Raw genomic sequence first — 144,179 nt, 5'->3', positions numbered from 1 at the left:
CTTACTAAATACCATTTTCTAATCTGGTGGTTTTACTTTCGCTATGTCTGGACTTTTGACACTTGAAAACTTTCAAACAAAAATTTTAAGTAACCCCCAAGCTAAAAAGGAAATAGAAGCAAATGACAAACTATTTATAACTCTAAAACAAGAGCACTGAAAGGCAGGATTTATGAGAGGAAGCCAAAGTGGTACTCAGAAGCAAATGAATAGCACTTGACAAGGTTGTTAATACAAAAGACAGACTGAAACTAAACAAAATCAACTTTCAAATCAGGAAAAACAGAAACAAAAATAAATTCGAGAATAGTAGAAAAAAGCCCTGGCTGGCGTAGCTCAGTGGATTGAACTCGGGCTGCGAACCAAAGCATCGCAGGTTCGATTCCCAGTCAGGGCACATGCCTAGGTTGCAGGTCATGGCCCGCAGCAACCGCACATTGATGTTTCTCTCTCTCTCTCTCTCTCTCTCTTTGTCTCTCTCTCTCTCTCTCTCTCTCTCTCCCCCTTCCTTCCCTCTCTAAAAATAAATAAATAAAATCTTAAAAAAAGAAAAAAAAAGAATAGTAAAAAAAGGAAGTAAAAAGAATTTTTTAATATAAAATAATCAATAAAATACAACCAGTCCTTTGACAAGGTCAATCTCTGGCACGTTTGACTAAGGAAGAAAAACAAAGCACGTGAACACAGGGTACCTGAAGGAGGCATGAGGTTAAATTCCAGCCTGAGTTTCAGACACAAATCAAGGACCATGCGGTCTCAGGCAAGTTTCTTAACATCTCTCAGTACAGACCCACAATCTGTAAAATGCAGAAAACAAACAAAAAAACCCTGCCCCACAACTCACTGTCTAAATCAAATGAGACAGCATACGCAAAGGACTTAGCCCACAGCCCGACTCACAGAAACACGCTGAACACCAGCTATATGGTGTCATTTTAATGTCATGGGTTAAACCTACAGAGCAGTGACTCTCAGCCCTGACTGTGCATCAGGATAATCTGTGGTAATTTCAAAAACTCTCGTTGATTATTTTTTAAGATGTTATTTATTCATTTTTAGAGGGAGGGGAGAGGAGGGAGAGAAATATTGATGATGTGTGAATCATCTGTAGGTTGCCTCTCACATACCCCCAACTGGGGGCCCTGGCCTGCAACCCAGGCAGGTGCCCTGACAGGGAATCGAACCAGCAACCTTTTGTGTCACAGGCTGGCACTCAATCCACTAAAACCACATCAGCCAGGGCAACTATTTCTCTTATTAGAAGCAATCGGATTTTCTCATTGGAGAAATCATTTTTATAATTCTCCAAACTACATTGCTAACGTAACTATGCCTAAAGGTGTCCCCAGTCTTGGGATATCTGATTTTGTACCCTTTTTTTCTCTAGATATTTCTTTGGTTTCACCCAATACAAGCTTAAAGGCTGAGGAAGTCTGAAACTGGAAGACTGTTTCAACTTTCTTTTTCTTTGCCACCCCCAAAAGTCCACATTGAATGAATGGTTACTTTGGGCAACAAAAGGAGAAGCTGGGGGCTTAGCGTGGGTTCCCCCAGAAGCAGACCCTGTGCAAGCAGTTACTTTGGAGGCGGTCTCAGGAAAAGCATCAGCAAGAGAGCGGGAAAGTGAGGGAGGGAGGGAAGGAGGCCGCAAAGGTGCATTAGTGCCCAGGGTACCACTGTGGCGCGTATTTAGATGTCAAACTCCCTTTCATTATTTTCCAGTCAGTGTATCTGTAATGCTGCCATTCATTCTTTAAAAGAAAAAAAAAGGCTATTATTTTCTGTTTGTGGCAATGAACTGACCAAGAAGGAGCCAGAGAGGCAATCAATCACAAAACTACTGGAATATCAACTTCTAAAGAGCATCTTGGGGCTAAGAGGTTATTCTCCCAGGATTCAGATGGGGTTATCTCTATTTCCTGAAATATAATAAGTGAGAAATGAAAGCAGTCGTAACACTGTGATTTGTAGGATCCCTTTAACTTTCCAAAGGCTTGTCGTATTCACTGAAGCGTTCATTCAACAGGCTTTAGCAGTGGAATCACATTTTATAAGAACCAGTAAGCTTTGAAGAAAGTGTATAAGACAAACATTGCCCTTAAAATTTCTTAAGTAACCTATAAAGTACCGTATACGTGACCTGCGCTTCACCAGGTAGTGAGTTTGCATTCAGACACCATGTTTATTCAAAACAGGTACCTTTAAACACTAGGCTGATAATCACATTGGGCACAATGATATGCTCACTCTAAGAGGGCTGGAGAGAAGAGAAACTGAAAGAAGAACGCATGCAAGTCTCCCATCTCCTGTTTTCTCTCTGGAGCAAGAGTCAGCAAACCTTTTCTGAAGAACGGCAGCCAGTAAATATCTAAGGCTTTGCGGTCACTGTCATAGCACCCAACTCTGCCATTGTAGCATCAAAGCAGCCACAGACGACATGGAAATGAATGGGCAGGGCTACGTTCCCACCCAGGAAACTGCATTCACAAAAACAGGAGGCAGCAGGCCGGGTTTGACCTGCACTCGGTCTGTAGTTTGCAGACCCCATTCTAGCTGTCCACTCACTGCCTGTGACTAGTAAACAGAACCACAAGCACTACTTTGATGGTTTTCTCCCTCTCTTTCTCTGAACAGCTAAATTTACCGAAATTAAAAGCACAAGTGATGCAAGTCTGCTGGACCGAAAGAACATGTGTGTCAGGAACGATGTGAGGTACTAAGACACAGGGGAGACGACATCCTGGCCTTGCCGAGACCGTAGAGGTAGGAGAGACAGTTAACTGTCCACCGAAGCGTCAGACTTGCCCTTTCTTGGCAGAGAGTTGTCCCTGGTGCAGGTGCCCAGCCACGTGGTCCCGGCCTCCTTTGCATGTAGCTGGAGCCATGCCAACTGTGCTCACCAAAGAAACGTGAGCAGAAGGAACGTGAGTCACTCCAAAGGGTGAGGGAGCACTCTCCATACACCAACCCCGTGCCTTCTGACTGGGTACCTTTAACTCCAAAGATCTAGGGGGCAGCCCAGCCACAAGGGAGAGGAACCTGGGTTCCTGAATTCCTACATGGAGGTGCTCATCTGCCAAATAATTGATGAATAGACTTCTATCGGCAAAGCCTCTAAAAACTGGAGGGTTTATTTGTCAGGGCCACCAGTGTTACCCTGACGCAATAGTCCAGCAAAGACACAAGCTGTGTAAATTGTCATCAAGCAGTATAATAAGAGCTATATAAAAAACGTGCTACCAGAGAACCAAAGAGGGAATGATGGCAGAGCGACTTCCACCAGGGAATTCTGGGAACACGTATCACAGAGTCGGTGAGCCTGGAGGGACTAGCCCATGTGACCTTCACAAACAACCATGTGACCTAGGAAGACTCTGAGGTTCAGAGCAGTCAGATGACTCGGGCAGACTCACCCTGCCTGTCACGGGCAGCGCCAGGGCCCCTGACTCGGCTCAGTTTCTTCCCCCGACATGACATTGTCTCAGATCTTCTTCCGTTCTGGAGAATCACAAACCCATAACCTGGGCAACCGACTGGACCTTCCAGGATGGGGTTTAACCAGAGGCTACCTTCCCTGTTCCTCTCCACAACACAGCCAGTGCCCCACTTCCAGAGGCAGTCTTGCTCAGGGGCTCATTAAAAACCAACTCCTTTCCTACCTCAGGGGGCCAAGCTAATCAGGACACGTGGCCTCAGGCAATAGAAAGGGCCTTGTCCGTGGGCAAAGGCACTCCCTGCCGCAAAGCGTCTATGCCCATGAGATGCTGGCCGACCCCCTCCCCAGCCGACGGCAGGCTGGTAGCGTGGGAGGCAAAAGGCAGACAAGAACTGAGCACCGCAGGGAGGAGACGGGGGAGGATTAACAGTTTCTATTTTTCACTTTGAAAGGGACTTTCTTTGGCGCATTAAGGAGAATTTTAATACACCTGCACACACCAAACAGCCAGTTTCCCCAAATGCAGCTTTTCCTGCTCCAGCGGTCTTCCTGGAAGATAACATGGTCTGCCCTTCACCTTGCTTTTACTCTTCCCTGAGCATCCCACAAGCAGATTTCTTCTTCTGTTTCCTATTGAAACAAGCAGCTCTTGAGCAGGGGCTTACAAACGACACCAATGTGTGCGCCTCACCCACACACACCCCCCCAGACACACTGCCCTCCGGCACGTGTTGCTTCTGCCCATCTGGATGATGCCGGAAACAAACCCACCCCCTTTAGACTCACGCAAATGCAGTGTTTCAGATGTTCTGCCGCCTTACATGAGGTTAAAAAAAAGAACTGGATCTGTTTTAAAGAGCAGCAAAATTCACATTTTTCCGATGTTTAGTGACGCTGAGTATCTTTCCCTAGGCCCACTGGCCACCTGTGTGTCCTCTTCGGAGAAGTGTCTGCTCGAGTCCTCTGCCCATTTGTTATTGGATTGTTTGGGGGTTTTCTGGTGTTGAGTTCTATAAGTCCTTTATACATTTTGAATATTAACCCCTCACCACATGTAGTGGTGAATATGTTCTCCCATTCAGTGGGCTGTCTTTTTCATTTTGTTCATTGTTTCCTTTGCTGTCAGAAACTCTTTAGTTTGATGTAGTCTCACTTGTTTATTTTTTCTTTCCCTTGCCTGAGGAAATTAAAACCACAATGAAGCCCTGGCTGGCATAGCACAGTGGACTGAGCGTGGGCTGTGAACCAAAGTGTCGCAGGTTCGATTCCCAGTCAGGGCACATGCCTGGGTTACAGGCCACAGCCCCCAGCAACCTCACATTGATGTTTCTCTCTCTCTCTCTTTCTCTCTCTCTCTCTCCCTTCCTTCCCTCTCTAAAAATAAATAAATAAAATCTTAAAAAAAAACAAAACCACAATGAGATATCACCTTACAAGTGTCAGAATGGGTATCATCAATAAAGCAATAAAGCAACAAGTGCCGGTGAGGATGTGGAGAAAAGAGAACCCTGGTGCACTGCTGGTGGGACTGCAGACTGGTGCAGCCACCGTGGGAAGCAGTGTGGAGTTACTTCCAAAAATTACAAATGGAACTGCCTTACGACCCAGCAATTCCAACTGTGGTCATTTATCCCAAGAATCTCAAAAATGAATTTGAAAAAAATATATGCACCCCTATATTCATGGCGGTGTTATTCACAATAGCCAAGATTTGGAAGCAGGCCAAGTGTCCACAGTAGATGAGTAGATAAAACAGGCACGCTACATTTACACAGTGGAAAACTACTCAGCTGTAAAAAAGATTTTACCCTTTGAGACAGTATGGATGGACCTGAGAGCATTACGCCAAGTGAAATACGGCAGTCAGAGAAAGACAAACACCATATGGTTTCACTTATAAGTGGAGTTGGATCTGAAGAACCAACTGAGGTAACAAACAAAAGAGGGAGAGACTCGTAAATAGACAGCAGGCTGACAGCTCTGTGGCAGAGGAGGGTCTCGGGTAGAGGGAGGAGCTGAGCAAACAAGAACTTTTTCTTGTTTGACTCATGGACATGGACAACAGCATGGAGACCATGGGCAGGCAGGGGGTGGGTGGAGGTGGAAGAGGGTATGAAAGGGAGAAATGGTAATGGACAAAGTACTATAAAAATAAACTATTAAAAAGTAAATATTTTTAATTTTTAAAAAATAATAATTCACACCTGCAAAAAAGGAAGAGCAGCAGAATTCAGCCAAAGCAGAATTAACTAAGATAAACAGCTCTGAGATGCATTGTTTAAACTCTTTCTCCCCATCCCACTCTCCCTGGTTTGTATCCACACACACAGACCGACTTGACTGGATGAACTTAAAATTAGCTGGAATGCTGGCAAGAGGGTAAGGTGGTGTAATCTTTCTGGCCATGGGTATCAAACACCTGTAAGAGCTACCCTCCCGTTGAACTCAAAATTCTATTTACATGACTTTATCCTAAGGAAATAATCATAGAAATAGGCAAAGGCTTATACACAAAAATGTCCACCAAAGAATTTATAATAGCAAAACAAAACAAGCAGAAACACATTTAACTATCCAACAATAGATAACAACAGGTTTCTAAAACATGCTACATTTCCACAAAATGGAATAATGCGAAGTAATTTAAAATTACACCTTTTATATTTAAGATAGAAATCTGTAAGTAAAAGCCAACTCACAGAACAGTACGTGTTGACTGTATATACACCAGAAATGCATAGGTTGGCATTGGCAGGTCTGGAAAAGATGGACAGCCAATATTCACAGTGAGGTATCCTTGATTCACGAAAATTCGTGTGATGTTAATTTTTTGTTTGCGTTTCCATGTTTTCTCCTTGTTTTCCGTTAAAGAGATATTGCGTACTACCAAAAGTAATAAAAATAAAACTAAGCAGAGCACTGACTGTGAGGTGTTTTTTATCCCACGATCCAACCGCCCGGTACGGCCGAGCACATCCCTCACCTGCCAGGGGCTGCAGCGGCACGGCAGGAGCACGCAGCTCCAGGTGCGCTGCTGACCGATAACGTTCCAGACCCCTAGTCCCGGGACGGGCTTCCCAGGTCCCTTGTCATGACACTTCCATGAGATCTCATAGCATAAACGCATATTTTAAAACACAGGTACAGTAATTGGACGATGCCACTGTGCCATTCCCCAGACAGGCAGAGAACCCGGAGCCTTAGAAAGAGGGGTATAGTGTGTGTGTGTGTGTGTGTGTGTGTGAGTGTGTGTGTGTGAGAGAGAGAGAGAGAGAGAGAGAGAGAGAGAGAGCAGGAGGAGCACAGAGAACAAAGAACAACCTTCAGTCGACAGGTCATTTGATGGATGCCCTGGCCATTTAGGAGAGGCCCGCAGCACCTCAGCTCCTGGCAAGTCAGCCAGACACTGGCCAGCAAGGAGGCCCCTGCAGCCTGGAGGCTCAGACCTCGGGCTCCCCTCTGCAACGGCTGGCTTGGTGGCATTACAGAAAGGCTGCAAGATGCAGCTGTTTAATAAACGAGCTCCCAGATGATGCTTGGAGTTTGATATGGATCAGTCCAGCCTCTCTCAAATCGATCAACAAGTATTGATTGAGTGCCTACTGTTTGCTGGGCTTGACGCTAGGCATTTTGGGAGATGCAGAATGAGTACAGAACAAGGTCCCTGTCCTCCTCAATTAGTGCTACGAGCCCAGGCGTAGCAAAGCGGGAACAGCCTCGGTGTGACAGCACGGGGCACAGAAATGCAGAGGAGAGGGCGCACTGACATCAGTGAGGCCAGGAGGGCCTCAGATGAGAGGCGGACCTGAGCTGGAGTCGGGGGGCAGGGAACACCACAAATACCACAGATGGGAGAAATACGAGTATGTACTGGGGAGCACCGGCAACAGTAACGAAACACTCTGAAGTGTCAGAACCTTAGCAGAGGTTTATTTCCTGCTCACATAAAGGCCACTGGGCAGTGGGGGTGTGGTGGGGTGGGTAGGAGGTGGTGCTCTTCTCCAGGCAGTGATTCAAGGTCCCAGGCTGTCAGGGCTTTGCTGTTCAAGGCTACTCAGGGCTTCAACATCCAGCCTGCACATGGGGAACAGGGGAAGGATCACATGAGAGGTTTACATAGTCTAAGGCTGCAAGGGGCTCATACCACGCCTCCCACATCCTATTGACCTCCATTCAGTTCACCGCCCCACCGAGATGAAAAGGGGATGAAGACTAGGGCGCCTGATGGGTCAGCCACTTCCCAGCAGCAACTCTATGAAAGAGAGACATGAGACTTTGGGAAGTCGGCCCCAGGGGAGTAAGAGCAGAGGTGGGACCCAGCACATCGGGGGCATGAAGCTGCAGGAGACCGTCCACCGGAGGGGCCTGTGTCTGAGGTGAGCTCCAGAGGCCCGGGTGGAAGGAAAGAAGGGCTCCAACACAAGGTGCCTGAGACGATTCGGGCAGGGATGACAAACTGTAAACCTAGGAAGTTCAGTTGAGGCAGGAGCTGGCCCCGGCCATCAGCGCCGTGGGGGCTGGGCACGGGAACAACTTCAGGAGGGCCTGTGCTCCCCTGATGCCACAGCAGTGACCGCTGCCCGAGTCTCCAACGGGCCCAGCACCCGTCTTTGTCGCATGCTTGGCCAGCAAGGCCAAGGAGTTTGCAGCCCCTTCCTCAGACATCACTTGGATCTTAGAGAACGTTCACATTCCCAAAAGAAATCAAAGAGAGACCAAGACCTCAGCTGGAACAGAGGATCCTAAGGAGACCTCAGCTAAAGAGGCCCTGGTGAGCAGGTTCTCGAGAAAGCCCAGCGTTCCCGACCCCCAAGGCTGCGGGAGCCTGCTCCAAAGGATGAAAGCCTCGCCGGGCCCCAGGGCGCAAGAGGAGATGAGGGCCTGAACTATATAACGTTATGGACCCATGCGGTTACGTTGTTTTTCACTGATGGCACCGTGGACAGTGGCCTTAGATAAGTCACTAGACCTCTCCACACCTTAGCTCTCTGTGAAACAAGTGAGTCTGACACCATGTATGTGTACATACTATATGTATTCATATATACACACATCCACATATCTGTGTATCTATATATCTACTTATGTATAATATATAGGTATATTTCTAATTACCTGTCTATCGCTATAGTAAAAGTTGGCATCCGTACAACACGCCAAGCATTACACAAAGAGTTTTTCACGCACGGGTTCTTCTAATCCTCCCAGCAGCCCCATCATCATCCTCACCACCCCCACGTCACAGGCGAGGAAGCTGATGCTCAGAGAGGCGGAGTGCTGCCCAAGGTCACGGCAGTTAAGACGATGTAAACTCGGCCCTGTCCGGCTCCCCACTGGGCTTCCCATCGTCATACTCTGACGCTTCCTGAGCGTTCGTCGTCCCCATCAGTGTGGGAGTTGCTGGCCTACACGAAGGCAGACTGGCCGGCCGCTGCAGGACACCCCAGAGCCCTGCCTGTCTCAGCACGCACAGAGCGGCGCGGTGGTGAATGGCACCGATGGGAGGCGAGGCTGGAGCCCAGCTCTGCCCGGTACTGGCTACACAAGCTCGGGCACATCACGTAGCCTCTCTGTTCCTCATCTGCAAAGTAAGAACAACAGCAGCACCCGTGTCACAGGGTTGTCTGCAAGGACTGAGTAAGTTAACATGTTTTAAGATCAAAACCAGGTGCCGCTGGAGCGCTGGCTAGTCCTTCGCAGGGCTGAGCGGCCAAACACATCAATCTGGGAGCCCAGCTCTCACCACTTTCCTCGGGGCGGTGGCAGGAGCTGGGCTACCCTCCTCGCTCAGTGAGGAGGAAGCTGAGCTGAGAGGCCTGGCTCAAGGTCACTCAGGGTTCTAGTGTGACAGCCAATGGGACCCAGAGTCCCGCCCCCAGGCTCCATGCCCACTCCTAGCCCCACAAGTCCACCCTGCCTCCCCACGGCAGATTCAGGCATTTCCTGTACATCTCGTCACAGAATTGTAACTAAATAGAAAATCATAGAGCTCCAACTTTTTTTTTGTCCCCTCAAAGTTTCCATCCAAGGCACAGTGCAGGGACCTGTTTTTACTCGGAGCAGAATTGAGTTTTAGGTGGCAACAGCGGCTGTCTCCCAGAGGGCAGTCTCTCTCACAGCACCACTGCTCTGGCCTTGCAGCTGCCTGGGGCAGCAGGAGCGCCGGACACTGGCTGCAGCAGGGGGGCAGCCCAGAGCAGCCCTGGGAGCTGCAGGGCAGGGAGGAGGGAATTCATCCCTCCTGGGCTCTTGCACGGAAGCATTTTAGAAAACAGAAAGGATTACATGTGACGAAGGCTGTACATTGAAGAAAAATCAGACAAGGGTTAGGATGAAACCCCTCCTATTAGGATGATGTCCCTTTCCATTTGTGTGATTCCTTTGTATCTGCGTATCTTACTGCTCTCGTTGGTGCACGTCTTCAGAGCGGCTGGAAGTGCGAGTGGATGGGGTGGGGGTAGGAGGGAGGGAGAGGGAGGGGAGAGGGAGGGGAGAGGGAGACAGAGACTGAGGGATTGAGAAGAGAGAGGAAGTAGGGGGGACAGCGGGAGAGAGGACCAAGGAGACACCCATGAGCCTGGGGGCCCGTCCTGTGCTTCCTCCCCAGGCTGAGGGCTTGTTTCACGTGCCCGCAGGTGCCGAGGTACAGCTGTCCGTGTACAAGCTCTGAGATCAGCACCCGGCCTGTTCTCCTTCTCCCATCCTGATGATATGTGAGAGAGCTCATAACTTCAGGCACAGGGTCCTCTTTTCTGTGCTTTGGATACAATGTACCTTCAATTCTAAATTAGTAATGACTGTTTATTGCTCAGCGGGTGCTGAGCACACGGAGCCCTTCCTGGACCAAATGCTCTAGCGTGCTCCGTTTCCTCTTAAAGATGCTTCCACGGGCTCTCCGTCTACCCAATGGTCTGCTTAGATGGGCTTGGTTCAGGGATTAGAGTGACTGGACTCACAAACACCATCTGTGCGCTGACCGCGTCCCCCGCCCCCCAGCTACTCCTGCCCACCTGCAACAGCAAACACGCTGAGAGGGGCCTGCGAGCTGCTGAGAAGGAAACCTCTGTCAGGTCTGCGACCAGACAATCACAGCCCATGACAATTCAGCTTTACCATGAGAGCTTCCATATAGACAAACCGATGCAATGCATTGCGCATGCGCCGGCCTTTCTCTTGAACCTGAATATGTAGATTTTTTTTTTACTAAAGATAAAAATAAAATAAACACACACGTTCTATTCATCATGTTCAATATAACCAGGAGTTTTTGATGAGTTAAGTAGTTTCATTAGTAGCCCTCTTTTTATTATTTTATGCTATGTGTGGGTTCGGCTCGAGTATGTACATATCCCAGGGATGAGAGAGATGAAACATGGTACAAACCCTTGAGCTTGCCCAAAGCAACTCTTGTATCTGTGAAGTCCCCTATTACTCAGCCCTCCCAGATGTTTTAGAATCAGCTGCAGCTGTTGAGCAGGTGGCCACAGCTGAAACCGCCATGGGTCCGTCATTTATTCAACAAGCATTTATTGAGAACTTACTATACACCAGCTACCGTGAGAGGGACAAGGGACCAAACTACAAACAAGAAGAGTCCAGTCCCCGCCTCCGTAGTTCCCGTTGCAGGTCTCAAGGGCAGAGACCGTCAGGCCCAACCCCCCAATCACGCAGACAAAGACACTAAGACCCCCGCAAAGAAAAGGGACTTGCCCAAAGCCACACCACACGTGAGAGCTTGAACTGGAACTGAGATCCAGGTGTGCTAGCCCTAGGCTAGGCTCCATGCCAGCATGGGCCCTCCACCGCTAATGGAGGAAAACGTCATCGGCCAGCGACCCTGGCCCGTGGCACATGGCGGGTCACAGGACCAGGACACAGACAGACAGAGGAGGATCACGTTTGAAGCTACGCTGCTGCCGTGGCTCCTGCTCTGCTTGCTGCCCGCACATGCAAAGCAGATCGCTGGCTTCCAGAGGACAGGTGCCCAGGCTCGCATCTTCGCTGCACATACACATTTAAAGGAAAAAAAAACAGGCCTCAAAATGTTTACAGAAAGACATTGCTTAAGAAAAAAACACTTTTCCTGCACTGAAAGAGGCTGGCATCTTTTCAGATGCCAAGGAGTTTCCAGGCGGAGTGAAAAGGGGACCAGACTCAGGTGGAGGTCGGAGGCTGGGGGGCCTCCGCATGGCGGTCACTCCCATCTAACCCCTAGGTCCCCGGTCTGTCGCTCTCCACTCCTCCAGCAATGGGGACCAGGAAAACAGGCAGGCAGCAGAGGTCGACCACAAGGACGAGGGCAGATAATGACATTAGCTAATATTTACCAGTCCCTGGAATTTCCCCATTCAGCACGTCATTAAGTCCCCATGAGAACCTACGTGGTGGGTGTTAGTTCCCCGCCCCGTATCTTATGAGGAATTGAGCCGCACCCTCCTCCCAGACACTCTGCCAGTAGGGAGCGGGACTTGGCTCCAAACCTCAGTCCGTCTGACCCTAACAAGCAGCCTTTGTGTACCACTCAGCAATCGGGCACAGGAGCTTTCCTGGGAAGAGGTGATGGGAACAAGGAAGGAGTGCCCTGGCTGGCATAGCTCAGTGGATTGAGCTCGGGCTGCAAACCAAAGTGTTGCAGGTTCGATTCCCAGTCGGGGCACATGCCTGGGTTGCAGGCCATGACCCCCAGCAACTGCACACTGATGTTTCTCTCTCTCTTTCTCCCTCCCTTCCCTCTCTAAAAAATAAGTAAATAAAATATTTAAATAAAAAAATAAATAAATCTTAAAAAGAAGTCATTTTTTTAAAAAAAACAAGGAGCATGATTAAAGTGAAGGGAAAGGAGGCTCAGATGGAATCAACAAATGTTTAGTGGGCACGTGCTACGCATCAGACAGTCTGCCAGGCATCTGCTGGGAGGACACCAAGGAAATCAGTCCCTCCTGCCATCCCATCCGGGGCACGGGTCCAGAATTCACCCCCTCGTCATGCCAGGATCTGGGCAACACCCCCATCTCCTATAACCTTCGCTGTCTTGATGCTTCTGCGCACCACCTGTCAGCTGTAAAATGGGGACAGTCAGGTGCCTGCTTCATGAATGCAAATGTAGATGAAGTAGTGAGAATAGCCCAAGGCACATAGCAAGTTCCCAGTAATAGAACATAGCCAGAATAGTTGTAGGAGGCTCTCAGTTCAATAATGTTGTCCTTATTGTGTGTGTGTGTGTGTGTGTGTGTGTGTGTGTGTGTTTTACCAGCACTTTGAAATGATGGTGAAACTGACACCACCGAGTCCTCAGAGAACAAGATCGAATGCAGTGAAACCTAGAGGCAAGTTTGTGGCCAACGGGTCTACCTTCCTTTGCTAACTACACCTTGCCATGCTAGCGCTCTGCATTCTGCCCATGCAGGACCCCATTCTCCTTTCCATCTATTCAGACCTCACAATTTCTTCACGGCCTACACTAATACAAGCATCCTAGGAACAGGCCCCCTGACAGAGAACCCTTTAGAGCAGCGCCGTCCGACAGAAATACAGTAGCCACACGTGTCATTTTAAATTTTAGGCAGCCATACTTAAAAAGATGAGAATAATAATTGTAATTTAAATTTTTATTTAGCCCAGTATATCCACACTAGTTTCACCTCGCTGTGCGTGCAATCAATATGAAAATTGATAACAAGAGGTTTTACATTCTTGCCTCTGTACCAAGTCTTTATCTCACGTTCACAGCACACCTCAGTTCGGACTGGCCACCTTTCCAGGGCTGACGGCCATGTGCGACCGGAGGCTGCCGTTCTGGACACTGCACGTTTAAAGCAAACCGAGCCTGCTTCTGTCAAGACAAAGCCATCTCCTGCTTTAATTGGGGGGTGTGCAGGGGGGGGTCATTGGAGTAGCAGGTGGCCCTGTTGGTCTCGCTGCCCCCAGGGGATGTGGGAAGCAGCAGCCAGGTTCCAGCCACAGCGAATCACACAAGCGCATCTACAGCCCCGCTGCTGCTAACACATTCATGGTTTCACACCCCAGCACGCAAACAGGCTCTGGCTGAGGAGCCCTTTAAAAATACCTTCAGATCCGTGACAACCCCTTCCCAAAACCAGCTCCACAAAGACAATGTTCCCGCATCCCAACACTCCCTTTTTTAATTTAAATTTTATTTTTCAATCACAGTTACATCCAACTACGATTTTCTATTAGTTTCAAGTGTAGAGCATCTCATTAGACAATCATATACTTTGCAAAGCACTCCCCCAATATTCTAACACTCCCTATTAAATGAGCACCCAAAGTCCCCATGTTCTCTAGCTCCCTGACAACGACACGGTTTTGAATAATTTATTCATTTTTTTTTCAGGTCTCCTGAGCACCAACCGTACACTGGGCACCACATTAGATAAGATACGGCTCCTGGCCGCAAAGCTGTCACTAGGGCAACAGAAGCAGTATCAGGACAGGCCTCTTCCTGGTCCTTTCTGGAATTCCGATTGGAATCATCACGACTATGCCCCAGAACAGAAACTTGTGCAACTGCCCAGCCTGCAAGCTGGCTTCTGCTGTTGGTTTTGGTTTCATTTGTTCATTTGCAATACAGCCTCTCCTGGCCTGGGTCCCTAAATTAGCTGCCCTGCACTATTTCTATTGCCTAGTTCGAGGCCACAGAATGTACAGTTTTCCAGGGCCACCCAGGTAATCTGGAGAAAGAATGCTTATAGCTGTGTCTCTGACCCAAGCCCTCTCCTCCCACGAGGGCCAGTCTCCAGACAACCATGGAGTGGCTCCTAACACAAAGAGAGGATAGCTCCCATTTTTGCCATGTGTCAGGTACAGCGATACAGAACGCAGAAGAGTAGCTGGACCCAAACTGTGTTTCTGGGAAGTGGTCTAAATTAAGGTTTACTGCTCAGATGACCAGTTTTTTACAAAAAAAAAAATTATTTGTGCACTGTAAGGATTCTTTTAGAGAAGCTATTTTTGGAGTCATTTTGCCTTTCAGAGGCTTCTGCACCCCAGTCAAAGAAAGCAATCCATTGTCCCCCAGAGGCTGGGCATCCTCTTTCAAGGGCGCCCCCTGAGGTGGGCTGTCTTCTCTACGTTAAAGGTTTCCCAAGCTGGCCGTTCCCATTCCAAATCATAAAAAAACTTTACCCATTTTCCAAAAAGGCACAAGACCCTGATCCGCAGTGGGTATACATATAAGAAGCAGGAGTTTTCAGGGCAGGTGGAGAGTTCTAGACCAGGTGGAGCCCATCTTTACCTTTGGATTCCCTAAGATGTCTTAACTGAGGGTTGCTTTTTCAACAGCTGTTCCAAAACACAGGGAATCACGTTTTCACCTTTTTTTTAAACCAAATAGGGTTTTGATTTACTAACAAATTTCCACAAACAAAAGATAGGCATGTGCAATGAAGTGGAATAGCTCCAGACCCTAAGGGGGCAGATCTGGGACCCAAGGGAGGCCCACCCCTCAAACTATGGGTGTTGAGCGCAACGAGCTCTGTGCGTGCCGCTGGCTGGGGCGCCCCGCCGCGGCTACGGGGAGTCCTCTTTGGATCCCACTCATGACACCAGAAGCTGTGAAAAAGCCAAAACAGCAAAAGCGAAACCATTAGATAAACAACAAAGTAGCATTCGGTAAGAGTTTATTGTGCATGTAAGAAGAATTTACGAACTAGGAGCTGCCACATTCTAAACTGATATGAAACTCAGAGGCTTCTGAGTGCAAATGTGGAAGCTGTTCAACCTTTACAATTGGGGGAGGCTTCTAAAGTGCAAATGTGGAAGCTGTTCCACCTTTACAATGACTATTACACTATGGGTTCCAGGATGGTAGAGGTTTGGTTAGAAGTGAGTATCTCTCCAATTTTAGGAAGATGACCACGTTTCTTTTATGATGATTGGAGGCATTTACAAGAAATAAGTTAAATTTTATTATGTTCAAAGCTAGATTTAGTTTTGCTTATGTGGCTTCGATGTTCTTGTGTGCTCAGGGAATGGTCCAATCTGGTCTCCATTTTGGATTTTATTTCAACAGCGGGAACGGATGACCACGGGGGGTGGGTCTGGTAGTGAATGTGTGTGTGCCGGTTCTCTTCTTGATGACTGCAACACTCCCGCGAGACAGCAAGACAAGATCATCAACTGAGGGAAAACATCATCGACATGGGAAAAGCTGGAGGAGAAAGGAGGCAGCCATCAGTTAAATATGAGCGTGAGAGGACCTGAGAGAGGCAGTGGCATCTCCCACTGGAAGTCAGTGTCACAAATCCCAGGTGAGACTCATCAGTGTGTGCATTTCCCCGGTCCAGTTCAGCTCTGTAGGTACAGGGGACGTTGGACTTAACCAGGGATGGAATTTTGAGAAAGAACGTAAATATGGTAATGGGCCATGCCTACTAAGATGGGTGAGGAGGAAGAGAGGCTATAGTGGGGGGAGATGAAGGACAGTACGAAGGCGGTAGGTTGTCCACAGCCATACCACCGTGAATGCGCCCGATCGCACCTGATCTCGGAAGTAAGCAGTGTTGGGCCTCGTTAGTACTTGGGTGGGAGAAGCGCGGAGGCTCAGTCCACTGCAGGCACTAAGCAAGGATTGGTTATTAGGTCTGGAGACCAGAGAGAATGAACTGAATAGATGTGATGTAGGGGTCACAGAGTGAGGAGACTGGAATTAAAGGACTGGGGGTTGGTGGTGACAGTCAGGGGGTATAACTTGGGAGGACAGTAGGGTAAATGGTGAGATCAATTGGAAGGGGAGAGAGGTCAAGAAACAGGTAAGATAAGGTAAGAAAGAATCACCTACCAAGAATTATGGCAGGAACAGTATCAGCACGAGTAGCAGCCAGCCAGAAGGTAAAATCTTTAAGGAGGGAGGGGGGTGACTCTGGAGTTAGTGAATAACTACAACGTGGGGCAGTGGGTGGTGGGGAGGGTGACATGAGATCAGTAACAAGACTTCAGGGAGGTGATGAGGCAGAATAGCTGAGAGCACAGACTGGGGCCAGCCGACCTAGACCTGCGTCCCAGCTCTGACATTGATTCACTGTGTGACTTTCCTTCAGTCACGTAACTTCTCTGAACGTCAGTGTTTTGGTCTAGAAACTGGACGGCAGCCAGTTCTGTGCAGTGATGAACTTCATTCAGAACCACTTGGCTACACTACTCAGCACGGTGGTGAAAGACAGTCGTTGGTACAGCACCGTGGACAGATGTGCCACTCCCCGCCCCACCCACACACACACACATTCCAAATGTGAAACGAGAGAATCCTCCGTCCCCTTCTCCCCTCTCCGTGCTCTGCTACCCTCTCAACTCTGTGTACCTTCCCCCCAAGGCCCTGGTGCTCTCGGGAAATCATCTGACATGTGTTCGTGCCGAGAGGTGAAGGACTTGAGTAGGATGCCTCGTTCCTGCAGACCTTGGCTTTGAAACAAAAGGAATCACGTGTGAATAACGGATCTCCCTAATGAGCAGTGGAGCCTACCGGGGATTTAGTCAGGACTTCTATGACCCCTTAAAAACCCTGCCCTGTCTTTCCGCAGTGGCCTCCTCTCATGACCCACGACATTGGCCTTGCTGAGCATCCTCTGGAGGGCAGGTATGAGTGAGGCCGCTGACCTTTGGGGTGGATGGCAACAGTGGGCAGTAGCCCGAGGAAGGCCAAGAAACGGAAGCTGGCCATTGTAACTGGGGTCCAGGGCTCTCCCAGGAAACCACCTGGACTCGGAGATGTGTAGCCACTTGCCTGAGGCCACACAAGCTGCTTGCTGGTAGAATGCAGGCTGGAACCCAGGTCGTCTGACGCCCAGGCCTGAGCTTTGTAGACAGCCCCGCACTCATGCACAGAATCAGGAACCAAGATCTAGACTCCCAAGTGTTGTTACCCATGTTTAAAGCAACTTTTGCAAAATGAAAAGTCACGGAGATGAGCCTTCCCCCTCACTGTGCTAGAGACAGAGTTTTGTCATTGCACCATATGCCGCAAGGACCAAGTATAGATTTTTGTGACAAAATTAGCATGGCTATTAAAGATGGTAAAGGAAATAATCAGAAAGCCAAAGTTAGAGGCAGAGGAGCTAAATTGCCCTCCTCTGCTCGGCAGCACATCCAGACCACACATCCGAGCGGGGAGGGGCTGTGACAACACGCTCCTGCGCCCCACTCCCAGGGAGACGTGGCCTGCAAATAAGAGGGGGATGGAGAGACAGTGCAGACAGAACGATGTGATGCAGGGTGGGGAGAAGTGAGGGAGGGGGAGGGGAGGAAGGTGAAGAGGAGGAGATGATGATAGCAAGCACACACTGTATATAATGCTCACTATGTGCCAGGCACTCTCTGCTTTCCCTGGCCCTTTGAGGCAGCTGTTATCACTAACCCCATTTTACAGATATAGAAATTGAAGCACAAAGAAGCTGGTGTGGCTCAGGGGACTGAGTGCCAGCCTGCGGAACCAAAGGGTCACTGGTTCAATTCCAGTCTAGCGCACATGCCCGGGTTGCGGACTGGGTCCCCAGTAGGGGGCGCACAAGAGGCAACCACACAGTGATGTTTCCCTCTCTTCCTCCCTTCCCCTCTCTAAAAATAAATAAATAAGCTTTGGCTGGTGTAGCTCAGTGGACTGAGCATGGACTATGAACCAAAGTGTCACTGATTCGATTCCCAGTCAGGGCACATGCCTGGGTTGCAGGCCAGGTCCCCAGTAGGAGCCACATGAGAGGCAACCACACAGTGATATTTCTCTCCCTCTCTTCCTCCCTCCCTTCCCCTCTCTCTAAAAATAAATAAATAAAATCTTTTAAATAAATAATTTTTTTAAGAAGCAACAAGACGGACTGTAAATCAGGCCTCAGCCTGGGAAGAGCACGGAAGCTCTGTTGATCGCTCTCACCTCCCTTGCTGATGCTTGACTTCTACACACAAACATGTTCAAGTTCCCTGTTTCAATAAAAACTTGTTCCTTCGCCTTGTCCACAACATGCTAGTGCTTCTAGAATCCTTTCCTTTGGCCACCAACTGTCTTAAAAGAGAAACACAGACCCCCTATTCCTGCTTTCTCGACTCCTGACCCCTCATCACAGCAGGCAGGCGTCTGCCCCCACCCTCCCCCCACACCCTTAAGATGACCGAGGGAACCACAACGGTTGGACCCAATGTCCCCTCCTCCCCAGTTCCTCCCACTCACTTCCCCTCCCCTTCAGGTGTCGCCCACCAGCCCCCACACACACACCAGCTCGGCACAGACCTCCTCCTCCATCATCCCTTACACCAAGGTCCCTTCCACCTCTCTGAATACCTGCCTGCCTGGGTCCCCTTCACTAGCCACTCCTCCTACGGCTACCCCCTACAGTAGCCCTTCCCCAAAATCCCAGGGAGGCTTCTGGGCACAAACTCTGCGACCTGGGCAGTGGCTCCCAGCCCTGGGGAGACACTAGCATCACCAACCCCAGTGCCAAAGGCTCCGGATTCAGCGGTCTGGGATGCTGCCCTGTATCTGCGTGTTTTTTAAAGTCTCTGCAGGCCACTCTGGTGTGTGGCTGAGGCAGCAACCCCCTGGTTTAAGGCGCCGAGCATGCCTAGGGGAAGGGGGATTCAGGGGACCGGGGAACACGTTCAGGTAAAGAGGGAAGGGCAGAGGAAATCACAAGAGTGAGGCAGAGAAGGCAAACTTTCTGCAATCCAAAGGGGGTGTCCAATGTCTGGCCTGCTTTTGGTTCCTTGAGCGACTTCTAAACCGTTTCCACCCATAAATCTTCCCTGGTAAATCCTACCTTCCTCCCAAGCTAAAAGCAGACTGCTGGAAATAAAAAGGGAATACAATAGACCGACTTCTCCTACTATGACAGCTCCATAAGAATTGTTTTATTGCTTTATTGGGAACTTGATTTTTTTTTAATAAGATCAGGCAAAAACGGGCATTAGTATTCCACACATCCACAGAGGTGACCCTTAGTAGTCAAGGAAAAATAACATAAAGCAATGGACTTTTCACTGTAGGATCACATCGATGCTTTCTTTTCCTTAAGAGCATTTTCATGATTCAGACAGCTCACGGGAGCATGAGAAGGTCCTTTCTGGGACCTCTGGCTCGGCCCCTCCTCCCGCGTGCTCTTGGGGAGGCTCCGTGCGAGGCACGCAGGCTCACCGTGAGGCCAGCCTCAGTTTCAGTCCCAGGCTGGCCACTTTCCGGCAGAGACCCCTTGGGCATGAAGCACATGAAGGTCCCTCCGTTTGCTTGGCCATAAAGTGGGGGTCATGGTACCTCGGAGCTGTCAGGGAATAAACGCGTCAATGATTGACGTTAGCCCTCTTCATTGGACTTTGAATCTTGAATGTGATATTCGACCTCTACAACCACGACCACACACAGAAGCATTTTGTGAGAGCATGTTGACACTACCAGTGTCTGTCACTAGCGCTCAGGATGCTCTGTGGCATCAGCCCCATTTAATGTAGGCGGACTACGGGCCGCCTGGGCAGAGCCCCCATCTGCCAGAATGCCCTCCAGCGGCCTGTCCCCGGTGAGTCCGAACAGAACGGAGGTGTGGCGGGCTGCCAGCCACCGCAGAAGCCACGCTCGCAAGCAGGTGTGGGTGCAAAAGGGAAGGGGTTGTCCTCCGGTGCCTCCCAACCTGGGGGAATGGCGGGCTCCCGTCTCAGAGACCATCTCCTCTTTCTACTCAGGCCTGAGGTTCTCATGGGGAGAGGGAGCGGAGGGCTCTTTCCCCATCCAGTTATCTCCTCCATCTCTCTCTCTCACTGCCCTGCATGTAGTGTGTGTGCACGCACACACACACACATACACACACACACACAATAAAGCTGCTAAAAAATAATAAACACAAAAACCTCCAAATGTTTTGAGATAAAAAACCAAAATCCTTAGCACAGCCTGGCCCCTTACGCTACAATCTCATTCCAGCCCTGCTCCCCACCCTCAGCTCTGTGCGACCAGTCGGTGCTCTTCTCCTTCCGCAGAGCCGCCACGCCACAGGACCTTTGCACACGCCCCCTCCTTCTTCTTGGGCACTCGCGCATTCCCTCCCCCCACTCATGCCCACTCCTCCTGCAGATCTCGGCTCCCACCACTTCCTCGAGCCCTGCTCCCTGACCTCCCTGTGAGTCCCTCTGGTGACCCCACCACGTCTCTCTCCTCCCTAGCACCTACCTCACCGGTAGTTTCAGGTGTTCTCACAACAGGAGGGCATGCCATCCGATGTGTGGCTGAGCATCATATTCACAGCATGAAGCACGAAGCACAGTGTCTGGCACATGGCAGGAACTTTATAAATATTTGTGGAATGAATGAATACAGCACAAGCAAAGGCAAATTTGAAGCCAACATTTTAAAAGATTTTATTTATTAATTTTTTATAGTGGGGTGTGAAGGCAGAAGAGAGTAAGAGAAACATCCAATGTGACACAGAAACACCAACTGGTTGCCTCTTGTACCCATCCCAACTGGGGACCAAACCCGCAACCAGACATGTGCCCTGGCCGGGAGTCAAACCGGCGACCTTTCGCTTTGCAGGACAATGCCCAACCAACAAAGCCACACCAAGTCAGGGCAGAAGCCAACTTTTAAAAACAGTGAAAGGTCCTCGGGCTTTAGTTTAAGCAGTTCTGGGCCAGATACACTGTCCTTATGCTACAATGTCTCTCACTACAGAGTGCTCTCCAGTCCCTCCGAGCACACACACACGAGCGAGCACGGCTGACACAAAGAGAGCGCATCAGACGATCTGCCTCCCCCGGCACCAAACCCTGTTTCCCAGGGCGTGTCCCGGCTGCCGCTGAGACATCTGCAGGTGGCTATTCTCTTTGGTGTCTGGCTCTCTCGTTTTCTCCCGGGCCTCACCAAGCCAGCTTCCAGTCGGAAACAGCGCTCCACCTCAGCCGCCACCCTGGGAGGCTCCCCTGCATTATCTGGCTCACCTCTGCCTTTCCCGTCTGTGAGACCCACAACCAGCAATGTTGCTGGGATCCAGGCTCTGCACCCTGAGGCTAGGGGGCTGCCCGCTTAGGTGAGGAGGTGATCCTTCCACCTCCTATGACGAGGAGGACGCCTGGCAGCCCCAGAAGGGAACCTGGGTCTTGTCCCTGCATCTTAGCCCAGAGGACAGCTCTCAGACATGGCGACCGTGCGAGGTGTGTTTTCCATAAGAATGTATTGAGCTTCGGACTGAATGAGACTTCAGCCAGCATGAAAGACGGAACCTGCTATTTTTTTTCTTAGGGTCCTTCCTGTCACATCCAGCAAAAATAGGTACCCCTCTTATTGTGTGTGCTGTCTCAGCTTTTATTTGCACAAAGGAAGTGTGTCTGGGGGGGGCAGAGTGAGACACTGGGCACGGGGAGGGGCAGGAGGAAGAAAGGAGGGAGATGAGCAGAAAGGAAGGAGAGAGTGAAGACACAAAGAGAAGAGAAACGGAGGGAAAGACGCTCATACAGGGGAATTTTTTTTATTAAATTCCAACCCGAGGAAGCTGTGTACGGGGACTCCCCGTTTTCTCCTTCTGAAGCCTGAAGGCAGAGCAAGATGCTGTGTCAATTACAGAAGAAAATCAATGAAGACACTGTTCAGGAGTCCTTTTCACCATTCAGTGCGGACGGCATCCCTCCCTTTCCAGCACTGATTCATTTACTTTCGGCCTCTCTGGAGGCTGCTGACATATTGCTATCTCTGAAGAATTGGAAGCAAAATCACCTTTGTTTCTTACTGCAACTTGTTTCTCTGTACAATTTGTTACAGGAGCTGCCACATGACCTTGCTAATTCTGTAGGACTGAAGGGCGAGACCTCGCTGGGCCAAGTCGTGGATTTGGGTGTCTCCTTCCACCAACCCCCTATCTCCTCCAAGGTGCCCAGAGCCGCATAAGCTGGACGCCGCCTGTAGGCTACGAACCTCGTGTATTTTTACACCCTGTTCCCCTCACTGTCTCTGTCCTGATTCTAATACATTGAAACCTGCTCCTAGCACCTTCCCCGCTCAACAGCATAATGGAAAAAGCCTTCTTAGAGAAAGCTGCCTCCAAAGCAACGGCATTGGTGAAGGAAGCGAGGCGTTACAGCTCATGGGGAGCATCCCACGAGCTGCTGCGTCGTGGGCGAGTTGTGCAGCAGCCGCACAGCTAAAATCTGCCCTAACAGAGTCATTCATTCGAGCCAAGCAATGCCCTTCCCCTTTGGGCCCATTTCAGGTGCAAACATTTCCAGGGAGGGCAGACCTTCAGTCCCTGTGCTGGTTTCCTGTGGCTGCTGTAACAAACTGCCAAAAACATGACGTGAAAACAACACACACTCTCTCATTCTCTCACAGTCCCGGAGATCAGAAGTGGAAAACGGATCAGCAGGCCTTCTGGAAGGGATTCATGTCCTGACTTCCTCCTTGACACATGGCCATCTTCCTCCATTTTGCACGCGACAGCACAGCCTCTTCCAGTCTCTGACTGTCTGTCTGTCTGTCTGTCTTCTGCTCCCACCATCGCATCACCTTTCCTAGCTCTGCTTCCTTTGTCACACGTCCTTCTCTGCCTTTTATGCTCCTGCCTCCCTCTTACGAGGACCCTTGTGATTCCATGGGACCCACCCCAAAAACTCAGGATCATCTTCCTGTTTCAAGGTTCTTCACTTAACCATGTCTGCCAAGTTCTTTCTGCTTTGTAAGGTAACAGACTCACAGGTGCTAGGGGTTAGGACGTGGACGGTTGGGGACAGCATTGTTCCATCTACCACACTCCCCAACGTGTAGTACGAGTGAACTATGCAATCGTGTTTCTTCTCAGCCAGGCTACAGGGGTGATATATGGAGAGACTCAGGGGCTGCATAAGAGAAGGCTGGGTACTAACAGGGGGTAAGGCGTGTGGAATTAAGAGGTATAAGTGGCATAGCATGGACTTCAAGGACATTTTTCCTGATTTTACGTGACTGATATTTAAGGAAAAAAAGCAAACAAGAGAGCAGATCCCATCCCTCCCTGACCCTAGATGATTCAGAAAAATGAATTCAATAAATCCTGGTATTTTCCTACACTGGAATATTACTCTGCCAATAAAAGGAATGGACTACTTGTACATGCAACAACATGGCTCAATCTCAAACATATTCCAAGTGGAAGAGAATAGACACAAAAACCATATTCTGTATGATTCCATTTGTATGAAGTCCGAGACCACAAAAGCTGTTATGTACCGGGGAAAACTGGAAGCGTGGTCTACGGGAGTTGGGAATTAACTGGAATGAGTCGTAAGAGAATGCTCTTGGTGACAGGAATGTTCTAACTCCTGATTGAGGTCATGGGTACACAGGTGCATAGATCTGTCCCATCGCACACGTAAGATCTATGCATTTCCCCGTATATACATTTTTCCTCAATTAAAAAATTTTTAAATAGTTAAACATAGAAGATGGACTGAAAGACTTCAACATATGTATAATGAGGCTTCTAGAAGAAAACTGAGGAACGACGCCAAGGCAATATTCAAAAAGGAACTGGTTAAGAGTCGATGAGAGATGATGACTCCTCAGACTGAGAGCGCGTACCAAGTGCCAAGCAGAGTAAACGAAGACAAGTGCCCACTTAGACACAGCAACGTAAAACTGGGGGACACTAAAGATAAAGTGTCCCCCAGGGGACAGGGATAGAGATACAAAGAGAAAGAAAGAGAGATAAGACGTTCCACAACACCACGCTCATTACACTGGCGGAGAGGTCGGCAGGTCCCAGCGGCCCTAACCTTCAGCGACCCCACACCCCCCAGGCAGGGCCCTGCTGCTCAGACCCCCAGCAAGCATCCCTGACTGAGTCCAGAGGCGCTCTCCCCACCCCCAGCGAAGGCCCTGGCTCTGACACAGTGGAACATTCCCCCTAGCTCCAGCTTCCTGGGCAAGTGACACCCAGAAGCAAGAGCTGCGGCAGAGAGGAGCGAGGCTGAAACCTCACACCCGGGTGCGATCCGATCGCCCCAGGGAAGACCCACGGTGACGGGCAGGCTCTGCCCCCGGGCCAGGCGCTGCGTGGGAGGCCAGGCCGGCTGACCCAGGAGGCTGTCTCCTCTGCCCCTGGCGGGTCACACGAAAGAGACCAATGGGTGGGTGTTCTGGCACGGCCCTTCCCATAAGCAGACGACAGGGAAGGCAAACCCTCTGGGATCTGGGAAGAGGCATGAAAGGATCTGCAGCAAAAAATGTTTTCACCTTAAAGATGTATGCATGTTCTTTTTGTATCTCATTCCACACTCTTTCCTATTTATCTGAGTGTAAAAATCTTTGCCCTGTCTCTTCCCTTTGCATACCTCCAGTACACGTGACACCCTCCCACAGAAGGGATGCGCAGCAGGGTTAGAGAAGCCGGGGTCTCTCAGGACCCCTCCTCCCCCACCCTCTACACTGGCTCTCCTGCCTGCGTCTGGCCCCCAGCTTGGGGGCTCCGCCCGTTGTCGCTCCTGGATTTACACTTGGCTGTTTCTCAGGGTCAGCAGTGTAGCTTTTCCAACCCAGACACCCCCCTATGCTTCAGAGGAAGACTCCCTGTTTCAGTCCCCAGAACCCCATTTCCCAGCACCAGTGAGGAGGAGTTATATCTGACACCACATCCCAAAATCCAGTGTCCTGGGGGACAGTGACAGATCAGGCTACCCTGACTAGACTCCTTCCCCCACCATCTGTGTCTAGGTAAGTCGCCAAAGGGAACACCTGTGGCAGGTGGAAAGAAGGCAAGTGTCGTGGGGTGGGTGAAAGCGATGAGCAGAGCAACAAAGTAACAACTGACAAATGGGGATGCAGCCAGGAGAGGTCCGGCAGAAGGGACATACCTGCAGGCAACCAGCCCCAGCACCCGTGCGGGGTTTCTCAACTGGGGCGCCAAGGAGTTTGGCTCAGGAGGGGAGAGGCTGGCTCTTCCCACCTAAAGTCGGCCGTCACCCAACCAGAGCTGACCCCCGCCCCCCTCCAGAGAGGAGTGAACTCAGTTGTATGGGCCCTTCCAATAGACCAACTATTGCCCAATTTTACTAAAGCACTTGCTCAACTCATTGGTGACTACTCCAGTAGTGGCAGCCTGGAATTTTCCATGACACAAATGGTGCCAGCCAAAAATTTCTTGAAATCAATGGTCTCTAAGGTTTTTTCAATCATCCATCTCTATTAATAAAAGTTTTAGATGCATTGCCAATATATGTACATTGAAGAATTTGTAAATTATATAAACTGTACCTGCATATTAGTATATCATAAAACAAACACAAATGTAGGCGTTTTCAAAGGATGAATTGAAAGTTAAACACAACTGGAAGGTCGAATGTTCATTCCTCGACTCCAGCTGAGCATCAGATACAACGCGCTCCAGAGGCCACAGCTGTAAGCTCCACTGCCTAACACCCCTTTGTGTTTCCTTAAACTTCGTTGGAGGTGCCACGTCTCTACTCAGCCATCCATTTCATATGTGCCAACTCAAAACATGAATGTCTTCGTCATTTGGATGAGTGTGTCTGAGGGTGGGAAGACATAGATTAATCCTTGCCCTCGAGCTTAAAGGATCAGCCTACACGTTCTGCAACAATCCAAAGTGCCCAAGTGACAGCTGTATGCCTGGCACCGTGTTGGGCTCTGTAGGAAACACATGGAAATACGAGGATGAATGAGTGAGTGAGGACTGTGCTCGCTGGAGCACTCCACCTCTGCTACTGGGGAGGGAGGGCGCACACATCACTCCGATTGCGGCAGCTGGCAGCAAGAGAAGCAGTGGGCCATGGGAATGTGGCAGGAGAGCTGGGAGATGGTGGGGTACTTGAGCTGCTCTCCAAAGGATACGCAGGACATTCACGTGTGGGGTAGGGGGAAATAGGACTCGCGGAGAGGTGCTCAAGGACTCCAAACGTAAGGTAATAAGGCATACCAGTCAAGCTGAGAGTTTAGGAATATGAGTAGAACCCAGCAAGGAATTCAGGAAAAAGCAAACAATGTGGGAGCAAGAAAACTCACAGGGGCATGAATCCTTGAATCTAGAGATAAAATGAAACTCCAAAAAGGGAGTGATCACCTGTGTTGAATGATGCTAATAGTCTAGTGAGCTTGGGAATGAAGACGACTCATTAGATTCAGCAGTAGGGAAGTCACTGGTGACGCTGGCAGGAGGGGGTTCTGCGGAATGCACGGACAGAAGCCCGATTAGAGTGGGTTCTGGGGAGAGCTGGATACATGGAGAACAGAGAGCTCTTCCAAGCATGCCATACTGTATTGTTAACTACACTGTGCATTAATATGCAGTATGGCGTATTTAACAGTTACTAAGAGTAGATCTGAATCATTCTCACCACACTCACAAAACGACTGTTAACGATGTGAGGTTATGGATGTGTTAATTATCCTGATCTTGGTAATTACAATAAATACGTACATCAAATCATCAAATTGTACACTTAATTATATTTGTCAATTATTCCTCACTAAAACTAAAAAAAAAAAATAGAAAACTCTTCTGAGGAGTTGTGTTATAAAAAGAGAGAAAGATAGGGGGGTAACTGAAGGAGAAAATGGGAGTCAAAAAAAGTATTTTTTTAATAGAGAAAAAATCAAAGTATGTTGGAAGGCTGTTGGGAGTGAAGCAAGAAAGAGCAACAATTTGATGATGCGGGAGAGAAGTGCTAAGCCAACGCCCTTGAGGAAGGAGACAAGGGCAGAGAGGTCTAGTGCACGAGTACAAGGGCTGCAGGCCTTATGTGCATCATTCACCACCGGATCACCAGAGCACGGAACACTGCTTGGGCACACAGTGTGCTCTCGTTGAATATTAAGTGGACAAAGGCACAGTATCCCAAGAAGCTCAAAGATCCTTTGGGGAATAGTAGCAAGTGATTAGCTAGTTCAGGTATGAGGTGGGTAGGACCTTGATTAAATGGTACAAAAAGAAAGAAAGAAGCAAATTGAGAGAAATATACTACTTCCAAAGGAGGAATTTTAGTACTAACACTGAAATAATTGATTATGGGTTGCTGATCATGTCAGCAACCTTAAGAAAAACGAATTTCTATAATGCAAGTCTAGAAGGCCATTCAGTGACCAAGCAAGTTGACTCCCAAAGTCGCTGTGGCACTTCCTCCATTTCTGCCCGTCAGTGCGCTCCACATTCTCCCTCTGCAGGCCAAGGGAACCCAGAGCCTTTCTCCGTGATCGCCGTATGGGCAAACAGCCAGTGGGTGGGTGGACCCACTCCCGGCCCGGTCAGCACCCAGAGCGCAGTCAACACAGCTGCCCCCCAGAGGCCATGCGCCAGGCGGTGCCAGCCCCATGGGGAGACCGTGGTGTAAGCCTGAGCACAGGAGAAAGAAGATTCAAAGCTGACTTACAGGATGGGAAAGGTGAGGCTACTGGAAGCAGGAAAATGGTTGGAAAACATTTAGAAGAACTACTTTGTAGAAGGAAGGAAAATGCTGTGCTCAGTTTTGAACAGGTTCGGTTTGAGAAGAGGGTGGCACATCCAAGAGATGGCATTAGAGGGGCAAGACTGGAATGTGTATGTAGGTCACAGATGTACACAGGTATGAGATTCAGCCAAGTAGATGTGATTACTCATCCAGCTATTGAGCATATGTCTGTCATAGGTTCTAGAGCTATCCTAGGTTCTCAAGCTGCAGCAGTAATCAGAATAAGGCCTCTGCTCATGCATGGCTTACATTCCAAGTCCTTCAAAATAAATAGCCCTGTGCAAAAACTCCCACATTATTCCCTGTACCTTATGTGACTGTACAGAGAAAAGAACAAGGTTGAAGTTATGTAAATTGGGAATGTAAAAGATGGTGAAAAAGAAAACAAGACAGGGAGGGCACCATTATAGAACAGTAGGGAACCGAGATTTCTTGGAAACCAAAAGAGCAGAGAGTTTAACAAAGGAATTTCCCTGACCAGTGTGGATCAGTTGGTTAGGCATCATCCTGCAAAGCCATTGGTCACTGGTTCGATTCCCACTCAGGGCACATGCCTGAGTTGCAGGTTTGATCCCAGGTCCATGGGTGAGAGGCAACTAATTGATGTTTCTCTCTCACATCAATGTTTTTTTCTCTCTTTCTTCCTTCCCTTTCTCTAAAAATAAAATATTTTTTTAAAAAAAGAAGAGGACTTCCAGTTAAGATGGAGGCACAGGGAGACAGTTTGTCTCCTCGTGCAACTACAGTGAGAATTATACCTCAAGTTCAAAATAGCACCCAGAACTGCCAGAAAATCAAACTGTATGGAAATCCAACAACCAAGGATTTAAAGAGGCTACATTCATCCAGGTGGGTAGGAGGGGCAGAGACACAGAGATGGGTGGAGAGACGAGGAGACACTGTGTGGAACAGAGAGGCAGTGGCAGCAGCGTAATGGATGGTCTCACATTCATGTGTGGTGGATGAAAACCGGGAGGAATACCTTGGGAGTGAGAGATTCCAGCCCCTGGCCAGACCACATAGGCCCAGGGGTCCAGAGCTGGGAAGATAAATCCCCAAGACTTCTGGCTGTAAAAATCAGTGGGGGTTGGGGTGGTGGAAGAAACTGCTTTCCAGGAGACTCTGCTTAAAGGGCCCACAAGGTCTCAGAACATCCAAAAACCTACTTACTCTGGGATTCACCACCAGAGCAACAGCTAGAAGGGCACCAGTCGCATATAAAAAGTGGGTGAAGTAACTGGAAATGGGGTGAGTGCTGGGCAAACCTCTAGAACCCAGGCAGCATTCTCCCCTCTCCAAGCCCAGCCCCCCACAGAGCCACAAAGCCATGAAGTGGGTTGCCCTGCCCTGGCAATTACCTAAGACTCTGCCCCACACAATTTACAGGTGCCTTCTCTACAACAGGCCACACTACTAAAACAGGGAGTCAAAGCAGCTCTACCTAATACATAGAAACAAACACAGGGAGGCTGAAAAATTGAGGAGACAAAGAAATATGGACCAAATGAAACCCCAGAAAAAGAACCAAATAAAATAGAGATAACCAACCTAAGAGATGCAGAGTTCAAAACACTGGTGATCAGATGCTCAAAGAACTCATTGAGCACAGCAACAACAGGCAGTAACATAAAAAAGGCCCAGGAAGAAATGAAGATTACCCTAAGTGAAATAAAGAAAAATCTGCAGGGAATCAGCAGCAAAGGGGAGGAAGCCAGGATTCAAATCAACAATTTGGAACATAAGGAAGAAACAAGCATTCAACCAAAACAGAATGAAGAAATAAGAATTTTAAAAATGAGGAGAGTATAAGAAGCCTCTAGGAGATTTCCAAACGTACCAATATCCTAATTCTAGGGGTGCCAGAAGGAGAAGAGGAAGAGCAAGAAATTGAAAACTTATTTGAAAAAAATGAAAGAAAACTTCCCTAATTTGGTGAAGGAGATAGAACTACAAGTCCAGGAAGCAGAGAGAGTCCCAAACAAGTTGGACCCAAAGTGGACCACACCAAGACATATCATGATTAAAACACCAAAAGTTAAATATAAAGAGAGAATCTTAAAAGCAACAAGAGAAAGTCAGACAGTTACCTACAAAGAAGTTCCCATAAGGCTATCTACTGACTTCTCAAAAGAAACTGCAGGCAAGAAGGGGCTGGAAAGTATCCAATGTAATGAAAAGTAAGGACCTATAACCAAGATTACTCTGTCCAGAAAAGCTATCTTAGAATGGAAGGGCCGATAAAGTGCTTCCCAGACAAGGTAAAACTAAAGGAACTCATCATCACCAAGTCATTATCACATAAAATATTAAAGGAACTTATTCAAGAAAAAGAGGAAAGTCAAAACCATGAACATTAAATGGCTATAAATTCACAACTATCAACAACTGAACCTAAAAACACAAACTAAGCAAACAATCAGAACAGGAACAAAATCACAGATATGGAGATCATTTGGAGGGTTATCAGTTGGGAGTGGGAAGGGAGAGAACGGGGGGAAAAGGTGCAGGGAATAAGAAGCACAATTGGTAGGTAAAAATAAACAGGTGAACATTATGAATAGTATGGGAAATGGAGAAGCCAAAGAACTTACACGCACGACCCATGGACATGAACTAAGGGGGAGGATTGCTGGAAGGAAGGGCGGTGCTGGGCAGAGGAGGGGAAAGGGGGGAAATTGGGACAACTGTAATAGCATAATTAATAAAATATATATTTTAAAAAGCAACTGTACACCTAAAAAAAAGAAGAAGGAATCAATGTCCAACGAGTCCAGGCAAATAGCTTAGAAAAGGCCATTGAATTTGACATGAGGTAGCTATTGGTCTGCTCCTAGCAATGACTTTTGACCCACACTGGAGGAGCTTTAAGACATGCAGGTGCCTGAGAATATTTGGATTATAGCTCTCAGAAAAAGGGGGGAATAGAGAAAGGCTAATAAATCTTAAAAAGTTAACAGTTTACACAGAGGAAACAAAGACACGGAGATGCCTGATGCAACTGGCCTGGGATGGGACCTGGGCACTGGGCTTTGTTTTCTGGTTGCCTGGGTGACTTAAATGTGCAGGTGGAACTGAGAGACATTGTTTTAAATAGAGCCAATTTCAGCAATAGAAGCTAGGTTGCAGAGAATAAAAAAGGAAGGTCTTTTCTTTTTTTCAGTAGACTAGCAGTCTTAATACCAGACGTAGATGTTTAGCCTCCGTCTCTGGCCCTGCTGTGTGATTTAACCTCCTCGTGTCTTATCTGTGGAATCGGGAGAGGAATCCTTGCTGTGCCCAACTCTCAGTTTCCTTGGGAGGTCAAGACGGGATAATAGATGTGAGAGTGCTTTGAAAAAAGATTGAAGTGCTATAAAAATGTAAGATTTATACGGTTGTCAGTTTTCCCCCCAAAGATGCCCCTAAAGATAGTGATTATCAACTGTAAAGACCTATGTGGAACCAGCATCCCCTTCCACATTGAGCTCAGCCAGAAAGAACCCTTTGATGAGTGCTCACGGCCACTATCTGAAGGTCTCATACTGTTGGCAACTCTCGATTTTTCACAGCTGGCCTTGCAGCGGATCTATACGAGATGCTGCTCCCACAGTCTTGCAAAGCCTACCTAAAATTGCTAAATACATGGCCACCCAGCATTGACAGATGCTCCCATAAATATTAAAAAGTAAGTTTAATGTCATAAGGTCCGTAATTACTTGTCAGTCCTAGTTTTTACAGCAAATGGGGAAAGCAGAAGAGAAATTAAGAGACACCTGGGAGTGCAAGCAATACTGCAGGATCACAAAAGCCCTGGCAGATGGACAAGGACTGCCCGAGATCTGAGCCAAACCCAGTAGCAGACTTCAGTGGCTACCTGGGGACCACTTCAGGTACTTGGATGTGCCTGCCTATATATGATATATCATGCCAGCTCTCAAAAAAAAAAAGCAGCAATGCTCTCAATCTCCAACACTCTGACGGACCTTGAGGTAGCACCTGCCCCCACATGAGCAGTGGTACCGGTTTGTGGTGATCAAGTTCCAACAGGGAGGCTTTCTTTAATCACAGATGATCATAGATGTGAAGAGTAGTATTCCAACATGCTCCCTACTCACTTTTTGTTTGATGCTTTCCCTCAGTAAAAATACAAGAAATATAATTCTTTGTCAAGGAAATGGCATACATAATGGTTGGGTTTCTTTTTTCTAATAAGCAGCTTGAAGTCAGAGCAAGAATAAAACGATGGGCAAACTTCTACATAGGAACTGAGCCAGGTGTCAGATAACTGGTGTTAGCATCAGAGATATCGCAGGGAGGATCGGTTACTCTTCTCTCGCCTCTGAGCCTGCCTGGCTCCTTCTACTCCAGTTTCTATCAGGGAGAAAGTGCTAATGAAATTCTTGACCTGCTTGCAACTCCCAAGATACTCTCCACCCAACCTTGTCCACCAGTGGCGAGGCTTGCCTCAGAACTGTCCTCCTCGAAACAGAACTCCAGACACCCAAAGTCAGACACTCCTTCATCTCACACCAGCTCCAACAGGACTTAGACCCTTTTGCATGTAAAACTGTAAAATAGAACAAAACAGGATTTTGAAACTAAGGTATAAAAGATTCTTCAGATTACATCAATCCTTTCATCCACTGAAAAGCCACTTTCTTGTGTTCAAATATCCCTTTGAAAAGCAAAGCGTGAGGAGAAAGTGGTGCAGAAGCCAAGGTGGGTACCACCTCCTTGGCTTTTTAAGTGAGAAACATCCACTTCAGAGGAGCATCTTTCATGCCCCCATATGCAGACCCTGAGCTTCCAGCATGGGAGGCACCAAGATTTTGAGAAAAGAGAAATAATTGTGCAGTCATATGGTCCTATATTAATTCTTTAAAAAGTTGTGAACTTGTCCAAGTTACTTAATCTCCCTGAGCACTTTTTTCTTTATATCAATTGAAACAAATAAAAGGACTATCATATCATACTACTGTAAACATGACTTGATATAGAACATGGAAGTCCATGATCTAACACATGGGGTAGCTCAATCTCTCCCCTCACACACTGAGCCTGAGCTTTTCAGTGTGGGGAAGTACAGTGAATGCCTGTGCCTGTGGACTCCCCGGGAACAGAACACAGGAAGCCTCAGAGAGGGGTGTGTGCTTATGGTGAGGAGCGGGGGTCAAGGGCCAGGGTAGAGGACCCTTGTCAGTCCATCCTGCAACAGTCCCTACCATGTCCTCTGTGGGAGCAGTGCTCACCAATGAATCGGCCAGCAGCAGTGCAGTCTTTAAAATTACATGGAAATTGTACCATTTTTCTGTTATAATATACAAAAAGTGGGTTTATCCCCTGCTATCAAAGATATGTTGTTGACAATTACAGTTTCAGAAGTCCAAGGGACAAAAATTGCCCAAAATTTCGGGATGAAGGCTAAAATTAGATTTCTTTCAAACATCTCCCCTGACGGTACCTGGGTAACACAGCTGCGCCTGCTCCAGCCGTGATTTCCTACACCGCAGTCGGCGCAATAAAAGGACACGACAGACACAGAAGAGCTTAAAACCTAACTGTAAGAGTACTTTTCAAGTACCTTCTCCAAGTATAATACCTGAGCTTCTAGAAAAGTAATTGCTGCAAACATTTGAAAAGTTGAAATTCTATGCAAGGACCCAGGAGATTAACACAATTGAACGTAATAGCTCCTTCCAAACCATTTCCAAGGGACTGGGCCACAGACAGCCTTAAGATGTCTTTCCAAATATGTTTTATTTATTCAATGAAGAAAAGTCTATTTGAAGTTCTTATATTCCTTTCACAGGGAACTGCTTCACTGAGCTTTAAGGAAAGAATTCGTCTGTAGGTGCAAAATGAGTAATTCCTCAGCTTCTAGAAAACATAATTGTTGCAAACATCTGAAATGTTAGAATATTATGCAAATGTCTTTTGTAAAGATACAGGCAAAAACCTTGAAATAAATATCTTTTCAAACTGGTCTCAGAATTTACATGTAAAAACTCACTACACATTCCCATGCTGGTGAATGCACAGTATCTCTGAACGGCAACAGTGGCTGTCTCTACAGAGATAAAGATGAGAAGGAGTTTTACTGTTCGGAGTGCATCCCTCCTGTTCTTTGTATCTGTACTACGTGCATGCGTTAATATTAATCTAGCTTACTTAACCAATTAATTTAATTAAACGTGGTCTCTTCAATAGACAAGCCAACTCATGCATCCCCGTTGAGGTAAACGACCTTTCTCTCCAACCAGTCCGTGCTGCAGACAGACCTTCTCCCACGCCTGGGCCTCAGGTGCAATGCAAAGGAGTTCCCTGCCTTCTTTCCACACCGAGCATCAGCTGTGCTGGGTGCTGCGCTAGCACTAAATGATACAAGGAAGATAACATGCTGTCTCCCACCTGTCCCCACAGGGTGGCAGGCCGTGGGTCCCCAGGCTCCAGCCCTACCCAGCATTCTCCCAGGCCCAGGGAAGTCCACTGCTTTTCAGATGTATCATTCTGGCCTTTTTCTTGTTGTCCCCACCTCTCCACCCTTGTGATTAAATAGCTTTTTTCAAAGAACCTAGTAGGCATTCTTTTCCTCCTTAACCCTACAATGACAAAGGAAGATTTAAGCCCCCGTTCCACTGGGTCCTGGAATACCAAATGGAACACATTGAAGTCACTAGCTGTGTGAGCCTGGCAAGTTACTGAACCTCTCTGAACCTCATTTTTTCCATTCTTGAAATGGTGGCAGTCCTCCTATCCTCAGAGGGGTGAAACAGAGATTGAATGAGCTCAATTATGTAAAATGCCTAATATAATTCCTGACACATAGCAGATATGAAATAAATGTGAAATGACAGCATCATCATCAGTACTGTGAAGTGGTTCTCACTGCCGGAGGATGAGGCTTCCTACTTTCCCAGGCACACACACACATTTCCAGCTCTTTTGCATATGCTTATAGGACTGGTTCCAAGCAGTATGCAAAGGCGGAAATTGTGGGCTTTACAGTGAAAGAGGCTTTACCTTGAGCAAGTCTGTAACATCAGTTTCTTCAACTATAAAGTGAGGACAATCATGCCTTCCTCCTCAGATCAAGGGCAGAGAGTACCGATAACGTATAAAAAGCGCCTGGCCCGTAGAGCTCTCTGCAGCTTGGGCATTTGCACTTTACTCCAAGAGGGCCTACCTGGTCACTGGCCTCAACGTGCCTTTCCCTCTTTCACCCGCCCGTCTCTGTCCAACCTGCAGTCCCTGCCTGCCCCGCCGTCTCCATCTCTGGACGCTTCCGTGCGTCTTGCTACTCTCAGTTCCATCTGAGAGCTTCTGTGAAGCTTTTTTAGACCACAATGGCTTTTCCAACCTCTGAACTCATAAAGTATTTATCTTCTGTGAGGAAGCAGGAGGTAGAAACCCAGAGGATTCCAAGATCCTTCCTCTGTGGCCATGGTTAGGTCTACCCGAAACTAAGAAGTCAGGCAACGATGCGCAGAAAACACTCCAGTCACACGTGGCCAAAGAGCAGCTTCCCCACTGACTCCCCGCAGGCTCACTGGACTATGATCTCTGTGTTGTCGAGGAGAGGTCACTCGGCCTCCCAAAAGTCAGCCCAGGATGCCTTATTCGGGAGCGTCTAGTAACAGAAAGTGGCCTGTTAGTTCACTGATGGATGAAGGCACTGTGGCTTCTAGCATGTGGACAGGCCGGTGAGCCACTGGGCGATCAGCTGACATCCACGAGAGCAGCTCCTGCTTCCATCTCCCGGGGGGCCTGACTCCGGCTGTTCCTGCATCCAATCAGTGCGGCCAGACTGAGCCTCTCGGTAAACACCAGACGATCTGAGCAGCCATGCTAGAGAACACAGCCCTCTCCCTTCCCAGTCTGACCGCAGCCCCCTTTCTAGGCTCTTCTCTTGTGGCAGCCGCCTCATGACTCTTGCTTTCCCCCAAGCCCTCCATTGCCTTCCTTCCCTGCCTCCTGGTCTCCCCCTATCTAGAATATCCTCTCCAGCTTCCTTACCTCATGAATCCCACTTGTGCGTTAACCCCTAGCTCAGATGCTGCCCTCTTTGTGGAAGAGCCCTACCAACCTCTCGCAGGCACAGTCCGTTCCCAGTTCTGGCAGCCTTCTATTGCAGAGCTCCGCACAGAGGGCTGCTGGGCACCCTCTTCCCTCCCCCACAAGACCATAAGCACTATGAGGTCAAGGAGGATTTTATAGCCCCTGTACCTACCCAGCATGGTGCCCGATCACCAATGTATTTTATTTAATAAATTGATGAAGGAAAACAGAAGTAAATGAGTGAATCGGGACGCTTTAACAAAAGGTCCTTCCCAGCCTTCCCCGTTCGAGTGGGGAAGTTACGCTTAGTTGGTAAGGACCCACGCACGTCAGCAGAGACATGTTTGCCAAGGGTGGGCCCTCGCTGGGGTGGGAGAGGGAAGTACTGTGTCCAAAACAACTCCCCTAAAAGACATTACATTGGGGCGGCGGGGGCGGGGGGGGCTTTCATTTCTGTATTTCTTCTTTTCACCCTCCTCTTCTCTGGTACAGGCCTGATTTGGTAATTTTTAAAGAAATATATCATAATTAGTTCCTAATGTGCTAAATAGCTGTCATCCCAGGCACAGAAAGTCCCACATCCAGCAGCTGCAGCTGCTCTTTGGAGCGCCATCCCCTGGACTTTCCCCTCCAGTGACTGCTGAACAACCCGCCTGCACCTCTAGGCCTGGCATCTGCGGCAAGGGCTCCCGCCTGCCTGCTTATTTGCTGGCCAGTTTAGTTCCTTCACGTCATATGACTTTCAGTGGCCCACATGCAACATGGGGATCGCCCTAGTAGGACTTTGTTTAGATGGTGCACGGAGGTGTGCTGAGTATAAGCAATATATACATTTTGAAACCCAAACAGAATGAGTTCATACCATTGGTCCCAGGAAAGCCTGTAACACTGTTCTGTAAAGCGAACTGAAGAACTTGTTGATCTTTGCCATTTTCTATAGAAAAATGCCTCGCCCAGTACAACCTTTCCTATCATTTTGTAGTGGAACGTGGATGGGACAGAGAAAGACACTAAAAACTTGCCCTAGCTGTATTTAGCTCATATTTATTAACTGCTTAATACAGGCCAGGAGCTGGGCCAAGGCCTTCACATGCTTTGTTCAATCTTCCCCCAACCCCTGGGAGGTTTTCATTGTGGTTCTGCGATGAGAAGCCTAACGCACAGAGAGAGTGACAACTTACCGGAGTGACGGGCTAAAGGAGTATTAGGAATCCTCCCTGTTTATGCCCAAGCCGTGACCTTTTACTGTAAGAATGAAAGGTGAGTGTGCCGTCTCCCGGGGAGAACTAGCCCTTCCGCACGGAAGACCAAGCACCACTGATTTTTAACTCAGTCCCTGCAAACACTCATTATTCCCTTGGGGAAGAACTGGCTGTTCTCCTGGTTGGTCAATCGAGTTACGAAGGGCCCTTGGCGTTAAAAGTGGCCCTTACAGCCACTTTTGTCTGAAACACATTTAACCAGAGCCCCAAAGTGAGACTTTGGAATCCCACCCAAGGGAAGGACGCTTTGCTCGGGACTGTTCCCAGACGAACCCCGAATGCTGCTGTCTCCAGGATTCCCCAGTGTCTGTGTTCGGGTGTTGGTGACTTCTCGTCTGGTGATGTACCCTCTAGATTCTTGCTTTTCTTTGTTCTTGCTCAATAAAGTGCTTAACTATTCACCTTTGACTTGAGGTCTTTATTTTCTGCGAATCCAAACCTCCAAATTAAGTGGCCACGATCTCATACGTGCCCCTTAACGGCACACCAAGGTCACACGGCCCATGGGTGCCAGAGTGAGCTTTTAAAATCAAGTCTGCTGGCTCCGGAGTCGGAAGGTATAGCCATCACCCTGAGCTCGTTCCCTGACTTCTTCTTGTTCAAGTAGAGTTTCCCCAACATGTGTAGTTCCTAGACAGCTCTCATAACATCTTACTCCTTTTGGCATTTTATACTATATTTTTAAGATCTTCTGCTTAAAAAAAACTATAATTATTCAAAAGTACGGTTCAAGGATTCATCATGTACAGAAGCGCAGGCCTTTTCTAAAATTTTTTAAATAATAAAATGCCCCATGAAAGGATTATGTGTGTCCTCTTGACCCACATTTTTAGACTTTCATAGAAAATGTCTTCAGAGGGTACAAAGTGACTGATTCCCTTTGTCACTGGAAACACACGGTTGCCCTTGGTGTCTTGCCATCCAGAACCGGGGTGATGTTTCTCACAGGGGAGCCCGCCCAGTCCTCGAGCATTTACGAAGCATGCCCTCCAACGAGACAGCGGCCGCGCCACGTGCAGCAACAGGGAGGGAGGAGACAGGGCCCTGGCTCTGCAGGGGCTTACGGCCCAGGGGCGCGCCCTTCGGAGGACCCACAGCCCACAGACAGACCACAAGGTTAGTCCACCAAAGCCCCTAAGACAAGAAGTTCAGGAGAGAAAGAAATCGTGACAAACTTGGAAAATATCAACTTGCTTTGTTGGAAAAGGCTCTCGAAGGCCAATCTCTCATCTCCAGCTTCTTTCATTAGTGCTTACTGCCTGGTGTTGAGAGAGCCAAGCCGAGAGGGAAGCTAGGGTGGAAGAAGCCACAAGCTATTTGCAAGGGAAAGAGATAAAGAAACATGCAGCCTGCCTCTGAGCAACAGCCTGACTAAGAATGGATTAATTTTCATATCCATTTCCAATGGATACTACAACATATGAATATGCTAAAACAAACTGAAGGTCAAGGAATACAAAGCATCAGGCAATGAGCTTCCTTTCCACCCACAGACGCAGCCTCTCTTCCCTGGGTCTTGGGTTCCTTCAAAAGTGAGTTCTGCATTTATAATGGACAAGGTTTATAATGCCTTCATCTTCTAGGCCTCTCAGGACTAAACTAGATGGCCCATGCTCAAGGCCTGGGCACAGGGATGGGTCAGACAAGTGGGGAATGCAGAGTTCAAGTTAAAGAGGGGAGAACTGCTCTGGGCCCGGTCAACACATGGCCTTCTGCTGTTGGCCACCTGCGGTGTGTTGGGGCTGCTGGGCTTCGGGCAGAGGAGGGGGAGCCAGTACTTTATGAAGCACTACCTGTCTTTTGGAGAGGAGCAAAGCATGTAGTAAGCTTAGAAGGCAAAGGAGAGTTTCTGGAAAATTCCAAGGCTTAAATTTCACAAGTCAGGTTGGCCAACCTCTGGTTAGGACTTCCTTGCTGGGGAGCAGGGGAGGGTGCTACCCTGTGGGACCCAGGGCAGTGCCTCCTTCGTGAAGAGACAAGCGTTTAAATGTCTGCCTTTCTAAAACTAGTCTCCCTGCCTCTCAGAAGCTCTCAGCTGGTGTGTACCCTCCAGGACAGCAAATCCAATCATGTGTCTCCCTATTCTGTGATATATTTACAAAGTAACAAATGGTCCATTAAACTGAGTTCGGGCCTCTGTCTATCCACAGCCACCTCCCCACCTGCCCCCTCGGCAGGAGGTTGTGGAAGTGGGCTGCAGCCTTCCAGCCTCAATTCCCCTCCCTCCTCCACCACCCCTACTCTCCTCCCTCTCCCGCTCCTCCCTCGCCCCTCCCCCGGTTATTTGGGAGATTAGAGTTCATTAATTAAATCCTGTGCTTAGATCGAACTGTAACATTATTCCAATCACATTTATCTTGCAGGCGGCGGAGGAGATGGCAGCCTCGCTGGAAACGCGCGGGGGAGCCTGAGCCTGCGGCCAGAGACGCACGGTGCCGCGTGCTCCAGCTCGGCCCGCAGCGCAGACCCTCCATCTTCCTGCTTGGCCTCCCGCCCCACCTGCCCCAGCCTTAGGGGTCCCACTTCTCTCGGGCTCCCCAGCCCGCCCCCACACCTCCCACTTCCCTCTGTGGCTCCCCGGCCCGGTCCCCTCCCCCGCCGCACACGCTGACGCGCGCGAACACACACACACACACACACACACACACTGACACGCCAGCGAGCTGCTGGCTGCTCAATGGACCGATTTCCCCGCTGTCTCTGATACCAGCCCAGCCCAGGATGAGAAACTGCAAAATGGCCCGGGTCGCCAGTGTGCTGGGGCTGGTCATGCTCAGCGTTGCCCTGCTGATTTTATCGCTCATCAGCTACGTGTCCCTGAAAAAGGAGAACATCTTCACCACTTCCAAGTACGCCAGCCCGGGGGCGCCCCGAATGTACATGTTCCACGCGGGATTCCGGTGAGTGAGGGCCTCTGAGCGCCCTCGGGCATCTGGGTTGAAGGGGGGGGGCGGTGGGGGGGACGATGAGAGGGGATGTTTTGGGTTCTCTGAGACACTTTGGGCAAGATAAACTGTGGGGCCCTGCCACTCCTCTCTCCAATTCTCCCTCCCTCCTCCGTTTTATTTACTTATTTTTTAATCCCAAACCCCGCAACTCCATTGTACTAATGGATGTGATTGCATTTCTCATATACCTCGGCATCCCCTCCCCCACTTCCAAAATGGGGGTAGGATTTAAGGAGAATGGTGGTGGAAGGAGAGGCAAGGTGTGTGTTTGGGAGGGGGGGTGGTGAACCGGGAGATGGACGTGCGTGGTGAGGTGAGCGCCTTCCCTGGGCCCTGTCTGGGGACTTCACTCTGAGGCTGGACTCTGCCTGGTCAGAGACGGCCTAATGGCGCAGGCGCTGCACTCCCCTTGCGATCTCCTCACCCCCCATACCATCAACTGTGGTGCGAGTCTAGTCTTCCCAAGCCCCATGATCCCTTCACCCCGGGTGCCATTCCTCCTCCCCCTCCCTTTTCCAGTTTTTCTGTAATTCCCCCGCCCGGCTAAGTGCCGCCCACCCTCACCCCAGGTCTAAGTAAGTGCCAGGAGCAAGGCTGGACCAGGCAGGGGGCAGGCGCCAGGTGTGGCTTGGGTCTTCAAGGAGAACCTCCTGCCCCTACCTTTGACCTCTAGGAGCTCTCCTAACAAGGCCACCTGATGGGTGGGTGGCAAATGCAAGCTGCAATCTGTGGTCCAAGTCGGACCAGAGGTGCAAAACCTAGAAGCCCCACCTGGGCAGAAGAGCAGAGCTGGCCGGTGGCTTCCGGGGATCCCCGGTCGGAAAACCAGAAATGAAAGCAGACCTAAGCTCGGGTAGGAAGAGGTTAAGGCAGGACCCCCCCCCCCCCCCCCCCAGCCTTGCTCTAGATCTCTGGTTTCCTCTGCCCTTTCTCCAAAAATCATTTCACCCTGACTGCCGGACTGCCGGCTGCGCGGGTCCAGCCCGGAGCGGGGCGGGCGCTGTCCGCGGTGCTGACTCCACGGTCCTCACTGCGCAGCAGGCTCCGGCGGCGCGCCCGCTCCCGCCCCTGTGCTCCGCGGACGGCCATTTTATGGTCTCTCCGGCGCCCGGAGGGATGGACAAAGGGGACGGATTTCCCTGGATTTATTCCTTACTACCGGGTGTGGGGGAGGGTGGAGAGCGGAGGGTGAGACCAGCGAGAGGGGCCTCCGGGGCGGGAGGGAGCCGGGCGAGTGCCAGCTGCCCCGCCCCCCGCCGGCGGGCCCCGCAGGGCTCCCCCAGCTGAGGCCGGCACGTCTGTCTGTGCTCACGCTCCCCTCCAGGTCGCAATTCGCGCTGAAGTTTCTAAACCCGTCATTTGTGCCCATTACGAATTCTCTGACCCACGAACTCCAAGAGAAACCTTCTAAGTGGACATTTAATCGGACGGCATTTTTACGTCAAAGGTAGGATAGGGGGAAAAGATGAAAAGGTGTTTGAATTGTAGAGCTCAAAAAAGGAAACAAAATCATCAGAACAGCAAAGTTCTGTCTCCCACCCTGAGATGTATCTGCATTGTCTTCTTGGCCTGACTGTACAAAGGCTGACTGGTAGCCCTTTATGCATGCAGTGCCCTCGCAAAAAAATAAAAATAGTAAAGAAAACATCAGGAAGACCAATTTGAACGGAAGAAAAAAATAAGCCCGACCCTAGCTCGGGCTTAGTTGAACACCATGATTTATAGTTAACATGCATGGCTAACACTGCCCAAGCCACCTATTAAAAAAAAAAAAAGTTAATTGTTAAAAGGCATTTTCATCCCCCTGCTGGAAAAAAAAATTTAAGTAAAAAAGTACTGTCTCATTATCTCGTTGAAACACACAGAAAACACTATAGTCCATCCCCGTTGACTCACTGGTGAAAACCTTGGTCTGAACACACGCTGGTATTTAAGAATGGTTTTATTTTGGTTTTGCCTGTTTGTTTCCATTGAGCTGTAACAGCTTTTAATGTGCTGTAAAAGCAGCCCAGCACCATTCTTGTCTTGTAGCAGCGCCCTTTATACCTGAGGGAGTTGATTAGGGGTGGAGGAGTAGCAGCTGAGGTTTTGGTTTGGGAGTTTAGGGGGTTGTTGAGGTGGGAAAGAAGGATGAGACTTATTTAAATTTATTTATTCTCCTCAGTGATTCTGGTGTACTTTCAGCAACCCCACATAAGTCATTTCTACTTCCTTCTTGGCGGAGTTACTATGCTGCTAAATGGAGTGTAGGCAATCCAGTGTATTCATTAGGAGTGTGAATACTTATTTTAAATACTTATTTTACCAGTCTACTTAGGGGCTTGAGTTTTGGTCATAGCCTATCTAGTTATTGCCCTCTCTTTTTTATTTTTAACATAATGACAGAATTAAAACAAATTTAGTAGATATCCACAGTATCATGAAAGTGTTATTTACTTAAAAAGTTGACATACTTTTTTGACATAATCATGTAATTATGATTAAAACTTTTAAAATACTCTTTAATTAGAAATTAGTCTATGACAATAATTGATTAATTCTAAAACCCCAAAAGTACTTTTCTAAACTTTGGGGGATTTCATCCAATATTAATTTTATGGAAAACCTGGAAAACCTCAATGTATAGAACACATTATATGTTTTCCTAGGACATGTTCCTAATGCAATAAAAATATTCTCCCACACTAGGCAATATGACCCAAATGACCAGCCAAAACAGTATTTTTTCCTAAAACTTCTCTCATTTAAAACCATGTATTAGGTAATCTTTAATTAATTTTCCCTGCATCATTTTAAACTTATTTTACCTTTGTAACAGCTCGTCAAGAAAAGTATTGGTAGCTTTGGAAGTTTTGTATTAAAACTGAAATTTCAGTTTATGCTGCTCCATACTCTGACAAATGAAGTAATTTTCAAAAATAAAATTCTAGGTAAAGTGGTGATATACAGAACATTTAATTTCAGTCCTGCTATTTTTATGCACAAGACATCAAATTCAATGTGATTTCTTTGAACTGGAGAATCTATTAGCAAAGTAACATGTTACTTGGTCTCTCTAAAATATTTTAAATAGCTGAGACTTTAAGAGATGCTTAATTTTACTTAAAGCTCAATATGAAAGCAACCTGAAATTAGTGCTAAGTATCACCTTGCCTTGCTTATGCTCTGAATTCTTAGAGTAAAGACACTGTTTTTGGGATTTACAGTAGCTTCTTTTTCTGAGGACTGGGTATCTCCAACTGAACTGTGTTTCTATAAAATCAAGTAGAAATATACCCCTGTTTCATTATTCAAAGGACTCTAATGAGATTATCATCTCATTTCTATTAAATATTCAGCTGCTATTACCATTTTCATATTTTAATAATAGATAGTGCTATACCAGCTCGTATCTACTCGGCTCTTACTTGGACACCAGTGACATGTGATACTCCTTGATCACTGTGGTCCAACAGCAAACAAGTAGTCCCTAGTTACAAACTCTGAGTCACCAATGTTTGTACATTAAGGTGAGCTCTTAGGGCCGGTGTAAAGTGTCTCCCTGTATTTTATAACACAGTTTGGCCTGTGCTTTCCCCTTAATCAAATACGCTCTTCATGTAGAACAGAAAACCAAAGAATGGCAGCTAAAACTGTAAGTTACACCACTTACCAGCCTCAAAGGATTACATCCACAACTTGGCTAAGAGATTAACACATGTGTGTAGATTCTGAAACAGCCTCCCCTCAAAGACCATAATTATGAATATATAATCTTTCTTGGATCCAATGGGCCAGTGATTCTTGTCTGAATGAAATGGCAGCGTTAAGACGTAAGATGGAAAATCAGTTTTGAATGGGATACATTTAATGAATTTCTTTTTATTTTAGGCAAGAAATTCTTCAGCATGTCGATGTAATAAAAAATTTTTCTTTGACCAAGAATAGTGTTCGGATCGGACAACTGATGCACTATGATTATTCCAACCATAAGTATGTTTTCTCTATTAGCAATAACTTCCGATCGCTGCTTCCAGATGCGTCGCCCATTGTGAATAAGCATTACAATATCTGTGCTGTGGTTGGAAATAGTGGGATCCTGACAGGGAGCCGGTGTGGACAAGAAATAGATAAGTCAGATTTTGTTTTCCGTTGCAATTTCGCCCCCACGGAGGCCTTCCAAAGAGATGTTGGAAGAAAAATCAACCTTACCACCTTCAACCCCAGCATCCTGGAAAAATACTACAACAACCTTTTGACCATTCAGGACCGTAACAACTTTTTCCTCAGTTTAAAAAAGCTCGATGGGGCCATTCTTTGGATCCCTGCATTTTTCTTCCACACTTCAGCAACTGTGACCAGGACATTAGTTGACTTTTTTGTTGAACACAGAGGTCAGTTAAAAGTCCAGTTGGCTTGGCCTGGGAATATAATGCAACATGTCAACAGGTGTGTATATTTTATTGCCTTTAACTCATACCCCACCAGATGGCAAATCAACATTGTAATCTCTTGGGGGTGGGAACTATCCAGTTAGTTGTTGTGGTTAGCTTAGTAGTTTAGGGAAAACTCCTTTTGTTTTGTAACAAATGAATGAACCATTCCAGGTAAAAAGTTCAATCATCTACCCCTAGTTGGTCACCAAGTGCCAAATGTGGGGATTGGTGGTTCATCAGCCTCCACCCTCTAGTCCCTTGTCCTCTAGCTTGGTGGTAGACCCAACAAGCAGTCATGGAAATCACCACAGATCAAGAATTTTCTTTTTCTTTTTTCTTTTTTTAATTTTTTTATACAGTTGCTATTTTTTAAAGATTTTATTTATTCATTTTTAGAGAGGGAAGGGAGGGAGAAAGAGAGAGAGAGAAAAACATCAACGTGCAGTTGCTGGGGGCCGTGGCCTGCAACCCAGGCATGTGCCCTAACTGGGAATTGAACCTGCGATGCTTTGGTTCACAGCCTGAGCTCAATCCACTGAGCTATGCCAGCCAGGGCTAAGAATTTTCTTTAAATGGATAGCTATGTCCCAACAATGCCAATTGCTAAATTAGCAAATCAAGCATTTTTTTAAAGATGCAGTTGACTTAAAATATTGCTTTTTATTTGATATTTGGGTGTTTTATAGATGTTCAAAATTAGACAAACACCTAGATAACTCATAAATTGCATAATGTGCCTTTTGTAATTTGGGGTTTGCGTGTCAAAATATGTGAAAGGTTTTTATGAGCTCATTGTTATCCCTTGTAATGTGATAGACAGATTGACCAGAAATGCAATATTTTTGTCTAGTCCGATGATTCTTAACTCTGGCTGTCCACTAGAATCACTTGGATAACTTTTAGAATCACTGTCGCCTGGGCTCTACTTCAGGAAATTCTAATGTACTTTGTCTGGTGGAGGAGAAGGGTAGGAACAAGCATTTGGGATGTCTTATAACTCCGCAGATGATTCTATTATGCAGTCAGAACTGGGAACCACTAATCCAGGGGCATTTTATAAAACATGATATATTTAAGGGGTTTTTTTTCCTTTAAATCACCTGAAGAAATTGCCTCAACTCTTGATTTCTCCATATGCAAGTAGCCCAAATGTCATAACACACTGTCCAGACATTACTACACGAAAGAGTGGGCTCTGAGAGGCCTGGTGAGAATGGGGAATTCCAGAGATTTTTATCTCACCCCATAGTCCTCTAGAGTAGGGGCATCAAACTCATGTTCACCAGGGGCCGCATCAGCCTCACGGCTGCCTTCAAAGGGCCGAATGTCATTTTAGGACTGTGTACATGTAACTACTTAACAGTTAAGCGAGAGCCCGGCACAGCCGCCGAGTAGAACAAGGTGCCGGGCCGGATACAACAAGGTGGAGGGCCGGATTCGGCCTGCAGGCCTTGGGGTTGCCACCTGTGCTCTAGAAGCTTCCAAATTTAAGGTCTGTTTGGTTGACCTCTCATAGAAGGAGGAATTGCCATCTAATATGCTGGTATGTATCGAACAGGTAGGGTGACACCATCATTTATAGTCCAAACTGAAACTTTTTCTTTGAGAGAAAGAGGACACTATTAATAATTACAAGGAGGATAACAGACAGAAACTGGGACTGTCCCAGTTTCCCAGGTTGTATAATTACCTTTTCGAGAGGCAACACAGCCCAACTCCTAAGTTTAAAGAGGAGTTAACTAAGGTACAAAGAACAGGAGCTATTTACCCAGTGTCGCTGCCCAGGAAGGGGCATACCAGAATGAGAAGCCGGCCTCTCCGGTGATCTTTCGACTTCCTCATTTTGCTCCCCTGTTGCTCTAGTTAAGTTCAGCTGCACCAAAAGAACTGTGGCTAGTCATTCTTAGTCCGTAAGTTAGAATGTTAAAACCAAGATTGAATGTTTACATTTCAGCTGCAGTGGGAAAGGATTATCTTTAAAGCCCTCGAGAAGTGAAGAAAGAACTGTACGTGCTCAGAAACTTGACAAAACTGGCCTTTGTGACCTACCCTGCCCCCAGCCTTCCAGAGGCTCAGAGAGCTGGCCGTAGTGTCCCCCGCCCTCAGGCTTGGACCGGACACACTGGTTCAACAAAAACTTGCAGGAAATACAGTCCTTAGAAAACTGACTCGTGAACAGTTGAATTCTGCTTACACAGCCAATGGTGTGCACGTGCCCACGCGCACGTACACGCACACACACACACTCATGCCACAGCAGTGTGAACAATGTGGCAGTGTGGGAAGGGAGGGTGGGTTCAAAATACTATCTAACCCTGGAAGGAACAACAACCATAATTTAGCTCTTTTTTTTTTCAATTTAGAAAACGTATGATTTTCTTAGGTCCTGGCATGCTAATGGACTTGGGAACCCCTAGTCAGAAGAAAAGGGAGCAAGGGATATGATTTTATCTTGTAAGAAGGTATAAAAAAATAAGTCTCACGATCTTTCCAAACCCAAGAAGAAGGATTTACTCTCTGGGTTTGGGTACGGAAGTGACGCGGGAGGTCCCTTTAGAATCAACAACCCTCTCCCCACTTCCAAGGTCCCTTGGAGTATGAGAGGTATCATCATTCTCATGCCTCTGTGGTGTTGCCTCTGGGTCAGAGCCACCACCCTCCAGGGCAGCCCAGAGGCACAGCTGGCTTCAAACTTGTGTGACCTGTGTTTCACACAGGAGCCTGCTCTTAGGAGGGCACAGCCTTTGGTTTAATAATCTGCTGCCACCCTCCTGGAATCCTCAATAATTTTTGAAATGAGGCCACACATTTTCATTTTGCACGTGGTCTCACTACTTGTGTGGCTGGTCCTGCCCAGAGGTGTCTTGTGGTCTAAAAGGTAGATTCGAAGCAAGTACTAAGTTGCTTGGACAAACTGACATCCCAGCCCCAGTCAGAATGACCTCTCGGATCAAAGCCTTCACCACTGGCCTCTGAATCGACCTATACTTATTGTTCCACAGGTACTGGAAAAACAAACATTTGTCACCCAAACGGCTGAGCACAGGTATTCTTATGTACACTCTTGCATCAGCAATATGTGAAGAGATCCATTTGTATGGATTTTGGCCTTTTGGATTTGACCCCAACACAAGGGAAGATCTTCCGTACCATTACTATGACAAAAAAGGAACCAAGTTTACCACCAAGTGGCAGGAGTCCCACCAGCTGCCTGCCGAGTTTCAGCTGCTGTACCGCATGCACGGGGAAGGGCTCACCAAGCTGACTCTGTCACACTGTGCCTAAGGACTTCGGACAGAAAGTGCCAAATGGTGGCTTAAAAAGTGCCCCAAATCAAATTGAATAGTCATCAGATTAGAACCCTAAAGAACTTCTTATAAGGAGTGTCTGCCATTTGAAAGGTGTCTTCTCTCCCTCTTTTGCACTGCTCCTTTAAGGACCTTAACTGGACAGACGCGTTGAAGCCACCTGATTTAAACTTGATTGATAACGGGAATGTTGCATTTGGAACCATGCTGCTAACGAAATGGTCTGAAGTATGTTCATGCTTGTACTTTAACAATACACTGCCTCTCAGTTTTTATGAGGACTAGAGCTGGGGGCTGCTGCAGCTTTGCTCACAGGTGGTCCTCATAATGAGAGGCCTCTGGCCAATCTGGGCAGGACTTCATCTTTTCCTGCTTGGGATTGGACTCTTCAAAACGGGAACATAAAAAATTGGTTTGCATATCTCATCTCTCCTTCTCTACCCTCTCTTTCCCTCTCTCCTTCCATCTCTCTCTCTCTCTCTCCCTGCAACCCCTCCCCCTTTCCTCACCCCCATGGAGTTTAGTAATTTGCTAGGAATCATAGTGAATTAGCTTTGCTTGTATGTGTTGCATCTGTATGTGATGTGTTCAACGATCTGGGTAACTTCGATGTTTCACCACAAACCGAGCAAATCATGATGGATCTCCTTACAAATACTTTTCTAAGAAATGCCTTTTACAAAGGTCTCACGAGTCCAGACAGTCATTCTACAGCAGAGCGGTCCCTCTGGGGCCAGTGGCACACGATGCAGTGCGTCTTTCACTGTCACAAAGGAGGCCTGTGTCATGGGTCCACAGCACCAGGCAGAGTGCTACTGTGGCAGACCACTCTGCTGCCACACCTGCAAGGGCGCTCCAGCCTGGTTCAGTGCCTCCCACAACCCCAACCCGGACACTGGGCTGGAAGTTCTCTCAGAGTGTAGAAGCAATGAGTCAGCTTAAGAACCTGGGGCACAGAGAGAAGAAGAATACTTAGAAGTTGTTATGGATGCTGGATAGTCTCAAGTGCTGCAACCAGGTTGCCCACTCAGAGCCTTCAAAAGCCAGCAGGATTCGAGCAGAGTAGAAGCTTCAAGGTCGGCCAGGCCAGGCCCCCGTGTGAACGGTGCTCAGGTGAGGCGACCTTCACTACCACTGTGTCAACCAGCATGGCTCCAGGACAGTCTGTTCTCTCGGAGACAATGCAGGCTTTGGATATTCCCTCTGTCCACTGAAATCAGATCCGTGCATCTACAAATTAAGCATTTCAAAAGGAAACGCCATTGCATGGTGGCAAGATCTGGTACAAATAACTCTTGGAATTTGAGACGCGTAGATCTGCCATGAAGGAACTAGTGGGCCATTCTCTCTTTCATTGTTCCAGCCTCAGGAGTGGGAAGCACACCACTCCCAGCCCTGGCTTTTCACTGAGCAGCACTCTGTTCTTTCAATTCGGCCCAAGTCTGGCCAAATTGATGTTAAATTTTAATAAGAGTTTCTTTCTTCTTTCCAAATGCCAGTCAAGCATATTTGTAATACATCTGGGTGGGGTAGCTTGTTCTTTTCCAGAAATTTCATCTAGATTTCTTGCAATGCTACAAATATTGTTTAAAATAATTGCTGCAGTTGAGTCATCAGCTCACTACCCCTCTTTGGGAAGATATAATAATGCCTAAAATTAAGCCAAATACAATAAGGAAAAAAATAGCCCTTATGTTCATGTTCTGCCTGGTTCTGAAGAGAAGGTGTCTTAATTTTTTTTAAGCTACTCAGAGAAGCAGACATAGGTCCAGATACTCACTAACGAAAGAAAAATCGTATAAACCAATTGCACACACATCTTACAACACTGACGGATGGCAATCATCCAAACAGACAGGAATAGGAATGGGTATTTCAAAATGGAAGACAGTGAAAACAGCTCGATATTTGAAATAATTGGAAGGGGACATATTTTTACACTTTAATTCAATGGTGTAATGTGATGCACGGCAGAAGCACAGTGTGCTTGCTCCCTGCCACTTGAAACAGGACAGCGCTGCAGCTCTCATGCTGCGCTCTGCTGGGGTCACTGTGAGCCTGGTAACTGGCAGGCGTTTACTTGGCTCCTCCTGAGCGCCTCTTCGTTTGGTTACAGCCAAGTAATGTCAATGCCAACATTACACCCGCCACACTGGGACTCCAGAGTTTAATCCCAATGTGCCCATTGGATTTCACTAAATATGAATATAAATATGTAGACACTTTGTTTGGAACCAGGCAGGTTAAAAAAAATCAAAGAACTAGAATCCATGAAATCAGGGAACTGGGCTATGGTGGGCCATTTCATTTAGATCTCATCACGATGCCAAGTGTTTGCTGGTTTTCTTCAAACCTCATTTCCCCCCTGTTTTCATCTTAATCCATAGTGAGAGGACTTTGCCGTCTCCCAATATCGTTTCATCTAGCACAGGGGTGTCAAACTCATTTTCACCGGGGGCCACATCAGCCTCGCGGTTGCCTTCAAAGGACCAAAATAATTTTAGGACTGTATAAATGTAACTACTCCTTAACTGTTAAGGAGTTGAAATTACATTCAGCCTTTTGAAGGCAACTGCAAGGCTGATGTGGCCCCCAGTGAAAATGAGTTTGACACTTCCACAAGAACTCAAAATGTGAGGAAACAAGCTAATCTTTCAGAACTAGAAGGGCTTAGATATCAGATTTATCCTGTTTCCAGGCAGGACTTCCTGGATGATCTAAAAGGACCATCCTTCCCTTTTCTTTAGAAGTCCCTGAAGAAAATTCTAAGCCCTCCCACAGTGGTTAACCACAATTTGCATAATTTATAAATTCTTTATATAGAGTCTGTCTCCCTCCTATTGCAAAAAAAAAATAGATACAATATGTGGGTAAAGCATTTACCCAGTTTTCAGCATGTAGGAAGTACTCAAAATATAGCAGCTTTTACTGTTATTTTTGTTAGTTATGCCCCTGACCTACTGTTCCATCACAGAGAAAAACAGCCTCTAGCTGGTCATACAAAACCTCTCTTAGCTTTTCAAGAATATTTCAAAGACTTGTATAACCACTGTCATGACCAAAAGAGCTGGTGGGTCCCCTGAGTCTGACATAAAAGGCACTGGAGCAAGTAACCAGCACTTCTGGGCTGTGTGCTCAGCAGTGACCTGGGAAGACAGGACCTGCAGCTGAGCATCGGGCTTTTTCACTGCCCTTCCTTCATTGGTTCTAGGTTAAGTTCATTCTTTCATCAGAACCTGCCCTCTTTGCAGTTATTCACTGCAGAATCCACCCTCAGCTACTGGAATGAATTTCGCCATAAAGTGCCCCAGGCTGTCTGCACATGACACCAGTACAACCAACCAGGTCGGCTGCACAGGGGAAACCACCCATGGACGTGTAGCGACCTGCTGGATGCTGGTCCCTCAGTTTTCATCGTTCGATCTGAATGTCGTGTGCGGACATGTGTTTCCAAGGGAGACAGAGTTAAAATATGACAGAAGAATGCCTCCCACACCCAGAAGATCTCTTCCATATTTGATGATTAAACATCTGTGGTTCCTCTGCCTTGGCTTCTGTGTCTTAAATGTCCTTGACCTTTATGAAAGTGCTTGCGTAGTACTTGACCTATTTAGTAGTGTCATGTGCCTAGCAGTGCAGGCTGTGACCACTGTGCCATCTGTCTGGGACTTGTACATCAGACACCTGACCGTGGTGGGGCCACCGGCCAGAATGTGCAAAGGGAGAGGCCGCCTTAGCCTCCTGGTGCCCAAGCCTCAAGTCACCCATGAACATGAACACCAGGACTAACCTATTCATGGGGAAGCCCAGGAAAGGAAGAGCGCTGCTCCGGACTTTGGGCAAAGTACTAATTATCAGGCATTCTTACGCAGCAACGAGGTGCTGACCTGAGGCCGAAGGGACCAGGGCCAGAAGTGTAGAGCCCTAGGACACTGGAAACGGGAAAGCCTCTGAGCGTCTCTAGTCTCAATTCTTCACTTTACAAACAAGAAACGGAGGAACAGAGAAGCTGAGTGATTTTCCCAAGACTGCACAGGTCATCAGTGCAGAAGTTAGGACCCCCCCCCCCCCAGTGCCTCTTGGTCTTCTCACCATCAAACGAAGACGAGCTCAAAGGGGAAGTGATTTTGGTCTGGGGTTCACAAGGCACAGAAAACAAGTTACACAGGCTGCAAAGGAGGAAAAAAGATGTCTCCCAAATTATTTATTTCTCAATGCAAAATAACAAAGTACACACTTGCCTCCATATATAAAAGCCCATAGGTGATAACGTACATTCTCCCCCAAAATTAGAGAAAACCCTCTTGGTAAATTATGGTTCTGGCAAATCACAATACATTTACTAACAGTTCACAGTGGACAGATGGAATCTTCTCCAATAATCTATTCATCTTAATAAAACCTTGTTTCAGGGATACCTATGCATAATTTAAAAGGTAAAATGCTGAAATAAATGAGTATGCACTTTTCCACATGCATAATTTTCAGCTGGGGCCCTTGAGGTTAAGAAATACCTTTTGTCAATGAGGTTAAAAAATACCTTTTGTCAATGCCTTCCATATTATAAGCAATTTCAACAGCAGACTTTGTATTATTGCATTGAGTTCAAATGTGCTAAGATGGGCAAATAACAGTGAATAATTGGGGTCGGGTTTTCATGTGTAAAATGACAGACTGAGCCATTTTCTGTACAGCTCTAGATCCCTGAGTCTTTTTTCCCCTAACTGTGTGAATGTACTGGGCAAAAGTATCTGTTGAGCCTCTCCTCCCTGAACGTGCAGAACTGTCCTTTTGCTTTCAGAGACAGTTGGGACTATGAGCATGTGGCTGGAAACCCCGGACGGGGCATCACAAGTGCTGGGGACTCAGAGGCCCTAGGCCACCTGATTGACTTGTCTCCGACCCGTGGCCCAATTAATCAAGGCCACGAGTGAGTTGACACCAAGGACCAAAATGACTAAATATGCCTCTTTCACACTCTCATCGCTTTGCCACAGCGTACTTTAGAATGTCATTATTGTATCATACAGTATTTCTTAAAATGTCTTTTTATTGTGATGAATTATTGAAGATATGTGTTCAAATAGATGTTTTTATCCTTAATGATGCTCATTCTCTTGCTGATTGGAGTGGAATCAGAGGCAAGAGCCTGTGACAGAATGACTGACTCCTGCTTAAGATTACAGTGGGGTTACAGGGTTAGGACCTGGATTATGCTGCTGATCCACCAGCAAACAGAGCTGTATGACACGAGGAGCTCTTTAAAATGCAGTTGTTCTTACTCCCCATCCCAGACCTTTGACTCAATGTCCTGGGATAAACCCAGCTTACAAGTCCCAGGTGATTGCGATGTGGCCAGCATCTGGGATGCTGGCAACCAACAATACATAGCAAAGTCACACATACCATTATGACCAAAGTAGCTGAATGCTTATCACTCTTCATATGATTAGTAGCACACCTGTTCCTTGAAGTTATCAGGATACATGGCAACACAGACACAGTCTTAGTGACTCAATCATTCAACCATCTTGGGTAAATTGACCAGTCACCACTTTGTAAGCAACCAGAACTGGTTAATTTAGTCAGAATAGGAACGAGTGTGAAGACAGAGTGGTGAGACATAGCTCTAATACATTTTACCCCAAGGCCAACTCCTTATATCTCAAACTAAAAGGCAGATCTCAGGTAACTTATCTTTACAAACAGAGAAACAGGGAAGTTAAATTAATCATTCAGATTCTACACTTGCATATCATTCCCAGAACTTAAAATATTCCGAAAAGGCTCTGATTTCCCAGCCTCCAGGGAACATCCAAAATACAAACACCCCCAGGTTAAAATGAAACCAATCAAAAATCAGAAATCCATGAGCTAAAATTCTAAGACCAACTATGTAATGAGCGGTGGTCCGTTGGCACCGGCTGCCTGGTGCCAGCCTCTGTCGACTCCGGTGCCCCCGTCCTAACGCGGTTTGGGCAGGCTCCTTCCGCAGCTGTGCGCGGCAGAGACTTGTACCAGCAGAGACAACAGGGCTCCTTTGATTTCCCTCCTGTGAGATCCAGAGACAGCGTTAGCTCTTCGGGGTGCTGCTACATGTTTAACAACTGGCTCCGGAGCCTGCAGCCCTGGTTTGCAGTGCTTGCCAGTCTCTGTGGTGTAAATACTCCGGCCAGAGCCAGTTTCACCCTGCTGAATGAATGTCAGCCAGCTGCAAACGTAACTATGTTTTCAACTGCAGAGCAACTTCTGAGTCAGTGAGTAGGGAGAGCTAGCAGTGGCTTTGGAGAACTCTCAGTTCCCCCTCCCGCCAAGTAAGGGTTTCTACTTTGATTAATTCCACTAATTTTTAGTATATTATTGGGTCTCAGAGGCTATGGACCTAAGGTGTTCAAAACATGTATGTCCTAGCCATGGGACTCATAGGAACCCCTCAACAGACTCCTCGGTACCTTAGGAGATTATTAGCCATGCTTGTCTAATTTCTAAGAGTGGCCTTCCACATAAACACGTATTTAACTGCCAGTTGAAACAATGTTTGGCTGATCTTTTTTATACCCTATTGTCCGTGGCCTGTTTGCCCACTTTTCTAATTTTCCTCCAGCACTTGCTTCTCACCCTGACACAGCACAAAGCTCACAGGCATCCAGAACTCAGTGCCCGCAAAGGAGCAGGGGAAGAACAGGACACCCAGTCGGTCTCCCTGGCTCCGCCACACCTAGAGAGGCCCCAGCCCCAACGTCTCTACCCCACCGGGGGACACGCAGCCAAGTAAGCCGCGTGCCCAGGAGTGGAGTATGCACTTAGCTGGGCTTCAGTTGCGCTCAGAAAAGCTCCACCTGGGCAAGAAACACCACTAAGTAGGAACACCACAGGGCAAACTTTGCAGAGGAGGGCGTCCGTCACGTGACGGCTTGCCCTTAGCCGAGCGACTGACTACAAGGCTGGACCCTGGAAAACACAACTAGCAACAAACGTTCGGCCGCTGCAGCGCCATGGGTGCTGAGCAGGACAAGTTTCCTCCTTCCTCCAGCTCACTGTTAAGCGAAGACCCTGCTTACTGAGTGTGTGGAAATCGGATACCCTGGTGAGCCACAAGGGAAGCTTTGTTTGCAAATTAAAGGGTTTTTTAATTTCGACAGAAGTGATTTTTGGGTGGGTTTAATTAGATCCTTTGGAAGGCAATGATGAAAAAACAATGTAACTAATTCCTCATATATAATAAGTGGCCATTGTTTTTTACTCTTTGAGTAGTACATCAAAATAAGATCATAAAGGACCAAATCTGCTTCGGATGTTTTTCTGTATTCACAACAACTTGCATGTAGCCTGGGAACAAAGTAAGCCTTCATTCTCTGGCTCTTTCCCGGACACCAAAGAAGTCAGTCCATGAACATAAGCAGAAAGGACGTGCCAGCAGGCCCCATTTAATAATAAAATCATAATAAAATGTGTTTATTATAAACAAACTCACAGCAACGCCAGCCGTGAGGGACCAGCCGCTCTCAGAGCGCCGTTAGCTAGGGAGGTGGGGCAGGAAAGCCAGTAGACGATGGGAGAGAGGTTTGGTCAATGTGCGAGGGTGGAATGAAGTCACTGATGTACTGACGAAAAGGAAGGGGAGGTTTCCCTCTGAAATCTGGAATCCAGACCATTTTGCAAGACTTACAATAATTGGTCTCCATGTCAGAAATGCCCTTTAGCCTCATTTTAAGATCCAGATCTGAGCCCTCACTATGCAGAGAAGCAGCCTGACAGCCAAGCGCCCTGGAAGGAGTTTATTGATGGGTTTGGACCCAGTCACTAGCACTGAAGTCTCCCAGGGCACAGAACTGCTGAAATCTCACGATGCAGCATCACTTACTCACATAGGACACAACAGGACTTCCCAGATCTGGACGTTATCTCAGGTCTGGATTCCAGATCAACACCTCAATGTGAAGATGAGAAAACTGAGCTTCCACAGGCAGGACGTGACTCATTTCCCAGCTAGGTAACCAGAATTAGAGTCTGAGCCCCCGAACCCTGATCTGCTACACCGCACCATGCTGTCTCCACCCTTAATCGGGAAGGCGACAATCCTCTGTGAAAGCAAAAATCAGAAGTCAAGACAAAAGACTGTGATATTTTCTCTCACTTAAACCGCTTGGTTTCACCATTTCCCTCTAGCATTATATTAAATAACATATCAGTTTAGAAATAGGAACAAAGCTCTCTGTAACGATGAAACCAAAAGGTCCAAAGGCATGAGAACAGTGCATGTAAGTTATTAAAGAAATGAACAGGAGGTATGTGTCAGGGAAAAATAAATGCTTCTTATGTTGTTATAACCATGGAGCCCTGTCCTGCCCCCACCCCCCATACTTGATGCGTCTGTTTTGGAAAATGCTCTTTCACGCCAAGTGACTGGCACAGAAGACTTCGCTGCCTCCCAGCCCCGTCAGAAGCTTTCTTGCTCTCTAGAAGAATCCTCGGCCCTTAGGAATCAGACTCAGTGTCTCCTGCAGGAGGCAGTGTCACCTGCTCTGACAAACGACCTGCCACACTGGCAGGGCCGTGAGACCTGAGAGATGCCAGCGCCGCTGGACTGCGGAGCTTCCATGTAAATGCCGTCTGCCTTCTTGGCGAACAAGGAGGGCCACCTTCTCTCACAGAGGGAACCGCGTGTGCTTTGTGACTGTATAGTTCGTGAAGAAAATGCAACAATTTGCTTCGACAGCTCCCCACGTGTACCTGTTAAGTGTGAATGTGCCTGCCTCATTGCCTCACGTGCCAAACACAGTACTGAATGCATTGTTTCTAAATAAACTGTTTTATTGTGCATTGGAGGACGCTGCTGCTTGTTTCTGTCCCCTTAGAAAGACCCCACACGCACACACCAAAACACTCCACCCGATGAAAAGACAAAGGGCATCCTCCTTTTCTCATTCTCAGCGTTTGGAGGATTTCTCTGTGGAGATTTGTGGGATGCTAGAAAGGTCTGAGTTTGGCTGTCCACAGACATGATCTAACAGCAAAAGCTAAAAGTCCTTCCAGCACCCTGGCCAGAAACTCAGTGGGTTCGAGTGTCGTCCCCACACGCCAGGGCTGCGGGTGTGATCCCTGGTCAGGGCGCACAGGTCTTGCACAAAAAGCAACCGATGAGTCCACAAATAAGTGGAACAACAAATCAATGTTTCTCTCTCTCTTCCCCAACCCCACTCAATAAATAAAATATCTTTTAAAAAGTACTTCCCACATACGGTTTTTCCAGAGGTACTTTAAATGCAAATCATGCAACAAGCCTTAACATTGTTAATCATAACACATTAGATACATTATTCTTCAATGCTACAGTCACATACATCATTTTACTATCCCAGTAACTGGGTGAGGGAGGGGCCCTGAGGCACTTGCCCACATGCACTGCCCGTGCAGAGGCGAGATGAGAACGTGGCCTGACACTCAGCCGGCGCCCTTCCCGGGGGGCTTTGCCCCTGTCCAGTCTCGCCTTAGGCCACCGCCTCACAGAGCCTTCCCTGAATGTCCCCCTCCACCTTCACTCCACACCCTGTGCTACTTTTCTTTACAGCATTTTCTTTCCTCACTTGAAACGATAGTGTTTATTTATCTATTCACGGTTAATCTGTGTCTCCCACTACACATAGTGTAAGCTCTACCTCCTACAAAGCAGGTGACTTTGCCTTAGTCACACCACGTTCCCAATGCCTGTAACTGTGATGGCCACTTAGCAGGCTGTCAGTTGGTATTTGCTGAACAGATGGATGGATGGATGGATGTACGGACGGATGGAGGTATAGACAAGCAGAGGCACCACAGTCTATGGGTCGCTTCAACTCTTTTTTGTCGTCTCCCTTCCCATCTCTGTGTGTATCGATATCCATGTTCCAAATCAATAAAGTCCCACCATATTAATGCACAAAGCACACCCTTTCTCGAGCCTGGTAGCTAGTAATTTCAAGCAAAAGGAGGACTTGTGCAGGTTTAAAAAAAAATAACAGCATGTCTGGAAAGACTCCACCTTCAGAAACAGATCTGCCTTCCCAGAGGGCTTGCTGCAGCGCTCTGTAACTCAAACCTCAAACCCTTTTTGGTCACTGTGTACAATGCTCAGCAAAATCCCAATGCCTATCCTGGAAAAAGTTAAGTCTTACCGGGGAAACAGTTCAGCATCTTAGCAGGGAGTATCTTTTATCCTGGGCAGCTCCCGGAACACTGGGATGCAGGCAGAGACCCCGGAAGGAGTGAGCGGAGGAGAGAGAAGGATGGGCCCATTAAACTCCAGTGAAGACAGCCAGAACTACAGAGGCCAGATGTAATGCTGGGGCTTATGTTTCCTGAAAACTGTTCACCAGTCTGATGAGTCCCCCCACTACCCCCTCGGAGAGAAATGGCAAGTTGTTCTAAAACAAAACATTTCACAAACTTCCACAGAACATGAAACTGACACCAAGTTAGTTGCAAGCTCCCTTCACCTGGAGCTGATTAGTATAAATTAAATTTTAAAAGTAAAAATTTTTCCCTAAGAAAATGCATTGCCACAGCTTGATAGAGTCAAAGAAAGTTAAAGAAACCCCACTCATAAAAGGACAACTTGACTCAAGGCTCTCAGGCCCGTAAAAAAAAACAGGCTTTCTGTGTTAGTCTAAGCACGGGCACGGGATCCCTCCCCAGTGGGCTTCCGCAGGGTCCAAAGGCCCGGAGGGCGGCCAGCACCGTCCTCGACAACTGAGGCGGCCCGGTTTGAGTGCGCTGGTCTGGGCAAGCTGGCTTGGTTGAAAGGCTGCTCTGAACACTGCCTCACACCACCTGGAGTGCCACAGGTGACTAGGAACCTAGGGTTCAATGAATTCAACACTTCCACTTCTAAATGAAGAGACCCAGGCTCAGGGGAGAAAGTGGCCTGTCCAGATGTACTCTCCTGACAAGCAACAACTGAAGCACTTTATCAATTTTCCTGGGAAGCAAAAGAAAAAGTTATTTCTACATCAACTAACAAGTCTGAATTCTAGGTGAAAACACATGAAAGGGTGGTCTGCTCACTTTTCCTTTAACTCTTTTCTTCTTACTGCAAGTACAGTCTTTGAAAAGACACTAGAAAACAGAGAAAAGCAAAACAAAACATGGAAAAAACACCTAAAGCTGTTTTTCTGAGTGCGTGCCTCTTCTATACCAAACATACTGTTGTTTTCTGCTTTCCCCCACTTAAATGTGTGTCAAGAGCACCTGTCCATGTCATTAAACATTCTTCGGTAAGCTCACAATATGGAAGTGCTACATCTAGTTTAACCAATTCTCTGCTGTTCTTCAAATTTAGGTTTAGATTCTTTGCCACTTTTCATTGTGCTTTGGTCAACATATTTGTAACCAGATGTCTGTACATCCATGATTATTTCCCTGAATAAAGAAAGCCTTTGAAGTGGGTGGATTTTTCAAGAGACATGAAAAATTTTTGTAAAGGGAATCTTTTTCAAAGACAATCAGAAATGTTCAAATAGAAGTTCAATGATCACATTTCTAAATTTTTATCCCCCTAGAAAATTTGAAAAGGCTTTCAAAAAGGCAAAAAGGTTAAGAGGAAAGCATGGATCCTCATTAAGGACCTGGGAGAATTTCACACAACGAGAGAGAAAACCCACCCAATTGCATCCTCATTGCTAATCAAATAAAAAGCACCTAGGACCATCGGAGGGAGACGGGACCTTCGATACAATGATAGATAGCTCTTCTTCTTATTCTGAGGGCATATTTACTGCTTACTCAATCCTACTAAGCTAATAATGTTTCCAATTCACATTAAGTCCAAGAAGTCAAAATGAGGAGGTTGAACTTAGACCATCTACCTTGAGGCTACACAAATCCTATAGATCAGTTGTTTTTGTTAAACTTCTTTTAATCAATATCTCCACTGTTATTGAAGAGATGTGACTTTAAGCAAATTCAAAATATGAATGTACAAGATTTTCAAAGCAGATATATTAAGGATGGTCATAAACCCACTATAGAATGCCTTATTCCCTATCATTGTCCCTGTCTTGAATGAATATATATTTGTGCATATATATATATATATATATATATATATAAGTAATTATATTCATCACTATGGGCCTCACATCTCAGTCACAACTACTCAACTTTGCTGCTGGAGCACATAAGTAGCCAGAGATGATTCATAAATGAATGAGTATGGCTGTATTCCAATAAAACTTTATTTATAAAAACAGGCAGCATCTAGATTTGACCCACGGGGCTATATGGTTTGCCAACCTTTGCTTTAAGTAACATGCTCCTTACTGTATGTAAAATATTTCACTTGACAACCTTTATTATATTAGTTTATTAGGGCTGTCATGATAAATTACCACACACTGGGTGGCTTAAAGCAATAGAAGTTTATTTTCTCCCAGTTCCGGAGGCCGGAAGTCTGAAATCAAGGTGTCAGTGAGGCTGACTCTCTCTGGAAGTCCTGGGGGAGAATCGTTTGATGTCTCTCTCCCTCCTTCTGCCAGCTGCCAGCAACCCTTGGCACTCCTTGGCTGGCAGCTCCCTGACTTCAGTCTGTCCCCAGCTTCACATGGCCTGCTCTGTGTGTCTGGGTCTGTTTCCCCTCCTCTTCCCTCCTAAGGATTTGCCGTTGGATTTGGAACCCACCCCAATGAAGACGATCTCATCTCAAAGACTTTACTTTGATTATATCTCAGAGACCCTCATTACAAATGGGGTCACATTTCAGGTAGACATATATTTGGGGGCCACAATTCAACCCATTACATTCATTTACAATATTTCCCCATCCACCAAGTAACTCAAGGACCACAGAACACAGTTCAGTGATACACAGACTCAGATGTGCTCCAGGTACCATTATTCCCCTTGAAAGGTAACAAATCCATACTGCAAAAGCCTGAAGCATTATTGGGTGGGGGGAGTCATGCCCTCAAATTACATTTTATAAAGCTTTTTGTGTCTATGGACAGTAAACGGATATGCCTCCAACAACAGGTTCAGAAACAAATCAAATATCACCTCCAAAGTCAACACATTCTAAGGACGTTCCTAGTGTACATGAACTCATTTCCTACACAAGGAGATGCTCGGTGCCAGGATATTGATCTTGTGTGAGTGAGTTTTCTGGCTGGGATGCATGCACTGCACTGAAAGAAAAAAAATGTGTATGTAGAAAATATGAAAGTTGACCAACCTATGACATGAGGTGATAGATTCAGAAGAAATGTCTAAAATGCTTCAGTAGACACAGTTGTTCAACACTTAAAGATCAATTTAAAACTCATTCTCATCTTATAGCAGGTATCACAGATATATAGATTTAGAGCTAAACAACTTTAGTCACAAACACTAACATATCTGATTTAGCTTCCAGAAACCTTTTGTGACCCAATCAACAAAAAAAGCCTATTGGGAACTAAGGTGGAAATTTAAATGGAGATATTTTTCTCAGAAATGGGACATACTGAAACTATCTTTAACAAAGTGTAGAAGATAGTAAAGGAGGATGATTGAGTGACTTAAAAGAGAAAAAAAGTCAAAGTTAAACGGCAAATCAGAAACTGAAACAGCCACAAAGATTTGTTTCCTCCTGTTGGAAGCATTACATCCTTCAAAATGGAACATTTTACAAAAAAGTTTTCTGCCTTAAAGTACGTTAAGACCAGAATGATGTGGAGCTTTCTTAGGAGACAAAATTGCATGGAATGTGAACGCTTCTAAGAGGAAACCGCCTTTCCTACAGGTAGCTGAGAGTTTCCAGATTCGAGACAGCACCCCAAGATGCAGCCTATGTAAAAAGAGTATCAGAATAACGCCAGGAACTGGGGACTAGGAGTCTGACCTCCTCTGCTGCCACTTTGGGGACACACAAGAAGCTCAAGGGATAAACTAGGTGGCAGCATTGTGATAAAGAAACAAAAACAGCCCTGACCAGTGTAGCTCAGTTGTTTGCGCGTCATCCCACAAAGCGAAAGTTCACCAGTGTGATTCCCCATCAGGGCACACGCCTGGGTTGTGGGTTCAATACCTGTCAGGGAACCTACGAGAGGCAACTGACTGATGTTTCTCTCTCACACTGGTGTTCTCTCCCTCTCTTTTTCCCTCCTTTCCTCTCTCTCTAAAAATAAGTGAATAAAATCTTTTTTAAAAGAAAAGCCCTCATTTCAGGGGAAAAGAGGAAGGGTTTACAGGAACAAGTATAAAGGACACATGGATAAAAACTAGGGGCGGGTGGAAATGGGAGGGAGGTGGGGAGGGTTGGGTGGGTGGGTTGGGATGGGAGTAAAAGATAGAAAACTGTACTGCAACAACAATTTAAATAAAATTTTTTTAAAAAGCCCTCTATATATTAAGTTACAATCTCACTTTTTATCTGACACAAAATCCTAGAATTGAGGAGAGAGTATATCCATATTCCATCAAACAAAGGATAATAAATCACTTAAAACCTCATAAATAATAAATCCTTAGATATGTAAAGCATTTACGTCTTTCAGCATCTGAGATGTGAAAACTGCGGCATAAGCAGGCACACAGTTACTATTGGGCAGATCCTAGAATTCACAGGCCTTAATTCTTCAACTGGTTGCTTTCTTGCTACAGTGTTGCTTCTGTAGCATTAAAGGGAAAAATGATATCACATTGGGAGATATAACATCATAAATTAGTGAATTTCCCCACAAATTAATAAATAAATTTAATGCAATTCCAATTAAAATGTTGGCCAGATTTTGAAAATAGAAGGCAGAGAGCAAGCAAAGAACAATTAAACTTGGCAAAAATGCCTATTAAGTTCAGCCTGTGCAAAAATAAACAAAAAATATATGGAAAAACAATTAGTAATGAATGATGAGCCTTGATAGATATTAAACATATTAAAAAGGTACTATAATTAAAAGTATATTATTAGTGATAAATAGACAGAAAAATCAATACATTCTATTCTAGGACAGAAATTCTAAAAGCAGATCCAAGAATTCATATAATATATAATGACAATGACTCTTTAGATCAGTGATTAAATAAATGGTATTGAAAATGGCTATTTATCCCAAATATTTGGGAATAAATAGTGAGAAAGTTCAAGAAACAATCATGCAGATGCCCATATCTAAAGAGAGGTGGTGGTGGTGGTGTTCATTTTCAACAAACTTTTTTATGTTCTCCTTCATTATAGTTATTTTTTATTTCATTTACCAGGTCACTCAATGTGTAGATTAACCACCTTGCAAAGAGTCATTTACCCAAAGCAAACGACATTTTTTCCTGGAAAGTTTAAAGAACTGGGATTTCTTTCATACCACCGCAGTGGAGAAGCCTGCGGACTATTTTTCAGAGAGGCCCAAGGTTGGACTATAATTACAAATATTGAGTGAGTTTGACTTAAGTCCCTTCTCTGGGCCCAGCAACGTGCTAAGTGCCGAGGACACGAAAGTGAGCTGGACGCAGTTTCACCGTCCACGTGCCGTCCAACCCGACAGTAAGTCAAGAGACGGCCTGCGGTACCAGCGGTCTCCTCTCTCACTGTTGGGTTGGGGCTTGGGTATAATAATAGAGGCAGATTAGGTAAGAATATGAAGCCCCAGAAAAATTATTCGGTACAGATCTCTGCCAAGAGACGAAGCCAGACAGACCGAGATGGCGAATCGGAGGATGCGCGCCCCGGCAGACTTGCTGAGCAAGATGGGTCTGCCAAGTTTTCCCCTTCGCACCACAACACAGTCACAGCGGGATGCTCTATCATCGCTCTGCCCTCTCCCCGAAACGCATCTGACAAGCTGAGCGTCTTAGGCCGTGACATACAAAATATGGCATAATTGTAGACTGTAATCATCATGATGATAGCTGACTTGATAAGAGAGGTCAAATCCCATTTTTATATCCTGAATTTCTAAAATATTGTTTTGTCAAAAAAATCAATTTCTCATTTTTCTAGTGTTAACTTGAAAAGGGTATAATTGATCAAGCCTAAATCCCTTACATCACCCAGGGCCGTGTGGAAGGCTCCCGCCCAACAAGCCACTTGAGTTAGGGCCAGACAGACAGCACTTGGTTGTCCTCAGCAACCAACACCCATGGGCCCGAGCGGCTTCTGAGCAAGAACATGTTTTACATCCTTCGCTTAAGACTGTGGGGAAAACACAGGCTCTCGGAGTATAGATGCTCAGCTGGCTCATTTGGGTTTTGTGGTCCAATCTGTGGATGAGACATTTATAAAATCCGGTGATTACAAAGCCATCTCATTAACATTCGTTAAGTGAAAACCACAAAGTGCAGGATGGGAGCTCCGATCTGAGGGGAAAGGAGGAAGGGAGTGAACAGGGAGACGGGCTTTCCTAGCTCAGTACAGGCAAACACAGAGAGCCAGAGGGAAAAGACCCCGCTCTCCCTCCTTTAAATCAGACTTCATCCTTGCTGAAGGACAAAGGGAGGAGAGGAAGGGGGGCAGCTTTTCCATCTTTCTGTGGTGTTTGATCCCTAAGCAAACCAAATCCAAAGCAAGCCCAAGCTGATTTCCCTGTGAATTCGAATTCTCCATTTCTGTACAATTTAGCCAAAGAGATACCTCCTCCGGGACATCTGACCAAATTAAACTTATTCCACAAGGTGTTTGCATGAGCACTGAGGCTGTGTGGACTGGACTGAACTCACAGTGTTTTCGGCACAAAGTTGCTGTTGTGCCTTGCAACAGATTTCTGCCCCGGCCCCTATGTGGAAGGCAGTGGGACTTCAGGGAGAGAACCAAAGCTATGCAGTCGAAAAATCCTGGGCTGCAGTCCCAGCTCTGGCACATACTGGTCACAGAACCTCTCATAATATCCCCTTTCCGAGGACTTTACAGTGACGGGTGGTGCAGCAGAGCTTATATGAATTATATAATATCTGACTAATGAGTAGACACTCAATCAATGGTAGCTACAATTATTTTTTACTGATATCACTGACTTGTCCCTCCTAGTCAATCTCAAACTTGCAGGTGGCTTGAATAATGCATTCCATGCAGAACCAGCAATAGGATTATCCGTTCAGTGGACACTCAGTAAATGCCAACTAAACATATGCACGATACAGTGTCCAGAGGGACAGCATTTGAAAGTTGGACTCAATCTTCAATGATTAATCAAATTTAGTGATTATGGCTGTGGTGTGTGCACCGACTTTATCTAGGGACTGTGCTAAAATTTCAGAAGTCAATTTCTTTGTCAATTACAGAATAATCTAGATCTCTGGCGTTCTTCCCTCCTAACACCTTACCCCACCCAACCTAGCCCTCCTCACACACACACCCCAGGGATGATTTCCATGGTGCTTAGAGTCACTGAAACATCGAGCCAGAAACTCCAAATGAGGGTGCAGAGGCCCGGAAGCAAAGAGACTCTGTCACACACAGCCAAGAGAAAAGTTGTGGTCTTCATTTGTGTCTTTTACCCACACTCACGTGTGTTCGGAGGAGGGAGGGGCAGAGGACCTTAGAAGGTAGAAGCTTCACTGACTCTAATTCAACAACTGCCTTGCGTGCTTTTTGCCCGCAGAGCAGGGCTGCATGCATAACCAACCCTCCGCAGGCTGAGCAAGGGGAGCAAGGTATTGCTGGAGCTGCACCCCGCAGAGGGAGAGGACTGATCCTGTTCTTCCAAGGGCCAAACACAGACTAAGGGGTGAAGTCACAATTGAGAAGACTTCCTAACCCTGCTACCTGAGAGCAACTGAATGGGCTGCCTCCAGGAGTAATGAGATTTTCAAGATGAGAGCACAGATTCCTGCACTGGGAGGGAAAAGGAGTGGCCAGCCTCTCAGATCCTACAGCTCTCAGATCCTGGGGTCAGCCTTCAGGAAGTGGGGACCCCTGGCTGGCCAGGAGAGGAGCGAGGCGGCACGCTGCTGATGCAGTGGTTTGGGAGCCTGGAAGGCTTCAGAGCCCTGCTCCTAAACCCCCCGGTGTGTGACAAGTAAGTTCTTACGATAGGGCCCTGTATTTAACGGAACAAAACCCCATTAATTCATTCAATTCTTTAAGGGAAGAAGTCTAAAGAAGAGATCTTTGTTTTAATTCTGCAGCATTAGAAAGAAACTTGAAAGTCTTGGTCCACCAGCTGATGGTTCCTCCCCCACAGCTGGAATACCCTGAAGTTGTCCCACCCCCTCGCCCCCACCACGGCCCCTTCTAGGTCCTAAAGACACACACTCCCTTTGCACCTAGGTTTCTCTCTCAATTCTACCTCATTCAGCATAAGTAGAATAAGCAGCAAACAGCCTGGGGTGATCTGAAAGACATTCAAATTCCCTCACACCCCACATCCAGTTCCGCTTCTGAACTGCAACTGGCTCTGAAATAACTGCCGTCAGGGATAAGCCTTTGCTTTAAAGCAACTCTTTCACAAGCAATGGAAGTGCATAATGAGCACCATAAGCAATGAGGCACGTGTTATTTTACCGGCTTCCCAGCAAAGATCCTGAGAAGAGCAGGGGCAAGGTCAGGAGTCCTAGATGTGTGGGAGCTGAGTATGAGGGTTCGAAAGGGGTGACAGACCCACAGGGTGCACCACAGTCTCAGGGGAGCTTAGTGGCCAACAGTTCTGAAGGCAAGTGGAAAAGGGGGCATCGAAATGGAAATTACACAGGAGTAAAACAAAGCTTGGCCAACCTTCATTCATTCATTGTTTCAGTGAACACTCCAACACTCCCAGGCACTGTTCTAGGCACGGAACAGTGTGCTTGCTAGCCATGCAGGTTTAGGTTCTGTGGGTGTAAAGGCCCTAATTCTCAAAGACGCAGTATGGGCACACAGTATGAGTCCCTTTGGACTTGAAGCCACGTCTTCCGCCCAAATACTTTGGGATCCTCATGCCAAGAGACCAAAGGAATCAAGCATGCTGGCAAGGGTAACTGACTCCGGCTCACAGTGGAAGTAGAGAGGAGTGTGTGCAGCAATGAGCTGGTCCACTGTGGAGTCTCATGATGCCCCCACACTTACCATTTAATGGTAAATGGATGAGAACAGCAGCCATAATCTGAGAAAGGCGCAGTAGCCAGGGGCTCAGCACCCTCTGGGAGGTAAGACACCTACACCAGCAGAGGGGTTGGCCAGGGTTAAGGGGAATCTAGAACGAATCATAAAGGGCAGCAACAAGCATCAGTGACAGCCTTGAGATCGACTGTAGCAGCAAGAGCTGCAGTGTGTCCCACTAACCCTTCATGGGCAAGTTCCCAGGGAATGACCTACCAGAATTGGATACAAGCTGCTCCCAGACAGGGCGAACTCATCACACAAAGGAGGAGGACTTGAGCAGCACACTAAGGTGCCCCACCAGACCCCCGCTTAGGACTGACACTCGTGCCCCGGCTGCTGGGAACGCCAGGCGCTGTGACTCACAGCTGAGCTCATCATTCAGAACTGCCCTCAGCAGCAAGGATCTGCCTCCCCCAGAACGACGGTGCCTCCCAAGGAACCACCCATGACCAAGGACTGGTTTATCAAGGGTGCAAAGGTCTGGTCACCATGGCTCAATATGGGACTCCTCTGCAGGGCCATCCCATCTCCAGAGCTCCCTGCAGAATCAGCTGAGGCCCACTGCCACAAAAGTCCGGGTCGATTTCTCCCTCTGCCCAATCCCGCCTTACCCACTACCTTACGGATGTCTCTCCTGAATACACTCACAGCAAACTCTGCGCATCAAACCGTCTCCAAGTTCATGCCCAAGTACCCAGCCGAGGAGAGCCATGCTCACACACAGCACTACGTGGCCTAAGCAGACTGCACGGGAACGGAGAGCAGAAGTCTCTTGTCTTGGCTCCACCTCCTTAAGTGAGTTCTCCATTAAAGCAAATCTACTTGCTCTCCCCAAGTCCAGTGGGTAACCTCCCTCCAGTTCTCATTCCGAATCCATGAAACACACAGGTCATTAAATACACTCACTGCCAAGTGTCCTGCTTATTCCGACACTAAGTGTTCAACTGTAGGCAGAATAAAGTGCTGGCACAAGGGTAGCACATTACTACCGCAGTGTCAGACAGTTCGCATGCTGGTATCACTGGGGAGTGGTCCGTGAGGAAGGGGTAAGAAGACTTAAGTCGTTAGGGTAAAATAACCATGTGGAAGTTGTTTGGCTGCCACGAGCCTGTTTCCTAATTTTTCTGAAAAGCTGGTTCCGACCACCCGCACCCTCAGAAGGGCCAGGAGGACCTTATCTGTGAAGACAGCAGTGCCTGCCTCATGGGGCTCTCCGGAAGACTCGCCGAGATGACACATGATGATATCTGGAACACATTAAACACCCCATACATGGCTAGTATCAAACAAAAAGGTGCTTGCAAAGCTGGCTTGAAAATGGTAACATGAATATATTTAATATGTAATATTTTAATTTTTTTCAGAGGTTTAGCTTTGTCTCCTTAACAAAAAGCAGGGTCCTTCTCTTCCATTTCAATTCATTTAAAGCACCCAGAGAAGTGTTTGCCACTCGATGGTTAAAATCTTTTCCCTGACAGGCAAGACAGGAAGCAGGGAGTCATAGCATGCTTGGCAACCTCGAATACAGGCCAGTGCAAGTGCTCCTGCCACACTCTGCGGAAGAAAAATTCTTTTTTGGGGGGTGGGGGGGGTTGGGGGGCGGTGGAGCATCAGAATGAAAAAGGGAGTGGGGGACAACCACCTGAATGTCACCCAGTGATTTCTAGTGTGTTTCCATCTGTCTAAATGTATTCCAACCAAGTCATCTCTAATCATCTGCCATTTCAGGTGCTGATGTGTGTACACCCATTTCCCTTTACATTTTATTAAATGAGGAACCAAGGATTACATCTCTCCTGGGCTCAAAAATTTTAATGGAACCAAAATCCTCTGAGGATTATCTCAAATCCAGGTAATTTTCTTAAGTGGGACCTGGATGTAGCCAAACAACCGCATGGGTGCAAACCTGTCTATCTGTCTCTTTAAAGCGATTTCATGAATGTGCATCCCTGGGTCCCTGAACCACTTCAGTGTGGGCGTACATATTATGAGGGAACACACTGATCAAAATTCAAAAACCACTCAAGCAAATGCCCGATCAGGATGATTTGGAAAGCACCATCCGTCCAGTGCATCCCACCTGATCTCATCTTTAAACAGCCCTAAACTCTGTATTCCCTTCCTACGAGCAGGCTAACTTTTCTCCTTGCCCCTCATCTGCTCTCTACGTTAGCACTCCCAGTCTATGAATAGCCGGACAGCTTTCTATTCCAGAGCCACCTCAAAGCTCACTTCCTACTGATGCCTTCCTAATGCACATTAATTTCCAGAACCCATCCGCCTTTGTGAAACGTGGAATTCTCCCCACTCCCCCCCACCCCCATATAATGACTACTCAACGGGCTAGGCCTGGACCTCAGTTCAGCACTGGTCTTCTGCACGGGACACAGCACAAGGCATAGCGGAGAGCCACTTGCCGTCACGGAAGCAGCTGTAATAATCATATAATAATTACCTAGAGACAGAGTTGCGTTTGGTATTTAAATGACAGGTCTCCATTCCACAGAGGCAACATTCCGCAGAAATATTTTTGTGCATTCCTATCATTAAATGTTGTTTCTTCATATTAATGATCTACATAAGTGATTTTCCTCCTTTTTCAATCTCATGGGACATGTAAACTAATTACAAAAATTCTATAGCACACCATAAAATATACATATTTTTTGCCAATCTGACCAAAAAAAGGCACAATTTTGATGTATTCACACCGGATGGCTATTGTTGTGTTGGCTGTTGTCATTTTTTTTTTATCTGACAATTTAAGGGAAAAGAGATCAGTGTCCCTGACTAGTCAGGTGTTGCAGGTTTTAAAAACTCTTGGGGCATGCCCGTGTCCCCAAGACACAGTCAGTGTGCTGGCACTCCGGCTGAAAATCACTGATCTACGTGAGTGTCACGCGGACAGACCTGTAAGGCTCACTCACACTTGACCACGTTGGGACACTGCTCCCCACGAATCACAGAAGCCAGGTCTCACATCAGGTTTCGAACAGCACCTGGCAGCAGGTACCTTGCTGGGTTCCGTGCCCTCAGCTGCCGCCCCATGCCGGCGCACGGCCGAGGCATCAGTGCAGGGTCAATGGCGGGCTGTGCGCTCCCTCCCTTTCAGCGGGGCACGCCTCTCTTCACAACGTCTTCTCTGGCCAAACTTAAAGATATGAGAAGAGATGGAAATTCCCGGTGCCATGGCAAGGCAAGGAGTTATTTTTTGAGCGAAAAGTTCAGAAACCTTGAGAGAGACAGACAAACATGCCCAGGACACAGGAAACCCATTCCTGGTTCTGCTCCTGAACGAGTGACTCAGCTTCTCCGTATTTTACTGCCTCGTTTGTGAAATGGGGATCATCACATCTTACTTTCTAACGCAGAGAGTGAGAAGGGAGCATAACCCTCTTGTTTTATAGATGAAAAAAGACACTTAGGATAAGTGTCAGTAAATGGCACAGTCAGTACAAGAGGGAGGACTGGAACCCAGAATTCCAGGCTTACATCTCCACCTAGGCTTCCGATTTATTCCAATACCCAAGATCTAAAGTCCTATGCAGTGAGTTGAGTATTACAACCCTATTTGACAAAAAAGATTAAAGTGAGGCAGAATGAGGTCATGTGGTTCAATCAGGGCAGAATTTGGACTAGAACCCAGGCATGCTAATGCCTAAGCCAGAGTCAGACCAAAGTTGCCCTAACTTGACCTCCTTTTTCTGATTGAAAAAACAAACTCACCCTAACTAGATATATTTAGGTGTAGCAAATGTCCTGGGAGACCCAATCTGAATCCTATTTCGTTGCTTTCTTCTTTTACTATTTCAGTCCTTCTTCTTTATTTGCGCTTACTTTCCTATTATTTCTCTACTGTCTTGAGATGGATGTTTAGATTACTTATTTTCAGTCTTCTCTCAGATCTGCAACTAGTACTATAAATTTATCTCTAAGTATCTGTTGGGAGCTGCCCTGCCTGGTTTCAGAAGCTGTAATCCCCTGTGGCTAAGGCTGAGTAAAGGACCTTGGGACCATAAACCACTTAGGAGACAAAGCTTATCTTCCTTGTAGGGGCACCACCTCTGCCCCCTTTCTCTTCACGCTGCTTGGCCCCAGGCAGATGACTGGTTAGCCAATGATGAGTAAGATTCCTCAAAAGAGGGGCAACCTAAGACAGCACAGTCATGAAGGAGTCCTCAGGGAAGGACTTGAGGGGCTAAAGAAAAAGTGGGTGATGGACCCTCACGCCTCAGCTTTAACATAACCTGAGTCCTCATTCTGTCTGCAAGAAGCCTCCTAATCTCTTGGCTGCCTTACTTCCCCCTTCTGACTTAAGCCTGAAGCAATGCCTTAAGCCTGAAACAATGCTGGAGGTGGGTGGGCCCTGTGCTGGAAAGGGTGGGTTTCCCTAGGGTGATCAGGCCTAAGAAAGAATGCATAAAATCCTATGAAACCTACTTTGCTAATATCCTCAATTTAAATGATAAGGGTCCAAGCCTGAAATGAGTTTGTTCCCCAAAGTTTTACGGCCCTTTAACTATCTGACCCTGACTCAGAACAAGCCCTCAGAGTTCTCTGAATATTATCTGTTGTTTAATCATTTCTGCCTGACAATGACTGATGAGCTTTACATATACACCCTGTATTCCTGTGCAAACTGAACCCAATAAAAGCCTGTCAAGGCAAGGGTTGAGGTGCTCTCCTCTTGAGAGAGAAGCTACGCTGTCCCTTTTCCTCCACAGGACTTGATAGTCCGTGTGAATTTGTATCGTCTCATCCATAACGCCGCGGACCCCAGGAGCCGGGATCCATGTCGAGCATTACTTCAGCTGCCTCCTCCAAAGTTTTGATAAATCATATTTCCACTATTACTCAGTTCAAAATATTTTGTGATTTCTTCTTTGATCCAAGGTTATTTAAAAGCATACTTGCTTAATTCCAAAACTTTGTAGAACTTTCTAATTATCTTTTTATAATTGATTTCAGGCTTCAGTCCTCTGTGGTCATCAAGATACTCTGAATAATCAAAATTTTGAAATCTAATGAGATTTGATGTAGGTCCCAGAATACAGTCAATTTTGGTAAATGTTCCATGTGCACTTGAAAATAAGACACATTCTTGTTATTATTGACTGTAGGGCTCTCTATATGTCAATTCAGTCAAGTTCATTTTTCATATTGTTTAGATGGTCCACAGTCTTTCTGATATTTTTTTTCCATCTACACTATCAATTATTGACAAGACATATTAAGGTTTCCCACAATGATTGTGTACTCACATATATTTTCTCTTTGTTCTACCAACTTTCAGTTTTCAGTTTAAGGCTATGTTACTAGATGAATAACAATTTGTAATTGTTTTATGTTCTTAATGAATTGACTCATTTGTCATCATGAAATGCTACTGTAATGCTTTCCTCTCTGAAGTCTAGATTTTTAACTATTAGTTATATATTTTCCCATCCTTTTTCTTTTAATCTTCCTGTCTTTATTTTTAAGGTATATGTTCTCTTATAAGTAGTCCATAATATGGTCATGTTTTTTTATCCAGTCTTATAATTTATTTATTTTAGCTAAAGGCCACTTACATCTAAAGTAACTACTCATATAACTTGTATTATCCATCTTATCATTTGTTCACTACTTGTTCCACCTGTTTTATGCTCTTTTTTCTCTTTTTTTGTCTCATTTTAAACAAGTATTTCTATTTTTTTTATCCTCACCCAAGGCTTTGTTTTTACTGATTTTTTTAGAGAGAAAGGAAGGGAGAGAGGGGGAGAGAGAGAGAGAGAGAGAAACATCATTTGGCTGCCTCCCACAGGCACCTGGACCAGGGATCAAACACACAACCTTTCTGGTGGACAATGCTCAACCAACTGAGCCACCTGGCCAAGGGCTAAACAAGTATTTCTTACTATCTGATTTTCTCTCTATATTAGATAGATTATTAGTTACACATTCTTTTACTATATTTTTTAGTACTTAGCATAAGGAATACAATCAGCATTCTTGACTTATTAATATGTGTGATGGGATCGCTTCTCAGCCTTCTGGCTAAGATCAAGTGTAGTATCTGTTCTTATCAGTGTAATATGTATGATGGTTACTTCTATGTGTCAGCTTGGCTAGGTTACAGCACCTAGTCATTCCACTGAGCACTAATCTCGGTGCTCCTGTGACATGGTACTTTGTAGACCTGGTTAATACCTACAGTCAGCTGACTTCAAGTGAAAGAGATTCACTCTGACAGTGGGTGAGTCTCATCCAATCATCTGAAAGGCCCTAAGAGCAAAAGTGAGGTTGCCCTTAAGAAACTCTGCCTCTACACTGCAACATCAGCTCCTGCCTGAGAATTTCCAATCTGCCGGCCTGCTCTCTAGATTTCAGACTTTCCAGCCCCCACAATCATATAAGCCAGCTTCTCAAAATAAATGGCTGACCTCTTACGCAACCTACCACAAAATACTATGAAATTAGAAGTTTAACACAAGTTACCCATCCATCATTCATTTATTATTTCATCATGCATTTTAGTTCTGTATATTTCAATACCTCACAACACACTGTTGTTCTACATAGTCAATGTCCATTTATGTTTATCCACATATATATTCTTTCCAATGCCCTTCACTCCTTTCTGCATTTCTGTTTCCATATAGGATTATTTTCCTTCTGCCTGAAGAATTCCCTAGGTCTGCTAGCAAAACATTCTCTCAATTTTGTTTATCTGAAAATGTCTTCATTTTGCTTTCATATTTAAAGGATATTTTCACTGGGTACAAAATTCCAGATACACCCACTCCCCAACTCCCAACCATCTTAAAGATGTTATTCCATTGCTTCTGATTTCCAACTTATTGTTATGCCAGTTGTAGTCTAGGTTCTTTGAAAGTAATGCATTTATTTTTTTCCAGGCTTCCTTTAAGATTTTTTAGCAAGTTTATGATGAATTTTACCTTTATATTTACATTTTCTGAAGTCCAGAGAACTTTTGAAACTGTGACTTGATGTAGTTCATCTGTTTTTAAAAATTCATGTTCATTTTCTCTTCAAATATTGCTTCTACCCTATTTTTACCTCCTGTTATTCTTGAACTCCAATTTTATATATGTTAGGCCTTTTCATTGAGCTATGTAAGTTCTTATACTCTTTCCTGTGTTTCTATTTTCCCCTTCAATGTGTTAGCCTGTGCTTTCTATTCAGCTTGGGACTTCCAGTTCCCCAAGAGGATATAGCACTTCTACCACCACCTGGCAATAGCAGGCTGTTCTCTTACTCTTACCCTTCCCTGGTAAATGTAAATAGAAGTCAGCTAAAACAGAATATTTAAATAGGACCTAGAGTCTTATAACATGATACCTAAAATGTCCATGTTTCAATGGAAAGTCACTTACATAAAATAACTAGGAAAATCTCAGCATGAATAAACAAAGACTGACTTCACAGAGATATTATAATATTTCTGACAAAGGTTTTAAACATTTATCATATATATCCTTGCCCTTAGCAATCATAAACACACTTGAAACAAATGAACAACTGTTCTCAGCAAAAATAATACATGATATAAAGAATCAAATAAAAATCATAAAAATAAAATAACAAAATTTTTTTTTCATTAAATGGATGGGTCAACAGCAAAATGGAAGAGTTAGAAGAAAGAATCAGTGAAGCAGAAGACAAAACAATAGAGGATACCCAACTGAACACCAGAAGAAAAACAGATAGAAAAAATGAATAGAACCTCCTCTAAGACTTATGGGACTGTTGGGAACCACCTTGCCTGGTTTCGGAAGCTGTAACCCCCCCATGGCTAAGGCTAAATGAGAGACCTTGGAACCCTAAGCCACTGAGGAGATGAAGCTTATCTCCCTGTCGGGAGCACCGCCTCTGCCCACTTACTTCACCCTACCTGGCTCCCAGTGCATGACCAGTTAGCCAATGACAGGTAAGATTCCTCAAGGGAGGGATGACCTAAGACAGGCACAGTCACAAAGGGGCCCTCAAGGAAGGACTTGGGAGGATATAGAAAAAGGGGGTGATGGACCCTTGCCCCTCAGCTTTGACATAGCCTGAGTCCTCATTCTGTCTTCAAGAAGTCTCCTAATCTCGTGGCTGCCTTAGTTCCCTGCTTGACCTAAGCCTGAAACAATGCCAGTGGTGGGTGCAGCCCTGTGCTGGAAAGGGCACGTTTCTCTAGGGCAATCGGGCCTAAGAAAGAATGCATAAAATCCTGTGAAACCTGCTTTGCTAATACCCTCAATTTAAATGAAAAGGGTCCAAGCCTGAAATGAGTTTGTTTCCCCAAAGTTTTATGGCCCTTTAGCTATCTGACCCTGACTCTAAATAAGCCCTCATAGTTCTTTGAATGTTATATATTTTTGATCATTACTGCCTGACAATGATTGATGGGCTTAATCTGAGAATGTAGGTCTTTGGAGCTGCTGGTTGCTTACTGATTATAATAATGTTCTTTGTACTTTGATGCATTTGCAGATTATTTTCCCAGGGTCATGTGAGAGACCAGCAAGTAGCAAGCTTTGTGGGATCTACAGCAGTCCTAACTAAAAACCAGGGAGAAATATAGGAGACTGTTCTGTGTGGCATGGGCCCAGCTCCTACTTGGAAAGGCCAGTGGAAAGTAAGATCTGGTACACAGGACCCAACAGGAGAACCCAAGGATAGGTTCTCCTGTGGGGAATTAGGCCTGTATTGTACCTATGCCACTCTGAGACTTGCTTTTTGCTAAAACTCCCTCACCCTAATTTCAGGCGGCAAACGTTTACTGCATATCTTTAAAGTAACTACCTAAAATCTATGCTAAACCTTTCAAGGACAAGTGTAACCAGTTCAACCATTTTTCCCTTTACATTTGCAAATATCCTTCTTTTTTGATGTAATTAGCAACATCCCTTTCTTTGTTCTCTGTAAAAGGTAACCACCTAAGGTGAACCTGTGCATAGTAAATGAGGACCATCCTCAATGTAATGTGCCCAGAAAAGCAACAGAAGCTTGTCAAGGCAAGGGCCAGGGCACTCTCCCCTTGAGAAAGTGGCTGTGCCATCCCTTTTCCCCCACAGGACTCGGTAGTCCAGGTGAATTTGTCTCATCTCTCATCCACAACACCGTGGACACTGCCGGCCTGTGTCCACATCATGGGACTATCACAAAAGAGCTAATGTTCATGTAATCAGAGTCCCAGAAGAGAAAAGAACAAAGTACTAAGAAAGTATGTAAAGAAATAATGGCAGTTCAGGAAACCTAACATACAAAATGGTGACTATAATTAAAAATAATGTATTATATACTTGAAATCTGCCAAGAAGTAAATATGAATTATTCTCACTACACAAAAAAATGATAAATATATAAAATCAGAAAATGTTAAATTTATTTTATATATACAGGGTGGGGCAATAGGTTTACAGTTGTTTGTATGGAAAATAATACAATAATTAATAAAAAATACAAGAAAAAATTTTGTTTCATGTACATACAACTGTAAACCTACTTTTGTCATACTCTGTATAGTTCACAATGTATATTTGCACATCTATTATCAAAATGTTACAGTGTACACCTTAAATATATGCAATTTTTACTTATCAAAAATAAGTAAGTAAAAATATATTAAAAAGAGAGAATGACAGAAAATGTTTTTTAAAGATTTTTTAATTCATTTTTAGAGGGTAAGGGAGGGAGAAAAAGAGGGAGAGAAACATCGATGTGTGGTTGCCTCCTGCGTGTCCCCAACCAGGGACCTGGCCCACAACCCAGGCATGTGCCCTGACTGGGAATCAAACCAGTGACCCCTTCTTCACAGGCCAACACTCAATCTGCTGAGCCACACCAGCCAGAGTGAAAACTTTTAAAATTTTCTCAAAATACATATATTTACAAATTTAAGAAACTGAGTAAACCCCAAGCAGTATAAATCTGAATCACAGTCAAGTTTCTGAAAAGTAATGACAAATAAAAATCTTAATAGCAGAGAAAGAGAGAAATTATACCCTTACTATAGGAGAAAAACAATTCAAATGATATCAGATTTCTCATCAGAAATCTAGAAGCCAGAGAATAAAGTAGCATAATATTCTTTAAGTACTGAAAGGAAAGAACTCTCAACTTAGAATTTTATATCTAGACAAAATACCATTCAGGCATGAAAAAGAAATCAAGACATTCTCAGATAAAAAAAAACTAAAACTAAGATAATTTTTCCACCAGATTTACCCTAAAAAGTGGCTAAAGGATGTTCTCTAAATAGAAAATGACAAAAGAGAAATCTTGGAATATCAGGAAGGAAGGAAGAATATGAAAAGAGCAAAAATATGAATAAATACACTATATTTTCCTTCTGCTCTTGAGTTCTTAAAATCATGTTTGACAATAGGCAAAAATTGTAACAATGTCTGGTATAATGGTGCTAAATAGATACAAAGGAAATATTTAAAACAAACATATTATAAATGGGGGAAAGGTAAGATTTCTAAACTTCACTTGAATTGTCGACACTAGTAGGCTGTGATAAGTTATGTGTAATGAAATAAAAATCAAAATTGTAATAATAAATGTTCAAGCAACACAAAGGAAGGCAGGGAAAAAATGGAGAACAAACAAAATGCAAAAAAAGTAAGCACTAATATAGGTATAATTACATTAAATGTAGTCTAAGTATACCAATTTAAAGATAAAGAGTGGCAGAGTGGATTAAAAGCACGCTGTCTACAAGAAACTCAATCTAAATATAACAATATAGGTAGATTGAAAGTAAAAGCATGGAAAAGGGTATCTCATGTAAATGTTTGTCAAATAAAACAGGTGAGGCTATACTATTATCAGTAAACTTCAAGAGCAATGAAATAACCTTCAGAGAAAAGGAAATCAGAGCAAGTAGGACTTTACATAATCATACTAAGGTCCATTCAACAAGAAGACCTAGCAATCCTAAACGAGTTTTGATCATACACAGATCAGTAAAGTATGTTAATAATATACAGAATATATCAACAAATGTATAGGGAAATAGAACAGTCCATAATTATACTTGGAGACCTCAACATCACTGTCTCAGTAATTCATAGAACAACTAGACAGAAAAAATCAGCAAGGATGTATCATCTACCAACAGGACCTAATCAGCATTTAACTGATAGAACACACCACCCAACAATAGCAGAATACACATTCTTTTCAAGCATCCATGGAACATATACCAACATAAATCATATCCTGAGCCATATGGCAAAGCTCAACCTATCTAAAATACTATTACAGAGTATGTTCTTTGTCCACAATGGCACAAACTAGAAATCAGTAACAGAATGACAACAAGAAATCTCTACAACCTTGGAAACTGAACAAATTTCAAAATACTTCACAAATTTTCAAACAAAATAATATAATACATGCAACCAAATGGAATTGAGGACCCTCCATATCAAAATACGTAGGCTATAGCTAAAACAGTGTTTAAAGGTAAATGTGAGGCATTAAATGCTTACATTAGAAAAGAGGAACAGTTTCATATCAACAACCTTCCACATTAATAACACAGAAAAAGAAGAGCAAAATAAACCCAAGGCAAATAAAAGAAAGGGAATAAAGAGTAGGAATCAATGAAACTAAAAACAGAAAAGCAATAGAGAAAAATCAATGAAACAAAAAGCTAGTTCTTTGAAAACAGATCAATAAAATTGACAACATCTAACAAATTGACAAAAAATAGAGAAGACACAAATTACCAATATCAGAATGGAACAAGAAATATCACTTCAAACTCTGCAGACATCAAAGAAATATTAAGTAAATACTCTGAACAATCCTACACATATAAACATGGCAGATGAAATGCACTGGTTCCTCAAAAAGCACAAAGTAGCATTCAATATGGAATAGGCTAGTAGTATATTAAGGAGATTACATTTTCAACTTAAAAACTCCCAAAAGAGAACTCCCCAGGTTCAGAGGGATTCATTAGAGAATTCTACCATACGTTTAAAGAGGAATTAACACCAATTCCACACAATCTCTTCCAGAATGAGAGAAAACTTCCCAGTTCATTTTAGGAAGCTAGTACTATCCCGATACCAAAACCAGACAATATGAAAAAACAAAACTATGTATCGATATCCCTCATAAACATAAATGCAAAAATCCTCAGCAAAAAAATTAGCAAATAAAATCCAACAGTCTACAAAAGGAATTATACACTTAACTGTATGAGTTAGAGTTCTCAAGAGAAACAGAGCCAATAGGATATATCGGGAGCAGCAAGAGAGAAGTGACTCGTCACATACAAAGGATACACACACAACAGAAGACAGATTTCTCAGCAGAAACTTAGTAAGCCAGGCAATTGTGTGGTGATATATTCAAAGTACTGAAAGAAAAAAAACGGCAACCAAGAATACTGTACCCAGAAAAACTGTCCTAAAATTAGAAAGAAGGAAATATTAGAGCAGAAATAAATGAAAGAAAAAATAGGCAAATATTTTTTTAACTTCTCCTTTCTTTTTTAAAATATTTTTTATTTATTTTTTAGAGAGAGGGGAAGGGAAAGAGAAAGAGAGAGAGAGAAACATCAATGTGTAAGAGATACATTGATCAGTTGCCTCTCGCACACCCCTAACTGAGGACTGGCTTGCAACCCAGGCATGTGCCCTGACTGGGAATCAAACTGGTGACCTGTCGGTTTACAGACTGGCATTCAATCCACTGAGCCGCATCAGCCAGGGCAAAAATAGGCAAATATTTTTAATTGATAAAACTAAGAGTCATTTTTTTAAATAAATTAGCAACCCCTTAGCTATACTAAGAAAAAAAAAAGAGATGATCCAAGTAAATAAAATCAGAAATGAAAGAGGAAACATTCAACTGATCCTACCACAATAAAAAAGAATCATAAGGAACTTAATGCAATTCCTATTAAAATACCTATAACATATTTCACAAATCTACAACAAATATTCCAACAATGTGTATGAAACCAAAAAGACTCCAAATAGCTTCAGCAATCTTGAGAAAGAAGAACAAAGTTGGAAGGATCACAATACCCCATATCAAACTATACTACAAACCACTGTAATTAATACAGCTTGGTACTGGCTTAAGAACAGGGACATAGATCAATGGAACAGAACATAGGGCCCAGAAATCAACCCACATCTTCACCGTCAATTAATAATTGACAAGGAGGCAAAAGTGTGCAATGGAGTACAGTCAGTTTCTTCAATAAATGCTGTTGGTGAAACTGGAAAAGTACACGCAAAAAAATAAAACTAAACCACCAACTTAAACCATACACAAGAATAAGCTTAAAATGGATAAAAGACTTAAATATAAGTCACAAAACCATAAAAATACTTGAAGAAAACACAGACAGTAAAATCTTGGACATCTCTCATAGCAATATTTTTGCCAATATATCTCCTAGAGCAAGGGAAACAAAGAAAAAAATAACTAAATGGGACTGAATCAAAGTAAAAAGCTTCTGCACAGCAAAATAAAGCATTAATAAAATAAAAAGGGAACCCACTGTATAGGAGAAAATGTTTTCCAATGATATACCTGATAAGGAGTTAATTTCCAAAATATATAAAGGACTTACATAACTCCTTTACAGCACCAGGGAGACAAACAATCCAATTAAAATATGAGCAAGGACCTGAACAGGTTCTCCAAAGAGGACATACAGATAGCCAATCAACAGATGAAAAAATGCTCAATGTCACTAATCATCAGAGAGATGCAAATTAAAACCACAATAAGGTATTACCTCACACAAGCCAGAATGGCTACCATCAACAAATCAAAAAACAACAGTGCTGGAGAGGATGTGGAGCAAAGGTAAACATAGTGCAATGTTGGTGGGAATGCAGACTGGTCAGCCACTATGGAAAACAGTAGGGAGTTTCCTCAAAAAATTAAAAATGGAGCTGCCTTTTGACCCACTTGGGATTATATCCTAAGAATCCTAAAACACTGATTTGAAACAATATATGTACCCCTATGCTTATAGCAGCGTTGTTTACAATAGCCAAGATCTGGAAACAACCTGAATTTCCATCAGTAGATGAGTGGATAAAAAAGCTGTGGCACATTTACATAATGGAATACTACCCAGCAGTAAAAAAGAAGGAAATCTTACTTTTTGCAACAGCATGGATGGACCTGGGGATTATTATGCTAAGTGAAATAAGCCAGTCAGAGTAAGACAAATACCTTATGATCTCACTTACATGTGGAATCTAATGAACAAAATAAGCCGATGAACACAGAAACAGAGGCACAGAAACACGGAACACACTGACAGCTGCTGAGGGGAAGGGGAAGTTGCATGAAAGAAGGTGAAGGGGTTAGCAAGAGAACACACATGTGTAACTCACAGACACAGACTAGAGTGTGGTGACAGTCAAGAGGGACAGGGATTGGGAGCTGGGTGGAGGTGGGCAAATGGGGGGGATGCTGGGGGACAACTATAAGTGAGTCAACAATAAAAATAAAGTTAAAAAAGAAAGAAATTTAATATTTTCTTATATTAAATAAATTTAATTGTTAAAAAAGAAGAATCATAAAGGACTATTATGAACACATATATGCTAACAAATTAGACAATCTAGAGGAAATGGAGAAATTCCTAGATATATACAACCTACCAGGACTAAATCAAAAGGAAATAGAAAGTTTGAACAAACCAATAAAAAAATAAGGAAAATGAGGGAGTAAACAAAAAACTCCCAACACAGAAAAGCCCAGGATTATTTGGCTTCAAGGGTGAATTCTACCAAACATTTAAAGAAGAATTAATACCAATCCTTCTTAAACTCTTTCAAAAAATAGAAAAAAATATATCCAAACTCATTCTATGAGGCCAATCTCAAACTGACACCAAATGCCACAAAAAAGGAAAACTAAAGGCCAACATTCCTGATGAACAGAGATGCAAAATCTTCAGCAAAATACTAGCTAACTGAAGACAACAGCACATTAAAAGAATCACACCGAGTCAGAATTATCACTGGAATACAAGGATGGTTCAATACATGCAAATCAATCGGCATGGTACACCACATTAACATGAAGGATAAGAATCACATGATTATTGCAATAATGCAGAAAGAGCATCTGACAACTTTTCATGGGGAAAATTCTCAACAAATCAGGTATGGAAGAAACTTACCACAACACAATAAAAGCCATTTATGAAAAGCCTACAGCTAAATCAAACACAATGATGAAAAGCTGCAAGCTTTCTGTCTAAGATCCAGACCAAGGCAAGGATGCCCACTTTCACTTCTCATATTCAACATAATACTGGAAGGCCCAGCCAGAGCACTTAATCGAGAAAAAGGAATTAAAGCCATCCAAATCAGAAAGAAATAAGTAAAACTACTTCTATTTGCAGATGACATTATCTTATATGTAGAAAACCCTACTGTTAGAATATGCAAAAATCCACTTACAATAACATCAAAAAGAATAAAGTACTTAGGAAATAAGCTTAAAGAAAGAGGCAAAAGATATGTACTGAAAGACTGAAAACTATAAAACAATGACAAAAGAAAATTTTAAAAGACACAAATGAATAAAAGTACATACTATGTTTGTGCTTTGGAAGAATTAATAGTGTTCAATTGTCTATACTTCCAAATGTGATCTATAGCTTCAACACCATTCCCATCAAAATCTCAATGGTGTTTTTAATGAAATAGAAAAAAAAACAATCCTAATACTCATTCAGAACCACAAAGACCTCGAATGACCAAAGCAATTTTGAGCAAGAACAACAAAGCTGGATGTATCACATTTCCTGATTTCAAAACATTATAAAGCTCCACCTCTAGATGATCTAGTTCAAACAGTTCTGTAGCTTTGCATACTACGTACACACATTTAACTCTTAAATGCATATCTTTAGCCTCCATTTCTCACCTGAACTCCTGACTTACACCCAGTATGTTCTCTTGAACACCTAATAGACATCTGTACTTAACATATCCAAACACATGATCTCCCAAAGCGTTCCTCTCACCATCTTCCCCACCTCTCTTCGAGTTCCCTAATAATTGTACGACACTTTTAAACATGACTCCCAATTCTTTGATGCTCCAATATTTCCTCCTCCTGGAATCTGGATGAGCCTGTGAACAATTCTGGCCATAGAATGTGGTGGAAGTGCCACTATGTGAGTCCCGAGGTTAGGTCACAAGGGCCATGCAGCTTCTTCCCCGTTCCCTTGGAATGTTTCCCTTCAGGGAGCATTCCCTCTCCAAGCCCGGCCATTATGCTGTGAAACAACAGAGCCAACACAAATGACAGAAATGACTGCTGTTTCAGTCCACTATTTGTGGGCAGGGGTAGTTTGTAGTAATAGACAAGCAGAACTGATGATAGCTTGATTCTTTCAATTACTCAGACCAAAATTTCTAACATCATCCTTGATTCCTTTCTTTCTCTCACATTCCATACCCAATCCTCAACAAATCCTGGCAGCTCTAGCTCTCCCTTCAAAATATGCCCATAACATGACCAATTCTCACTACTCATCCATAAAACGATCTCTCCTAGTCAACGTTCTTGACTGAAAACCGAAACTGACTCAGGCTAACTTTTGCAGATAAATGTCATCAAAGCAAAGCAGATGGCCCACAGCATAGACTAAAAAGGGGACTCGAAGCATGTCCAGAAAAGTCAGAAATCCACGAAGACTAAGCATGAGGAATCACAGCCAAAGACCCAGCCCGGCTGAGAAACTGCCACAGCTGGGCACAGAATGCACCACCTTCACCAGCCTGAATTCCAGGCTGCCCCCTCTCTTTTGTTCTTCCGCGTCTTACTTTCAGGAACGTGTCATCTCACTGGCTGAGCTTACTTGTTCCATTTTTATGTAGCACATGACATGTTCTCAATATATATTAATATAATAGAAAGATAACTAGACTTTGAACTAAAGCCTTAGATTTAAGTCCTATTCTACCATGTGCAACCCTGAGCAAATCACTTAACCTCCCTGAGATCCCATTTCTTTCATCTTTATGCTGGGAACACAATACCTGTCCTGCTTCTCTTACTGATCGTTCTCAGGATGAAATGAGTGTGTGAACACATTAAGGTTACTATCTTCATCTTGTTCATCTTTCAAACACTGTTGCCTGGCTGAGCGTTACCATCGAGTATTTGGTGCTCCATAAATGTCCGCAGAGTGAGTGAAACTTATAAAGAGGATGTGCAAAATGAAAGCCACTCATTAACTGATCTCACTAAACACTCCACCGAGACCAGAAAAGTTTGATACTGTCACCCAGAGCCACCCTTAAGTAATAAATTATGGTTTGGGAGGAGATCCTTGACATTGATCCTTTTTGTCACCGATCTCTTCATAAAATTTATGTGGAATGGCAGAGCAACTTACTGCTTCAAAATATAGTACAAATTTGGCTTCTAGAGCAAATTCCTTCTGTGACAAGCTTTACGGACTTGATGATAATAGCTCTTGAGAATAATTCTAGCACAGAGAAATAATGGAGCTTGTTGTCTAGATTTTGGGCCAATGAATCCAAGTTACCCTGAGAAAACAAAACTCTAGTTATAGGATAACCCATAAGAACAGTCCCTTAACCAAATCCTTTGGAGACACTTTAGAGCAGGGGTGTCAAGCTCCTTTTCACCAGGGGCCACATCAAATTCATTTTCACTGGGGGCCACCATCGGTCTCACAGTTGCCTGCAAAGAGCCGAATGTAATTCTAGGGCTGTATACATGTAACTGCTCCTTAACTAGGGGCAGGGAGCTCGGCACTGACACCGGGTAGAAACAAGGTGCTCAGGCCAAATCAAGCAAGGGGGAGGGCCGGATTCAGCCCGAGGGCCTTCGGTTTGCCGCCTGTGCTTTAGAATCAAGGATTTTTCAGATAGTTTGAAAGGTGTTAATCATAAGAATTGTAACCTTGGACAGGATCTGCTCAGCACCCTATGATCAAATACAATAATGCTTCTACAGAGGTACATCTGAATGTTAACTCTAACTGGAATAAAGACTGGAATAGTCTCATGTCAGTTCAGTAAAGGTTATTTCAATATATGAGATCCAAAAATCTTCTTGGTTTAAGAGCTCTTTTGGATTTTAGAAACATGGACAAGAAGCAAAGTTGTGTTTTTCATAAATAAAGGAATAGTTTTATAATGCTTTGAGATACAAAATGCTCTCCCATGCACATCTGAAGTCCTTACAAGCTTGAATATTCATGTATCTCTTAAAATAACCTATATAAAGTCACTTTCACAGTATTATTTTTCAAATATGCAGTTCAAAGAATTCTAAAACTCAGCCGGAGACATCATCTGTTTCCATCTGTTGCCTGAGTCAGCGGATCCCTACTAACAGCATCCTAGCCAGAGAGGCACGCAGCCTTCGCAGGGTCCTCCTCCGGGTGAAGAATTCACTCCTTCATACGGCGACTTGCTACACTCCTGGACAACCTTAATTATCAGAATCAAAGTCAGCCCCTCTGTCTCTTTTACCCTTTGGTCCTAACTGCCCTGGGGAGCCGGAAAAACTAACCCCTCTGCCATGTGACAGCTAGGCAAATATTTAAAGTAGCAATCATGTACCATATCATTTGCCTCTTCTCTAGGCTAAACATTTGCTCTAACTCTTCTACATAAAGCATGGTTTCCTCTTCCCCCACACCCTGAGGACCGATGCTAATCACTAACTTATTAATGTTTGTATTAAAATAAGGTAGCTGGAACTAGATAAAACTCCAGCCCAGAATACTGGGAACCTGTTATCTTCCTTGCAAGTTGTATGCCATATTTCTATTGGTGCAGCATAAAATTACATTAGCTTTTTATGCAGAATAACATTTTGAACTATTTTTGCATTTATGTAAGATTTATACTCCCATCGTTCCACAAATATTATTGTCACAATCCAGGAACCTCCTTTGATTTATATTTTTAGCCTCAACAGAGGGCTTTTGTATTGGTCTTTGTTGAAGCACATCACGGTGGTTTTCATTCCAACATTCATGTTTCATTTTGAATCTTGATTTCACCTTTCAATACATTAGCTATGGCTTCTTGCTCTACGTAACCTACAAATTTAATGAGCAGCCTCTCTAACCTTCAGTAAAGCCTTTAATAAAAAAAAAATACTGAGCGAGATGGGATCAAGAGCCCTACGGCATGTCATTAGAGACTTCCTTCCAGGATGGCGTCCTTACTGTCTAACGCAGCCCAGGAGCTACACACACAAAAGCCAATACCAGGCATTAGATGACATGTGCTAAATGAGCAGCAAGAAAAACAAACACTACACTACACACAGAAGAAAACGGTGCATCCCAGAACCATCCGAGAGGCTCTCTGCTTCAGTAATTAATTCAAATACAAGTTTGGCTACAGTAGGGCATTTGAAAAAGGTTTCTTGCCTTCCTGAAATGTGTAGATACTGTACATCTCCTAGGGTTGCAACATAAAATCCATTTCCTACTACGGATCTCACCCAGAAAGTTTACCAACACTGCATCAAAGGGTGAGTAGGATTTGGAGCGGCACAGACAAGAGGAGAACAAGCCAAGAAAAAAATCCCACCACGTTTTGGATCAATAAACTCCTACAGATGTGACTCCTCCCACTGTCCATTACATCCCCCCACCCCACCCCACGACTCCCACAGCTGCAAGCAACCCCAACACACAGAAATCAATATTTTAGGTATATGTTTTTGAATCACTGTTTGGTTTTTCAAAGGAGTATTCACTTTTAAAATGAGTCATAAAGAGGGCTCATTTACAATGCAAGTGACCCTGGTTTAATATTCATTCCTTTGATTGACACACATTTTTTTCAGAATACCAAGAATACAAAATATGCAGGGTTGCTGCTATTTGCTTATATTGTGTAACAAACCTAATGTTAAACATGACCCTTGACACTGTCCCCATATCTTTCCAGTAAGGACACTTTGATGATATAGTAAAATCACTATGGCTCCACTTTGAAGAAACAGGGTTTAAATAAGGCTTTGCCCTGTGAAGTAACTTTTTTTACATAAAATAAAGTCCTCTTCAAAAATACCTCTGTAAAAAAATGCAGTAAATACCTAGAAAAGACATAATTCTGAAGCAATTCTGGTCTCACTGATCACACTAAATCATGACAGGTTCTAGTCTTTCATTCTCTGTCCTCTGTTCCTTTCTTGGTCTAAAAATTAGTTACACCTAGGAACCAAAAATTCAGAGTATAATTTAAAACCTGAAGCAACAAATCCATTCACTTGAATCCAATTATTTGGAATTAGACTTTTTTTAATTTTATGTATTTATTTTTAGAGAGGGAAGGGAGGGAGAAAGAGAGAGAGAGAGAAACATCAATGTGCGGTTGCTTGGGGTCATGGCCTGCAACCCAGGCATGTGCCCTGACTGGGAATCGAACCTACGACACTTTGGTTCGCAGCCCACGCTCAATCCACTGAGCTATGCCAGCCAGGGTGGAATTACACATTTTTTTTAATTTACTTTTGAAAAAGAAAATCGCAAACTATTTTTGGCGTGTGAAGTCAATCATTACAAATGTATCCCACCAGAAATAGCTTTTAAAGCTATAAGCACTCATCACAATTTGGATTCAGACTTGGAATTTTATAAAAAAGAGCCCTCAGGAAATTAACCCAACAATCATTAAGATCTCATTAACAAATGAGACTTGTTCGAAGGACCTGGGAGAGCCTCTGCAGAAGGAGGGGCTAGGCAACAGGATTGCCAGGATGGGCTCCAGATCTTGACTATGCCACACCCTTGACCTTGGGATTGAGGGTGAGGGACAGAGTGCCCCCCAAATCAGTCATTTCTAACTTCCTCTGACCAACATCCAACATTACGCAAAAGAGAAGAAGAGGGAAAAAGGAGAGAAACTTAGCCCATTACTTTGAAATAAGACCCGAATAATTCTTTGCTGTTCTTTTCCCCTTCTTTACACATACACGAAAAATGAACAGTCATCATGTGAGATTCCTGAGAGCAGGGACCACATCTAATTTGTTCATAGTTCTGTCCCGGCACCTATGTGGTAACGTATTTCTGGGTGCTGTTCGTTTTCTCATTTTTCGTTTGTGCATTTGTTTTTTGGTTCCTACTATCCAAACACCCATCTTATTTTAAGTGCTTCCCTAAAGTGTGTGATAGAGGTAGAATAAGTCCCCTTGGGTAGCTAGGATGCTGGTATATGCCATAGGAGAATCAAGACGGCACCCCTCCTCCAGCCTGACCACTGGCTCCTGCACAGTCAGCATAAAACCACAGGGATAGCCTAGCAGTTCCTTATGGCAGCAGCAACAGAGACAACAGGGCCACAGAGGCTGTCTATTACATGGTTGTGACCTTGACTCTGCTGCTGATGATGCTGTCCCTTGTTTCCTGCTGGCTTTCCAAGCTTAATTCTCTTGCATTCCCATCCCTTCTACCTGAACTACCTGGTGCCTTCCATGGGAATTCTTTTCTACTTAAAGACAACTTCTCTTACTTGCAGTCCAGAACTGAAAGAGGCACCTAGAAGGTATTCAATAAATATTTCTAAAGAGAACAAATAAATTAATGAGTTAGCCATCATCCATTCTCTGTATAATACTTTATAGTTTCCTAGAACTCTCCCATATTCTGATTGCTGCACCTGGTTGCTGGGCCACGGATGTTCCAATATTTAAGTTATAATATTTAACATAACTGGGGAACAAAATTAAAATATGAGCATAAAAGGTAGTAGAACAATTTTTCCCCAGGAAATTATATATGCAAATTGCCCCCCAAAAAAGTCTATAAATGGGAGCTAAAACTTCAGCTATGAATTGGTTTGTACCAGGTGCACCGTGGGCAAAAGCAGTTCACCCAAGTGCACCCAAGGAACAGCATGTGCAAAGGCACCAACTGTATCCCTTCAAACCACAAAAAATGTTTGCTTTAGTAACATGACTTTATCTAGCCTTTCGTTTGCAAATATTTTTAAATATTTCTATTCACCCCACCTTTACTGAAAGTGAAATCAACCATATCTCCTTCCCCCCCCAAAAAAAGCCCTACTCAGATTAATACTAAAAAAGGGGGAGAACAAATTAATATTCATTTACATTCAAATCATACAAATCACAGTTTTGTAGCAGCTGTACACAGAATACCATTTGAAGGATTTTCAGAAACCTTTCACAAGCCCAGATGGGAAATGTTAAGGACTTTCCACATTTATCATGACAAGCCATGTTTGAGACACGGTGGTTCAAAGCATGTTTCAGAATTATCCTAAGAAGTCCACTCTCGTTACCAGTGTTTGTAGAGAAGATAAAGAACTATACACAGTGCATTGTCTTTGGTTCATGGAACACAAAGCCCAAAGGCCAGGTCTCCCCAGCCTGACAGTTGGAAGGCCATCATAAAATCTATTGAACCATCTCAGTCAGCAAGACAGGAAAGGCCATGGTGTGTTCAGTGACCTATCCTCAGCCCCACCAACTGCGACGCAGGCAATGAGCTGCTGAGGCCCCTTTTGGACTCTATATCTGATCTCCAGAGAGCCAGTGCTGACCTCTTCCCAGGATAAAGTCTGGAGAACACATTTCACCAACAAAGGGAGACGGTAAATACTTAAAAGCAATTTTAAGAAGAAAGAAAAATGAAACATCAGGGATGCGGAACTTTAGACCTTTAATATTTTTGTTCTACATAGCTTTCCTGTATAATCGGTGATGCCTATAAAACGTAATATTAAGAATAATTTCAAATTGTAACGGAGCCCTGACTGGTGTGGCTCAGGGGGTTAGGCATCATCCAGCAAAGCGAGAGCAGTGCACAGGCCTGGGTTGCCGGCCAGAACTGCGCCCCACCCCACCCCTGCCCTGCTGCTGGGGGAGGGCGGGGTGGGAGAAGCAACCAATTGATGTTCCTCTCCCTCTTTCTCCCTTCCTTCCCCTCTTTCTCAAAATGAATAAATAAAATATTTTTTTAAATTGTAATGGGAAAGCCACATGACTTGAATATGACCAAAGAAGAGGGCATTACATGTATATACCAAAGGACTACCCTGTGGCTTCCAGGGCTTTAAAAATAAACAAATAAATAAATAAATAAATAAATAAATAAATAAATAAAGCTTTTCGCACACTATCTGGCCACATCAAATCCTTCTACATTTTTTGCGTCAAGAGAAACATAATGGCTTCTGGAACGTCCTCTCTACACCGCGGTGTCAGCGCCTTGTCGTGAGCACACACAGACAGGGCTCCTCCGGAAAACACGCCCAAGTCGGGTCCCGGGTCACGGAGGAGGGGACGGAGCCCCTGCCCTCGGGGCTGCGGCTCCTGCCTGGAGGGCACCCGGGGGCGGCGCTGCGGCGGCTGGAACTCACCCAGATCGACCGGACCCGCTCGCCCTGCCCACGAGGAGGGTGGCGCGTGCGGGGAGGTGGTGTCCCGGGCCCGGTCGTCCATCGCGGCCCTTTGACCTTCGCCCGGCCGGGCAAGGAGCTCCCCGCGGCTGGACTCAACCCGGCGCCCGGGTGGCAGGGGCCGGAAGCGCCCCCGTCCGCCCTTCCGCCCCCGGACGGGGGGCGCCCTGTGGGCAGCAACCCCCGGCCTGGGGCCCCCGCGAGAGCGGTCCCCCGGAAAGCGCACTTATCAACTCTCCTGCCCTCGCTCTTCGGTTCCCCTTTGTCTCCTCCGCACGAGGCCAGAGCAGGCCCGAGGCGGGGAGCCAGGCCCGTCGGCCCCATGCGCGCCCGCCCGGCCTGCAAACCCGGCCCCGCGGGGCCTAGTGCGAGGAGAGGAGCCTGCGTGGCCGTGGCCCGACTCCGCCGCACGCTCGGCGGGGACTGGGGCCGGGCTCAGTCGCCCGGGCCAGGGGAACCCGAAGGCCGGGCCGACTTCCGTCTCTGCTACCACGGCCACCCCACCCCCCTCCATGAATCAATAGAGGCCGCGGATTTTTCACAATTGCAGCTGTCTGATTCATCAGTGAATAATTAAATCAGAACCAGCCAGGCCTGCCTCAGCAGGGCCCGGTTTGGCGTTGGGAACCGGGGGTCTCCCCCTTCCAGATCCCGTGCGATCGGGGCCCAGTTGGGAGCAAGGAGGGCAGACGCGGCCAGGCCTCGCCTGCGCCCGAGCTGGGGGGGTGGGTCCCGGCCGGGGCTGCACTCCGGCGCTCGGGAGACGTGGAGCTCGGGCGTGGGGAAACGAGCGGGGGTAGCCTGGGGGGAAGGAGGGTGACGCCGGGCCAGCAGGTAGCTCCCACGCCCGGCGGCTGCGGGGCCAGCGTTTTCCCTCCGTTTTGGCGCTCGTTCCGGATCCACCGCGCAGTCCCTCGGCGCCCGGCCGGGGGCTGCGGGGTCGGTGCGGTGCTGACGCTCTCCTCCCGCTGACTTTGCGAAGGGAGAGGAGGTCCACCCTCGGGAGGCGGTTTGCCTTTGAGGAAGATGGAGAGGAGCGGAGAGAAGCGCTTAGAAACGGCATTGATTTAGACATCAATCCTGGCCGGCTCCCTCCGCCTCCCCAGCCGTGGGGCCGCGCTGCCCCTGCCCGACCAGCGGCGCGGCGCGGGTCCGGGCTCGGCGGGACCGGGCGAGCGGGGCGAGGGCGGCACGAGGGCGCGGCCCACCCGGGGAGCCGCTCGCAGCCTCCCGCGCGGCCGCTCCGCGCCTGCGGCCTCGACGCCAACAGGTCTCCCTCCCGAGTCGGAGCGCCGGCGACTCGGCTCTGCTAGCCCGGGCGGCGGGGCGCCTTCCGAGGCCCGGTTCTTTAGAAGCAGCCAAACCACCTGTGCCCGGCCAGGCCCGGCCCCGGAGCGGATTAGAGTGACCCTCGGGGACCTTGTCCCGCTCCTCCCGGGAGGACCACGGCCCGGCCCGCAGTTACCAAAGGACCGCCTCGGAACCCTGCGGGCGGCCGGAGTTGCTTTTTCTTACACGTTTGGAAGAAAAACAAAAATAAATCCAAAATCTCAAAAAGCGGCATCGAATCGATTTTCCAAAGATAAAATGCTCCTAAAATAATCTGAACGTGTTCTTTTGATCGCGTTACTTTGAAAGATCAGCTCAGACTCCCTTGGTTATTTAATATGTTTGGGAGGTAATACCGAGGAATCTAAAAAATATATCATGTGATTTAAGAAAGAAAGAAAGGGTCTGATTCTCATAAATATTTCAAATCCCTTGGCTGGTTTTCTTAGTTTCAAATAGAAATATTATATTTTGAAATCGGAAATAATATTTAAAATCTGGTCAACTCTTTCTATTAAATACCGTATACTTTTTTAAAAAATTCGTGGTAGCTAGACAATTTAAATTATACAAAAAGGTTTTTCAACTCTCCCATTTTCATAGAGAGCGGAAGTGCTCGTGATTGTATTAATACCTAAACAATATTGAATCCTCAATCAAAAATGGTTATGTCCAGAACAAATACATAAATTATCGTTTTAAGAAGGTAATTAATGAACAGCAACGCCTGAGCTTGGTGTCTCAGATCAACTTGGAAACTGCTCCACTTTCAAAGTTAAATTTGTCCTTTTTAGTGCAACTTTTGCCTTCCCTTTTAAAGGACAACAAAAAGATTTCACGCACAACTTGTCCGGAACAAAAGGACCTCACGCCAGTTTATCTTTTGTAGGGTGACAAGTGGAGGAGAGAAAAACTTTATTTTAAGCATCCTTGAATTGGCATTGTATTTTCGGAAATCCACTGGAAAAGAAAAAAGAAAGTGGGACCGCGGACCGACAAAGGCTACAGGGACAGGAACTGAAAGTCCTGACACATGAACTGGAAACCCAGTGAGAGAAAAAAAAATGCATCATAGCTCTTAAGCTAGCAAGTTGTTTCCGTCAAGTGGCACGTTATTTTAGAGAAAAAGCTGTTCTTTCCAGAACTGTGACAGTGGCTCCGTGCCCCCACTCAAAAAGAGCCCTCTGGTCTTCTCAGTTTCGAATTCTTAAATTACCTTTAACTTTTTTGAATTTGATTTCCCCCAAAAGAGTCAAATTATGTCTCCCATCTGCTTCCTCAGTGATAGCAAACCACAAACACAGAACCGGAACGGGCCCCCCCAGAGAAAGTTCTGTGATGGTCCCCGGATTCAGGCATGTGGTCCCGACACCCAGTCCTGGCAACTGGGACCTCCTCTCCATATCAGAGGCCTGGGCACCCACTCCTGTCCAAACTCCTCCCAAGAGAGGGAACGGAACCCAGAGAGGGAGGACAGGGACGTGTGTGTCCTCAAAACCCCAACAGTCCCCTGTTTACAGGAGCGCAAGGGGCGATCAAGGTCAGCCCACCCAGTCCCAGACTTTCTTCAGAACTAGGCAGGTGGACACACCAGCTCTTCAGAGCTTAGTGTTCCAGCCCCAGATTCCTGGCCCCTGGAGCAGGTGGCAACGCTCTTTGGGGTGGGGTCTTCTCCCTCCCTCAAGCCTGGCCTCTCCATGTGCAGACTGAAGCTGTGGTGGGTTTTGCCCCAGCCCAGCCACCACGCTGGTGTCACCCCGCAGCCCCACTCGCCGGTTCCGAATCCAGACACTGAGCTTGGGGTTCCAAGGGAATGCTCCTGGGTGAGCAGGGCTCCCCTAACTCCATGTGCCTTTCCTAAGAGACCAGCTGAGGGTGGGAAGAACACTAACACTAACAAACTCCAACTTTCCTCCCACCCTGGTGCAAAGTGTTCTTTGTAACCCCAAAGTTAAGGGTGGTCAGTTCCTTTCCAGCTCTGCCAGATAACCTGGCATTTTATGGAAAAGGACCGTTTCAGCCTGACCACCTGGACAATTTTTTTTTTTAACTTTCCTAGACCGAACTGGAATCTGAAATGTATCAGTGAATTTCTGAGAGGCTCAAGGGAGTTCGTGAGGCTTTGGTTTTAGTTTTCTTCTCCGGGAGCTCAACTCTTCCAAGCTTTCCGACAGAGGAAGACTGAAACTAATGGAGATATCAAACAGAGCCACAATTCCGAAGGCTCCTTGTGCTCCACAAGCACCCACGGTCCATCTGCAAGTGTAATCACAGAGACTTGCAGTGTCTTCATCACCAGGGGCTCCGGAAAAGGGGGAGAAAATTCTGTGCCAATAAAAAGGTCCTTCTATTACCACTTATCATTTGTGTATAGCAACATAAGAATTTCTCCCTCCTATTCGAATTCCCCCACAATATTTAAACAGCATTTGTTGTCCGATTCATACAAACGCTTGAGGCCTTTCTGGAAAACCATTACCATTCAATGCCTAGAAAATTGCTCTCCTTCCTTTAAAAAGGGGTTGGAGGGGAACAGGCGCAGCAGCAGCAGCAGCAGCTACAACACACAACAAAAAACTTTCTCCCCCATAATCCTGGCTCACGAAATGACAAAGAAAAGATATTGACTTACCCCTGAACGGATGATGTGTTTGATAAGGGGGGGGGGCGCTTTTTTGAAGATTTCTGTTCGGGAGCTGCAAAGACAGCTGCAATTCATGGGCGATGCTGATTGCCAGAAACGCTATAGATTGGCATGGGGTCTGCAGCTCACAGATCCTGATCAATACCCCTACACTCACACGCCAGATGGTTTGGGGAAGGACAAAAATAAAATAGTTCAAATCAACCCACCATTATGTTTTGTGTGTGAGTGAGTGTGTGTGTGTGTGTGTGTGTGTGTTTATATCGCCCTGAGAAGCCTAGCTGTAGCACAAACATGTTCTCCTCGACACAAACCCATCTTCAGCATTTTGAACATTTGGGTGGAAATGAGCAGCCCTCTTCTTCTTCCCTGGGGTTGGGGTTGTGGTGCCTGTTGTTTGGGGAAAACAAAGCTGTTGGGCCCCCGTATCCAGACTGGGTTTACTTGTGGTCTGTTTATTTTGTGTGTGTGTGAATAATTTATAGGGTCTCTCTTTTAATTGAGTGTCCACTGCTTTATTCCTCTCAGAGCCTAAAACAACCAATTTGATGTGAAAGCACATGAACAGCTCTAACAGTAAAAATTTTCCGTCTTTTTCTGCAGTTGCTAACTCACATTCAGATTATTTCCCTTTACAGTATAATAGCTTACATTTGTCATAAAGCTACATTTTATTTAGAGGCTTCTTTTGACCCACTTAAGTGTCTGATCAAAAGAAAATCAGACACGTGGATGTGGGATACCAAGAAATGTATATCCCCCTCCTGATACAGTGGCTGGTGCAACTGTTTGTCCAGATCCTAATAGTCATGAACCAGCTCTCCTGCTACCACATTTCTACACAGTCTATTTGTGTGGATCAAATGCCAAGGGGAGGAGAGAACAAGAGTGCAACTTCAAATTAAAAGAAAGAACCCTGAGTCGCCGAACTTGTGAAGCTTAGCATATATGTTCTTAAAGAACGATAGAGGAAAAAAAACACCAAAGATATTTCAAAACCTATTTTAAAAGCTTATTAGCTCTGATGTTCTTAAAATGATCTTCAAGTAGAAAATGTTTTCTCTTTTTAGAAAGAAAGGGAGAAGGGTATGCAAACCTAATTCAGTAAAAATTGGGGTGCTGACTAAACATGCACATTCATTTTCCTTTCAAGTGGGTTTTTGGTTGAAATACAAAACCTCAAACCATCATTAGAGAAAACGTGGAAAAATCTGCTTTAATCTAGCCCAATGAAATTATACACAAAGAAGCCAATACTATTTCATGATTTCCCTGAGATCGCCAATATTGATCGAGGGAAGGGGGAGCGTCGGAGGGAGAGAGAGAAGAGAAAGGGAGGGGGAGGGAGGGAGCCAGGCAGGAGAATATGCAACTCACCTTTCAACTCCCCAGCACGTGACTGCTCCCAGGCACACTGAAATGCAATTCCCTGAAGGTTTACCTTCTTAGCCTGGTAGATGAGTTTATCATTTTGAAAAATTATTTAAATGGCAATTTATATATTTAGTTTTCTGCACAGAGGCAGTGCCTATAGACGTCACAGGCTGGGGTCACTGGCCATTCTTTGAGGCTGAAGCCAGGGCAGAGGAGGCTGCGTTCAGCACTAAGGCACACCAGACGGGCTCCTTCCCCAGCTCGCTCCTCTGCTACTCTGTGTCAGCCTCTCAGCACTCCTGGGCCAACAAGAGGGTGCACTCTTGTTAGCTTTTGTTCAATTCGGTGTGCATTTCAAACATTCACTGTGCAAATTATCCCAAGTGTCTGGACGCCATATATAAGGTGGGCAGTGGGAAGACAGGAGGAGGAGAGGGGAAGGAGGAGAGGAAAGGCAGAGAAAGAGGAAACTGAGTTATTTTGCCTTTCTAGTGTTGTGACACTAGAGAGGTGAGCATCCCCAAAAGTATGTCTAGCCATGTAGGGAAGCATCCACTTTCTTGTCTGAGCGTTGAAATCACAGAGAAGCAGCTATTTGAAAGAATAACTGGCAAGGTATTGTCCAGAGCTCAATAGTAGACCTATGAATAACCTCACTGTACATTTCATGTGACAGGATAGTTTAGAGGGGGTGGGGGATGGGGGGTCCCTGTAGCTGGAAGAGAGGAGGGCACCTGTAAAAGGTCAGGGAGACTAAGAACTATTTTCAAACCTTTCTCAAGCGCTTGGAAGGCACATACAGTATTCCAGGCAGTGTCCTTGTTTCTTATCAAGTTTTCTCTAACAGCTGGAAGTGGTTGAAGGGGGCTGTCTTAAGGAGACCTCCTGCTCTTCTTTTGACAGCTGATCAAAAGAAAATAGGTCACGCTTCTCAAACTTATGTCCACCCTGTCCTTAATTACTGTCTCTTTAAACAAAGGCAACATCTGCGCAACCTCAGCTAGCTTGAACCTTCGGAGGCAAACAGAGCGCAAGAAGAAATCTGTTACTTTTAATGCTTTCAATGTTGGGTGACTCGCTGTCTTCAACCACCTCTCCACTCCCAACCCGGGCCGCAGAAATCTCTACCTTCTCTGGACCCCGCTCCACTCCTAGTCCCCGACCCGGCGCAACTGAACAACGGAAATTCTAGGTAAAAGGAGGTGTACTTCTGAAAGCTGCGGCTTGCGAGCGTTCTAGAACTCGCCTGGGCTCTGGTCTTTCCAGAAACAAGGTTCGAATATACCGATGTCTGTCTGGGCTTCGTGGCATCTACCCACAGCCGTTACCCGGGGCGTTCCTCTCCCGGGATTCGAGGGAAGTGTGTGTGTGTCCGCGTTTGGGGAAAGATCCACGGGTGTCGTGCCAGACGATTTACTTACTCCCTGCCCCCAGGAGAAGTGTGCTCACTATAGGCATCAGCAGTGATCCTGCCGCCACACTCCCGCCACCCCCAACACCACCACTGCCCATTCTTTCCAAGCGTCTAGTGAGGCAAGTATTTGGTCACCTTAAAACCGCAGCTCCTGGAGTTCTAGTTTTGTTTTGCAGTCTAGCAGGGCCCTTCTGAACCCTCATAACTGGGAGATTTATTGCCTCGCTGGGTAATTAAATAATGTTATTGTGTTAACTTTGCATACATTACCACGGCCCGGCCCGAGCCTGGGTTTGCGTCCCCGGCCGCAGCTTACAGGCAGCGAGGGCGCTGGAGTTCCTCTGGCCGGGGAGATTACGCACGCCCCAGTCTCGGGAATTTACCCTGCATTAGAATACATTAGTGCCTGCATTTTAAAAGGCTAGAAACTACTGGCTCCCAGCTAGGGATGCTTACTTAGGAAGTGGCTTGCTAGGAGACGTGTGTTTGTTTTTACACGAGCAGGTAGTGGAGACCTTTCCTCCCAGCTTTCTAGCCGCGAGAGAAGCTTCGGGGTGAGGCAAAGGGAATCAAAGCAATACCCTTTATCCCCAGATCGCAGCTGCTCAAAAGGGACACAGCGCGGCACCTTCGACACGATTTCGGTCCCCTGCTCGTACTCTCGCCTCTCTCCCTCCTTTACCCTTTCTCCCCCTCCCTCCCTCCCTCCCTCTCCTTGACGTTTGATTCCAGTGGCTTAGGAGGAAAAAAGACACAGAGCCGTCAGCCAAACGTGAAAGGCGCAGCCCCACCCCCTCCCAAACCATTGGTAGATCCTCGCATAAGGCCCGCCCCCCGAGCCAGCTGTGGCTTCTGAGTGGCTGTGCGCAACGCTCTTCGGGCACTGCCCCGCCCCAGGTCCGGGAGGGTAGGTTGGCTGCCCCGGCCAGCGGCAGAGCCCTTCTGGACAGCTCCCGCTCACCCAAACAGAAGACGTCGGCGCCGGAGCGGGCTGGGACATGGCTAGGCAGCGCGCCGGCCCGAGCGGTGGGGCTCGGTGATCCCTCCCTCCCTCCCCGCCCCCTCTCCTCTCCCGCACTCTCGCCCTGTTCGCCCCCACCCCCGCCCCCACCCCGGGCGCGCCCGCCCGCAGCCCGGGGCGCACACCGCACGCACGCTCCCCCTCCACACACTCACGCACTCCGGCACCCTCCCCAGCTCCCGTGGCCGAGCTCCGCCACGCGCGCCTTGCTAGCCCGCCGGCCGCCCCCGCCGCCCCCGTGCCCCGATGGACTGAATGAAGGCTGCCTACACCGCCTATCGATGCCTCACCAAAGAACTAGAAGGCTGCGCCATGAACCCGGAGCTGACAATGGAAAGTCTGGGCACTTTACACGGGCCGGCCGGCGGCGGCAGCGGCGGGGGCGGCGGCGGGGGCGGCGGCGGGAGCGGTGGGGGCCCAGGCCATGAGCAGGAGCTTCTGGCCAGCCCCAGCCCCCACCACGCGGGCCGCGGCGCTGCCGGCTCACTGCGGGGCCCGCCACCGCCGCCAGCGGCTCACCAGGAGCTGGGCACGGCGGCGGCAGCAGCGGCGGCGGCGTCGCGTTCAGCCATGGTCACTAGCATGGCTTCAATCCTGGACGGCGGCGACTACCGGCCCGAGCTTTCCATCCCGCTCCATCATGCCATGAGCATGTCCTGCGACTCGTCCCCGCCGGGCATGGGCATGAGCAACACCTACACCACGTTGACGCCGCTCCAGCCTCTGCCACCCATTTCCACCGTGTCGGACAAGTTCCACCACCCACATCCTCACCACCACCCACACCACCATCACCACCACCACCACCAGCGCCTGTCGGGCAACGTCAGCGGCAGCTTCACCCTCATGCGCGACGAGCGCGGGCTCCCGGCCATGAACAACCTCTACAGTCCCTACAAGGAGATGCCCGGCATGAGCCAGAGCCTGTCCCCTCTTGCCGCCACGCCGCTGGGCAACGGGCTGGGTGGCCTCCACAACGCGCAGCAGAGCCTGCCCAACTACGGGCCGCCGGGCCACGACAAAATGCTCAGCCCCAACTTCGACGCGCACCACACTGCCATGCTGACCCGCGGTGAGCAGCACCTGTCCCGGGGCTTGGGCACCCCGCCCGCGGCCATGATGTCGCACCTCAATGGCCTGCACCACCCAGGTCACGCTCAGTCCCACGGGCCGGTGCTGGCACCCAGCCGCGAGCGTCCACCCTCATCCTCGTCGGGCTCCCAAGTGGCCACATCCGGCCAGCTGGAGGAGATCAACACCAAAGAGGTGGCCCAGCGCATCACCGCCGAGCTGAAGCGCTACAGCATTCCGCAGGCGATCTTCGCGCAGAGGGTGCTGTGCCGGTCTCAGGGGACTCTCTCCGACCTGCTCCGGAACCCCAAACCGTGGAGTAAACTCAAATCTGGCAGGGAGACCTTCCGCAGGATGTGGAAGTGGCTGCAGGAGCCGGAGTTCCAGCGCATGTCCGCCTTACGCCTGGCAGGTAAGTCAAGAGGGTCGCCCGGAGCCAGGCTGCTGGGGAGAGGGCTCCGGGATGCTGGGGCCCCAGGTCCACGCGCCTAGCACTTCTCTTGGTTCCCTCCTGCTCTTCCCTACACACTTTCTATTTCTTCTCGACTTTATTTCCTCTTCCGTTTCCTCTTACTCTTCTCCTGTTCTGTTTTTTTTCCTTCCTACCCCGTTTACGGGCTCTCCTCTACCACCTGCCCCGCATACGCACTTCATCAGCCCTCCCCTCAGTGTGCCGACTTTGCCCTCTCTTTCCGGGGCGGGATGGGGTGCCTGGTGTCCGCTAGGAGCCCTCTCTGTCCAGGACTCACAGAGAACACTATTGCCCGTATTCAAAACCCTGTGTGCACTTGAACTCTTGCTTAGACAATGTGTTTCAGTTTTCCAGGCTGCCTATTCTCCCTATATGGAGGCAGCTGAGGGGCTTTGCTCTTCAGAAGAGAAAAAAATCTCACCGTTTTCCTACTTAATGTATCAGGCAAACTTCTTTGGTCATTGGCAGGAGTCACAGCCTTGCCCGCGCCGGGAACCGAGTGGCCAGACTCTTAACGGCGGTTCCTGCGCCCTTCTGCAGGCTTGGCACTGGCGCGGGGACTTTCTGACCCAAAGGGCCTGTTTACACCAGCTCCGGTGTCGCTGTCCACAGTGAGGGGAGGGTGCAAGGATGAAACTTGGGTCTGCCACATTCATTCACCTCTGGGAGGATGGGGAAAGAGAAACTAAGAATAGAGAGCGCTGCGCCTTGCTTGCCAGCCACCCTTGCCCCGCTCCGAGTGTTTGCTGGGATTCGCTGAGGTTTGGCTGGGCTCGAAAAGAGGTTAGGTGTTTGTGGGAAGGGGTGCTGAGAAATTAAGACGCAGGTTAGTTAACACATCTTGTCCGCGGGGCTCCAGGCTCCGCCTTTGCATTAAGCGGACGCTGATTGTGCGCTCAGCCGGGCGGGGAGGGCTGGCTGGCCGCGGGAGGGGACGATTTGACGCGCTGGTTACATTGTTCTGGAGCCGGCTTGGGTCTTTGTGCCTCCTCTAGCGGCGGAGCCGCGAGGTACACCCCTCTATTGTTCTAGGAGCACAGACACCTCCTGCGTGGGCGGTGGGAGCCGAGGAGAAAAACGCGGCAGTGGCTGTGACTGGCACGCAGTTGCGCGCTTTTGTGCACACAGACCCAGAGTGGTGCGCGTGGCAGTTGCGCTGCCACCCCAGATCCAGCCTCGAGTCCATAGGGGCTGAGTGTCCAGGCACCCCACTGGGGAGGACACACGGTACCACACTGCAAACCGGGTTGGGCAGCTTCTCTTGGACTGGGCGATCGCCGACGATCGGCGGGCCATCAAGGGGACAGACAAGTCGTGGTAGCAGTGATTTACATAGGTGAGGGCAGTGGGACGCGCGAGGATCTGAGCCAGCTGCACACTACGCGCTTCCGGAGGGGAGAGCTGAAGGAAGAGCTCCGGCTTCCTCTCCAGCGTCCCTGGGCTTTCCTCGCCCCGCTGAGCCTGGCCTCTGTGCATTCAACGCCCGACAGAGCTGGGGGACATGACAGGCGGCATTTTCACCCACGTTTGGGGGAGGGGGCGTTTCTGATCTGACTACCTCGGCCTTCGCCGACTGTTGGAGGAATCCTACCTCCAGTGCCCCCACCCCCGAGTGTTGCTCTGAGACAGCCAAGAAAACCAGCTTTCCCGCAAAGAGCTTCTTCAGATCGGTGCACTCCCAGTGCTTTCGCTTGGATTTAGAAATCTACTTTCTCTCTCCTTCAGCTTACTCTTCATTCCCTCCTACATTTTTCTCTGATTTGCTCTTGGTTCCTACCAAGGATTAAGCAATGAATAGAGAATAGCGGTGAGAAATACATTGGAGGCTTACTGACAATTCCCAACAATGTGGTTCCCTTTTGTCTTAGCCCCCCCGCCCCCCCCCCGCCACCCCCAGTCTCTCTCTGGCGAGCTCCAGCACGTGCTGGCTTCCCGGACTTGCGCGGCCAGAAGGAACGTGGCAGCTGGTCTTTGGGGGGTACCGTTAGAGGCATGATGACAGCTATTCTACTCCAGCGCATCTCAGAGCGCTGCCGCCCCCTCACGCCTGTCTCGAAAAGGACAGAGAGGGGGAAAAAACACGTGCCTTCCTGCCTCTGTATCTGAAAGTAAAGTGGCAAGTACTGCCCTTTACCTGTTAGCGCTTCTCGGCGTTTACAATGGCCCCAAGCATTGCTGGTTTGAAGGATAGGTATGGCGTCTCCGGGGTTCACCAGTCCTACCACCCACCCTGGGGGAGTCCCCGGATGACTCCTGGAGGGTTTGGGGAAGAAGAATTGAAACTCCCTGTAGGGGAAACTGAAAGCCTCCTTCAGCGAGTGGGAAATTCCTGCTGAGGACCCCATTTTGCTTAAGCATTCAAATGTGTGTCTGTTTTATTACCCCAAGCTGAAAAGGGACAAGAGCTTTAGCCTTTTTATCTGGTCATTTTATCAGCAACTACAAGCGTGTTGAGTGCTTATTATTGCATAGAAGGCTTTTCAGTTTGGGGTCAGCAGATCAGTCTCTTCAGACACTGACACAGAGGCTGGGATTGGTAAGTAGGTATTATGTGCTCTGGAGCGCTAAGGGGACGGGAGCAAATGGAGAAGAAAAGCGGAGGGCTTCTCCGCCTGGAGTATCGATCTGAATCCCGCCAGCACGTCGCTGTGGACCCGCGCCTTTCCTCTCTCGGGCTGCGTGGGTTAGGGGAAGTAAAAATCCAAGGAGCTCCACGGGGCGGCTGGACCTGTCTTCCAGCCCCACACCTGGGGGAAGTGGCGCCCCCTCCCCCCCCCCCCCCCCCGCTCCAGACCAGGCCTGTTCTTTCTATGTATTTCCTAAATTTAGTTTCCTTTTCTCTTTCTCACTTTGGGTCCCTCTGGGCCTTGCCAGAGGCCCAAGCAGGCGAGGGTTCGAGAGACTTCAGAATTAAGGTGTCTGATGTGGGCCATTGCGCTGCAAACCTCACCCTTAGGTGAAGCACACAACGTCACAACAGAAGCAGGTCTTTCCTTTTCCTCCTGCCCACCGCCTCCGTGAATCCTCAATCCAAGGCGGCATTTCGAAGGGGAAAGGAGATGCGGGGAATCCCAGATCGGCCCAGCATTAGATTTCCGAGACACAGACTCCAAGTGCGCCGTTTCACTCGGGAAGGGGGGTGAGGCAGCAAGCATTTGAAACTGCGCCGAGTCGGGCTTCTTCAGAAGTGTTTCAAGGCTGGCTCCTGCGGGCAGTTTTTATCAACTGGGCTAGAGGCTGCGAGGGCACCCCCCCCCCCCGCCCCGCGCGTTCGACAACCAACCGTCTCCAGTTTGGAACCCAAGAAAAGCCCCCGAACCGAGCCCAAACACGAACAAAGAGGGAGAGAACCCAGGCAAGAGCCTGGACAGGCGTCCCGCGGAGGCAAATCAAGGCCTAAGCGGCGAGAGTGGATCCTCCAACGCCGGGAAGACAAGAGCAGAGCCCTTGACAACAAATGCTGTAACCCTGGCGCCTGGGGTGGTCCCCTGGGAGCCTGCCCCTGGTCTCTACCACGGACAGGCACGGACGCACGGCCCTCTCCGGGCAGCTACTCGCTGCGGGCGGCCGACCTGGAGCTAGCACAGTTCAGACAGCGGAGGGTCTTTAGCCCACGTAGACGCCACCGCCGCGGCCCCCCGAGGCCCGCCACGAAGCAAGGAAGGGCAGTGCCTAGCGGCTCCTGCTAGGGACACCGGTAGCAACGTGTCTCCTTCCCAGCGGGGACACCTTAGGCTACGCTGGCGGGGTTGGGCGGGGCGGGACTCCGTTCGCAGACCCCCACCCCAACCCGCACCCCACCCCCACCCTAGGGCACCGTGCCCCGCTCAGCCCCTGCCTCGCTGCAGTTCAGTTTGGGATCCTGGCCCGAGAGGCCGCAGGCAACCCTCGTCGATACAGAACACGCGATATTCCAGCCCGCTGGCTGGTCAGATTAATAATTTAGAAGCTCTCGCTACTGTCCTTGCTTGGTCAAGCCCCGAGCGCCTCGAGGACACCTCCCGAACGCGCTTTGGAGGGGGAGCGGGCGGAGGAGGCGGGACGCAGGGGAGGGGAGTGCGGCCGTGCGCGCGAGAGTAGACCAGGCCGCCCGGCGCCCTCGACACGAGCAGCAGCGCATTTATTTTTATTTCAGACTTTCTACCGTGTGGTTATGTCACTTTCTCAAACAAATGTGTATATGGAGGGAGATCGATGCTGATAATGTTTGGAAGATTAAAAGAGCATTAATGCTGGCAACAATAACGTGAACGTGTGGACCCAGATTTCATTGATCTGGAACCTGATCCGGCGCGTTTCCAGTAAGCCCGACGGCGCGCGCTCTTCCCAGCAGAGCGTTCACCAGCGCCCCGGCTCCCCAACTGCCAGGTGCTTCCCGCCGCGCCGCCTCCCCAGCTCCAGGCGGGTTCTCTGGCCCGGCCGCAACTCCTCCCTCGAGCAACCCCGGCCTGCCCCTTCCTACCCGAGGCTTTCTCTTTGTCGCCGGGCTGCCTGCCCACTTCCCCAGCCCCGCAGGCACACACCGCTTTCCGTGCTCCCTGCCTCGGTCTGCGCAGCCCTCACCCGTGCCCTCCTAGTCCTCCACGAGCCGTGTCCACCCGGGCCCACCTCTGGTGGAGCAGGACCCGGAGCAACTTCCTTCCTCCCTCGACACCATCTAGGAAGTTCGGTCACCCTCTCGACATGCGGGAACAATCCAGCGCTACCTTGCAAGTGGTGTCTCTAAAGCTGTCACCCGCGCAGCTTTGGGATCCCGGATCCGTGGATCCCCTTCCCGTCCGTGCCTCTTCTCATTAAAAGAGCGCGTTCGCAGACTTTCTCCACGGATGCATTAGTTGGACAATTAAATGCGGCCCCGGTGACAAAGGCCTGGGCTTCATTCCTCAGAATCGTCTGCTCTGCAGCAGGCTAATTGGGCCAACCGGCTGGGGCGGGAAGGTAAGACAACCAGACCGCCCCCCCCCCACCCCCGCGCCAAAAAACACCTCCTCCTCTTCTCAGCAGCGGGTGAGAACCAGGGCTCAGGCCTAGCCGGGCCCGGAAGTGTGCCCTAGCTCCCCTGCACCGCCACCGGCGAACGTGTCTGGAAAGAAGGAAAGGTGCGAGGCAGCAGTGAGGATGGGGCGGGGGCCTGATAGGTCTGGATTTTTGAAATTCTAATTCCTCCAATTGGAGAAGCTAAGCTTTTTTTTTTTTCCCCCCTCGAGAAAGGCTCAATCTGGAAGGAAAGGAATGTTTTCCTTCCTTTTCCAAGAATCAAATGAGAAAAAAAGGGGAAGGGAAGAGGAGGTGGGGGGGGGGATCTTGCATTGTTCTGCTTTGAGGTGTGGCAAAGGGTGAGTGGGGTTTTCTTTCTGTTCTCCCAGATGGGAGGCATCTTCCCACCGGTCGTGTTCATTAAGGAAGGCGGCTGGGATATAGCTCCTTGGTTCCTCCTCAGAACGTGCTCTCATCCCCCTCCTGAAAACTGCAGTGAACTAAGCCAGGTGGTCAGTGATGGGATATAGAAACCAAGGGGGGGCGTGGTTTCCTTCTAGTTAGAAGACCACTGGCCCCCTCCCCACATACCCCACCCATGAGAGGCCCCTACGTTTTCCTTCTGGAGAGTTGAGTGGCATTTTGGAGAGTGGGTTCTTAAACTCTCCCCCACACGCACCTTAGAATCCCAAAACAGGGTGGGAATCCTGGTGAACGGTGAGGGTGGAACGGAGAGGAAACAGATTCCCGAGGACTCTCTGTGTCTCCAAGAGCAGAGCCACCCCGCTGCCCTCCTGAACCCCATCTGCACAGATGTAACAAGGGCCCAGGCCGGGAGCTTCCCCTCCCCAGCTCCAGGCCTGAACCTGAGAGGTCAAAAGCCTGCTTCTCCTGCTGTCTTCAACCCAAAACTTCATTGGAGGGTCACCCACTGTTTTTCTAGCTGTCAAAGCCTTGTTCTAAATGAAGATGGGAGGGAAGCAGTTCTCAGGGAGAAAGCCCTGGGCTCTACCACGCTGTGGCTGGTAATGGTGCTGTCAGGCCCTGCCTTCAGGAAAAGCAGTATCATGGAGGGGGAGGTCCCTGGAGGACCGAAATCCTCAGAGGAGAAGCGGGAAGATTTGGCTTCTGGGTTCCTGCCAAAGGAAGGGAAATGAGGAGGGAATTAAGTAGAAATAATTGCCTGGATAAAGGGCCCTGGGGGAAGGGGTGGATATTGAGGCACCCTGGGTATTAACCTGCATCCAAGACCCTCTGGATTACGCTCACACTTGGCCACTCAGGCAGCCTTGTTCTCCCCTGGCCTGGGGAAAGTCGCTTCATCCAGGGGGACACTGCTCTTGGCGGGGAGAGGCCACGATGAAGAAGCCCACTGGGGTCACTTCTGCTGTCAGGTGCAGAGCCTGCTCACGGTGGTCTGGTGGCCCACTGGCACCCCTTGTCACCCAGCCTGACCTTGTAAGCCACTTCAGTGACTTTGGGAAAGGCTTTTTGATTTCCATGCCTCACTCAGGACAAAGACTTGGGAGGAAACAAAATAGAAACGTGCACCGGTTTTTGCAGGGGCAGGAAGGGAGGAGGCGGGAAGTTGATTGGGTAACGCAGCCCATCCACAGCCTGGCGAGGCTGTGGATGGGCAAGGCGTAGAGGCCGCGGCTGCAGGGTGTGCAGCTAGAGGTAGTCTCAGCCGAGGGGCAGGATTCCTGGAAGCTGTGGACATTTGTTATGAAAAACTGTCCCACACAAAGTGTCCCAGAGGGAAGGGAGGCTGTGCATTCCACCTTGACGCCTCTTTGGCCATTTGAAGATCCATTACTCTTCTGTAGAAAGCAGACTTTGTTTGGGTTGGAAGCACACCTCCAACGTAATTTAATCAGCATTGGACTTTGGCTCGTGTAATCAAATATACATATACTTTCTCCTGCAGGAAGAAAAATAATTTCTCTGTAACTGCTATTGACTTGAAGTCATGTAATCTCTGGGAAGCATCACATTTTTAAAGGGAAAGGTAAAATGAAGGGGAAAAGAATCCACAGTTTTAGTGGTTTGCCTTGTCCTCGCTAAGAGAGCCAGTTACCACCTAGGAAAGGGCAGAAAGAGCATTTTAGAGCTTAAATACTCGTGCTGCTCCCGTTGTGGGTCTTTCTCTTCAGCTTCCTCTGTGGAGTCAGCCTCCCAAATTTACTTTGGTAGGAGACCCGGTTGCCTAGCACCCCAAATCCTGGGAACTGGGGCTTTATATTTACATGGGGTAGAGACATCCTTGGAGGAACCCGTTTGTTCCATGTTTTCCTCCCCTGTTTGGAGAGGCCACTGGCAGCAGCGGCAGCAGCAGCAGGATCCCAGTGGACAGCAAGCCCCTTCATTAAGGGTGATTGGTAGCCACTGCCAGCTCGCTCCCCGCTGCGTCCCCAGGGCGTTGCGTGTGCAGCTCTGCCCTAGAGCGTCCCTCCAGATCAAGCTTCGCCTCCCCACCCCCAGGGCGAGGCTCTGGGCTTCACCCAAGTTGAGTCTGTTAGGGAATCTGTTGTAAACACAGATCCATTGATTTGCATTTGTCAGAGAGTAAAGTTAAACCAGTGAAAAGAGAAGCCCTTACCCTTTTATGCAGGGCCAGGGAAACCTTTCATATTGATCCTATTGATCCAACCTTTCCCTTTAAGGAAACCACATAGTTAAAGACCCTCGTTCAATAGATTTACCCTGTGCTTGTGATATTCCTTTAAGTGTTCTCATCTAGGATAGCTGGGCATTAAGCCCATACTCCAAACCAGACAAAAATGAAAAGAGGGTAGGAGGGGAGGGGTCAGGAGCCGGAATTGTGGGAAGTGAAATTGAATCAAACTGAAATGTGTAATGATTTGATTGGGGATGTTTTCCTCATTCTTCTGCGGTGACATGCAGGGATAAGGACAAGATGGATGTATTTAGCACCTCTCTCTCTTCTCTCTTCTCTTCTCTCTCTCTGTCTCTCTCTCTCCCCACCCTCTCTCTTTCTTCCACCAAAGAAAACCTGCTTTTATGCTAGAGTAGCTACATCTCAGGCACGTCATTTCTACTGTAAAATTATTTCAATCCACTAGCTTGGTTCATTGATGCTGGTTCACTTCAAAGCAGTAATACGCCCACAAAATTGTCTTGGTTCATTTGTAGCAAATCGGGGATAGAATGGTCCCCAGGAAGCACAATCTTTTGGACCCTGCATGTGAGCGTGGACACTGAGTGAGGGCTTGGAGCTGTGTGTTCTGATGCAAGTTGACAAACTAAGCCAAGAGCAAGGTACAACTTTTCCTACAGAGCAGTGTAAGGTGGGATAGGAATTGCTAAATATTGCTCAGTATCCCTCGTGTTTGCAGATGTGAAAATGAAAGTCCCCTTTGTTTCCAGAACTGTTGGCATGACCCATTTCATTTTTTCCTTGACCCTTTGGTTCTGTAAATAACATCCATTTGTGATTTTCCCCCAACATGGTGCACGTACTATTCCTAATTGGCTATTTCTTGGGTTGTGTTCAGACATTCATGTTTGTTTTATGTGATTGAAAAATATTAATGATTCCTTAGGTGAGCTAATGTATTTATCTGCTGAGTGAGTTCAAAGGGCAGAGTTCAGCTTTGGTTCAGGTTAATTGAACAGGAAGCAGTGAGCTCTCCAGGCTGTGTTGAACAAGGGACCAGTCCCTTAAAATATCACACTCAGCAAACACACAATTTCATTGTCCTCATCCTGGAATCTGATGTAAGACCGCGCAGCTCTACTCGGATTGCCTGTTTAAAACCCCAAAGCAAAGCACGGCAACTGCAACAAAACCCTCGAGTCCCCCTCGGGGAAGAAGAGTTTTCTCATTGGCTAATTGCTTTATTGGTAGCACTGACCTGCAGAGCAGCTGCAGGGGCCTAGATGAAGGCTGAGGCCTCCGAATAATGTGCTCCATTAGAACAGGGCAAGGCATTTTTTTGTTTACTCAATTGGAGCGCCCTGCAAAGTGCCATTAACCCCAGCCCAGCCGCGCTTGTGCTGCAAAAGCCAAAGGTCACGCCAGTCAGGCTCTAGGATCAGCTCGCTCAGCCTTGGTGGGAGGGAGGGCACATCCTGCTGGCATCGCCCTCTCCAAACTTGGCCCAACCCTGGTGGGCCCTGCCAGGGCTTTGACCAAAGCAAGCATTGCACAAACTGTTTACATTTCCTAAGTGCTGAATCATGTTAGTGATGATTAAACAGTTTTGATCTGAGCACCATCAATCACACCAGAAAAAAAATCCTCCCACTGACCCTCCCTTTTCTATTTATGTTCTCTTCATTCCTGTGCATTACAGTAAATAGAATTGTGCAAACGGTGCTTTTTTTTTTAGCAGGAATATAGTCTGGATAAGTGCCTGGGTCAAGAGGAAGACAGGCCGCCAAACAGAGCTAGGGGGGTGTTCAGCAGAAAGAAGGTTCGAGGTGGAGCGGCAGTTCAGGCTTGCACGGAGAGCCCCTTGAGCTAGAGCGCCACCTGCCGGGAGTCGTCTCACTGCCATGAGCTTTGCACCTCCCATTAGGCCCCGCCCCTTCCTTCACTCTGTTCCCAGATCTGGGTCTCCATTCCTCACCCTTCTGACCACTACTTATATTTTCCTAGACGTTTCTTTAGGGACTTATTCCTGGTCCATTGGGACTCTAACCTCTGCCTTTTGTCATCCGTTATCCTGGAGAAATCAGCAGTTAGGCCGTTGTGGGTGAGGTGATCCGCCCACCCTGCACATTGAGGTAGGAATCTCCTGTTTAGATGGAAAGTGTTTGGGGGAGGAGGGGCCGAGAGAGCAAAAATATGTGTGGGACAGGAGAGGAGTGGTCATGTGTTTAAGAGAAATGGTGCCAGTAAGGGCTGTCCCAACGGTAAGGTGCTCTGCGAAGGTAAAATATTGTACAAAGGCGAGGGGGCAGGAGAGAATTGGTATGGGCAGGGAGGACATCAGGAAAGAGATATGTCAAAGCAGCGAGCCAGAGGTGGGCTCTGTGGAATCCCCGGGGAAGAGAGAAAGTGAACCAGCCGTTCTGCAGTTGCAAAGAGGTGAGCCAGTGAGCTGGACCTGGAGCCAAACCGTGGAGCTGGCTGTAGCTCTGTGGGCGGCAGCTGTTTCCAGACTCGCCTCACATCGATCCCGGCCCAGAGCCCCTGGCAGCAGAGCAGCAGTGGGTGGGTCGCTGTCTCCACTCCTGGGCGCGGGCTTCAGCACCACGAACAGCGCCACGGCGCCCTGGCTGCAGCCTCGGCAAGTTTCCATCTCAACCCAGAGAAGGCATAAAGGACCTCTGCGGGGTGAAAACCGGGCAGGACCCCGATCAGTGGCTCCAGCTCTTGATCTCAGCGCGTCCCGGACAGAGGAGGGCCTCAGGTTTTCCTCTCGCACCCCATGGCTTCGATTCTCTGCCAGAGGTCAGGGATAACAAAGGGAGAGGAGGCAGTGGTGAAGACAGGACAAAAGATGCTAAACGACCCGTTCCTTCCCAAGAGGAAGAGCATTACCTCCGGTGGGGGTCGGAGGGATTGAATTATTTTTCACGATGTTCTGCCTCCTGCAGGCACTGATTGCCGCTCTCAACACAGTAGTTCAGATTTAGGATTTCCTCTGAAATCTGGTTGCCCCGCACACAGGTGTACACAGATGGATGCTTTCTGCCCCACTTACATGCGCCTGATTTTTGAAAACATGACTTTCATTACATCAAACAATGCTCTCACTTTATATCAGCAGAATGTTGCAGGGACTGCCAACTACAGAACATCACTACCTCCCATAAACCTAGAGACTGGGTTTGATTTCTTGAGAGTCATCCTTGATAGAGTTCTCTTTAAGAAGTACCTCTCTACCGCTTCTTTGGGTCACTTCCCCCAGGCCACACAATGAGGTCCTGTGGCTCTGGCCAGGGTGAGAGCTGACATTAGGCACTGACCCCTGACTCTAGCTGCTCTGCGTTATTTTGTGTTTTTACTCCCGAGAAAAGAGGCAGGTGGGTCCTTTTGACCTATGACTGGGCACAACTCCAATCCTTAAGACCTTCTAGTAAAATAGCCTGTGGCTTCCCAAAGCCAATTAACATGTGAAACTCTTGCTTGATTTCAAGGAATTTTATACTTCAAACCCAATTTATTGCTAAAGGGAGGTAGAGCGTGGAAACAGACAAATGTGCCCTCTTTAAAAGAAAGTCAAAGGTATGATAAATGAGACTTTCTTCCCTGTGACAGTTCATCTTTAAATTCCAACTGACTCTTGGATGAAGAGGAAAAACTTCCAGCCCAAAACGAAACTAATCTGGTAGAACATTGGTTCTTATTGTTGAAAAAATAATAATTTTTGTGTGTTTGTATAACATTTTTCTCTATTTGAAGCAGATCTAAGAACAGGTTTCAGATTTGTTTGATAAGCCTGAGAAAAGCAGTTTCTCCAAGCTACGTGATCTTTGAATTTGCAGACATGCATTTCTTAGTAGTTGTTGGGCTACACTATCAAAATCTCTTCCAGTAAAACATGGATTAGACAGTAAGCAAAGTGCTTTTTTAAATGTCTATTTTAAATGCATCACTGCATATTATCAAAAATAAAAACAAGGCAGCCCATAGATGCAGACAACAGTATGGTGATTACCAGAAGGAAAAGGGTATGGGGGAGGTAGAAGAGGGTAAAGGGGGTGACTTGGGGTGGTGAATGCACAATACAATACATAGATGATGTATTTTGGAATTGTACACCCAGTGAGGGGATTGGCCAAAGAACATATGTGTATAACCCATAGACACAGACAACAGTGTGGTGATGGCTGGAGGGAAGAGGTGGAGGCTGGGTGGAAGTGGACAAAGGGGGTAAAATGGGGACATTTGTAATAGTGTCAACAATAAAAAGAAAATTAAAAAATAATAAATGAGTAGAATCATACCCCTGAAACATATGTCATTTTCTTAACCAATGTTACCCAAATAAATTCAATTTAAAAAAGTACTTCCGGCCAAGATGGAGGATAGGTAGATACACTTTGCCTCCTCACACAACCAAAAGAAGGACAACAACAAATTTTAAAACTAAAAAGAACCATAAGTGCCAGGAAATTGAACTGTGTGGAAATCTGACAACCAAGGAGTCAAAGAAGAAACATTCATCCAGGCTGGTAGGAGAAGCAGAGACCAGCAGCCAGGGTGAAGAAGACATGCGGCAAGGTGGAGGCTGGAGGACAGGGCTGGGGAGGCAGCAGCTGGTGGAGCAGGCAGTCCCACACTTGCGTGTGGGTAAACTGGGCGGAACCACTGGGAAGCAAGACAGACTGTGCAACCCAGAGTTGCAGCATGGGAAAAGAAAGCCTCAAAACCTCTGGCTGTGAAAATCTGTGGGGGTTGTGGCGGTGGGACAAACTCACAGCCTCACAGGAGAGTTCGTTTAGAGAGACCCACAGGGTCCTAGAACATATACAAACCCACCTACCCAGGAATCAGCACCAGAGAGGCCCAATTTGCTGTGGGTATCGGGGGAAGTGACTAAAAGCCAGAACAAGTGGCACTGTTCCCTCTGAGACCCCTCCCCCACGTACAGCGACACAACACAGGGATGTGGGTTGCCCCACCCCAGTGAATACCAAAGGCTCTGCCCCTTACAATGTTATAGGTGTGCTGAGACAAAGAAATGTCCAAATGAGAGAACAGATCAAAACTCCAGAAAAAGAACTAAGTGATGAAGAGTTAGCCACTCTGTCAGATGCAGAGTTCAAAACACTGGTAATTAGTATGCTCACAGGAATGGTTGAGTATGGTCGCAAAATAGAAGAAAAAGTAAACACAATGCAAAGTAAAATAAAGAAAAATATATACAGGGAACCAACAGTGAAGGGAAGGAAACTGAGACTCAAATCAATGATTTGGAGCAGAAGGAAGAAATAAACATTCAACTGGAACAGAACGAAGAAACAAGAATTAAAAAAAAAAATGAGAGGCTTAGGGACCTCTTGGACAACATTAAATGTTCTAACATCTGAATCATAGGGATGCCAGAAGGACAAGAGGAAGACCAAGAAATTGAAAACTTACTTGAAAAAATAATGAAAGAGAACTTCCCTAATCTGGCAAAGGAAACAGACTCCCAGGAAGTCCAGGAAGCTCAGAGAGTCCCAAAGAATTTGGACCCAAGGAAGCATACACCAAGGCACATCGTAATTACATCACCAAAGATTAAAGATAAGGAGAGAATCTTAAAAGCAGCAAGAGGAAAGGAGAGAGTTACCCACAAAGGAGTTTCCATAAGACTGTCAGCTGATTTCTCAACAGAAAACTTACAGGCAAGAAAGGACTGGAAAGAAGTGTTCAAAGTCATGAAAGGCAAGGACCTACATCCAAGATTACCCTATCCAGCAAAATTATTGTTTAGAATGGAAGGGCAGATAAAGTGCTTCCCAGATAAGGTCAAGTTAAAGGAGCTCATCATCACCAAGCCCTTATTACATGAAATGTTACAGGGACTTATCTAAGAAAAAGAGAAAGATCAAAACTATGGACAGTAAAATGACAACAAACTTACAACTATCAGCAACTGAACCTGAAAAACAAAAATAAACTAAACAATTAGAACAGGAACAAAATCACAGAAGTGGAGATCACATGGAGGATTATCAGTGGGGAGGCAGTGGGGGGAGAATGAGTGAAAAGATTCATGGAATAAGAAGCATAAACGGTAGGTACAAAATAGACAGGAGGAAGTTAAGAATAATATAGGATGGAGAAGCCAAAGAACTTGTATGTACAACCCATGGACATGAACTAAGGGGCAGGGGAAATGCTGGTGGGAGGGGGTTGCAGGGCAGAGAGGAATAAAGGGGAGAGAAAAAAAATAGGACAACTGTAATAGCATAATCAATAAAATATACTTAAAAAAAATAAGGCAGTCCACTCTGCAAGAGCTTGTAGTAAATGCATTTCCCTTGTAGTGAACTCAGTGTGAGGGTTTTATTTGTTTGTTTTTAAGATTTTATTTATTTATTTTTATAGAGGGGGAAGGGAGGAAGAAAGGGAGAGAAATGTCAATCTGTGGTTGCCCTCGCACACCTCCTGCTGGAGATCTAGCCCACAACCCAGGCATGTACCCTGACTGGCAACTGAACCAGTGACTCTTTGGTTCACAGGCCAGCACTCAATCCACTGAGCCACACCAACCAGGGCTCAATGTGGTTTTAAAATAATATTTTGACAAGACTACTGTGTAAACAGGACCTCTCCTATAGTCTTCTTTGACTGCAAGTACTAAAAGATGTGTGGAATGAAAGAACTTTTTGCTTTTCTGAAACACTGAGAAATTCCCAAATCAAAAAGATTTTTCTAAATCTTGGATTTAATTGCTTCCTAATGTATAACCTAAGGAACTCAGTGAACTTAGTTCACTTCAGTTCACATTGAAGGCACAAGAATGAATTCTTTTTTTTTTTAAGATTTTAAATTTATTTTTAGAGAGGGAAGGGAGGGAGAAAGAGAGAGAGAGAGAAACATCAATGTGTGGTTGCTGGGGGCCATGGTCTGCAACCCAGGCATGTGCCCTGACTGGGAATCGAACCTGCGACACTCTGGTTCACAGCCCATGCTCAATCCACTGAGCTATGCCAGCCAGGGCAAGAATGAATTCTTTATTCATTCACTTTCAATATCTGACCTCTGTCATCATTTCCTACAACTTCTGAAAAGGAAGAGAAAGTCTTCCTGTTGACGTCCAATTCCTTGATCTGATTTTGGTCCCCTGCCTCTCTCGCCTTCTCAGGGCCCCCAGCTTTCCTGTGCTTATCACCATTTACTCTTCATTACTTTCTTTCCATCAGTATTTTGTGCTCTAGTCTCTTCTTTTTCTGAAATGCCCCCCTCCCCAAAATCTGTTCTAGCTTTCTCTCTTCTCTCTCTTCACTTCTAAACAGAGCTGCTCTAACTCGGCATCTGTTTCTTACCTCCTCTTCCAGGACCAGCATTTTACAGTCTGCTTCCGCCCACACCTGTTGACTAGCCCTGCTCTTACCAATGTCACTGTGGAGGTCTTTGTGGTAAAATCTAACAGACACTTCTCAGGTCCTACTCTGTTCTCTCTACCGAATTTGACACACTGCTGACCACCCTTTGCCCTCCCTTTCTTCACCTGAGTTCTGAAATACTATATTCTCTTATTTTTCTTTTTATCACTCCAGTGACTCCTAAATCCTCCTTCTGGACTCCCCTTGCTCTGCCCATCTGGATCAGCATTCTGGCCTAGGCTATTTTATTTTTTCATTCAGTGTACTCACCCTGAATAGTCTCATCAATTTGTTTACTGTTGCTCTGTGCTGAAGACTTCCAGGTCTCTCTCCAGCCTCGCTCTCTCTCCTGAGCTCCATATCCCTACTTCCTCCTGCATCTGGACATCTTCGCCTCCAAGTCCACAAACTCAGTTTATCTTAGAGTGAACTCATGTCCCTGTCCCCTCAACCCCTTCACTGTCACCACCAAATATCGATCTTGTATTTTTATTCCTTCCCTCTTTCAATAATATCAGCTTGTACACAGAATCTCAAGCCAGAAACCAGGAAATCAACTTGGACTCTTTCTAGTTCCTCTACCCCATCATCAGCTACGTGAGCCAGGTGGGTTATACCTTTTAAACACCTACTCACATCTCTACATCTCTCAGCCCCCCCAGCTAATGCCCTAGTTGGGGCCATCACTAACATCAACAGCCTTCATTCTGGCCTTCTCCCATCCATTTTCCAACCTGACCAGAGTGACTTTTCAGCAACCTAAATCTGACCACATTACACTCTTATTTAAAACCCCTTGTTAATTCCCTATGACAATTGGAGGAAGGCCCAGATCCCCGAGTAGGACATACGAGCCCCTGCATGGACTGACTCCTGCTTACCTCCAGCCTCATCTCACGTCACTCCACCCATTCCCTCTGTGCTCCAGACATGCAGAGCTCCCTCCCGCTCCCTAAACACATCAGGCTAGTCCTTCAGTCTACAACGCTTTTTCCCTCACTCAACTACCGTGAACTCAGTTGCAGGTCTTGGCTTAGATGTCCTCGCCTTGGAAGTCTTCTGTGGTCCCCTAAGTCAGAATCTCCTTGGACTAGTCCTCCCAGTGCATGTAGAACATAGATGTCACCTGCTGATTTGTCAGTGTTCCCCCATGTTAGAATGTAAGTCCCAGAGAGCAGGGGTTGCATACAGTGGGCAGCCAATAAATATCTGTGAATAAATTAATAAATACTCTTCTTTTATATGATGCTGTTTCTGCCCATGGTACTCTACAAGTTCACAGATGGCATGTGAAAACAGCATTCACGTTGGCCCATCATTTTGGAGCAGTATTTCATATTTCATGTTATCAAGTTCTCACCAATGGCATTTTACTCCTAAGCTGTGATACCACAGGTATGTGTGTAAAGAGAATCTCGAAGTGGAGTTAAGTCTCACCCAAAGCTTCAGATTATCACCAGTGAAGCCAGAGATATGATATGATGACCGCTGAACACTAGAGCAGGGACCCATTTTACCGGTTGACTCTCATCGCTCCCAGTAGTCTGCTCCAATCAGGTGGCTCTCCTTACCATTCTGTTCACGCATTGTCCTTCTGCCGGGTCCATGCCTCCGCATACTGTTTGTCCTACCAGGAACGCCTCATTGCGTCTGCCTCTGCCCAGGTCGTTTTTTCCTTCTGGGCACCTCAAATCTCAAGTCACCTTCTCTGAAATCTCTCCAGCCTTTCTCTTCTCTCCCTTTCCTGAACTCTGGTTGCATTATCTGTTCCAGAATACACAGCCGCTTCTGGGCTGTGGTCTTACATCACCTGCTGTGTTGTCTGTGTCTCCTTTTCCTCTGGCTCTTTCCTCGTGTCCATGGCGAACACACAGTAGGTATTTTTCAAAGCAAGTCATTTTGTGGCCTGCTGCCTATCTTTATAAAGTCTCCTAATTTCAGTCACCATGAGGAAATGGGTTGTGTGTATATGTGTACTTATGACTGACTTTCCTTTGTAGCCTCTCCTTTTTGAAAAGGGATATTCTTTTCTATAAATGTTTTATTCCTGGACAGGAGTATTTCCTGACATAATGTAAGCCAAAAAAATGGACTTCTGTGCTAATCAGGAATGAGACATCCACTGGATATGGATGAGACAGTGCCCACAATGGCTTGGTTAATGACGAAGTTTGCCTGCTTCCACCCGAAGCCAAAAATGTTACCCTGAAAACACATGAGCAAGTCCGAGGGAGTGGCTTCCCCTTTTGTGGCGTTTTAATTATCAGTAAAGTAAATTTGCATATAAATGGTCATTACTTGATATACTGCAAATTCTTAGATTGTTATTGATTTAAATTTACCTGTAAAGAAAAAAGCCAGAGGTCAATATGTTATATTGATACATTTACCCTTTTCCTTCCCCATTTCCTTATCTTTTGGCAAATGAGAACATAAATAAACTTACTTGAGATCTCTGAGATCTAGTAAGTAGTTCAACAGTTTTCAGGGATATTAGACACAGTTTTGCAAAGCAGTTAAGAATTAGAAAAAAAACATTTTAGCTTTTTTTCACCTTGATTTTAAAGATTTGAGTGGATAAATCCTCATTTACCTTGACAGTATCCGTATAGGATTGAGTGAAAACAGATTCCATGATTATCTTAACTTTAATAAGAAACTGAAACTTAACTAATTTGCTTATGTGGAAATTATATAATTGCCTTGTGGTATTTTATCTTTTTTAAAGTTATGTTTTGACATTCATGTTACATAAGTAATCAACTATGAAGATCAAGCATATATGAACAGAATTTAGTGTTAAAATGAAAACATTGTAGATTTTTTTTCTTAATGCTTTTTAACTGAATGCATTGCTGGGCCGAGTGATAAATGGGTATGCTCAGTAAGCAATTGACTTAAGTGACTGTCATTCGTGTGCCTTGCACAGCCAAACCAAGTTTCCTCTGACAAGGAGGCAGAGACAGGAAGGGCTGGGCGGAGCAGGACGCAGGTGTGAGGCCTCCCTGAAGAGCCTCAGCCTCCCAGTCGAGGCCGAACTCTCCTTGGCTGGGGCACCGTGCCCTGTGTGTAGCTGGCACCAAAGGGCACATACTCTCCTTTTTTCTCTTCTGCCTCCTCCTCTACCTTCTCCCCAGAGGAGTCAGGTGGGAGCAGGAGGAGTCAGTGCTGCTGAGTTCCCCCCTCCCTGACCAGTTTTCCACCCAGAGCCTCTGCCTTGGGCTTCCACAGGCAGATTCCAGCAAGCCAGTTCAAAGGGCAGGGTGGGGAGTAGGTAGATGATTGTGTGGGAGGAGAAAGGGAGGGGAATTCGCAGTAGAGGTAGGTGGGCTTTTCCTCCGTAAGCCACAGCAGCCCAGGAGCCTGTGCTCTGCCTCCTCAGGCAGCCCATGAGATGTGCACAGAGGCGTTCCTATACGATGCGGGTGAGGAGCCCCACACTCAGAAGAGAGGAGGTCTGGAGCAGGCCCTGGGAACAGGGTCTGTAGGGCCCAGAGTCCTCGCCCCTAGACTGCTGGGCAGGGACGGGAGGCGCCCAGCACCCCTTTCCCCCTGCTCTCTCGGAGCTGACCTCCGGCCGGGGGAACGGTGCAAGGAATGGTCTTTGGCTTTGGAGTCAGACAGGCTCGGGTACTAATTCCAACTGCCATCGCTAGCTCTAACTTAACCTCTCTGAGTCTCCGTTTCCTCCTCTGTAACATGGGAATAATCTGTCCACTTTGGAGAGCAGGTGTAAGTACTAGAGATGATTTGTGTAAAGGAGCTATCGGGTAATAGGCTGATGACCTGTCTTCAGGATGTCCCTACAGAATCCCTTGTTTAGAGTGGTGACCTGAGGGACAAGATGGCTCTGGGTGTTGGGGAGGGAGAGAGAAAGAAAATTAAGTTCAGATTTTATTCAACTTCTATTATGTACTGTGTACCAGTTACCCATTGTCACAATAATGCTGAGTAACAGACCACTCCAGAACTCATTGAATGCAACGGTAAGCATTTTTTCCTCACTTACCTGCAGGACTCAGCTGATCTCAGCAGGTCCCAGCAGGACCCGCCAGTGCATCTATGGTTCAGCTGACGTGATCATGTGTGTGTGTGTGTGTGTGTGTGTGTGTGTGGCTCCACTCCACCCATTTCCCATCACTTCTGGGACCATTTCGGGGACCTGGACATGTTCTCCTCATAGCAATGGCAAAGGGGCAAGCACAAGCAATAACATACTCTAACATTCCATGGGTGAAAGCAGGTCGTGTGACTGAGCCCAGAGACAGAGTGCAAAGGCACCCCAAGGTTATGTGGTAGGGTGCATGGGTAAGAGAAAGAGTGAATTGGGAGCTTTTCCTCTCCTTTTGCAATCTACTTCATCCCACATATTTTGGTGCACCTTTACTCTTGCAGGAAGCCATTTCTGCGGTAGGGGTAGGATAGGAAAACAAATTGGGAACAAATGGAAAATAAAGGTAGAAGTATTCTAAAATACTTCAATATTTTTTAAAGATTTTAATTATTTATTTTTAGAGAGAGAAGGGAGGGAGAAAGAGAGAGAGAGACAGAAACATCAATGTGTGGTTGCCGGGGGCCATGGCCTGCAACCCAGGCATGTGCCCTGACAGGGAATCGAACCTGCGATGCTTTGGTTCGCAGCCCGCGCTCAATCCACTGAGCTACGCCAGCCAGGGCTAAATACATCAATATTTTATACTATCCGCAAGTAACAAACCTATGCCCAACTTGAGAGCAGCCATGTTTCTCTGCTTTATGATCATGTGTGGACATGCCTGACCTGCTGGTGTAGATCATGGCAGGCAGGGACTCTGAGCCTTGCTTTCCCTCACCTTCCTGCTAGTGCTGCCACAGCGCCTAGCACGTAACGGGCACTCAGTACGTATGAAATGCCATTGATGCCCACTCTAGTGTCCGGTGGGCAGGTAGTGTCCACGAGGAGGCCCCTCTAGCCCCACCAGATGACCACATGCAGCTCTACGTTTATTTCAAAATGAGGCTGCGTTTTTAACCTTTCTACCTTTCTTCCCCACTGAAATAATCATCAGACATCCAAGGTGCAAAAGCATCGCCTACAGAAGTTTAGCCATCTGATTCAGACCTATGCCCATAAAATCCAAACAATGGGAACCCTTTGCTGAGGGTCCGCCCGTGAATAGAGAAGCAATTCCAAGGGTGTATCAAAAAGATCAAAAGATGTACTCATTTGTGACTCCAACAGTGCCTCGGGTGTGTTGGTTTTTAGCCTTACGCTCTACATCTGGGGCGTGTTTTTTAAAAAGCATAAGCAGCGTTCAAAAGTACTTGATGGTTTTGCCTTGATTCTCAATGCGGGTGTGAAGAGATGCCTCCCATTAGTGAGTATGCCCCTCGTCAATGTGTTTATTTGCCTTGCCCTTCTCTGCCCGTCCCCTAATGGTCTGGTGCACAGAGGGCTACTTGAGCTGATTTATATGGATCTCAGTGGCTCTCATTGGTGCATACTTAATTCAGAGAGGTGATCCCATTGATTTCCTCGCCCTACTTTTCGAGACATCGTACTAACATAGATGTCTCAGCTGCTCTAACCGCATTGTCTGAAAAGGAAAACATTTTAAGCCTTTGGAAGCAGTCTTGATGGACATTTCATTGTGTTCTATATTACTTACGTAATTAAATTTCCTTCACATCGAGGTCTGCTTAAAATTAAATTGAGAAATATTCTTGCGTTCCATTGGGCGGATAACTTTGTTTAGCTGGATTTGTTCTGCGTACACATGAAATGGCATCCTGTGAGTCAATATCCAGTGCTCACACGTCCCATGGATACGAAGCAGGGGCACCCTTGGTAGGCTCCATCTCCTGGGATACCCAGGAGATGCCGTCTCCTGTTACTCCTAACGAGCGACCTTGAACTTGTTTACCCTGTAGTTCCAGAAAGTCCTAGTATTTTGTGCCTGCAGGTTGGCAGGCTGATTTACTTGGATGCTGAGTGTTATGAACAAAATTGGTAACTCTTTCACGGATTAGCAGGAGTCCTGGGACTCTTATTTACAACCTCTTTGTAGTCCAAGGCAGCTAGCTTCCTCTGGGGCGTACAGACGTCTTACTTGCATTGCTGAGGGGCTAGGATTCCCAACTGGGTTTGACAACAAATAGGGTGAGTTGTCTGAGGATTCATCCCCAGTGAAGAGGTGAGATTCCTGAAGTCCTGTAGCTTTGGAAGCCAGACACAGGAGAAAGCCCTTATCTCTCAGCTCCACCCACCCTGCTCCTGAAGACAGCAAAACAGACCCTCCTCAGCCTGTACCCTAGCTTTCCTGGAGACAGCCAGCTGTTCCACCAAATTCGACAGCAAGGGAACCTAGGGTGAGAGAGCCTGAATTGGAGACTTGGCATTCCATAAGCACTGTTTACTATTTAAAAAAATAGTCCCCAAAAACCTGCTTTATGTTGCATTGTTAATTAGCCTTTAAACATTTCAGAACTCATTAGAATCTTCAAGGTTTTCAAGTGTGTCTTTACCATTGTCTTAGTCCTTTCGGGCGGCTGTAACAAACCACCGCAAATTTGGAGGCTTAAAAACCACCAAAATGTATCGCTTACAGTGCTGGAGGCTGGAAGTCCGAGATCAGAGTGCCAGCGTGGTCGGGTGAGGGCCCTCCTCCAAGTCACAGACTTCTCACTGAGTCCTCACAGGGCCAAAGGGGTTAGGGAGCTCTCTGGAGTCTCTTTTGTAAGCACTAATCCTGTGCATAAAGGTTCCATCCTTGTGCCTTAAGCACATCCCAAAGGCCCCACCTACCAATACCTTTGGGAGTTAGGATGTCAGTATATGAATTGTGGGGTCATAGACGTTCAGCCCATAGCAGTCTCTGTGCCCTGAATAATAGGTACATTGCAAGGTGCATATAGATGCTTAGAACAAACAACATTGTGAATGCTTGTTAATTTAGCATTATTATTAAATTACATTTTGTAACATCTCTCTATATAAGCAAGGCTTTGGCCTAAGTCACCGACTCTCCCATAGTCTTTATGTTAAGGGTACTGCCTGGTGCTGTCATTGAGAGCATGAGCGTGGCTATTAGAGATCCAATTTGTGTCCCACTCCATCACTCGCTGGCTGTGAGACCTCAGGCAAGTGGTTAGCTTCGGAGAGCCGCAGTTGCCTCCTCTGTAGAGTGGGGATAAGGCTGGTGGCTGACCTCATGGAGTTGGCGTGCGGATGAAGCGAGACACCACAAGTGCTTAGTGCTGCACCTGACACATTACCTCTGATTTCCTCCGTACTACCGGTGACACCCTCTTCCTCATGGACAAATCTATTCTTCAGCATAATTTTGCATCATTTTCACTGGTGGAATTTGTGATGTGAGAGGTTGCCAGATTCCACATTGCATCCTGGATATGGTCCTTCCAAACCAGTCAAACACACGGCAGTACTGCTGACTCCTCCCCACCCCCTCACTCCCCCACCCCCATGTCCTTTGAAGACCCTCCTAACAATGATGGGCACATTACTAAGCTGGTGTTTAGAGCACGGAAGCCTTCTGTGTGCACAGTAGGTCCTGACGGAATCCTTCCTGATGTGTGTGGGGATAGAGCCCATTTTGTAAGTGTGGTACATGTTGAACACAAACTCCACATTGGACAGAATTTTATGATTTTACGTGTAAAAACTGCAGCCCAGTCAACAAGACTCAACTCATTCTATATCTCCATCATGATCGCAGGTTCGAGGAGGTCATCACATCAGAAAGTCATTTTCCCAGACATCCAGGGGGCCGTGAGGCCAAAAGTGCTGAGAATGACTTCCTCTTTAGCGTCTTTTCTGGTTTCAACGTGTATGGACCCTGCCTCTTTATCATCATCCCCAAGTCCATTTGTTGTGCTTTCACTTGGGTTCCCTTCTAATGCCCTGAAGGGTTTCTGCCTTGGGGAGGTGGGGAGGGAGGGAGGGAGGAATCCCACAGATACCCCACTAATTGCTTATTCTGAAGTAGCAACTTATTTGCTAATAGAGGATTTTGAAGGTGGCAGCCTCTGCATTCTCAACACGCAAGTCAATTTAAACAGTCTCTGGAATCCTTTCCTGACCCCAAATTACTCCCAAGGATTAATTGTCCTAGTGGTTTCATGGCCACATTATTTCATATTCATTAGTGTTTTCATGAAAAATTATAACACTAATTAGAGTGGCTTCCAGTTAATTCACTTGGTGATTCATTACTCTCTCCCCTCTCGATGTTCTGCATGTGGTCATCTTGGAGAAAGCATCCAAGGGGTAATTACAGCTCTATTCCCTGAATGATTGCCTAATGCCATTAGTTCTGATCCACAGGTGCACCCTGGGCGGCTGCGTGGGCCTGGTTACAGCTGCACCCTGACACGGCCCTTTGGATCCATGGGAGAGAGGCCAGTCCTGCAGTGAGGGCTGGCCTCTGAGGGGTCCAGCGCTGCACAGGGGAGGGAGCCTTTTAAAGAGAAAGAACTGGGGGCGGAGCTTCTTGGTGGTAGATGAACATCACTTTACTCTCTTCTGGAACCTCAGGTAAGGACAGGATGGTGCCAAGAGAAACCTGTCCCGAGAACGTGCACCTGGAAGAGGACTAGGCAGGTCAACTCTCTTCAGTTTTGCCAAACATGTGGCCGGGTGCTGCCTAGACTCTGGAAGCCTGGGTCTCTCAAAATTCTAACACCAGTTCTTCTCATGGCCAGTTCACTTGACCTTACACCCATTCGGATTTTTTTTAAAAATCCACAAAGTATCGTATTGGATGTGGAAAAACTGGGAACCTTGTGCACTGTTGGTGGGAATGTGAAATGTTGAAGCTGCTATGAGAATATGGCAGTTCCTCAAAATATTAAAAGCAGAATTTCCATGTGATCTAGCAGTACCATTTCTGGGCATATATTTCCTTTTTCTTTCTGGGTGTATTTTCAAATAATTGAAAGCAGGGTCTCGAAGAGATATTTTCACACCCATGTCCATAGCAGCGTTATTCACAGTAGCCAGAGCGTGGAAACAACCCGAGTGTCCGTCAGTGGATGAATAAACAAAATGTGGTATAAACAGAAAGTGTGATATTATTTAGCCTTAAACAGGAGGGAAATTCTGACACATGATACAACATGGATGAACCTTGAAGACATTATGCTAAGAGAAATAAGCCAGTCACCAAAAAATATGCATATACTGTGTGATTTTACTTATATGACGTAGCTAGAGTAGTCAGCTTCCTAAAAACAAAAAGTGGAATGGTGGTTTTTGCCAGGGCCTGGGGAGAGAGTTGTTGTTCAATGGATAGGGCTACCTGTTTTACGAGATGAAAACGTTCTGCATATTGGTTGCACAACAGAATGGATATATTTGACACTAGTGAACTATATACTTAAAATGGTGAACTTAGCCTTGGCTGGTTACTCAGTTGGTCAGAGTGTCATCCCAATATACCAAGGTTGTGGGTTTGCTCCCTGTCAGGGAAGGTACATGAGTCAGCCCATGAATGCATAGATAAGTGGAATGACAAATCAATCTCTCTCTCTCTCTCCCTCCCCACCTCATCAATAAAAAAAAAAAAAATTAATGGTTAAGATGGTAAATCTTATATGTATTTTATCACACTTTGTTTTAAAAGATTATTTGTCATTAATGTTGTAATGCTTGCTTAATTTTTTTATTTAAAGATTTTATTTATTTATTTTTAGAGAGGGAAGGGAGGGAGAAAGAGAGCAAGAAAGACAGAAACATCAATGTGTGGTTGCTGGGGGCCATGGCCTGGAACCCAGGCATGTGCCCTGACTGGGAATCAAACCTGCGACACTTTGGTTCGCAGCCCGCGCTCAATCCACTGAGCTACGCCAGCCAGGGCTGCCAAACAGTTTTCTAACCTGTTGTAGCAATTTCCATCCCCACTGGCAACCTAGGAGAATTTTCATTTCTTTTCCAGCACTTGGTATTGAGAGACTTTTACTTTAAGCCATGTTGATGGACATGTAATGTTGTTTTAAACTTGTAATTCCTGGATTACTAGTAATTTTAAGCATGTTTATTTTAATTTTTTATCCTCACCTGAGCATAGGTTTCCATTGACTTGAGAGAGAGAGAGATTGAATACAGAACATCAATCAGGTGTCTCTCGTATACAACCTAGGCTTGTGCCTTGATGGGAATCAAACCAACAACCTCTATGTATTTATATATTTTTATTTATAAGTATATTTATACATAAAACTTTAAAGATTTTATTTATTTTTAGAGAGAGGGAGGGAGGTGAAAGAAGGAGAAACACTGATGTTGGGATGTTGGAGAGGAACGTCAGTTGGCTGCCTCCCACACACCCCACGCTGGGCTCATACCCACCACCCAGGCATGTGCACTGAATTAGGAATCAAACTGGCAACTTCTGGTCTTGTAGGGCGATGGCAAACCCACTGAGTTATACCAGGCAGGACCAAACTGGCAACCGTTTGGTGTATGGAAGGACACTCCAACCAAATGAGCCATGAGAACAGGGCTTGAGTGTCTTTTTATATAATTATTGGAATTTTGAATTTCTTCTGTGAGGTGCCTGTTCAAGTCTGCCTGTTCTTATATTAGGATGTCTGACTCTTTCTTATTGATTTCTAAGACATTTTATGTATTCTAGATTCAGGCCCTTTGTCAGTCATACATGTTGCAAATATCCATGGCTCTGCTTTTACCCTTTCTCTTTTTTTCTATTTTAGTTTCTTATTCATTTCTTCTGATACACGGAAGTTCTTAACTTTAATGTGCTCTAATATATAACCTTTGGGTCAGTACTTTTTCAGTCTTAGGAAATATTTCCCATGATTATGAAGGTATTACTCTACATTATTTTCTAAAAGCTTTACTGTTTTGCCATTTGCACTAAGGTCTGTGATATGTACAGAACTTATTTTTTTTCTGTACAGCATGACGTAGGGGTCAGGAATTAAGCCTCAACTAATACCTATCCAGTTACCCCAGCTCCATTATTGGAAGGAACACACGTATGTTCTGCAGAACCAGCCTTGTCACTGAATCAAGTGTCTATATGTGCATAGGTCTGTGGGCTTTCTGTTCTGTTCTACTGGTCTATTGTATATCCTTGTTCCAACACTACATCATTATAGTCTTACTGAAGGTCTTGACGGTTGATCCAGCAGATCCTCTCATTTTGTTCTTCATCAAGAATAGCTTCATGCCCTGGCTGGGTGGCTCAGTTTGTTGAAGTATTGTCCCATGCACCAAAAGGTCACAGGTTCAATCCCTGGTCAGGGTGAGTACAGGAGGCAACCAATTGATGTTTCTCTCTCACATCTCTCTCTGTCTCTCTGTCTCTCTACACCCCCTTCCCTTTCTTCTCTCTCTAAAACCAACAAAAACATATCCTCTGGTGGGAATGTAAAAAAAAAAAAAAGAATGGCTTAGCTATTCCTTGAGTTTTTTCATTCTCATATGGATTTTAGAATCAGTTTGTCAAATCCTCAAAAGTGAAAGGAAAGAAGAAAGGAAGGGAAGGAAGGAAATCTGCAGGGATTTTGATTAGAGATTTGATTAAATCTATAGATAGATACGTAGAGACTTAAACTCTTTATAATACTAAGTCTTTTAGTCCTTTCATTTAGGTATTCATGAACATCTCTAACAAAGTTTACAGTTTCTTCTGAGTCTTGCATAACTCTTGTTAGGTTCAATCCTTTGTGCTTGATTTTTGACCCTATTGTAAATAGTATATTTTTCATTTTGTTTGTTGTATTATGTAGAAATACAACTGATTTTTGTCTACTGATACAGAGTCTATGAATCTTGCTAAATTCTTTTCAAAATATTTTTATCCTCACCCAAGGACTTTTTTTTCATTGCTTTTTCTAGAGAGAGAAGAAGGGAGAAAGGAAGGGAGAGGGAGAAATGTCAATGTGAGAGAGAAGCATCAACTGGTTGCATCTCTTACACATCTACACAGGGCTCATACACACCTAGACTGGGAACTGAACCTGTGAAACTCTTTGGTTTCAGGACAATGCTCCAACCAACTGAGTCATACCAGCCAGGGCCTAAATTATTGTATTAATTCTAATAGTTAATCTGTGTATTATCTTAGATTTTCTATGTATGCACAATCAACATTGATTTTTGTATGTTCATATTATAACTGACCACCTTACTGAACTTTCTTATTTGTCCAACAATTTGAATATTGAAATTCTTGGATGTTCAAGGTAAAAAATCCTATTAACTTATAATTATGAGGGTTGTTTCTGCCTGGAGAAGCAGAATGGAGTAGCTGTTAGGTTCAAGGAGTCTGGAATCAGGCTATCTGAGTGTGAATCCCAACTTCATTACTTACTACGTAACCTTGCGTAATTTGCTTCATCTTCTGTGACTCAGTATCATTAATTACAAATCACTTCATAGGTTGATTGCAAAAATTAAATGAGTTCATATACTTAGAACTGTGCCTGTCGAATACCGAGCACTCAGCTCTTGTCAGCTTTTGTCATTTTATCTATTATATTCATTCCTTTCTAAATGTTCACTTCTTCATTGTTTTTTCTTATTTTATGGCATTGACTACCTTTCCAGCATAATATTGAAAAGTTGTGGTCCTTTTAAGCCTCACCTAAAACTTAACACTTCAACATATTTCCTTCTAGTTTTTTCTTGTAGACATTATTGTTTATTTTTCACCTGATGGACTTGTGAATCTTGTATTAAGCTCTACAAGAGGGGGATATTTCTCCAGAGGAAACTTTTTTTTTTCAAACTCTGTTGTCCACATAGTGATAGAAAACATGAGTTATTTGTTTTTAAACACCACTGAGATCCTGTTGCAGAAGAAGGCACCAGCCCTTCCCCCTTCCCACAGCTCCCTCCATGCAGCGTTTCCGGAGAGGTGCTGTTGAACAGCCAGACCGTTTTCCACAGTGTCTGTGCCGGTTTACATTTCACCAGCCATGAGTGAGGGCTCCTTTTCCTCCACAACTTCTCCAACGTCTGTCATTACCTGTCTGGTTGGTAACAGCCATTCAAACAGGTGTGAGGCGGTAGCTCATTGTAGTTTGGGTTTGCATTTTCGCTAATATCTAGTGAAGTTCAGCATCTTTCATGTATCTGTTGGCCGTTTGTGTGTCTTCTTGGGAGAGGTGTCTGTTCAGGTCCTCTGCCCATTTTTTTAATTGGACTGTTTGTTTGGTGTTGGGTTTCATGAGTTCTTTATATAGTTTGGATATTAACCCCTTGTCAGGGCTACTGTTTACAGATATCATCTCCCATTTGCTCGGTTGCCTTTTTGTTTTGTTGATGGTTTGTTTTGCTGTGCAGAAGCTTTTTAGTTTGGTATAGTCCCATCCATTTATTTTTGCTTTTGGGGTCAAACTTCATAAACTGTTCTCTACAGCCAAGGTCCATAGGTTTACTACCTGTGTTTTCTTCTATGTAATTTATGGTTTTAGATCTTATATGTAGGTCTTTGATCCATTTTGCATTAATTTTTGTACATGGGAACAAGCTTCGCCCTTGGCCCAATTTCATTCCCTGCATGCGACTTTCCCTCTTATTACTGCTTTGGCTGCATCCCAGAAGCTTTATCATTCTCATTGGTCTCTAAATATATTTTGATCTCAACTTTTATTTCTTTGACCCAGTCATGTTTTAGTAGTGTTTTGTTTAATCTCCACATATTTGTGGGTCTCTTTACTACCTTAGTAGTTGATTTCTAATTTCAAAACACATGGTCAGGGAATATGCTTGGTATGATTTCAGTCTTAAATTGGTTGAGGCTAGTTTTGTGAGCCAACCTATGGTCTGTCCTTGAGAATGTTCCATGGGCACTGGGAAAGAAAGCATAGCCTGATGTTCTGGGATGAAAGGTTCTGTAAATAACAATTATATCCATTTGACCTAATGTGTCATGTAAGGCTGATGTTTCTTGATTGATTTCTGTTTGGATGATCTATCTAGAGCTGTCAATGGAGTATGTAGGTTCCCAACTATGACTGTATTTTGGTCTGTTTCTCCCTTTAGTTCTGTGAGTAGTTGCTTTATATATTTCGGTGTTCCCTGATTGAGTGCATATATATTAAGAAGTGTTATGTCTTCTTGATGTAGTGTCCCTTATACCATTATAAAATGTCCATCTTTGCCTCTTGTTACCTTCGTTATCTTGAATATATTTTGTCAGATATAAGTGTGGCTACACCTGCTTTTCTGTGGATGTTATTTGCTTGGAGATTCGTTTTCCATCCTTTTACTTTGAATCTACTTTTGTCTTTATAGCTTAGATGTGCCTCCTGAAGGCAGCATTTGGTTGGGTTTTCTTTTTGTATCCAATCTACTCCTCTGTGCCTCTTTATTGGTGAATTCAGTCCACTTACATTAGGGTAATTATTGATGTATGAGGATTTTCTATTGCCATTATATCCTTTGTTTTCTGATAGCTTTATGCCTCCATTCTTTTCCTTTGTGTTCCTGTCTGTTGTTTTTGTTTGGTGCTATTCCATATATCCTTCCTCTGCTTTCTTTTTTGAGCTATGTGTCTCAGTGTCGGGTTTTTGTGTGTGGTTACCATTAGGTTTATGAAAAAGAAAGTTTCATATATACTGTAGTGTTTTTTTTTCTTTTGAATGCATCTGATCTCCATTCTCCTTTTCAAATTCAGACCTTTATCTGCCTTTCATGTTTTTTTATTGTCACAAATTATACCTGCTCATGTTATAAGTTTGTTGGTGATCTTACTCATAGTCTTGTGACCTTTCGTTCTTTGTTTCAGGTCAAATAACCCCCTTGAGTGTTTCCTGCAATGGTGGTCTTCTGGTAATAAATTCCCTCAATTTCTGTGTGTCTGCAAAAGTCTTTATTTCTCCTTCATATTTAAAGGATAATTCTGCTGGATATATTATTCTTGGTTGGGAGTTTCTCTCTTTCAGTAGTTATCAGTATAGCCACCAGTATAGCCCTGATGCTCAGTAGTTAGTATATTTGGTTCCTCTTCTGGCTTGTAGAGTTTCTGCTGAGAAGTCTGATGATAACCTGATGGGCTCTGCTTTATAGGTCATTCCCTTCTTTTCCCTGGCTGCTTTGAGAATTCTTTGTCATTAATTTGTGACAGTTTTAATAAAATATGCCTTGGAGAGCACCTCTTTGGATTGAGGTGACTAGATGTTCTGTTTGCTTCTTGGATTCAAGGATCTATTTCTTTCCATAGGTTTGGGAAGTCCTCATCCATTATTTGTTTGTATGGGCTCTCTGTTCCCTTCTTCCTCTGTTCTTCTTCTGGTGTGCCTATTGTTCTCAAATTGCTTTCTCTGATGGAGTCAGATAGTTCTCATAGAGCGCTTTCTCATTTTGTGCTCAGGTCTCTCTCTCCTTCCCTCTGTGTCAGTTCTAGTTTTCGATCTTCAATATCACTAATTCTTTTGCCCATCTGGGTCGTCTCTACTTCCTATGCTTGCTAGTTTATGCCTCATCCCTTTTATTGAATTCTTAATCTCCCGGCTTTCTGTTTGGTTATTTTTAAAAGTTTTAGTCTCTTTGGTAAAGAAGTTGTTTTGTTCATTAATTTGTTTTCTAAGCGCATTAAATTGCCTGTCTGTATTTTCTCACATCTCCTTGAGTATTTTCAAAACTGCAGTCTCGAATTCTGTGTCATTTATATCACATATTCCCATGCATTCAAGTTTGCTCTCTGGAGATTTTTCATTTCTTTCTGGGAGGCCTTGCTACCTTAGTTATTCATAGTATTTGAGGGTTTCTTTTCTGTCACGGTATCTATGTATTAGTGGCCCAAAGAGGACTTTTTAAATTTTCCAGTAGGTGGTGCTGAATCACTAGGCAGTTCAGCTCTGTGAAATCCCAAAGCTGACCTCCCTGGCCATCAGTATAGCCCTGATGCTGGGGGGGTGGGGTGGGGCCGGGGACAGGTGTGGAGCAATCTGAACACCTTCTTTGTTTTGTACTCTTGGTCATGGTGATCTTGGACCTTCACAGGGCACCCCTATCATGTGCCCCAACTAGGGATCAGTCACAGGGAGCACCCTTTACTCAGGGGAGATAGTGATTCTGTAGCAGTAGTTCTTGGGTTTGCAGATAATGTGCTCTACAACCCAACACCAAGGGCAACTGGAGGTGAGTTTTGGGAGTCTATGGATTGGCAGGGTTCTGTGGCTTTCTTTCCTTGTTTGGAATGGCAACAACCCAAACAGCTGCGACAGAACCCCTGATCTATGTTCTTGCCCAGGTTTCTGGGCTCATCCACAGCTTGCACTGTTCACTCCTATAGGAGTGCCCACCAAGTCTCTCTGCTCCTCCCAGCTCAAGGAAGTGCCAGCCACTGCCAACTTCCTCCCCTCTCCAGCTGAGCCCACCGTGAGCTCCTGGCTGCAGGGCTGCATCCATGGCCAACTTAAGCTCTCCTCCCTTCTCACCCCCTCTGTTCTCACTCGCCCACCTTTAGATGCTTCAATATGTGGATCCCTCACGCATGCCTGTATATTGAGCACAGAATCTTTTGGTCAGTTATAGCTGATCAACTTACTGAAATTTCAGGGGGAGAGACCAAGGGGGTCTCTCACACCATTATTCTTCTGACATCATAGAACTGCGATTTTCAACTAGTATGATGCAAGAATTTTTAAAACCTGCAATACCTGACTATTTGGTCAAGGGCACTGTCCTCTTTTCTCTTAGACTGTCAAATAACAAAATGACAATAGCCAACACAACAATAGCTGTCCAGTGTGAATGAATCAAAATTACACCTATTTTTGTCAGATCAGCAAATGTATTATATATTTTTAGGTATGCTACAAAATTTTAGTAATTATATATGCCATGAAATGAAAAAGGTTGAAAATTGCCAACCTAAAATAAAAGATAAAACTCACCAAACTGGAAAGTATGGCTGCAGTCAACCTGTACTGGGGGCATATCTGAGGAATCTCCACCTAAACACAGGCCAGTGCAACTGGATTGAAAAAAAAAAAATAACACCTGAGCCCTCCAGCTATTCACAAAATCAAATTAAGCAGCCATCACTGTCTTGATAGGTGATGCTTTTTGAAACAGCCAGAGCATTGTCCATACTCCTCCACCTACCACATGAGAACTGCAATTCTCAGACAACAATTGGGCCAAAAAATAGGGGTGTGTGCGGAAGATGGACAACAGTAGTGGCAGGCCACACCCTGGGAGGTGTAGTTTCCTGAGTGTGCTGGGTGAGTGTAGGGACAAGAGGAGGCTTTGGTGTGTAGTATATTAGGGATCGAAGCACATGCTCCATTTAACTAGCTCGTCAGCAATCTGGGAGTGGCCAAGGGAGATGAATCCACGGCAGTCCAGCAGGACCAAACCACAGGAAACCTCATGAGATGTTAGGCACTGGGTTAGTTGTATCCGGTGGTGACTTAGTGCAGGTCTGAGAGGAATACAAACACCCCTTCTCTGGGCCATATCAGACCTGACTGGTTCTCATTTGAGAATGAATAAATGGGACCAAAGGAAACATGGAAAACAGAAAAAGAGACAATCATCTGAAATCAGAAGAAATTCATCTGAAAACGTCTTACAGAAATTAAAGAATATTTTAGAGAATCATTTGCTATGTCAACATGATGCAAAAAGAGATGGCTTCTATGGAACAAACACAAACTGGTTAAGAAGAAAGCAGACTCTAAGTAATTTTTTAAAAAATGGTAAGAGATGAGAAAGACTTTAAAACTTTCAGGAAAATGAGGAATAAATAATATTGGAGGAAATTTAAAGCAAAACTGACTGTAGTTGTAATGCTGAAATTTATGCAGTTCAGGTGGTATTTCCTGTAAGAAGGCAGTCTCAATTCTATAATGACTCAAAAAGTATATCTATATACATTTTATGAAAAGAAAAATAACCGAAGACATATTCCAGCTTACATGGAACATAATTAAAATTAAAAGTTCAAGAACATGGGTTGGCCAATAGCCCTATGTGGCTAAACTCATCCCAAATATCCATAGGAGTATCATTACATTAACACCATCTCTCTCTCTCTATTTTTAATGATAGCCATCCTAGAAAGTATGAGGTGATACCTCCTTGTAGTTTTTATTTTATTTTATTAAATTTACTGGGGTGACTCCAAGCACACAGCATCCACAGAAAAAGCAGGTGTAATCATATTTATATATGACAAAATAGATTTCAAGATGACAACGGTAACAAGACACAAAGACAGACATTGTATAATGATAAAGGGGACCCTACATCAAGAACACATCATACTTCTCCATACACATGCACCCAGCTCTGACCAGCCGGCTCAGTTGGTTAGAACGTTGTCCCAATGCACCAAAGCTGCAGGTTCCCAGTCAGGGCATATACAGGAAACAACCAGTGAATACATAAACAAGTGGAACAACAAAGTGATGTTTCTCTCTTTAAAAATCAATTTTAAAATTTTTTTAAAAAGCAAGTAATTTTTGACAAAGGAGCCAAAAAAACACAATGGAGGAAAAAAAGCTCTTCACTAAACGGCGCTGAGAAAATTGGAAAGCCACATGGAAAAGCATGAAATTAGACCACAGTTTGTCCCTATGTATAAAAATTAATGCAAAATACCTTGACTGGTGTGGCTCAGTGGATTGGGCACTGGCCTGTGAACCAAAGGATCGCAGGTTAGATTCCCAGTCAGAGCACATGCCTGGGTTGCAGGCCAGGTCCCCAGTAGGGGGCTCACCTGAAGCAACCACACATCGATGTTTCTCTCCCCCTCTCTCTATCTCCATTCCTTTCTGTCTAAAAATAAAATAAATAAAATCTTTTAAAAAAAGATTAGATGTGTTTCTTTAAAAAGTGCAAAATTAGTCAAAGACCTAAATATAAGATCTAAAACAATACATTATATAGAAGAAAACATAGGTAGTAAACCTATGGACCTTGGTTGTAGAGAACAGTTTATGAATTTGACCCCAAAGACAAGGGAAGTGAAGGCAAAAATAAATGGATGGGACTATACCAAACTAAAAAGCTTCTGCACAGCAAAACAAACCGTCAACAAAGCAAAAAGTCAACCGAGCAAATGGGAGATGATATCTGTAAACAGCAGCTCTGACAAGGGGTTAATATCCAGACTATATAAAGAACTCATGAAACTCAACACCAAACAAACAGTCCAATTAAAAAAATGGGCAGAAGGACCTGAACAGACACTTCTCCCAAGAAGACATCAACTGGCCAGTAGATATATGAAAAGATCCTCAACCTCACTAGCTATTAGGAAAATGCAAACCAAAACTACAATGAAATACCACCTCACACCTGTTAGAATGGCGATTATCAATAAGACAAGTGATAAGTGTTGGAGAAGTTGCAGAGAAAAAAGAACCCTCATTTACAATTGGTAGAAATGTAGACTGGTGCAGCCCCTGTGGAGAACCGTCTGGTGGTTCCTCAAAACATTAAGAATTGAGTTACCATAGACCCAGTGATCCCTCTCCTGGGTATCACCCGAAAAACTCAAAAACATTTATTTGCAAAGATATATGCCCCCTATGTTCATTGCAGCATTATTCATGGTGGCCGAGACATGGAGACAACAACGTGTCCTTTGATAGAGGACTGGATAGAGAAGATGTGGCCCATGTGGACCGCGGAGCACTGCTCGGCCACCAAAAAGGTGCAGCACTGCCATTTGCGACAACATGATGGACCTCGAGGATATTATGCTAAGTGAATAAGTCAGCAAAACGAAAGAACCATATGATTTCACTCACAGGTGGGATTTAAGACTGAAACTCAGACACAGACAGCAGTGTGGTGGTTACCAGAGGGAAGGGGGTGGTGGGAAGGGTGGTGGCGACTGAAGGGAGCCTAATATATCGTGGAGGAGATGGTTTGAGTCTGGGTGGTGGACATACAGTACAATAAGCAGGTCTTATATCACAGAACTGTACGCTTGAAACCCATATGATCCTATTCACCAGTGTCACCCCAATAAATTTAATTTAAACATTTTTAAAAGATTTTATTTATTTATTTTTAGAAAAGGAAGGGAGGGAGATAGAGAGAGAGAGAGAGAAACATCAATGTGCGGTTGCTGGGGGTTATGGCCTGCAACCCAGGCATGTACCCTGACTGGGAATCGAACCTGCGACACTTTGGTTCGCAGCCTGCGCTCAATCCACTGAGCTATGCCAGCCAGAGCTTAATTTAAACATTTTTTAAAGATTTTTAAAAATCACTGTTCTAGTAGACGATTGAGTGGGAAGTAGGGAGAGGCTGTACCTGGCTCCCTTAGCTATTTCAAGCCACATGTTTCTCCCCAGAGGTAAATATTTGTTTTTAGCCACTCGCACCCTCCTGGGTAGCTTGCAGGCATGCAGCTGGACAGCAGAGCAACAGGTGTCCCTTTGCCAGCCTTCTTCTGAGGCAGAACAGATGGCCAGGAATGGTGAACTCAAAGGCTCAGAGCCCCAAAAGACACCTTCTAATAGCCAAGTGGGAAGTAAAAGCCGCACTGGATCAGAAGTGAGGGACTCTGGGTTCTCAGGGAGTGTCACTGACCAGCTGTGGTCAGTGCTGGGCAAACCCTGCTGCCTCTTAGAGCGCCATTCTCCTTACATCTAAAATAAAAGATTGGACCAAATGGTCTCTAAACTCCTGCAGTTCCAGGGCTTCTTTTTTTACCAGCCGGTCTGAGTATCTGGTGTTAGAACCCTGTTCCCTGGGGCTCCCCTTTGCTCTGAGCGTTTCTGCTGAAAGGGAAACTGAGGTAGGAGGAGTATCTGTGCTGGGCATGTGAACTCCAGTGCTCCGCAGAGCCTGCCTGGAAGGACCCCCTGGAGGAGCAAGGGTGGGGGGCGTTGCCTGGCACCCTCCCCTGGGACACGCACCCTCCGGGGCCACCCTCTGTGTAAGCAGGTTGGCAGACATCGAAGGACCCCCATTTCCTGAGTCCCCTTTGGTGGCTTTGTATTGAAGGTGAAAATGGGGACAGGAAGTAAAACATGTTTTCCTCCGAGACCGTCTCTGAGGCGCCAAAACTGAGAACCGTGGCTGGCTGGCTTTCACTTGATGATAAATGGACACTGGGGAGGTGTCCTAATGCTCGTGGTGACCAACCTGCTTGCAACCCCACACCCAAGCAAAGGCGGTGGGGGAGGGGTGTAGAGCCACAGCAGAGGTTTATCATTTATCATCCACAAGAGAGCAAGAAGGTAGTACAGGGAACCCAAGTAGTACCCTGGGTACTACCTGCCCTGAGTCAGAATGAAGCCCAAGGTGCGGCTCAGGCGTTGGAGGATGTTGGGGGATTATAAGGCAAGCCTCCTGGGCTTCTGCATTTCTGTCCTTCGGACTTGACCCTGTTCGGAGCCTCCAGGATGAGGGGAGTGGGCATGTGCACAGGTGTGCGTGGCCCCCTGCTCTCTTGTCCCTTCTTCTCTTACCCCCCCCCCCTTCCTTCCTGCTCCTGCATCCCCCGCCCGTATAGTTGCTCTAAGAAGCTGACAGCAGCTCTCTCCCTAGCATGTAGGGTATTCACCCCAAGTACCTTCCACATAGCTGTCCAGGAGAATTTGACAAATGGCTTAGAGGTTTGTCTCCCCAGGGCTGTGCTTGCACTCACCGGCAGAAGGGATTGCTGGGAGGGATGAAATCCCAGCGACGGAGAATGGGTCCCGGTCCATTTGTGTGGTGTGTCTTCCCTGTCTCTGTTCTTGGCCTTCCAGATGGACATGGGTCTGGATGTCGCCAGTGCCATCGCCTGAGCGGGTTGGCGCCTGGTCTGTGAGGAAGGCCCTGGTCTTCTTGCGCTGGCCTCCCTTCAGAGTAGCCCAGTGAGAATCGGACAAACCAATTTTTTCACAGGCTTTCCCTCTTAGTTTTTCAACAATCTGGAAGAAGGAGATTTGAGTTGGGATGATACCATCATTCTGTCACTTCTAATTTTATTCTGTTAACAATTTTTTGAGTCGTGTGGGTAGAAGCTTTGATTTGGAAAAATTATGCACTTTTAAGTTTTGACCCCCAAAAGTAATTTAGGATCAGCTGTAAACAATTCTCAAAAGCACATATGAAAGAGGGACTGCCTAACCAGGCTCCCTCTGGGGACCTGGAGTCCGGGCTCCCATCACAGCACTTGATTTCAGAGATAAAGACTTAGAAGGGCGTGCTGGGGGGTGGGGGTGGGGAAGGAGAAAGCAATTGGTTCCACACCAGCCTGAATTGTAACCCTGCTGTTGTCTCCTTTCTCCCTCCCCGCACTCACTGAATCCGCCTGTCACTAGAGAGGAGCTGGGAAGCCTGGTTATTGGGCAGTTTGCACAATAGAGTTTGACGGTTTACATCCTCTTATACGACCTGGTCACTGTCTTCAGTGGACCCCGTTCTCAGGTGCCAGCACTGACTGTGTCCTTCCTCTCTTTCCCCTCCAGCATGCAAGCGCAAAGAGCAAGAACCAAACAAAGACAGGAACAACTCCCAGAAGAAATCCCGCCTGGTGTTCACGGACCTCCAACGCCGAACACTCTTTGCCATCTTCAAGGAGAACAAGCGCCCATCCAAAGAGATGCAGATCACCATTTCCCAGCAGCTGGGCCTGGAGCTCACGACCGTCAGCAACTTCTTCATGAACGCCCGGCGCCGCAGCCTAGAGAAGTGGCAGGACGACCTGAGCACAGGGGGCTCCTCGTCGGCCGCCAACACCTGTACCAAAGCATGACGGAAGGACTCTCAGCTGGGCACAAGTCCCCTCCAAACGAGGACAACAGATTCCAACAGCAAATACAAAGGAAAAAGACACCGGATTCTTAGCTGGGGCCCTTCACTGGTGATTTGAAAGCACAATTCTCTTGAAAAGAAACTTCTAGCGGTAATCATAGGCCAGGTGTTCTTTTTTATTTTGTTTTTAATGGCTATGGAGTCCACACGCAAGCCGAAAATGAATCTCGTCGAACCGGACATTGTCCTCTGAGCATGCTGAGCGTCTCAGAAGCCCAAATGGGGCCTTCCTGGAGCAAGTTCGTGTCGGTGTGGTGTCAGCCAAGCTCAGGACTGCTTAAAATGCCAACAGTCCTCCTTCCTTCCGTCCTGTCAACCTCTTGCAGACCTTGTTCCCAGATGGAAAGGTGGGAGTTTGGCCTGAGTTTGGGCTCCCAAGATGCTACATTAAGAGAAGAATCTAGCAACCAGAATGACCTCATTTGCTTTCTAAGTGCTTAGCCTCATTTCCACCACCGTACACCAAAGTTCACAGCCATAACGTAAAGAACATCAGAGTGGTAATTACTGAGCACAAGTTTTAAATATGGAAGTCAAAAAAAAATCCAAGGACCTGTTTTTCCAACTCAGGCATCTTTTCACTGAATGGTTTTGAAAGCTTTAAGTTGATCCAGTTTACAGTTTTCTTTATCTCCTGGAAATCTCATGTGGTCTTGGGTCCATCAAAACAACAAATCAGTTCACTTGAGCTCAAAGTATCAAGCACAACGAAGATAAACAGAGTAGTAAGGAAGGTTTTGGATTCGCCATATCTGGATTTTCAAGACGCCGATAGTGAAGTCATTAGGGAATCATTGGGAATACGACTTCAAGCACATTTTGCAGTTTGCTACAAATTCTGTTTGTACATAATGCAGACGCACACTCAGGAGGCCAATTTAACTGTTACGGTACATGGAGCAAATGCAGCATTTAAAAAAGATCTAGATTTTTTTAGATCATTAACGTATCCTTCTTGGTTGTTAGTCACCTGGTTCCTCCTATTGTGCATTCTGACCGCCTCGTAACTCATTCTCACTCTTTCAAGATTTGGGTTTTTCTTTCATCCATCCCATCGGTAGGGATATCTTCAGTGTTTTCTAGCAAGAAAAAAAAATTAAGAATTCAAGCCACCATCTATGTTACCCATCTAGTCCTAAGTCTCTTCCATTGTTGAGTCATCCTAGCAAAACAGCTGAAATAAACTGGAGAAAACACAGCACACCAAAGAAGCAGAATACTGCAAACCAAAGACATTTATTACTTGCCATTTTCTAGCCTAAAAATACTGTGATTACTTTTAGAAATCAGAAAACCTCTGCAACTCCGAATGGCATTTGGCTCTTGCGTTTGGCTCACCGTCAGGCTGAGCGGACAGGTTATGCCAAGGACATTCAGCCAAGCCACCAGGGAGTGGCTCTGCCACACTACTGTGGCTTCTGGCTGTCACCTTCCAACAGCAAGCAGGAGAGCGCCTACAGAACTCTGGGAGGTTGCGAAGGTCACAATGTGCATATTTACCAGTGAATGGCCCCAAGTGGGCACCGTGGGGGTGTTCAAAGCAAGCCAAACGCTGCAATGATTCTTTACAGACACTTGAGACTGACTTTTTTATGAATTACTTAATCGAAACCAAAGAAACTTTTTCTGCACCTACTTCTGCAACAAACAGAACTGTCCCGTGAAGCTGAATAAATGAATACGTAAATCAGTGAAAATCACCACCAACAAGAAGGAAGCACGCCAAAAAAACCAACCATCAAAAAAACAGCGAGACACACTGTGTTCAAACAGACCTCTTGGGACATTTTTTGGAAGCAGATTTTAAAGAAAGGGTTGAGACAAGAACGGAAATAAGGACAAGCCTAGTGGCTGCTGCTTCATTTGACGACTCACGCGGTAATCTTAAAGCTGAAGATTGTCTTTAATTTGTGCCTATGCAGTTTTTCAAAAGAACACGGAACAGAGCAACAGAAACCTCAACAGCTACAATACCAAAGATGAGGATTTCTCACACCCTTTGTTTCAGTTCATTATCTCCTCTTGCCTGGCTAACGTACTCGTAGCGCCATTGATCTGTGTAAAGGTAATCAATTTTGTTTCTGAGCAACGAAAGGAAAGGGTCATTTATTTGATGTTATTGTTTCCCTTTAGTTTTGCTTTGTGGCTTTCTCCCCCAACATGGGAATCTCTCAACAGGTCCCATAAACGCCAAGTTTAAGATGTTGGGATAGTGAACAGTTCTCTTTTCTCTGCTCCCACAGAGTATGGGGAATAATATGGTCACTTGAATGTTCTTTGCTTTTCCCTTAGACTTAAGGTTCCTTCTGTGTTCAGTCTCATCATCAGGGGAGGGAAGGGGAATGAGGGTCAGGGTCAGGGGTCTTGGTGACACACCCTTGCCCGAGCCACAGAACCAAAGAGTTTATAGAGGAATCGATAGCCTCGTCTTCATGTGATTGCTACATGCTAACAGGGCTTCATTGGGGGTGGGGGGTAACATGTAAAAATAATTGCCAATTTCTACTTTTCTATTAGCTTTTTAAAAATCAGCTGTAAAGTTGCATTTCTAAAAAAAAAGATATATATATAATATATGAACACATATATAGATTCAACTGGACATTGGTGATAACCCCAAAATTATTGCTGTCCAAATTCATGTCCTGTTTTCGTCAAGTGCTTCATTTATTAAGCATTCAGTTCATAATTTTGCTCATTTCTCATGCCATCCCAGAGTTCATTTGCCACTGTGGATGATTTGGAGTGTTCAGATTTCTGTGAAAATTCTTGGGAAGGGTTGGAAGTCAAGTTCATGCATTTCAACAGTTAAGATGTTAAGTGGATCCCTGGTGGAAAGGAGTTTTATTTGTATGTGAAGTCATCTCTAGTCCATGCCTCAACCATGATACGGTGGTACGTGAGGTTCATGCATCAGACCCACCCCATCACCGGGCCCGGGCCTGGGCCTGGGCCAGTGCGGGGCTCATCACCTATAACTGCCGGAAGGCTCAGTGGTCCACTCCCACCAGTTATGGAGATGGCGCCAGCCCTGAAACGTGTTCTAGAGGCGTGTCCCTGCCCCACCAGGGTGCTCCAGATCCTCCTCAGTGAGCAGGTCCACCAAAGGGGCTCCTCGCAGGGGACGCCCCACTCCCGTTGCACTGGGCCGATCAGGTTTCCTCAGGGTGGTAATTACCAGTTTGCAACCACAGCGGGCACTGGAGTGATGCAGGGGTGTCGTTAGTGGTGGGGCGGGTGTGTTAGTCCTGAAGAGAAAACACCAAGCAGGGTTAGGGAAGAATCCCAGAGTCCTGCCCCCTGCCCTGGAGTCCCATTGTCTCTTGTCTCACCTCTCCCTCCCACCATGTGGGTCTCCCTTCGCAGGGGCAGCAGCCATGTAGCTGTGAAAGAATGTGACTCTCCATGACTTTTGTCATTCATCCTACCTGGGGATATTCCTTGACTTTTCCCTGTGTGTCTGTCTCTTGCTCATACTCCATGTCTCCTTTGTCAAATGACCAAAAACAAAAACAAAAAACAAACAAACAAACAAAAAAAGAGAGAGCTTATTTCAGCAGGGGAAGGCTCCAGATTGGTTGATAAAAATGACTTCCAACTTGCATGTTTCCAAATGAATCCTTGTGACTTGTGGCCAATGGAAATGGTTGCTCTTACGGAGAGTAGACTGAGGAACCAAGCCTGTTTGGTTTGATTAGTGATTCTTTGGTGCTGTAATCTCGGCATCTGAGTCCCTGGCCTTCTCTGAAGATGTCAGCACCAAAAGGAGCTGCCTCAGGGGCCTGAGAGTTCACAATGCACACACGCCCGTGTGTTCCTGGTGCCCTGAGGAAGATGTCATCATGGAAGAAAGGCAAGAACTTTCCTCCAAGGACTTTTGATAAGGATCTCACCAGATAACATCATACCAGAGAGCAATGCTTGCTTTCAGAAAATTATGTACATGCATATATAAATACATGTCTGTATCTATATATCTATGTATCAAAATGTTAAGCCCTACAGAATTTCAATTTGTTAAAAATCTGAAAGAAAAAAAAATCCCTGAAAATTGAAAGGTAATGGAGTTTCACCCATAAGTTTCCTCAAGCATTTAAAAATCACATTTTAAGTGAATAATTTCAGGGAAAAAATGGTCATTTGGCCTTATTATGGTTTAGGATCCATTTCCTCAATCCCCAGGAAGAATTCTAGGCATGCCTCAGCCATCAGCAATAGAAGGGACAGCTCTGATCTAAAATTCACATTTGTGAGGCACCAGAAATCTAAAGGCTACTGAGTGGAGAAATACTTTTTTTATTCCTTTAGATAAATAGACTTGCTTTAATTTTATTTTCAATGTGATTTGGGCACTGGGGATAGAATTTTTTCATTCCAGAAAATTTTTATTAAGAGCCAATATTTTTTAAAAGGCAAACAGCAACCATAATAAAAACTCAACCCCGATATTAAAGGCTTTTCAAAATGTAGCATAGCATGCAGGTTGTACCACTTAAAGGTACAGGTGAGGATGAGTCGTGATGAACCCAGCCTGATGCTTTGTCTGAAGAGGGCTGTAATCTCTCCTTCTCTCTCCTCTGCATCTCCACTCCTGTAGGCTCTTGGCAATGATATGTTTAGGAAACGTAAGGTAATTTTCATTTAAAACTAAAGTAAAATAAAAATTAGGGAGGTAAATCATACACACACACACGTGCATTTTTGTAAGTCAAACGGTGTGTTTTAAAGCCTAAAATTAGTACCTTTTATATAATCAACTATTTTTACCTTATCTATGCTGGGTTGGTTACCCACCTATTAATGCCAACAAATTTAAGTTGAACAGATTTTTAAAAATCGCCATCACCTGGATCTACAGGGGATGACACTTCCCCACTTTGGAAAATGTCCGTGGGATTATCCAAGTGTCTGTGTGACTGTCACTGGCATCGCGTCACAGCACCACGCCTTTGCAGTGAACTCTGGTTTCCAGGAAGTTGTAGTGCAGGAGTTTTTTTCCAATATAAAAAGAATAGGCTGGGCTCCTGTGTTGTTGAAGAATAATGGACTCGATTACAAAGTAGGGAAAAAGAAATGATACGCGTGGTCCAGGTGGACCCCAAGACCCAGACACAAGTGTACCGTGATGATAATTGTCCTGATTCCTATAGGTTGAGCTGATTTTTTTGTTGTTGTTGCTGCTGATGCTGTGATTCAGACTTGTTAACCCAACCAGGAGTGAGCGGGAACCAGTAGGTGGGGAAGGGAAAGGACTGGTGCCTGAAACTTTCTGATCCTTACCTGCACGGCTTCGTAATTTTGTGCCCTTCCCTAAGACCAAGTCGCCTCTCAAACAGCAGGAGAATCTAGTTATCAAAAAAGGCCACGAAACCCTTACTCAAGGAAAAAGGGGCACTTGAATTTGTATAAGTCTCATAAGTCAATGACATTGGCTCTAAATATAGCTGTCCCAATGCCCATTTTCTACCCACCATTTGTTTCTTTCCCAGGGCAGGGGAAAGGGAGGGTTTACTTATTTGTTTTAGGGAGCCTCAGAATGCATTATAAAATACAAAAATAATCATTAAAATAATACATGGCTTCATATAGGTAGACACAAAGGTTCTATCGGATGGGCCGTTGCATGAATCCCACAGGGACTAGAAATGCTCATTGTTTGCAGATGCCAGATTGGCCAGCTAATCCCTTGTTAGTAGAGATAAGTGTGTAGGAAAAAACACATTGCTACTGGTTCGGTCACCCCACGGAAGTCTCCCACTCTGCTCCAGCTTTCACAGCAAGCATTTCAGATAGTATAAACCTTGGTAGAGAAGCTGGCCTCAGGCCTAGACAGTCAGTCTGTCAGCTTGGGTGTAGACAGATTTACATACATCTCTTGACATGTGTTCTCACAGACATCCTTGTAGCAACACACATTACCTGTGTGTGTCTAGATTGCGCAGACACGTGTGTGCACACATCTCCATACTGTCATCTGTTACAATAAATAAATTGTAAGTGACCATTTCACATGCATGTGGAACTTCTACCATGTACATCGTTTTCATTATTTATTGTAGCACGGAAAACTAAAATGCAGGGGAAAACAAAGAGTATCCCAACATCTTCCTTGTGTACACTTGGAACCGCTTTCATTTGGGCACATCCAAGATAAGCTCAGACTTTCAAGAAACCTTGGATTATGTAATCATCTGTGTAAGAATGGTACACATGCTTGATTGCTTCGGTTGAATAGCTTTATTCTGGATCTTTCATAACTAGAGCTAAATCCAAAGACCCGAAAAGGGACAAGAAAGGAAAAAAAAAAAAACAAAAAAGGAGGAAAAAATAGCAAAACCAAGTGAAAACCAGTAGGGACAAAGCGGGCCCTGGTTTCCCGGGCGGAGACAACGGTGCCATGATGCTGTGGGAGGCGTGCGAGCTAGAGGAGGGGGGTGGGGATTTTTTTCACGCTTGGCACATCGAAATGGTCTTTACGAACGTGGATAAGTTTTAGAGGTTATCATTTCCTGCTTTCTTTTCCCTTAGACTATTGAAGAGGTTAATACATTTTGTCCATCAAAAATCGAAGACAGTAAACAAACATTTTTTTTTCTTGTCTCTTTGGGTTATGACCCAACAAGCAAAGTACAATTAATGTAATTAATTTATTTAAATGAGTTCCTAGCAGAGAAATGTATAGGATTTGGGTAATTATTTAATCATCCCTCCTTAGTTTATTTGTATTCCTTGTGCTACATCCAAATCGAGACCAACGGCATGTGTTGGCAATGCAGAATCACTTTTAGAATTCTCCAGGAGGTTAGTTTGCTTTAGAAAGCAGTGAAATTCTGTTACAGACAGGGAAGAAATACAGGTTACAAGAAA

At 46.0% G+C, this 144,179-nt stretch overlaps 2 protein-coding genes and 1 pseudogene across 2 annotated transcripts; all 3 read left to right on the top strand.

Annotated features, from left to right (window-relative positions):
- Positions 1-39,488: 39,488 nt before the first annotated feature.
- On the top strand, positions 39,489-47,914 carry ST8SIA3 (ST8 alpha-N-acetyl-neuraminide alpha-2,8-sialyltransferase 3). Its single transcript, XM_028524682.2, has 4 exons — positions 39,489-40,049; positions 41,422-41,544; positions 43,968-44,525; positions 47,515-47,914. The coding sequence occupies exons 1-4, from the start codon at positions 39,871-39,873 to the stop codon at positions 47,795-47,797; spliced, it is 1,143 nt and encodes a 380-aa protein (XP_028380483.1). The 5' UTR covers positions 39,489-39,870; the 3' UTR covers positions 47,798-47,914.
- A 24,943-nt stretch (positions 47,915-72,857) lies between these two features.
- LOC114507211 lies at positions 72,858-72,967 on the top strand (annotated as a pseudogene).
- Positions 72,968-97,954: 24,987 nt separating this feature from the next.
- Positions 97,955-139,139, top strand: ONECUT2 (one cut homeobox 2). Its single transcript, XM_028524518.2, has 2 exons — positions 97,955-99,523; positions 136,967-139,139. The coding sequence occupies exons 1-2, from the start codon at positions 98,296-98,298 to the stop codon at positions 137,251-137,253; spliced, it is 1,515 nt and encodes a 504-aa protein (XP_028380319.1). The 5' UTR covers positions 97,955-98,295; the 3' UTR covers positions 137,254-139,139.
- The last annotated feature ends 5,040 nt before the right edge of the window (positions 139,140-144,179 follow it).

Source organism: Phyllostomus discolor, chromosome 9, assembly GCF_004126475.2.
Source record: "Phyllostomus discolor isolate MPI-MPIP mPhyDis1 chromosome 9, mPhyDis1.pri.v3, whole genome shotgun sequence".
NCBI classification, from domain to species: Eukaryota; Metazoa; Chordata; class Mammalia; order Chiroptera; family Phyllostomidae; genus Phyllostomus; species Phyllostomus discolor.
The sequence above is the reverse complement of the archived record's forward strand: the minus strand, read 5'-3'. Positions and strand labels throughout refer to the sequence as shown.

Excerpts from the sequence above, each read along its gene's own strand:
- ONECUT2 (XM_028524518.2), top strand. The coding sequence starts at position 98,296 with ATGAAGGCTGCCTACACCGCCTATCGATGCCTCACCAAAGAACTAGAA. Across the intron at positions 99,524-136,966 it reads GTCCGCCTTACGCCTGGCAG|CATGCAAGCGCAAAGAGCAA; the intron begins GTAAGTCAAGAG and ends TTTCCCCTCCAG.
- ST8SIA3 (XM_028524682.2), top strand. The coding sequence starts at position 39,871 with ATGAGAAACTGCAAAATGGCCCGGGTCGCCAGTGTGCTGGGGCTGGTC. Across the intron at positions 41,545-43,967 it reads ACGGCATTTTTACGTCAAAG|GCAAGAAATTCTTCAGCATG; the intron begins GTAGGATAGGGG and ends TTTTTATTTTAG. Across the intron at positions 44,526-47,514 it reads ATAATGCAACATGTCAACAG|GTACTGGAAAAACAAACATT; the intron begins GTGTGTATATTT and ends ATTGTTCCACAG.